Here is a 132,601-nt window from a genome sequence, read left to right as displayed (position 1 = left end):
TGGTGCAAATTTTGGTCATGTGCTAACGTAACTGTCTACAAACCACAATGAAGTTATTGATTCGCCATCCAGCATAGAAGTCCAATCCTGTCGAACTCCTTTGGAATTGGGCTACGATTTCTGGATAGTTTGGTCCGACTTAGATGGGCCTCTAAATACTTTTTTACTTCCACGTTTATGTATTATGTGGTACTGTAATTCAGTCACTTGTTACCGCACAATTTCTTGAACTTCAATGGCAGAAATACGACATTTGCAATATCAATACTAGAGAACCATCACGGAGTGATTTTGTGGTTAGAGATGAATTTCATGCCCGTATTTCACACGACACGTCATGAGTTCCATTCCTAGCGCTGGTGTATCACACGATGATAGCATGGGAGATTGAAATGTTTTTGTGAGTCTTTTCGCTCCCGCAAGAGTGAACTGCCAAGCTACTAGTCCTCGTTATAAGGGAAAAAAATTATCAAGAGCTTGAAATTTCATGGAGCTAAACTAGAAACAATTAAGAACCTCTAAACCGGTGTCCTCCCTATATATAGTTCATATTAATCTCCTTTTACTTTTCACTTAAACCTCTCCACTCACAAACTAATCTCTTTTTGTTTGTCAATTGGCGACAATCTTACACAAATTAACCACATGGATTTATTGATTTTTTTTTCTTTTCCTTTTCTTCTCTTCCTCTCTTCCCTATTCATCCATGCATCTCTAGGTACACATATGTCATTACGTTTAATCATTAAACATGGTTAGTTTGAAATGAGAATTGTTATTGGCACTCCAAAATTCTCATTTTACACTTCAAACATTCTATAATTAGAAAGAAAAATACACTTATTGTTGGTATATGGTCCAGCCCATGATCAATGTTCTAGATTATTCTAGTAAGCAAGTGAGGTGGCTGGAGCATGCTAGACAATTCTAGTATGTTATTAAGTTGATGGAAGAAGCTAGAGAGTACTAGCTTCCTTGGTTGCAAATTGAAAGATCTAGAAGCTACAATGTTGTGGCTAGTCTAGAATTATCTATGCTAAAGGTTTGAAGAATACACTAGAAACTAGTAGAATGCCAAACCTTCACCTATAAATATGGGTGTAGTAACCAATTAAGAACCAAGTGTGAGTAGCAAAGGATCAAGTCCAAAACTAGAGTTCCACTCCAAGAGTGAGAGTGAGAGTGAGAGTGTTTCACTACACATTGTGAGTGAAGTTTAGAGTGATAAAAAGTGTGTGTCATACTTTCTTGTATTCATCAAGCCTTGTCTTTGGCTTGGTAAGACTACTCTTGTTGTACTCATCTTTTTCATATAGTGAAGATTGATCCTTGTTTTATGGATGTAGGCATAAATTGCCGAACCACATAAAATTCTTGGTGTCCATTTTCTACTTTACCTTGTGCATTCTCTATCTTGTAGTACTGACATTCCTAACAAATGGTATCAGAGCCGGTTGGCTCGTACTACAAGATGGAAGGAAGTGGCACTATGATCAAACTCACCAACTTTAATTGGGTAACATGGAAGCCAAGGATGAACGACATTCTCTATTGCAAGGATCTGCATGAGCCAATTGAAGGAGATGCCGCTAAGCCCGAGAGCATGTCCGATGCTGAGTGGAAGAAGATGAATCGCAAGGCTATTGGCACAATTAGACAATGGGTGGACGATAGTGTTTTTCACCATGTATCTAATGAAACCAATGCCCGTGAGTTTTGGATGAAGCTTGAGTCCTTGTTCGAGAAGAAGACCCCAGCCAAGAAAGCCTTCTTGATCAAAGAGCTCATCAATGTGAAGTATAAGGATGGTTTAAGTGTAGCAGAACACTTGAACAATTTCCAAAATATCATCAACCAGTTGGCTACTATGAAAATGACGATTGAGGACGAGCTGCAAGCGTTATTGCTACTTGGATCATTGCCAGACAGTTGGGAGACCTTTGTGGTGAGTATAAGTAATTCTGCTTCTAATGGTGTTCTTACTCTTAATAATGTTAAAAATAACTTGCTCAATGAAGAAACAAGGAGAAAGACTTCAGGCACAGATAGCAGCCAAGTATTTGTCACAAAGAACCACGGAAAAAGCAAGAGTAGAGGGCCTAGAGGTCATGGCAGGAGTCCTAGCCGATCCAAGTCAAGGTTCAGGGGTGCATGCCACCATTGTGGCAAAGAAAGCCATATGAAGAAAAAATTGTCGAGTTTGGAAGAGAGAGCAAAGGGAAGGAAACAATCAGAAGAAAGATGATATTGGCAATACCACCGCTGTAATATGTGGTGATGTACCAAAAATATTGTCTGTTGGTGAATGTCTGCATATGGGCAACTCTGACAGAGACATTGAATGGATCTTTGACAATGGAGCTTCCTTCCATGCTACGTCCAAACGGGAGTTCTTTAGTACATACAAAGAAGGTGACTTTGGCATAGTGAAGATGAGAAATGAAAGTTATTCCAAAATTCTTGGAATTGGTGATATCTGCCTAAGAACTAATCTCGGCTGCCAGTTGATGTTGAAAGATGTGAGACATATTCCTGATATACGTCTCAATCTAATATCCATCGGTACCCTTGATCGACAAGGATATTATCCCCATATTAGCGAAGGAAATTGAAGCTTACCAAAGGCTTAATGGTGGTAGCAAGAGCACGACTTTGTTGTACGTTGTATCGGTCAAATGCCAAGGTTTTGAAATGTGAGTTGAATGATGTGGAGGACTCATCTCTAGACTTGTAGCATAAGAAGCTAGGCCACATGAGCGAGAAAGGCCTACAAGTTTTGGCAAAGAAGTCTCACATTCCCTTTGCCAAAAGTACGTCGTTAAACTCTTATGAGCATTGTTTATTCGGAAAACAAAGAAGAATTAGTTTTTCTGTTCCATCTACAAAGAAAGGAAATTTGTTAGATCTTGTTTATTCAGATGTGTGTGGTCCCATGGAAGTCGAGTCACTTGGAAGAAATAAATATTTTGTTACTTATATTGATGATGCTTCACGAAAGGTTTGGGTGTATTTGTTGAGATCCAAAGACCAGGTGTTTCAGACATTCCAAGAGTTCCATGCCATGGTGGAGAGGGAAATTGGGAAACCTCTTAAGTGCCTTCGTAGCGACAACGGCGGTGAGTACACATCTTACCAGTTTAGAGAGTATTGTGTGAAACATGGCATACGTCATGAGAAGACAGTTCCTGGAACTCCACAACATAACGGTGTTGCTGAAAGAATGAACCGAACCATCATGGAGAAAGTCAGGTGTATGCTGAGGACTGCAAAGTTATCTAAGCAGTTCTGGGGTGAAGCTGTAAGGACAGCCTGCTATTTGATCAACCGATCTCCATCAGTACCATTACGTCTTGATGTTCCAGAAAGGGTATGGACTGGTAATGATGTGTCTTACTCTCATCTGAAGGTGTTTGGTTGCAAAGCTTTTGTGCATGTGCCTAAAGAGCAGAGATCGAAGTTAGACTACAAAGCTACACCGTGCATCTTTCTTGGTTATGGCTGTGAAGATTTTGGTTACAGATTATGGGACCCATACCAGAAGAAATTTATCCGAAGTAGAGATGTGGTTTTTTATGAAGATCAAACAATTGGAGATTCGGATAAAGAGGCACAACCAGATGGCGTAGTCAGATGAGTTGATCCATTAGCTTCAGATGGAGAAAGTCACGATGACATCCTTGAAGCAGCTGCCAATGAAGTGCCTGCAAAACTAGATAATGCTGATCAGGGGGTGTCTGATCAAGATGTGCCAAACTATGAGATTGCTGATCAAGGGGAGCCTAGTCAAGAAGAGCAGATTCAAGGAGAACCCAATTAGGGGGAGCTTCTAGCTTGGCAAGAGAATGAAGATCAGGTCAGAAGATCTAGCAGAAGTCGAAGACCATCTACCAAGTATTCTTCATCAGAGTATATCATGTTGACTAATTATGCAGAGCCCGAAACTTATGAGGAGGCCAGAGCTCATAACGACAATGATAAATGGATGAAGGCAATGGAGTTAGAGATGGATTCCTTATTAAAGAATGATACCTATGAGCTGGTGGAGCTTCCAAAGGGCAGAAAAGCATTGAAAAACAAGTGGGTGTTCAAATTGAAAAGAGACGACAAAATGACAAGGTACAAGGCTCATTTGGTTGTCAAAGGTTTTGGTCAAAAGAAATGAGTTGACTTTGATGAGATTTTCTCACCGGTGGTGAAGATGACTTCCATTCGAGTTATCCTTGGTATGGCAGCAAGCATGGATTTTAAGCTCGAGCAGTTAGACGTTAAAACTGCATTTCTCCACGGCAACTTAGAAGAGGAGATATATATGGAGCAACCTAAAGGCTTTGAAGTCAAAGGTAAAGAAACTTTGGTGTGCAAGCTCAAGAAAAGCTTATATGGTCTTAAGCAGGCTCCGAGACAGTGGAATAAGAAGTTCAACTCATTCATGGTGAGTAATGGGTACAAGAGAACTCATGTTGACTCTTGTGTCTATATCAAACAATTTCCTGGAGGTAAATTCATCATTTTATTGCTTTATGTTGATGACATGTTGATTGTCGGTCAAGATGCTTCTATGATTAAAAAGCTCAAAGAAGAGTTATCTAAGGGGTGGTTTGGGAGTGAGGTGCTTAAAAAAAAAGCACCCATGAAAAAAAGCTGTGAGGGTTTTAGGTGTTTGGTAAACTGAAAAAAATGGCTTATTTTGGAAGCTGCTGTGAAAATAAGCTGAAGCTGCTATTTGTAGCTTTGGAAAACTGGCTTTTTTTTCAAAGCACACAAAGCTACAGTGCTCCTTTAATGAAAAGACCCACTATCAGACTGTTTTTTTTTTCCAAAAGCACTTTTACAAAAAAGTTTACCAAACACTCTGCTGATTTATTTCACAGCCGCTTATTCTCACATCAGCTCTTTTTTCAAAGCACAGCAATACCAAACCAGCCCTAAGTCCTTTGACATGAATGACCTAGGGCCAGCTAAGCAGATTTTGGGCATGGAGATAATTCGTGACAGAAAATCCAAGAAGTTGTGGCTGTCACAAGAAAAGTATGTTGAACGGGTGCTTGAAAGGTTCAACATGAAAGCAGCCAAACCGGTAAGCTCACCTTTAGCCAATCATATTAAGTTGAGCAAAGAGTCGTGTCCAAAAACATATGAAGAAAATGAGAAAATGGCAGTTGTTCCCTACTCTTCAGCGGTAGGAAGTATTATGTATGCAATGGTGTGCACAAGGCCAGATATTGCTCATGCAGTAGGTGTGGTGGGCATGTTTCTCTCTAATCCAGGGAAAGACCATTGGGAAGCTGTTAAGTGAATTCTCAGATATTTGAAGGGGACTTCTAAGATGTGCTTGTGCTTTGGTGGTTCCAAACCAATCTTGGAAGGATTTACAGATGCTAACATGGGAGGTGACCTGGATGGTAGAAAATCTATGTCTGGGTACTTGTTTACTTTTGCAGGGGGAGCCGTGTCTTGGCAATCCAAGTTGCAAAAGTGTGTTGCTTTGTCCACAACCGAGGCTGAATACATAGCCGCTACAAAAGCATGTAAGGAATTATTATGGCTAAAGGGGTTTCTCCAAGAGTTGGGTTTGAAGCAAAGTGATTATGGCGTTTATTGTGATAGTCAGAGTGCTATGGATTTGAGCAAGAACACTACATATCATTCACGCACTAAGCACATTGATATTCGTTATCACTGGATTAGAGATGCTATTGAGAACAAGTTGCTACAGCTGAAGCAAATTCATACCGATAATAATTCTTCAGACATGTTGACAAAGGTAGTCACAAAATCAAAGTTGGAATTCTGCATTAAGGCTGCTGGGATGGACTCCAGGTAACTTGGAGTCATGATCGGAATTCCTCCCTCATGGACTGGAGGGGGAGATTGTTGGTATATGGTCCAGCCCATGATCAATGTTCTAGATTATTCTAGTAAGCAAGTGAGGTGGTTGGAGCATGCTAGACAATTCTAGCATGTTATTAAGTTGATGGAAGAAGCTAGAGAGTACTAGCTTCCTTGGTTGCAAATGGAAAGATCTAGAAGCTACAATGTTGTGGCTAGTCTAGAATTATCTATGCTAGAGGTTTGAAGAATACACTAGAAACTAATAGAATATCAAACCTTCACCTATAAATATGGGTGTAGTAACCAATTAAGAACCAAGTGTGAGTAGCAAAGGATCAAGTCCAAAGCTAGAGTTCCACTCTAAGAGTGAGAGTGAGAGTGTTCCACTACACATTGTGAGTGAAGTTTAGAGTGATAGAAAGTGTGTGTCATACTTTCTTGTATCCATCAAGCCTTGTCTTTGGCTTGGTAAGACTATGCTTGTTGTACTCATCTTTTTCATATAGTGAAGATTGATCTTTGTTTTGTGGACGTAGGCATAAATTGCCGAACCACGTAAAATTCTTGGTATCCATTTTCTACTTTACTCTGTGCATTCTCTATCTTGTAGTACCGACATTTCTAACACTTATGAGGAGTGTAGAATGAGATTTTTAAAGTGTTTAATAACAGTTCCCTTCGAAATTAATTAAACTTAAGAACATTGTGCGTTGTGTTTAGAATCTTGGTTATAATTTCCAGGTGAGATTATTTGTGAGTATATGCCAAATGAGATTTGCGCATTTTCGGTGTCATCTTCGGTAAACAGTGCTTGTTGGAGACGATCGCGAAGAAGGGCAGAAAGGTTGGACACGAATGCAAGACGTCGGGAGGGGTGGTAGAGAAGATGGCGGAGTACATAGAGACGGATGAGTGCATCAAGGCATGCGGTATTGATAGGAAGGCAATTGGAATTTCCTCTGATTCCCTCTTCGACCCTCGAGTTCTCAATATGCTTTGTTATCATAGGTGCCCTAACATTATTGAGCTTTACTTCAACATGGCTGTTGGAGAAGGTACGTAATCAAGATCTCGCAAAATCTACGCGCAGAAGATTGACGATTTTTCTTAATCTTAGAGCTTTAGTGATTATCTAACGTGGTATTAGAGTGTTCTAACTTGATGTACTAACATTTTTTTGGGGTAAAAAATGTACTTACATTCTTTGTCAACTGTTTTAATTAAAATGCAGGAGTATTCTTGCCTTATCGATGCGAAAAACAACGTTCCAATCCTCACCGTGCCATGGAAGAAATTTCGAGTTATGGCGATGCTTCTGCAAATGCCCCTCGTCCTGTTTCGCAAGAATATTTATGAAGAAAGCTTCATCTTGCATTTTCCCCTGGTCCCTTATAGCCATGCATGTTGCATGGTGTTCCTCTGGAATGTTAGCAGCAAGGAATTTTGGAGGAGATTTGTAACATTAATGAAGCGTAATCCCTAATACTAGACCACCAAATTTCTGTTTCAAATAGTATACATTAGAAAAAGTGCCCCCGCGCGTTGCTGCAGGTGTTAAAAATATTTTGGAAATATATCTTTACAGAAAACAGGGGTTTGTTATCCTTTGAGTTTCAAGTTCTGAATCAAGATCACTAATTCTAAACTACAATACGAAAAACTATTTCCAGACTGTTGGACATCACGAAGAACACTAATTCTGAAATACAAATTCAATTTCTCTCCATGTTAAAAAGCATGTAAGCAGAGTCAAAGGACATAGTTTCTATTACCAACAAAAAATTGAAACCATATACATTGAGAAACATGCAAAACTCACTTGGAAACGCCGGATTAGATCGGTCTCAACCAAGCTCAAAGTGAATCCAAAATGGGCACAAAGTTTCTGAAATAAAAAACCAAAGCACATGAGATACTAACAAAAGCCATTAAAAAAAAAGGATAATCAAAACCTTGTGCGGCAACAAACATGCAGAACTTACTTCAAAAACCCAGATCAAACCAACCAAAAACCCAAAAATATTATTGGAATCAAACCAAAAAAGCAGAGAAATTAACAACCCTGACTACTAATCGAAGAACAACATATGCGAGCCATAATCAACCATTACACATATTTGAACAACAATTTAGGAAATCAGTATATCACAAAGAGAAAACAATCTCACGCTTGCAATGACACTTCTTATTAGTATAGCTAAACTACAAAAGCACTCAGCAAGTTATGCCGTGAACAACCGAGGATCGAATACATCTATTCAAATCATGTCTAGAACTCAAGGACTCTAGTGGTGGAAGATCTTCGATCTAACATTTCATCTTTGTGATACGCAAAAGAAAACATACAATATAGCATGAAGACCAAAGACCATAAATCCAACTCACCAAGTGTTTCTTTTTGGCAGGGTCGTAAGAAGAAACAACACCTTCATAAAACTTGCAGACAGAAATTTCATGCAAGAAAATAATCATTTGGGGCTTAAAACTTCAGCGTCACAGACTTAGGGGGCCATATAAAAAAGCATTGAAAAATCGCAAAAAGAATAAAGCATTAACCCAAGAGGGATTTGACTCTTCTGGCAGTTTGGGAAGCCAAAAATTTCACCCATGGGGTATCTACTGAAGATCATAAGCGGAAACAAAATAACACATGAAAACATCCTGCAAGTCATGGTCAAGTTACTGACTTCTTGCATTGGGTCAAGAACAGAGATATGGTTTCCGCAGCAAACAATGCAAAAAAAGGAGGTGTCATGGTTAAGTTACTGACTTCTTACATTGGGTCAAGAACAGAGATATGGTTGCCGCAACAAACATTACAAAAAAAGAAGGTGGGTTCGGTCCACATAATTCAAATTTTCCAAGTAAAATTTAATCCTAACGATTTAATCAAGCAATTGGATAACAATCAGAGAAATAGAGACCTTGATTCGAAGAGAAATGGTGAAGCCCTAAATCGAGGTACTTGGTGCAGAGAAGAGAGGCGAGGAGGGAGACGGGGAGAGCAGAAGTCGAGAAGGTGGGTTTAGAGTCTGAAACGGTGGGGAAGCATCTATAGAAAAGCTGGGTCGACATATAAGAAGGAAGGGCAAAGTTGAAATAACAAAAAAGAAGCAGGGGTGAAAATGGAAGAAGACTGTTAATGAACAGTGTTTTTTGCGTTGGGTTTTAGTATATGTATAATGTCCCCACCAAATTTCTGTTTCAAATAGTATACATGTCCCAGAACCTTATCGTTTAAGAGTAGATGATGCTAGAAAACGCACACATTTTATTAAATTAGGACACATTTTTTTTTCCCTTTTTAAACAAGGATATTCCAGTGTAATTCTAAGATGAGATAATTCTTAAGAGGAGGTCGTGTCTATACGAAATAATCAATGAATCAGTTATAATTAGGTATCATAATTAACATAAATATTAAATTTTATTATCGTCAATGTAAATCGAATATTAGACTTTTCATGTACTAATGAATAAGAATATGACTAGATAATTTTACTTGTTCTGAAAAAAATAAAAAATAAAAAGAAGAGGCCAGAGCTAACGGGATTAAGTAAACAAAAGGTTGTCAAGTCATTCCGCGAGTAAATTAGGACACTACTTGAAATATTATGATTAAATAATTTATTGTGATTTTACTCAAACAATGATGACCAAGTTTTACAGTACATCCGTGACTAATTTTATTACAAAGTTATTCATTTGTAACCAAAAGAATGAAAGTGACCACGATACTTTTAAAGTACAAAAAAATGAAACAATATTTTGAGATGCCTGTCAAACAACTTCTAACATTTGGGAAGATCAAGTGGTGGCGGAGGCAAAGTAGATTCTGGCGTCGGTCCATTTTCAACCTCAAAAGCCATGCCTAGCCCCCAGGGCACATGAACGTCCAAATGACAGTGCATGTACCAAATACCTGAGATAATAGTTTACAACAAATAATCAGAATTAATTATTAATAATATAATTAAAATACAAGACATTTAACTGCTGTGGTGCTTAGTAAAACTAACCTGGATTATTTGCTTGAAACCTGATCACAGCCCATCCTCCGACCGGCACACCAATTGTGTTACGTATTTGTGGATTAATGAAGTTAAATTTTTTGGGGTCATTAATTGGGTCGTAATTACCAAACCCTTGTGCCAGCACATGGAAATTGAAGCCATGGAGATGCATCGGATGATTCTCAATTGCCAAGAACGCTGTGTTTTGAAGCACGACCTCCACCGTCGAATTGAATTTCAACGTCTTGACCTTGGTTGATTTTGGGGCATATATCAACGACAGGTCAAAGCTAACGTTCGTGTCCGTGTAGTCAAACTTGATCGGAGGCTCGTCAGGAAAATCTCTGGTGTAAACCCCGCTCATGTTGTTAAACTGTGCTTCCATCATGGATGTATTGCTCGGAAGCACGAATGACTCGTTGTTCATGCTAGCGGACAATCGGTTAAAGAGCGGGCCCTGACATGTGGCATTTTCCGGACACACCTCCAAGTTGACGCTAATTGTCACAAACATGCGCTCGTCCACCTTGAGTGGGACCGGGACCCACTGGGGCCCGCCGGCGAGGCTGGTGAGATTGGTTAAGAACTGGTGGGCCAATGGTGTGTTGCGAGGGTTGGGCATTGAGGGCATAATGGGGGTTAATGACCTAGAGCCCTTGTAGACGATGATGCCTCTGGTGGTTGTGTTATCAAAGTTAATGTTTGCGCTAGCATAAGGAGTGGCGGCCATGAAATAGGATCCAATAGGTTGATTGAATTTGACGAGAACGTCCATGGTCTGGCCGGGTCCAGTAACCACCACGTCGGTGACATAAGGAGTGGTATAGGTGGCGTCAATAGCGACAACTGTCATGTTGTGATTGGCTATCTTGAAGAAGAGTTGGTTATTGAGTGCAACATTGATTAGGCGTAGGAGGTAGGTCTTTCCTCTCACCACACTGAGTTGATATGTCTCTGATAAATTGATGTTAAATTATTAATATTCATCATGCAAAAGTAGTATATAAAAATAAAAAAATTTACGTGCATGCATGCATGGTTACATACGATTTTGAGAGCAGTCGTATAGATCGCCGAGAAGTCCATTTATGGTGTAAGCATTTGAACCGTTAGGAGCAATTCCGGTAGCTAGGCCTTCTTCCTCAATGTCAACAACATTACCATTGTACCACTCTCCTGCAATTCCATCAAACAATTTATAATTAGTCATAAAAATCACTGTTTAAGTGCGTTTCATGATTAATATAAACTAAGTTGAATTGTTTAGTTTGATTGTTAATTACCTAATAAGATGGGAACTTCTTTGGCGGGCTTGAGGAAGGGGAAGGATCGACCGACTTTCGGGTGGATTATGAGTGCTCCGTGGACGGTTGCGCGGAGCCACGAAACGTGGGCATGCCACCAAAGGGTGCCTTCTTGTCCGGTGATATTAAATTTGTATGTAAAGCTTTGTCCAGGGCGTATAGGACATTGAGTTACATATGCAGGTCCATCCGCCCATGCACTCAGAAGCTGAAAGATTCCATGCCTGCGTTAAGAAAGAAACTATACAACATGAACAAAACATAACCCAACGTTCGCCTGGGGGATTGTTACTCAAGAAAAAAAATTGACTAAGAAAATATGGGTATGCATTTTGTTCCAAGTAAAGTGATTTAGATACATAAAACTCACACTGTTACACATGTGGGTCCCAAATAATTTGGTTGGGTCATCTTTATTGAAGGGTGCGTTAGTAAGTGTGTTCAAATAGAATTTTTGTTTTGTTCTAGTAAATGTTAAGGGGTAAATGATTTTGGATATGTAAACTAATATTTACCAGTGAATAGTAATGTTGTAGGGTGATTGGTTTAAAACGTGGACAATAAGTGTGTCTCCATCTCGTGCATATATTGTCGGTCCTGGATAGCTCCCATTTACTACAGTAATCGATTGATTCCGGCACAGTCGGTTAACTGTCATGTTGTTTACCTGAAACAATAGAAATAAAAAGAAAATTATGACTACTATTATTCAAAGGAAACATTCAAATAATTAGTGAGGAAATATGCATGACAAAATAAGGATCCCAAAGGGCTCGTTTGAATATTGTTTCTAAAAGCCGCTTCTATGACCCAAAAATATTTTGAATTTTTCTGTCAAATTGAATCAGAAGTGTCAGAATGCTCTTTAGCCATTATGGGAACAGACTTACATTAAAAGAATGCTCAACAATTGCACCAGAGGCTACTGAAGAAGCCAATAGAGCTACAGCACATACTAGCACAAATGCTAAGCGTGCCATGGGGAAGAAATTAAAGAACTAGCTGAAGGGGAAATGAGAAGTTTGAGAATCGTATATTGTTATGAAGATATTGTATTACTCTTGTGATGTCTTAGAGATCGATATATGTTGTTTATATATAGGCATTTGGAAAGAAGCTGCGAACCCATTATTTCCACAATTAGGTAACACATTAGGTAATAAATTTTTATCATTTTGCTAACTAAGGACTTTGAAAAGTTGAACAAAATGACTGGTATTGTATATCCAGCTAACAGTTTGATTAAGTTGGCGATTCATCAGAGAATGCTAGCATAAAGATATATGAACAGAAGTCAGAAACTCGGTTCTTGAAGCAAACAAACCATGTTGAATAAGATCCTTTTGACCATAGCCAATCTAAGTACTTTACAGGCTGACAAACTAGAAGAACACGTTTGGATTTGGATTTGAATTCTCAATGTAAACATAGTAAGACTTCTTCTCGATTGGTAAACAACTGATCGGCTCGGAATAACGTTGACATTGGAAATACCAAATTTCGTTTTTTTATAAAAGTGGAAAAGTTCGTGTGTGTTTGTAATTTTTTTTTCTTTTAATTTAATTTAGGAGGAATTCTCAGTACTTAATAAATTAAGAATAATGCTTGCATTTCTCAATGTGAGGATGTATATATATTATGTATTTACAAATAACTTATTTTGACTGAATAAAATCAACAATTGAAAACGTCTAATTTATTAATCTTCATTTGAAGATGACTCGTACAAACAATCATTTAAATTGAAGATCGTTTAAGCATCCAAATATATCAAAACAATAGACGGTTCATCATGAAACAATGAATAGGGACTCAATTGGTATTTTCAGCTCATTTTCTCATTTGGTGAAACCCTAGGCTAAACTACTACACGTACATTCCATCTTTGACCTATTAAAATCCCAGAAATACAAAACTTCTGCAAGCCACCTTTCACAGTTGTATTATGTGGTGGCCGACATAAATGGTCACATCACAGATATCGTCAACCCTATTTTAATCCTCATGTCATATTCAAAAGAAACGTTTTGATTCTTGAAGTTGAAGCTGTCGTGGTCAATACGCATGGGGTGCAGCTGTTGACAAAAATAATTTCTGACTCAAATCGACTTTGCCTTGGCATTCAAGAAAACATCATTCGTGTCGATATCGTGGATGAATAAACATACTACCCAAGAATTTTTATCATCCGTTTTGAGTGTCATATTATCGAGAAATGCTTAACAATCACATGCCGATTCAATTTACCAATTTGCCATATCATGTTCAGTAACGGAACTAAGGTGATCCCAAGATTATTCAAAATTTTAGAATATAAATATGAAGGGTTTTTTAGGACCCTCCAAATGTTTAATACGGATTCTTTTTATACATACAAAATGTTTGATGTAATACTTGCTAGACATATCTCAACAGATTATGCGACAACACTCGAAAAGTTCTCTCGATATCATTCATGAAATTACTTTAGCATATGTCAATATTTGTTGATATATATGTAACATGATTTGGTTAAAGACAACAAGTTTACCAAGTGTTCGACGAAATGTCTCATTGAATAATCCAAAATATTTTTTGCACGCTTTACGATTCATTTCTATCTAATATTGAGACTCCCCAAAATTCAAATCTTGAATCTACCACAAATATCCGTACAATTGCAAAAGTGAGTTATATAAAACGATATTTATTATATACTTTAATTATACATCAAAGTCACTAATGTAAAAATAATAATTTAAAAAATGAAAACATTAAAGCAGAACAAAGCCGCATGACTGAAACGGACGACATCCATATATTTCACATCACAGAAACCTTGAAGTAACCCGTAACGCCAAACCCCTCACAGCCACCACCTTTGATGATGCAAGGACATTCAACATTTATTTTAACTTGGTCGACTCACCTAATTAATTAGGTTTATATGTTCTTCTATAGAATCAACGATTTCGTTTGTCTTCGTTGGAGGAAACTACAGGTATTAAAAGCAAAAGTAATTGCTCTATCTATTTCCCTTTTGTCGCCTTCTCATTTATATATATCAACTTTACGTGGTTGATGATTTGGTGATAAATTGAAATCATATCAGGAAAAAAATAATAATAATAATACAGGAAAGAACCCTAAAAATTCACACACGTAAAAGACCTTTGATCGAGTCTATATATGGTGGGCTAATTAGGTGCTTTTATTTTGTTTTGTTGTTTCTTTCAACAATTGTATTATTTTACGTAAATTAAATGAAGACTTCTCTACAACTAAGAGAAGCAAGACTAAGAAGTTGGTCCGGTGGAAAGTGGCAACCACGATCTGGTTTTTGGACGTATGTTTTGCGCTTGCGCGTAAGCTCTGTTCATTTTACTATCAAATATAATATATAGGTGATCAAAATAGTCAAAATTGCTTATAGTTTTTTTTGTTGATTAATTGCTGCATCTGGAATCCATCGGAGATACAATTTAGCCAATATATATGGTGATAATACAAAACAATGTCTTCTTTGAAACATTACTACTTCTCATTTAATGTTAATGATGTTTCTATAACATGAAATTTTATCATGATAATTAAACAGTCAAATGATTTTAGATTAAATTGAATTTTTGCAAGAATAATCGATAAATCAAAACTTTCAAAATAAGCGATTCAGATCGTTAAAGTTCAATGCAGAGTAAGTTTCACAACTAATTTTTATTTAAAATAAAATAAAATAAAAGGGCATGTAGGGATGATAGTGGGTCGAATTGGTGATGTCATGTCATTACACTCCGACATTAATCAAGGTCCTTAGATTTTAATAAATGTCATTAATTATTTCAATAATAAAATAATTTTTTATTTCTAGTCCTAAATACAGTTCAATCAAATAGGCTTACAATACGTTATCAGCACACTCTTGTCAGAAGCTAAGGAACTAAAGGATCGTAGGAGCAGGTTTTCTTCTACAAAATTCAAAGGCTTTTATTTGGTTTCTGTTAATCATGTACGCTTAAAATAAAGTAAGATATTTGAAACATCCACGAAGCATGAAAACATTCCTCATGATACATGAACCCTCTATATTTATATTTTCCTTCCGATATATATATCGTATATTATTCATATATTTGTTAATATATATATATATATATATATATATATATATATATGTTTCATGCATTACGCAATTATTTTGCTATGTGAAATTTGTGAGTCAAAGTGTATAAATAAATTAGAAACAATTTAGGGGTTCTTAAAACCCTAGAAAAGTCAGAAAAAAAAATCTGGGAATTTAATGCGGCATGGCTACGACGGCACCACCATTGAGCATCGTGCTGGGCTACAGCCTAGCCGCGTGGAGCACGTCACCAGGATGATGTCGTTGCGACGTCTGGACCATGGCAGCAGCCTTTTGGGCTTTGATGTGCCTACACGGACACGCCAGGCCTTCAACCTGGAAAGGTTACACGGGTCTGCAGCCCATCCCAACTTCTAAGAAGGCATGCAGCTTTTCTTGGACCTGTCTATGTGTCCCCGGCCCAACCTGCCAGCAACCTTATGCTGCTGGGCTTTGTCTCGTGCCATATACCCCCTGTAGCAAGCTCGTGTTGCTTGTTGGGCTTCACCAACCCTAGGCCTCGCCACCCTTAGGCCTACTTGCCTGCATCTTATGTTGTAGGGCTTGACTTGCCTCAATCCAGACCACACGACCCATAGGCCTGCAACCCTCCTCGAGGCCCAATAGCTATAAGGCCTGTCCCCGCGTCATTACCAGCCCACTTTTGGCTGAGCTATGTTATTTTTTGATCCAATGCCAATTTTTGGTATAAATCATGCCCAAATTTTTTTTTGGGTACTTTGGTTTACGCTAATTAAATCTAATTTAATTATCACTTGGTTTATCACCAACCAAAGTTAATATGACTCGTCTGTTGTTATTTTGCTTCCACGATCGATAATTAATCCAAAATTAAAAGTGACCTGCAATCTATTAATATGATAATTAATCAAAAATTATTGATCTGAATATCACTTTTGAACATTAACGATTCAATAATTTATTTTTCTACTTTGAACAGTTGACATCATTTCCCAGTCTTGAAGCTCTCACACTTGAGTTCCAGAAGCAACTCAAATCCACTACACTTAAATTAGCATATTGCATTATGTGTTCTTGTAGGAACCTTTCCTTTATGAACTAATCGTTCATAAAACTAAATTGAACATGTAGTTTCATTTTTAGTGCTTTTGAAACCCGAAGTTTTCATTCAAAACTTACCACATGAAACCTGTAGCTTTCATGTTTAAATTAAACCAATACATGTCCATAGAACCAGAATGTTCTACGATGTATGTCTATGGATTACCATATGACTAACAACATTTTGTTGTACCTTTCGTTTTAGGGACATGTCGAACTTGAACAAGCTCGATTTCACCGCTCTGGACGTATATGGATGAAACTACTTGAAGTGGGTTCAAGATGTGAAACTCTATCTTACTGTAAAGGGTATTAGAGCCACCATCAAGGCACCTACCGACTCCACCTTCGTAGATGAAGCTTAGAAAGCTACTGCAATGATCTTTATTTGAAGACACATCAATGATGCACTGTAGACCGAGTATCACACTGAGGAGGACCCATGCATCCTCTAGCTTGCTCTGGCCGATTGTTTTGATCACCAGAAAGACATTTACTTGCCTGAAGCAAGACATGACTAGCAGCATCTACACTTCCAAGACTTTAAGTTTGTGAAGGAATACAACTCTGAAGTTTGTATAATCCAATCATTGTTTAAGTTTTGTAAAGTGGGCTTAACAGATGCAGATCTCCTGGAGAATACCTATTCGACCTTCCATGCCACTAATATTGTCCTACAACAATAATATAGGGCACAAAAGTTCAGCAAATTTTTAGATTTGATCTCTGTTTTACTTCTCACTGAAAAGTAGAACCAACTTTTAATGAAAAATCATCAAGCTCGACCCCCTGACTCAAATGATGCGCCTGAAGCACATGCGACCAATTCTAGCAGCCATAAACGATGAAAACATCGTTGTGGCCGTGTCAATGGACAACAAGCCCACCCAAGGGCCCAAGGTCAACAGAGCCAAGGCTCACCCAAATGAGGAAATTTGATGCAGAAGCGTCAACCCCTTGCACCTAAGGCCCCAAACTTCAAGAATAAGGGCAAAACTACCGTTCAATTGACTTCCACTGAAATTGACATGTGCTACCACTATGGATCAAAGGATCATTGGTCATGAGTATGCAAAGCTACCCCTGAGGCTATTGCCAACTATCATTCCCGTCATGAGTCTAACTTTGGCAATGTGGAACATCCCGAAGATGCTACTACATTCATGGAGATATCCGATTTTCAAGAGGCATCAACTCTTATGGACGAATAAGTTTTATTCTTCTAGATATGTTTTTAAGGTGTTTTTACCCCTAGTGGCCGAACCCACTAGGAGTGGCCGAACTTACTAGGAGTGGTCGAAACCCCCCCAATTTTTTAGGTTTATGGTTTAATTTTTGGACAATTTTTCTAAGTATTTGGAATAAATTGTTTGGTTTTGGTTTGTTTTGAATTATGGATAATTATTTTGTGGATATTATTTCTCGATTGATTAATTGAATGAATGAAATTATATTTATGCATGTGACCAATTCAATTAATTTATTTCCAGGTATAACTAGTGAGGAAGTTAGTTGTCTGGCTAATAGTGCTACTACACATACCATATTGTGTGAGCGACACTATTTTACTAACTTCGTACCTAAGAAAGCACCTCTGACAACCCTCTCATGCTCATCCAACCTGATTAAAGGATACGGAAAGGCCCGTATAATGTCGTCTAATGGTATTGTCTTAACCATTAAAGAGGCTCTCTATTCTCCACGTTCTGGAAGAATGTTATTAAGTTTTAAAGACATTCGAGATAATTAATATAATGTTGAAACCACTAGGAAAATGGTTCTAAATTTTTTTGTATCATTTCTTATGAGTATGGCCAGAAGCGTATTCACGAGAAGCTGGAACATCTCCCGAGTGGGTTGTACATCAAAACCATTCGCGACGTACAGACCCACCATGTGGCCCGTTGTGAGCTCGGGTTCCAAAGCACTTTGCTGCTTTGGCATGATCATATGGGACATTCCAGACATGATATGATGCGTTGTATCCTCAAATCATCACATAGGCATCATTTGCCTCCCTATGTTGGATTCCCGCCATGCAAAGCTTGTTCTTTGGGGAAGTCGAATACTCAACCCTCAATTACAAAGATTATTCACAACCCTCTTAATTTTCTTCAAAGGATTCAAGGGGATATTTGTGGACTTATCCAACCAACATGCAGACCATTTAGATACTTTATGGTGTTGGTTGATGCATCGACACGTTGGTCACATGTCTGCTTATTGTCTACACGCAACACTGCATTTGCGAAACTCCTAACACAAATTATTAAGTTTAGGGCTTACCACCCTGATTATCTGATCAAGTCGATTTTACTGGATATTGTTTGAAGGTTTACATCACATACTTTTTATGACTATTGCATGTCGTTGGGATTGAAGTCGAACATCTTGTACCCCATGTTCACATCCAAAATGGCTTGGCATAAGCTTTCATAAAGCGCATTCAATTGATAACTCAAACTTTGGTTATGTGAACCAAATTACCAGTATCTGCTTAGGGCTATACAATATTACATGCAATTATATTGGTCCGCCTGAGGCCCACCGCTACCCAGCTTTATTCACCGTTATAGTTGGTTACTGGATACGAGCCGGACGTCTCATATTTATGTGTGTTTGGGTACGTAGTCTATGTGCCAATAGCGCTGCCGAGACGTACCAAAATGGGTCATCATAAAAGAATGAGAATCTATGTCGGTTATGATTCCCCATCAATTATTCGCTACTTAGAGGCCTTGATAGAAAATCTCGTTACCGCACGTTTTGTGGATTGTCACTTTGATGAGACAGTCTTCTCGTCGTTAGGGGGAGATAAGAATGCTAACGTTCCTGTAGACCTCTGCGAATTGTAGTGGTATGCTTTGTCTCATTTTGATCCCCACACTGCCCAGTCTGAAACTGAAGTGCGATGTATTCTAGATCTTGAGAGCATTGCTCAAAGTATGTCGGATGTTTTTACCGATCTAGCAAAGGTGACGAGAACACATATACCTGTTGTAAATGCACCTGCAAGGATAGACGTACCTAGAGTACGATGTAATACCACATGGGAAGGTCGAATTATCCTCGAGGGTGGGGCGGTCGCACCTTTTACGCAGCCTGGTATTTTGGTGGTTAGCCAATCATCTGCTCTTACCCTGAAGAATGGCAGACCCCCTGGTTCAAATGATTCACAACCCCGGAAGAGAAAAAGAACACAAACTAGTTACCCTAGTCTGAATTCGACCATCACTCACTCATTTGTTCCAACGCATGAGGTTATTCTAGATTACGGTGATGTCTTAAATGAGACAACTCGACCTCTCGAGAATCGCGAGATTTCGGTCCACTACGCAATATTGGATGAGGTTTGAAATTGGAATGAGATGATCGTCGACGATGCATTTGCGTACACAGTAGCTACTGACATCATGTTTAGCGATGACATTGAACCATGTTCCATCGATGAATGCCGACGTAGAACGGATTGGTCATATTGGAAATAAGCAATCTAGGTTGAACTCGATTCGTTTGCGAAACGTAAGGTGTTTGGGCCTGTAGCTTCTATTCCACCACATGTGAAGCCCATGGCCTACAAGTGGGTTTTCGTGATGAAGCGTGATGAGAAAAATGAAATAATGCGATACAAAACACACCTCGTAGTGCAAGGCTTCTCTTAACACCCTGGGATTGATTACTAAGAAACGTATTCCTAGTAATAGACGTCATAATGTTCCGTTACCTTATCAATTTGGTAGTTTTCGAAAAACTAAATATGCAGCTTATGGACGTGGTAACCGTGTATCTTTATGGGGATCTAGATACAGAAATCTACATGAAAGTTCCATAAGGACTTCCATTGACTGGTTCAAATAGTTCTAGACCATGGAACACTCTCTCTATTAGATTGAGGAGATCACTCTACGGATTGAAACAATCCGGGCAGATGTGATATAATCGTCTGTGTGAATATTTGACAAGTTAAGGTTATATGAACAACGAACTATGCCCATGCGTGTTCATAAAGAAGTTACATTCCAGATTTGCGATCGTTGTAGTTTATGTTGACGACATGAGCATCATCGGAACTCTCTCAGAGCTTGAGGAAATTATTGTTCACTTGAAATCAGAATTTGAGATAAAAGATCTTGGGAAAACTCGATATTGTCTCAGCCTAAAGATCGAGCATTGTTCGAATGAAATCCTAGTACATCGATCGAACTACATCCAAAAGGTGTTGCGACGTTTTAATAAAGATAAATCGAAGCCTTCGAGTACTCCTATGGTCATTCAGACTCTAGATGCTAAACGAGATCCCTTCCGTCCCAAGAAGGATAAGGAAGAGATTTTGGAGCCTGAAGTTCCATACCTAAGTGCAATTGGTGCTTTATTGTACTTTGCTCAATGCACTAGACCTAACATCTCATTCGTTGTTAATCTTTTGGCTAGATACAACAGTGCACCTACACGCTTTTCGCTACCTCAAGGGTACGACGAATTTGTGTTTGTTTTACACCCACGAATGCTTAAGATTAGCTGCCACCCCCTCGGTCTTCGAGTTGATTCTCACCTTGTTGGTTATGCAGATACTAGATATATGTCTGACCCATATATGGCACGTTCTCAAATGGGCTATGTCTTTATCGTTGGAGTCACCGCTATATCTTGGAGGTTTATCAAGCAAACGCTAGTTGCGACTTCTTCGAACCATGTTGAGATTTTAGCCATGCATGAAGCATCGTGTGAGTACTTTTGGTTGAGAGCAGTCATGGCACATATTCGAAGCACTAGTGGTTTTACTACCGTTGTTGACCTTCCTACGACGATCTTTGAAGACAATGCAGCGTGTATCGAGGAATTAAATAAGGGATACATCATGGGAGACAACACCAAACACATAGTGCCTAAGTTCTTTTATTCCCACCAGGAATAACAACATCAGAATATTGAAGTCAAGCAAATCTGTTCCCAGGATAACCTGGCTGATCTCTTTACCAAGTCATCGCCCAAGTCTACTTTTTATAAGCTCATAATTATCTGAGTTGAATTGCTTGTAGTTCTCTTATTTGGAAGTTATGTCTAACTCAGTGAAGTATCCTGAAGCATACTCACTTGATCTTTATGTACTCTTTTTCCTACGATTAAGAACAATTTTCCCACTGGATTTTTGCTACCTAAAAAGGTTTTAATGAGGCACCCATCATGGGATGATCATACTCCGTTAAGTTCACTACTTTTGTCTTGTTTAACATTTGTTTTAGACATTATGCATACTTCTCATTTTTCTCCTTAGTTTATGGGTTTTCACCTGTCTTAGGTTTTACCATAGCGAGGTTTTGTAAGTTTTACTACCAATGCATACTTTCTTTAAATTTGAGACTCGCATTCGCCCGTTATGCCGCCGACTTCATCAACTGTCTACCTCAACTGCTGAAGATCTGATGCGATGTTTTGTTTGAGTATTTACATACTCAAGGGGGAGTGTTGCAGTCATAGTTAGAATAGGAATGTGATTGTGTAAATCCTAGTGTATCTAGGGATATCTTGGAATATTCCCTTTAGTACTTAATATCCTATTAGAGTTGTAATCCTATAAGGATTTAACATATCTTTCTACGATAAATAAAGACACAATGGGGTGATACAATATACATCTCACAATTAAATCTCTCTCTTTTCTCTCTCTTATCACCGACCTCTCTCCATCTCTAGTCCTAAATACAGTTCAGTCAAATAGGCCTACAACAACATTTGGTATATTTATAATTATGGCTAAATTTTTTATTATATATTTTTATTTTTAGTTTGTACCCATTTTTAATTTGCAACCCTTCTTTTAATTTGTACCAATTTTCTTTTTAGTTTTAATTTGTACCCATATATATATATATATATATATATATATATTTTTTTTTTTTTTTTTTTTTTTTTTTTTTTTTTTTGTGCCCATATTTTTGAAACTTTTATTTGTATTTGTACCCATATTTTTTCATTTATTTGTACCCATTTTTAATTTTGCTAAATGTACCCATCCTAATTATATGTATTTATTTTATGTTTTAAAATATATCAATAGTTATTTTTCAAAATATGTTAATAATTATGTGGGTACATTATTTTTTGCTATAATTTTTGTGAAGAACAATATTACTCTAAAATTGATTTTTAAGTATTGATTATATTTTAAAAATATTATTTAAATTTGTTTAAATTTCATAATTTGTGGGACATTAAATGCATAAATGCATGAGTTAAATCTCTTAAATGATGCGAATGACCTTGATCAAATTATTTAAACAAACAAGGTTTTAGTCTAACAATTAGGTTGATTGGGGATTGGAACCAAAATGACCCATTTTTTATACTAGTATTTATTTCTCTTGGTTAGCTAAAATAGACAAACCAATGAGTCAGATATAACTAGGTAGTATACTTAATCCAAATATTAAACTTCATTGTCATTCCCGTGAGTCGAATATGAGACTTTTCACGTACAAATAAACAAGAATACTATTATATATGATAATTTTACTTATAGAAAAAAAATGACGTCAGAGGTAACGCGATTAAGTAAACAAAAGGATGTCAAGTCATTCGTTGAATAAATTAGGACACTTCAAATATTAGTAATCAAACAATCTATTGTGATTTTAGTCGAACAATGATGACCAACTTATAACATTTGTGACTAATTTTATTACAAAGTTATTGATTTCTAACCAAAAGAATGAAATTGACCACGATATTACAAATCAAAGAGTACAAAAAACGAAACAATATTTTGAGGTCTCTTCCAAACAACTTCTAACATTTGGGCAGATCAAGTGGTGGCGGAGGCAAAGTAGATTCTGGAGTAGGTCCATTTTCAACCTCAAAAGCCAAGCCTAGCCCCCACGACAGATGAATGTCCAAATGACAGTGCATGTACCAGATTCCTAAGACAATTGTTTAGAACAAATAACCAAACATTAATTTTTAATAATATAACAAAACATAAGACATTTAATTGATGAGGTGATTAAAAAACTAACCTGGATTATTTGCTTGAAACCTAATCACAGCCCATCCTCCGACCGGCACACCAATTGTGTTACGGATTTGCGGATTAACGAAGTTGAATTTTTTGGGGTCATTAATCGGGTTGTAGTTACCAAATCCTTGTGCTAACACATGAAAATTGAAGCCGTGAAGATGGATAGGATGGTTCTCGATCGCCAAAAATGCTGTGTTTTAAAGCACGATCTCTACCGTCGAATTGAACTTTAGTGTCTTGACCTTGGTAGATTTTGGCGCGTATATTAGCGACAGGTCGAAGCTGACATTCGTGTCTGTGTAATCAAACTTTACCGGAGGCTCGTCAGGAAAATCTCTTGTGTAAACCCCACTCACGTTGTTAAAATGTGCTTCCATCATTGACGTATTGCTTGGAAGCACGAATGACTCGTTGTTCATGCTAGCGGACAATCGGCTAAAGAGTGGGCCTTGACATGTGGCATTTTTGGGACACATTTCTAAGTTCACGCCGATTGTCACGAACATGTGCTTGTCCACTTGAAGTGGGACCGGGACCCAGTGGGGCCCGTCGATAAGGCAAGTGAGATTAGTATAGAACTTGTGGGCCAACGACGTGTCGTGAAGGTTGGGCAAGGCCGGCATAATGGGGGTTGATGACTTAGAATTCTTGTAGATGATGATGCCTCTGGTGGTCGTGTTATCAAAGTCGATGTTCGCACTAGCATACGGAGTGGCGGCCATGTAATAAGATCTGATAGGTTGATTGAAGTTGACAAGAACGTCAGTGGTTTGACCAGGTCCAGTAACCACCACGTCGGTGACATATGGAGTGGTGTAAGTGGCGTTGATGGCGACAACTGTCATGTTGTGATTGGCTATCTTGAAGAAGAGTTGGTTATTTAGTGCAACATTGATTAGGCGTAGGAGGTAGGTATCTCCTCTCACCACATTGAGTTGATATGTCTCTGATAAATTGATGTTAAACTGTTAATATTCATCATTCATAAGTAATATATAAAAATAAACAAATGTACGTGCATGCATGCATGGTTACATACGATTTTGAGAGCAATCGTATAGATCACCAGGAAGTCCATTTATAGTGTAAGCATTTGAACTATTAGGAGCAATTCCGGTAGCCAAGCCTTCTTCCTCAATGTCAACAACATTACCATTGTACCACTCTCCTGCAATTCCATCAGACATATTTTATAATGTCACAAAAATTATTGTTTAAGTGCGTATCATGATGAATGTTAACTATGTTGAATGGTATTGATCGTTAATTACCTAATAAGATGGGAACTTCTTCGGTGGGCTTGAGGAAGTGGAAGGATGGACCAGCTTTCGGGTGGATTATGAGTGCGCCGTGGACGGTTGCGCGGAGCCACGAAACGTGGGCATGCCACCAAAGGGTGCCTTCTTGTCGGGTGATATTAAATTTGTAAGTAAAGTTTTGTCTAGGGCTTATAGGGCATTGAGTTACATATGCAGCTCCATCCGCCCATGCACTTAGAAGCTGAAATATTCCATGCCTGCATAAGAAAGAAACTATAAAACATGAACAAAACATAACCCAACATTCCCCGGGGGGATTGTTAATCAAGAAAAAAAAAATTGACGAAGAAAATATGGATTTGCATTTTGTTCTAAATAATGTTATTTAAACACACAAAACTCAACACTCTCTAATATTTGTGGGTCCTAAATAATTTGATGGGTCATCTTTATTGAAGGGTGCGTCATTAAGTGTGTCCAAATAGAATTCTTGTTTTGTTCTAGAATATGTTGAGTGGTAAATGATTTTGGATATGTAAACTATTATTTACCAGTGAATAGTAATGTTGTAGGGCGACTGGTTTAAAACGTGGACGATAAGTGTGTCTCCATTTCGTGCATGTATTGTTGGTCCGGGATAACACCCATTTACTACAATAATCGATTGATTTCGGCACAATCGGCTAACAGTCAAGTTGTTCACCTGAAGCAATTGAAATAAAAAATAAAAATAAAAACTATTATGACTACTATTATTCAAAAGAAACATTTAAATAATTAGTGAGAAATATGCATAATAAAACAAGGATCCCGAAGGGCTTGTTTGAATATTGTTTCGAAAACCCGTTTCTATGAAAATTTAAATTTTTCCGTCAAATTAATCAGAAGTAATTTTGGAAGTCAAAATGCGGTTTTAGCCATTCTAGAAACATTCATGAGCATACCCAAAATTGAGGCTAGACTTACACTAAAAGAATGCTCAACAATTGCCCCAGAGGCTACTGAAGAAGCCAATAGACTTAGAGAACAAGCTAGCACAAAGGGTAAGTGTGCCATATGGGGAACAAAGGAGCTAGCTGATAGGGAAATGATAAGTTTGAGAATCGTATATTGTTGTGAAGATATATGTTATGTTTATATAGGCATTTGGAGAGAAGTAGCTAACAAATTAAGCAATAAATTTTACTTGCTTTGATAATTAAGGACTTTGAAACGTGGAACGCGCAGGCATATATATATAAAAGGAATGGTGTTGTATATTCAGCTAACAGTTTGATTAAGTTGGCGACTCATCAGAGAATGCTAGCATAAGGACCAGGATCCTCTCCTGAGCAGTTCTCTAGGGATCCTAGGAATTCCATAATCATGTCCGTTCATTGTATATCGTGCGGTCAGAAATTATTTAAAATTTAAATTTTAAAATTCAAATATGAATAGTATTTAACGAAAACTGACCGCACGATATAAAAGGAACAGACAAGGTTACGGGATCCCTAGGGAACTGCCCAAGAGAGGATCCTGGGTCCTAGCATAAAGTTATGAACACAATTCTGAAATATTATAAGACAAAATTATTTAGGATATTTGATTTCCCTTGATCGTAGGAATAGATTGGCTCTATGTAAATCATGTATTGATATCTTAGAGTTGACTTTCTAGAATATAGCTTAATTTACAATGTATAAATCTTGTACACGAAAGCTAATGAAAATGATTTTAAAATTTTAAATTTTAACAAAAAAATCATGTAATAATTTTATTTAATGGTTAAGATAAAACTCAACCTTAATAATTAGTCCAATCAACATGGCCCAACCAAAATAACCTAACAACTTTTCAGTTTTACCCCTAACAATGTTTTTTTATTTTTTATTTTGAATAAACGATATTATCCATACTAAGGAGGAGGAGGAGGCTGACTAAGACCTAGTTTGGGAGTGAGGTGCTTAAAAAAAAAGCACCCATGAAAAAAAGCTGTGAGGGTTTTAGGTGTTTGGTAAACTGAAAAAAAAATGGCTTATTTTGGAAGCTGCTGTGAGAATAAGCTGAAATCAAAGGAAAAAGCTGAAGCTGCTATTTGTAGCTTTGGAAAACTGGCTTTTTTTCAAAGCACACGGAGCTACAGTGCTTCTTTAATGAAAAGATCCACTATTAGACTGCTTTTTTCCCAAAAGCACTTTTACAAAAAAGTTTACCAAACACTCTGCTGATTTATTTCACAGCCGCTTATTCTCACAGCACAGCCGCTTATTCTCACAGCAGCTTTTTTTCAAAGCACAGCAATACCAAACCAGCCCTAAGTCTCACAATGAGCTAGCACTAATATAGTTCAAATTCGTTTTTGGCGAGAATCGAACCTAAGACCGCCTCTCACCAGTGGCGAAGCCACGTGAGGGCGAGGAGTGGCGGCCGCCACTCCCCTCGCCGGAAAACACAACTGGAACGCTAGTTTAGCCCCTCCCCTCGTTGGAAAACCCTACTAGTTCAGGCTTCAGCCCCTCCCTGTTCTTCGATGATCTGGTTCTGCGCAGCAGCAGCAGCTGATTGCCCTTTTTTTTTATAACATCCGGTCTTATACGAATCTCGGCTTTAATAAGACAGCCATGTTTGCAGTTGCAAAACTTGGTGCAGTAGCAGATTGCAGAGTCTGCATACCCACCATCGGAAAGAAGAAGATGAAAAAGTTAAAACCCTATTTTATTATAACTTAATTACATGACACCGTTTGAGTGCTTTGAGTTTTGTTTACATTTTACACGTGGCAGTAGTTACAACCATTCATTTTGTAGAATCCTGATAGCACTCTAATTGAAACAAAATGATATACTAATCGACAAAATAGAAAGAAGGAAAGATTATATTATTGAATTTTGTAATTATATTTCTTTTTTATTTTTTATGGTACACACTATCATATAAATATAATCACTATATCATTTTGTTTTATATAAGTTTCAAGTCACACATATACAATATAAAATAAATTCATACAAGATTCAAAAAATATTTCTTAAAGCACTACAAACTCGTAATCACTTGAATTTTTATCTCATACTATTAGATTTACCAAAGCACTACGAACTCGTAATCGCCTGACTAAAGCCTAACGTCTTTTAGGACCTTTCTCATTATACATTTACGTAATGGGACGATACTTATATCCTCCTTCAAATAATACGGTTAGTGCACAAATCCTCATTTGAATGTTTCGAGTACTCCAAATCCTCCTTCGAATGTTTTGAATAGTCCAAAGCTTCTCAATAAAATGAGCTTACTCAGTTGAATGAATTATTGACCAACCTTCTTGCAAACCCTGGACTGAGACCTTGAATGATTGTCTAAATTCTTTTGGAGCATTTTATCCCTTTTTAAATTTCGCCCCTCCTGCGAATAATTTCTGGCTTCGCCACTGCCTCTCACTATCACTAGACTGTAGTATTAAGTGGCTACTTCTAACAATTTTAATTGTTCTGTTTGTTAGTTTTCTGTTTGTCAATCTTCCATTTTTGCTGCTAAAATAGAATCTTCACCGCCTTTGTCCACAAAATAAGGCCAAAAGCCAACAACACTCGAATCAAAACCTTATTTTATTAATATTTTTGTTTTAATATAAACCAACTTATGTAAACAAGAACATACTGCAACTGGGTATAATATACGTATACCATTACTACATTTACAGGTTATGTATTCTTCTCTTCAAATTATTATTAATTAATATTAATCTCTAATCTCTAATCTCTAATATTAGAAAGCTAGAAGCACACTTTGGTGTCTCAAGACTTCACCAAAATAATTGGACTGAAAAGCCCCTTAAACAAAAAAAAATAGAACTGACCGAATTTTATACATGAAAACATGCAAGGGCAATTTTGTAAAAAAATATAAATCTAAAATTCATTTTATTAGAAGAAAAATAAAATTAAAAAAAAAAAAAAGGGGGGAAGACGTGTATTAAATCTCACTAGAAAAAGGGGCCAATAACCCCACTCCTCCTCCATTTTAGGAGAGATATTATTATCCCATATAAATGCATAAAAATTTGTGAAAGTTTATTTTATTGGGAAAAAAATGAAAAGAAAAAAACAACAAATAAAAAAGGACGGATACTACAAATAAAAAATAAAACGGGGAAACTAAAAAATTGCACCCAACATTCAACAAAAAGCAGAGTTTCTATCAAACTAAACTACCAATATATTATTTTACTGAAAAATAATTGATTAAAATTCGGCAAAAAAAATACAAAAGAGACATGATAAATCCCTCAAATAAAAAATAGAACGTGGAAACTGAAAACTGCACCCACATTGAGCAAAAAACAGTTTGATAAATCCTTCCACAAATCTCATTTAAATTCAAGAATCAGAAAAGAGAAACGTGCACCGAGTCTCCATCTTACGAAATTCCCACTTTCTTCTCAACTAGGTTCGCTACATATTATCTGATTGCAGAAATAAAGAAGAAGAGAACGAGGGCGCGGCAGAGGATGAAACAGAGAGATAAATCGATAAAGAGTCTTCCTCGATACAACTTCTCAACTCTCAATCTAGATCTTTTATTCTCAATTCTCAATCATTTCCTCCTGTCAATCTTAATCTTAGTATTTTTAGTTTGGATCTCTTTAGATTAATTCAAACGGTTGTTTATGTTCCTCCTACGAATTAGCTTATTTTAATTAATTAGTAGAAATTTTCATTTTTATGTTCATTTTGCCAAAGAGTTTATTTTAATTAATTTAATAAAATTTTCATTTTTGGTTTCTGGGTAAGTGCAAGTTTGAAAAATTTTAATTGGTATAATCAGTTTTGAAGTTGGTTTGACAGGAAAAATACAGAAGAAGTATGTTTTGCACCATCCGACTATGAAAAGTTTCAGCCCCCCCTTCCATTTGTTTTATTGCAAGAAGTATGAAAATTTCTGTTAACTTCATTATTATATACTAATTTATTAGTTAAATAATGGTTAATCATTTTTGCAGAATTTAAAGGGTGGGGGGCTTTTAGTTTCACTGTCCATTTTAATATGATGGTTTCCAATTCTTATGTATGCAAGGTGGATGTACTCATTAATCTTGAGTGACGAAGATATTGCTATCAAGTTTTTAAGGTACACTAATGTGTATTTTTATCTTATTTTTTTTCGTGATTTCACAAACCCCTAATTGTGTTGCACTATTATGTTAACAATTTATGGTCTAATTCCATTAATTCCATTCAATGTATATATATTAATTAAAAGTCCTAACTTTATTTTGAATGTAACTGATGCTTGCAGGGATTAATAGTCCTTAGTCCCACCTTGCTTCAACTGTAGCGAGGTTGCCCTTTGTTTCAAATTGCCACCACTCAGAACTTGGAATTATCACAAAGTTTGGTTTACGAATGCTTGGAATAGAGATGGTTTCAGGGAAGAAAATATATGATGGAGTAATACTTTGCACAGGCAAGGAAGAGGAGAAGCAAGTCTTGGTTTGCATGTATGTGGATATTGGTTTCTCCTTTTTAGCTAACATTTTTATTATGTTATGCTTAATTTACTGTCGATACGATTTTTCTTTAGTTTTGAGGAATGCGAGAAATAATTTAAAATATATAATTAATTTTATTATTTGATATGTTTGTATATGTTGGGTGACAAATTCGGACTTCAAGTTTGTAATTTTACTGTGATTTTTTTTTTTTACATAGAGGGTTAGTTTTCTTTTTGTATATTAAGGTTGTCTTTTTGTGCAGTTTATTTACTCAGTTTGACGATAATTTAAATGTTGTATTTATATGTACATAATATATAAATATATATGATTTCATGTACTTATATTCTGATTCTGGGAAAAAGTATACATGTTTTACAGCGAGAGGTTAGATATGTTGATAAAGAAAATGATTTTGTAAAACATTTGTTTTTGCCCACTCACGTTTTCTGTTTTGCGCCCCTCCAGGTTCTAAGTAAGCTTGTTGTTGGTGACTAGAGGACGTCGGCGGTTCTGACTTATCTAAATAATAATAGGACATTCCTGGTACTGTATAATTAGTACTTGTCCTACTGGACTGCACCTAGACTTATTATGCTCTGGTTATGAGTGTTTACTATTATAACTAACTCCTATCACTTCCTGTTAGTAGTGCACTCTAGTAATTTGGTTTTTAATTATTCGTATAACTCTTATCTTTATTGCTTCCGTACTATGCACATGGCTACGTCACTCTCATGTGACGGCCAACATGCCTTGATCTCAATCGGGTGTGTCATACACACTTTGTGTGTATGAACACATTTTTTTTAGAAAATGAGAGGGAGAGAGGGAGAACGTGGGGGAGTGGGAGGTTATATATATATATATATATTGGAAGAATTTTAACATCACCTGTAGGAAAGGCTTAAATAAAAAACAGTAAAATTTGGACCTGTGAAATTACATTATTGCCCATCATTTTTTTTTTTTGTGATAGAAGACTAATTTCTCTTTTCATCCTCTTTTGGTTGACAAAGATGATTTTATTAATTAGTAGTGATATGTACTACAAAAATAAATTATATACAAAATAATTAATATATTTTCTCAAAATAGGGTGGGTTTGGTTCAAGGTTAACTGCCATCCCGCCCCTCCCCGAACACCATAACAAAAAATTTCTCCAAGTTCATCTTCATCCCCGCTTTTTATCTTTCATACCAGACCCATTCAATGCGAAACCCCACGGGAACACAAACCCTTGTGGAAAATTGTCAGGCCTACATCTATATCTTATTTTACATTTCCAAAGATGTAAGCGCGGATTCTTCTTTGATGATAGATATGTAAGTCTGGATCATATTTACTTTTCTTTCTTTGATTGGTGAAGCCATCTCCAAAATGAGTGTGTAAATACTCAAGTAAATGACGTGTCAGGTCCTCATATGATGATGTAGAAATAATTGGTGAAGTCGTCTCGTCTAGTCTACAAAATGAGCGAATGCAAGTCTCAAAATGTACGGAATAGTGCATTGATAGTAAAACTCATAAAACATCGCTATGATAAAACCCAAGGTGAGACAAAAACTCATAGTGTAAGGAGAAAAGTGAGAAGTTGTATTAAATCAAAACTAAAAGCCTTCAGGAAGCAAATAGAACGCACACAAGGGTATGACCAGTCGAAAATGGGTGCCTCGTTAAGATCTCGTCATGTACTAAAAACTTAGTAGGAAAAATGCTCTTAATCCTAGTAAAAAAGAGTACATTAAGCTCAAAAGAGTATACCTCTAGATACTCCTCTTGAGTTTGACAGAACTTCCAAATGAGAACTACAAGTATTGCAAATGAGATAGTTATACTTACCAATTCCTCGGGCAAACTTCTGGAAGGTTGACTTCAGTAGTGACTTCAAGAAAAGGTCAGCAAGGTTGTCTTAGGATCGAATTTTCTTGACTTCAATTTTTTGATGCTTTGTTGATGCGATAACAGCACAATATGCTTGGTGTTAACTTTGTTGATGTATCATGTCTTAATCTGATCGATACATGCAACATTGTCTCAACGATGGATAAAAAACCGCATGTATTTTGAATATACTCAACAAGAGCTCTCAACCATATCTCTCAAGTTTGGCATGCTGAGGTGCGGTGAGTCTTGGAACAATTCAAAGATTTCTCAACTAAGGTCTATTTCATAGACCTCCAAAATATTGCAGTATTTCCAAACAATAAAGACACAACCATTTGGAAACATGCCTTGTGCGGATAACCATCAGCAACATAACAAACAAGGCAAGCATTATTTCAAGAATCAGGAGGTTGAATCTGCTAGGGATGTGTAAGGATAAGCTCAAATTCGTAGTACCTTTAAAGTAGCGAAAAAAGTCTTTAAAATTCCCAACTTAATAAAATCTTATAAAATCCATAATTTTTTTTAAATACACCTAAATTTGGATGTACTCTTAAAAATTCTAAATGTCTATTAAAATCCCTAAACCACTATTCTTCATAACCTTTGTTTAAATAGGAAAACTAATGAAAAAGGCTTGAAAACTTTGAGTTTTAATGATAAGGACAAAATAAAGGGTAAAGTGAATAGTACCAGAAATGACTTTTTAGTGTAAAAATATGGTTTTTCGTTAAAGTGAACAGTACTGGATGCTTTTCGTTAAAGTTCCCTTATTAAATTTCCGCGGAGGGCGCAGAGGTAAATTTATGCAAAACACCTCAGATATTCGAAAGAAAAACAGAAAATCCAGAAAACAATTGTCGTATAAAGTCTTTGGTCGTGTCAACAGCAAACAGTAGTTGTACTAGTAGTCTACTCTTGTAGTTAAGTCAGGTAGGTAGTCGAGTACGAGTACTGTGATCCACTTCCAATTCCAAACACCAACAAATCAAAACAGGATAGAGATGGAAACGGAAGTCGCCGACGACCCCGCCGCCGTCGATATCGAAGCTGGATACGGCGGAGTAGATAGCGGCGAAGAGGCTGTGGTGGGAGGCGGAAGCCGTAGAAAATCGGGTCGTGACAACGTGAAGGGTCCTTGGTCTCCGGAAGAAGACGCGGTGCTGACCCGGTTGGTGAGTAATTTCGGGGCGAGGAATTGGAGCTTGATCGCCCGAGGAATCGACGGACGATCCGGCAAGTCTTGCCGCCTGCGGTGGTGTAATCAGCTCGACCCCGCCGTCAAGCGCAAGCCCTTTACTCGTATGTACACTTTGTTCTGAACTGAACCCTCAAATTCTTTAATCAAATGTATGTTCTTCTAACTTCGAATTTCGAATTGAGGGTTTTGCTGCTTTTGCAGCCTTTTAATTAAGATTTTGTTTCAAGTGCTCTGGTGAACGAGATTCAATTTGATTTCAAGTTGGGTTTTTGCACTGTCTGTTTGAGCACATTGTTAGCAAGCTTTCGCATTTGACCATGATTCAGACGGTGTTCTGCATACGTTTGGAGAATTTCGTGTGATGTTTTGTTTGGTTGTGAGTTTGATTCAATCGTTACCTACCGCGAATCGGACTGTGTTGTTATTCACATGTTTTGCTAGGCTTTCTCTTATTACCTAAATAAAAAATTCTAGAATACATCAATGTGTAGCATACATTGCTGAATTAAACGGCTGTTCTGCGCTTAAGAATCTAAGGGAATTTAACGGATTGATGTGAGCTACTGAAAAGACAATGTATATAATACGTTGATGTGTAGTAGGAGGGATCTACCTAAAGAACAGGCACACTTGAGTTGTTACATGTAATATGCATATTCGGTTAGTGGAATTGTGCATTATGTTGAAATCTGATATCATATAATTTCAATCTTATCACTTTCTTCCGTCGGCTATCCAGCCCATTTGTCATGAATTCATGTCTACGTGAGTCTTCCTGGAGAAGAAAGCTGATGGTTTTGAATTGTTTCAGATGAGGAGGATAGGATGATAGTTGCAGCCCATGCAATCCATGGAAACAAATGGGCTGCAATTGCCCGGCTTCTACCAGGGAGGACAGATAATGCCATAAAAAACCATTGGAATTCCACACTAAAGCGCCGGTGCATGGACACTGACAAAATAAAGTTAGAATCTGGTAATATGGTTGAAGATGTTAGCTTTGACAAAACAAAAGGATCATCTGAAGAGACCTCGTATGGGGACGTCAATTCATCTAAATCTATGGAAGGAAGAGAAGTCAGTTCTTTAGAGCATATGGATGATCAAGATGAATACAACGGGTCATCGGAAGTTCAGTTTAGTCATGAAGCCACCGAACAGCCTACTCTCTTTAGACCAATGGCAAGGATCAGTGCATTTAGTGTATATAACCAATCAAATAGCCAGGAGCCTGCATCATCATTCCCAAGGCCGATTCCAGTGCAAGGACCTCTTGTTCAAGCATCAAAACTAGATGTTGGCATAAATAAGTTTCTCGAAGGAGTTTATGGTGAGCGATCAGTGCCTGGTCGGTGTGGCCACGGTTGCTGTCGTGCAGAGAGTGGTATGAACTTTCAAAACTCGTTGTTGGGGCCAGAATTCGTGGAATTCTCCGAGCCTCCCTTGTTTCCAAGTTTCGAATTGGCTGCAATTGCCACAGATATAAGTAACCTTGCTTGGCTTAAAAGTGGGTTGGAGAATAACAGTGTAAGAGCAGTGGGTGAAACGGCTGGTAGAATAACAACTCATGGGTCTCAAGACCAAACGGGGCGTTTTGAGGAGAGTAGAACGAATCATCTTTTTCCCACTGAAGAGAGAAAGGATAGGCTAATGGGCATGAAGACAAATGTGATATCAACCTAAGAGCCACGGATAAGAGAAAGGTTCAAAATTTTCTTTAAGAAACTTTCAATAACCTTTTGGCCTGGGTTCCTGAATGTTGTACGACATAATAGCTGATGCATTGTGTTGGAGGCGTACTTACGATGTGAAAGCATGATGAAGAAATTTGTTTCTCTAGTTGACGCAGTGGCATGAGTTCACAGTTCCATCCATATGTTCAAGTGAAGAATGTAACTTGTTAATTCAGTAGAAAGGTGCGAACATCGCGTCTCCGTTCATTCTATATGCTTGTAGTTATTTAGCTCAACAGAACTTGAAGCAACTCTTTTCAACTCAAGAAACTCTCTCCCTTGTAGCTGCTGTAAGCTTAGAAAATATGTTTCATTGTTTCTGTTGTTCAATCTATATTCGGAATATTCCTTAACATCCATCTTCTCTTTTGTCTCTCTTTGGAGAATCATGCATTTCCAGCCCTTTGACATGCGAAAAGATAGCTTGCACATATTAACACTTCCAGGTTTATTGGGCATCCTCAAAACTAAGTTCTTTTTAACGTTTCATTACTTGCCATGTGATGTTTCGTTTAAGATCTCTCCTTTCCTAATACCAACCCAAATTCTTAGGTCCGATTGCAGGGATCAAGTCACCCGTATGACCCATAGACAAAATATGAGCCTCTGTATTGTGGTCCAACCGACCTCACACTCGTCTTTTGTGTGATGGGTACGCAACTTGCCCCACCCAAGGGATATCTCTCAGGAGAAAAAACTTGCGTAGGGTACCCAATCAATCATCTGTTGGAAACCTCTAACAAAAAACATGATACCCCTGCATTTTTATCACACTCAACTTCAGGTTGATCCCACCATGTGTGGCAAATCTCATAGTTAGTCAGCCTCAGCCCTACCGAAGCTTTCGGGTCCTACCCAAATGGATAACTAGGAAGAATGACTAATTCGAATCCAACTTATTGAGAGGACTCAGAGGAGCAACAAAACCAACTCCAAAGTGTGGCAGGGGAAAGAAAGAAACAAGTAACTAAAACACAAGTAGGACCCCAGAAGATGGATAGTGTCCTCCAAGCCTCCTCTCCTTTTTCAGTGTAATGTAGCTGTCGAGTCGACAAACTGTCCCATAAAGGTGAAGTTATTAGATAGGGATGTGATAACCACATACATTTTTTTTACTTCTCTCACACCTTTTCAGTTTTCGATCATCGGATCGGATGAATTAAAGAATATCAACAAACATAAATTAACAAATGATGTGTGAGAAGTAAAAATGAATATGTGGATAGTACATCCCATTAGATATAGGGCAGCCCCACCACGATGTACTATATGACCTTCCTCAATAATTACTTGCCCCTCTCTCAATTTCGAGATGGAGGAAGTGCGTTGGTTCCACCCACACTACACATGTGAGAAGGATATACAAAGCAATTCGGAAACGGTGCGTTTGGTTTGCTAAATGGTGTTGTTGGCTTGCTAATTATTTTGTCATGTGAGAGTGGATAATTGGAAGACAAAGCTTTTTTGTCATGAGATGGAGGAATCAAAGGATGACCCACAACACAAGGAAGGAGGGAAGAACATTAAAGCTAAAAGGAAAAGTAGAAGAAAGGATGAGATTCCAACTCCTTACCTAACTACATATTTTTAAGGGAGTTTTAAAGAAAAATTTGTAGTACTGTTCACTTTAATGAAAAAACACATTTTTATACTTAAAAATTAATCTAGGTACTATATATTTTACCCTTTATTTTGTCCTTATCGGTAAAATTCAAAGTTTTCAAGTCTTTTTCATTAATTTTTCTTATTTTTAATTCCATTACAATATTTGCAATCACCCTTCTAAAATAACTCATTAAACCACTAAAAAAAAATTAGTTAACAATTTGTTCGAGTTTGAGAGACAAATTCTAAACTTTTTCATATCTGGCATTTTATATAAACGTTTGGATACATAACATTTTCTCCAAAAGTAATGGAGAATAACTAAGAATGAGTCGTTGTAGGATACAAAGCATTTTCCTTACCATTATGATGCATTGTAGCACTAGAAAATACAAATGTTTTCAAAAAGAAGAAAAGAGAAAGGAGATTTTAAAGGCCATTCCAATTCCGAGTTGGTTCGTTGGAACTTTAGGAGATGAGTCTCTCTGGCAAACAGCCAGAATTGGAATGTAGCTCTTTTCACATTTTCCACTCCATTTTCCTTTTTACATAAGACTTAATTTTTTATTGTAAATTATTTTACTTTTTTGTTCTTCACGCAAAGGCAAGATTACATAGGCGACACGGACCATGAGGTGGTCCCACCTCCAGTCAACTTCATCATGACTGGGAAATTCCAACCTCCAAAATTTAGAAAAAAAAATAGGAGATTTTAAAAATTAAAAAAAAAAAAAACTGATGCATTGCTCTGCTTATATTCACAATCTAGGGTCTTGATTTCGTCCATTTCATCGTTCGGTTAATAGCACCCGAAAATAGACGGCCATGATCCCTGCATGAAAACATTACGTGGTAAAGGAGACAGATGCAGTGAGGAGAATCCTGCATGCAGTTGCAACTTTCAACTTGCAGGTACTAAAATTATTTTGTAGTCTAGGAGGAGAAGCAGCAAGCAGCAGCTACTGATTAATGTATGTACTGGGTAACTGAAAGTACTAAATAATTGAGATGTAGTTTCTGACACCATTGTTTCTCATCTTCCCCACAGGATACTTTCCGGATTTTTTTGTGAAGATTTCGAAAATTTATGAATTTTGTCTGTTCTTCGTATATTATGTAATTAATTTTTTGTTAAATATTTTTTATATTAATTTTAAATAAAAATATTTAAAATAATTTATGAATACATAATGTAGAATGAAAAGACACAATTCATAAATTTCTGAAATCCTCGTAAAAAAAGATCTAGAGAGGATTCGGATTCCTCATCTTCTGTCAATCATCGTATTGTTTGCTTTCATTCATTTGTTGTTCAATTGTCGCAATCGTTTTATTTTTTTACTTTCTCCCTTTATTTTTCGATTTTTGTTTCATCTCGTAATAATATTTGTTTATTAGAATGTCTAATTTTAGATAATCTTTTTAAAAAAAAAATAAATAACCAAATTACATTGTTTAATCGTTCGGTTAACATTAATAAAATTTCAATGTTCAAGTATGAAACATTGTTCGTCTATTTATTATCTAATAGTTACATGACTAAATAATTTTGAATTTAGCTAATCTTCTGCAAATATGATCTTTAAATGGTGACGAGAAAGTAAAAGATTGATATCATTGAACTACATTTTGAAGATGTAAAATAAGAATGAAGAAGGTAGGATGCGAAAGTCTCACTAAGAAGATTTGGTAGCATTGCCGATGTAATAATGTATGTATTTTTTGAGTTTATAAATAGGAAATGCTATTATATCAAACAATTAATCTGATTTAGACATCCATATCATTAATAATTTGAAGAAGACCTCACGGTTTTCAAGATTTATGAGTTGATATTGACTTTGATATTTTTTTTAAAAAGAGCCAATCTTTTTCTAATTGGAAAAAAAAAACACTTCTTCAAATTTTGAAGTAATGTTATTTATTTTTTTGTTAATGGAATAAGAATTCGTGTTGGTAATCAGCTAGTGCTCCATTTTGTTCTTATATTTTTGTAACAAAATTTAGCGTAGCCAATTAAGTTTGGTCAATATGCCTCACTTTACACTCAATGCTAGTAAAATAAAACCAAATACCATCCTAAATTACAAGAAAAATCATTAACTTCTATTCGATTGTTCGACAAGGAAGAACATAAGGAGCCAAGGATTTCCCGTTTAGAAATTTATGAAATTATAAGGTGTTCGTATCCCTTCAATCTACACCACAAATTGTGTTCCATGGACATGTTTGTCACACAACCTCAATACTCTAGGAAAAACAAACATTGTGCATTGAAGGTAGGGGACTTCAAGTTCTGTTGTTGGAAAGCCATTCGCTCTAGATTGTAGCCGCATTGAAGGATTCTTATAAGGTGTCGATTGCTTGTAGCTACTTCTACTCATGTTTGTCATCAGGCCAAAAACGTTACTCATCTGGTTTCAATTTTCTTTGGTTTGAATATCCATGGAACCTCATTTCAGACTTGTTATTTGTAGAGTGTTATGTTCTGTTTTGTAGGTTGTTCATTAGCCTTCTTGTTTCTCTCCGTTCACTTTTATTAATGAAATTATATTGCAGTTTTTTTTTTTTGGGTCAAACAAGAATACTTCCATTAAAAACTAGTGTAAGGCCCGAAAAGAGCCAGCTAAACAACAACAGGTAAAGTAAGAGGTCCAAGCAAAAAGAGAGCTGCAACCTGAGAAGTAGACACCAGATCCAAGTTCCCTTCACAAACCCTGCAAATATATACACACAAAGTACCTTATGGATAGAAAGTGAGGCTAACAGGTATGTAAAATACATTTCATGTGGTGGAGGCTGCATAACACTTGACCTTGATGGGATTCAACATGCCAGTTGGGGGAGGGGAAGTGGGGAGGAAAGTGGATATGATATCCAATTTCTGATTGGAGCTCGCATATCCGAGCACAGGAAATGGTGGGGATAGAATCACTTATAAGGAGGAGGGAGGAAGGAAAAGTAAAGTAGTAAAAAGAGGCGAAAAAAACTCTGGATAAGGGGCATGAAGCCTATTATGAACTCAGGAAGTAATTGAGACCAAGCTCAAAGAAAACTGAGATAAAACTCAGACAAGAACCAAAATAAAAGAAAAAGGAAGAAGACTGGAAAACGAGAAGGAAAATGAGGTGAGATGTTGTGAAAGGGAAGGGGCAGATGAGATGAGAGGGGAGGAAATGATGGAAAAGGCAAAGGAGAAGGAAGCAGGAGGAAAGAGGGATGGAGTAGCGGGCTACCGCCGACCCCGAGCAAGAGCAAGGGGCTGAACTTTGATCTAGGGTTGAGTTTTGGCAACAGCACAAAGAGTTTAGAGAAAGATCTTCTTCTACCCTTGTGTCGCCTATCGCAATTTCTTAAAATAAAATGAAAAAAATAAAAATACATAAACTTTTTAGTCAAAATGGATATTTGTTTAACTTCTCACTTTGGTCCCTGAGATTTGAAATAATAGAAGTGGTCCCTAAGATTGTCCATCATTAATCATTTTGGTCATTCGATGAAAAATTATATTAAATAAGAATCAAAATTACCCTCAATATAATAAACAATAGGCCAAATGATTTAACAACAATTGAGGGTATTTTGGTCATTTTATCCTCATTTTATGGAGATTTTGCTCTGAATGACCAAAATATTTGATTGTAGACAAACTTAGGGACCAATTCTATCAATTTCCAATCTCATGAACCAAAGTGATGAGTTACACAAACCTCAAAAATCATTTTAGCTAAAAAAAACCAAAAAAAATTTAAACAAAACATGGAGCGTTCTAGTATAAAATTAGCAGAGCACCAAATATTCCACCAACTTTTTTTTTTCCTTTTTTTTTCCACATATCATTGCTTTTTTCAAATTTGCAGTCTTCTTTATCAACGAAAATCTCTCTTCTGAAATAATCAGTGCACCCACTGCACGTTTTCTATATATCTCTCCCTCCTCCATGAGGGGACCTCAGTCCAAGTCTCCAAAGCATGACTCTGGTCTCTGACACCTCTCTCTCTCTCTCTCTCTCTCTCTCTCATCTCTCTTTCTCTCTACACACCCTTCAATCTTGCAAGCCTAACCTTTGTCCTTAAACTGATTAAACTTTCTTCGGTGCATTTAATTTTGTTGGTAACAAATTTCCAGCATAAACAATCTTAATGGAGTCGATGTGCACCTAATCCAACAAAAACCACTTCCTTAAATCCTCAAATTCCATCAAATATTTCTTCAATTTAGTATTAGAAACACCCCAAGGCTCCAAACTTTAATCTCTGAATGCTCTGTTCTTTGCCTTCCGGCAGAGATTCAGCTTCTGGGTTTTTGAAATTTTAACCTCCGAACATGTCCCAAGTCGATTTAGAGCAAGGGCCCCACCGCCGCTCCTTCTCCGGAAGCGCCGACGGCGGAAGCAGCGTCTGCTTCTCCGACGCAGACGACGGGTCGTGTTACTCTCAGTTCTTCTCGACCAATGGCGGCTCCTACGACGAGTACAATTTTGCGTTCGTCTCTGATCCTCAGATCGGCGTGGTGTCAGATTCTCGGAGAGCCTCGTCTGTTTCGGACAGTTCGGTCGAGGTTGTCGAAATTCAGATTGGAGTTCCGGAAATTAAGGTGCATTTGGATAGAGTAGAGAGAGATTGTCGGATTTGTCATCTGGGTTTGGAGAGTAACAGCCACGAATCCGGGGCTCCGATTGAATTGGGTTGTTCTTGCAAGGATGATTTGGCTGCTGCCCATAAGAACTGTGCTGATACGTGGTTCAAGATTAAGGGCAACAAGTGAGTTAATTTCTCTCTTTTTTTTTTTTGTATATATTAAATTTCAAGTTCTTTCGGTAATGGTTATTTAACCAGCTTAGACAGAAGAGGAGAGAGAATCGAACACAGAACCTCGATATTTAATTTGTAGCATTATGCCAAGCTTATATTTTTTTTTTATTATTTGATATAGTTTATGATTGTGATTACATTTGAGATAGGCCAATTGGTCTTATCAGTGTTCTCGCTCCTTGCGTTAAAAAATCTCATTCCGTAAATTAGATTAATTTAGAATATCTTTGTGTCGAAAAATGAGAGGATTATTATAAGATGGCAGACAAAGCAAAGGGAAAGGTGAAAAGCATTGAAATGTGTCCAAGTACTGCTTTGTCTTTTCTCCAAGTTTAGGAATCTCTGCTCCTCTGTGATTCTCTTTCGTTTTTAGACCATTTTCAACTTTTAAAGATAAAGTTTAAAAATTTAAGGCATAAAATTTTAAGTCATAAGTTATAAATTGTTTTTCTCTTCTAACTTTTGTAGCTTAAAATTTTAGCATATGATAATTAAATAATGATTTTAGCTTAATTTTTTGTTTTCGATTACTTTTTTTTAAAATAAAATTTATGTATTATCTTAATTTATTTTTATGAACATTTTAGTCCAAACATATTTAAATTCCAATTAGTAATTAAAAATGATACAAATACATAGGTATTTATAAAGTTTTAAGTTAAATTTGATTTAAATTATTTTAGACGTTAGATTTAATTTTGAACCGTCGAATTTTTTTTTACTATTAGATTTGGCCTCATTTGATCATATCTGTTAGATTATAAGTAAAAAACAAAAAATGGTTTGAAATATGACAGTTTGGTGGGTTCAGAATAATTTAAGTTAGGTTTAAATCCTGAGGGAAATCTAGCCCAGAGATATATTTTCTCCCTGGGCTTTTTTTAGCCCATGGTTGAAGACGGTTTGGGGGGGTTTAAAGCTTATATTTGAAGCTTTATCCCATGTGTTGGAGATGGTTTTATGAAAGTAGGAATATGACATCTTATTGATATTTCCATTAGATTTATTAATCTTTAGGGTTGTCTGCCTAAGCACTAAATAATTGATGATTTCCTATGTGTATATCCACATTTCCTATTCATCCACCATGCTTAGTGACGAATCACTTTTCGTATGCATATTTTGAGTATGATAGATGGAGAATTATTGGTCTAATGTTTCGAACTCGAAGTAATCGATCTTTTGATGGATTGCCATGTGTCGTTCATCATGAGAGTTTATACGAAGAGATTCTCGCATGTCACTATTTCCCCATATGACAATCGTTCATTGGATGAGTCGTGCACTTTTTGAACAAACAACGCAATCATGTATTGGACGGTGAAGCCACTGGGACTAAAACTTGGTTTCTTGAGAGAATCTCTCGATTATATGTGTAGCAATGCCAGAATAGATGCTGACAGTAAGATGTGTGGTGGCATTGCCACTTTTAATCCCATCTGGCAGCCATTGTGTTAAATCTCGTTATTGCAATGTGCACATGTCCTGGTGATGCTCAGAGATTCCTTAGAGCTAGACATTGATATCCAAATCCTTAACAAATACATGGTGCAGATACTTCATATGAAACCTGATAATTTCGATGTTTGAATCTGATGAGATTTTATGAAATTTTATTGTTTATTTGTAAAAGCTGTGCAATATGATCTCACATATGTTGTGCGTCTTGTCAGTTGTTACACTCCTACCTTTTAGTCTTAAAACTTTTATCTCTCACAGAAATTTCACGACTGTTGAGTGGGGGTGTTAACTTCGCGGCCTGCCGACGTTGGTAGCAAAAAATGGGTCGTTCTTTTGGCCAATTTGTCTCGCTAAAAAGTAGAACTAGATTCTGCCCTTTGATTCTTGATTGTAGGTTTCAGAGTTTAATTTGTTTTCCACTTTCCAGGACCTGTGAGATATGCCAGGCAGTTGCACGCAACGTCGTTGGGCCAAATGACATCGAGTTCGCAGAGCAGTCGAACGAATCCAGTGCCGCCTCAGCAACAGCTTCAGTTGCCGCCCCAGGGCCGTCCACAGAGACTCAAAGTTTCTGGCACGGTCACCGCTTCCTCAACTTCCTCCTTGCCTGCATGGTATTTGCTTTTGTCATATCATGGCTCTTTCACTTCAACGTTCCGTCGTGAAATCCCGAGCAAAGTGTTGAGAAAAATTGGATAATCAAAAGGAAGAAAACAAGTGTAAAAGAAAGCTGCAGCGTTCATATAGATTAGTAGTAATACATCATATGTTACCTCATGCCCACTTCCCTAGAGTGCTTCTTGTTCATAAGTCGCAGCGTTTATCGGGTCTTCTCTTCAAGGCTTTTTACATGTCAAAAAATGGGTATCCCTCGATCCTAACCTGAAATATAATTATATAAAATATATATTTCTTTTTTTTTTTTTTTGGTTTTGGCCGGAGGATGTGGTATTCTCTGAAGAGTAGGAAAATTGCTGAATTGAATTGTAAAATTGCTTCATTGTTCTTGGATCATACTACGTCCAACCACATCAGGTTCAACTACTATATATTACTCGGCATGTATACTTACATGGTACGAACAAGTCATGAATTAAGAGTATGAGATCAATTTATCGTTTCGTGGAGATTTGCTGCTTAGGCCAACTCTAATGGTGGGCTAAAAGTCATATTTCCCCATTTATTCCCCCACCCTCCCAAACACCACCCAACCCATGCTAAAACATTGGGCTAAAAGCCAGATGCCAAAGCTGGGCCAAATATCCCCCCAAATTCCTCCCCCCCCCCCGGCCCCATGCGAGTGGACTCGCTAGCACTTGGGCCAGTCTCGGCCCGCCCACACTCCAACGCGCCCCACGCGGTTGGCTAGCAAGGCTTTCCCGACAGGGATGGGCCCCGCTGTCAGCTGTGTGTCGGCCAACATCATCATCCCAACGACTATAATTCTAATCCAAGGGCTAGGCTTTAAGGACCATTGGTTGATCCAACGGTCCAAATTCAAATTTAATTTTTTTAGAATATGTTATTTTAAAACACATTGAATCCAACTGTTGAGATTGAATATAATCAAATCTAACAGCCCAAATTTAAATTCAACGGCTAAAATAATTAAAAAAATTATTTAACTCAAAATTCACCCAAAAACTCTCTAAATACTTATGTATTTGTTCAAACATCCATACAAAACTCAATTTTCTCCTACAATTCTTCCAATTTATCTTTCTACCATTTCTTTCCATTTCCAAATTGTTCAACATGGCAAAAGAGCATATTAGAGGTTGTAATTGGACCTGTGATGAAGATGTTGCAATAGCTATGCATTCTTCTATCACCCATTGATGAGATATTGAGGATTTTTAGGAAACTAAAACTCTTTAAAAGTTGAAAGATTGGTGAGTATAGAGGATGATTGAAGCTTGATGTCACGCCCCAAAAACGGGCACGTAACAGTGCCACGCCCTATTAGCAACGCAATACTATAGTGTTAAATTCCAACACTGTAGCACTACATTCCCAATAGGACGTAAGGCTATTTAAGGGGAAGTAAAATAATTTATTTTTAAACAGAACAAAAGCGGAAATCATTTTGGTAAAACGAAGAATGAAAGGGCAACGGAATTTGGATAAATTTTTACATCAAAGACGAAGTTTACAACTTACAACAAAACCAAAAAGTTTAGAGTAAGTAAACATACTAAACAAACTCTTAGGTACGATTTGGGAAGTACAAAGTGCTAAGTTTAGTTACAAAAGATTCCTTCAAGACGGAGGGGAATCAAGCATATGTACAAACAAAAACCTGTTGAAAGTCAATGAGTGATTAAGAAGTTGACAAGTAACAAACAACGCTTGTCCCGACTTTAGTCCGGATCGTCTATTTGTAGGTGCACCGGTCCTGTAATAAAGTAGGGATGAGCATCACAAACGTTCATCGCTCCCCCTCAGGGAATCCACCCCAGCTAGGTTTGAAAATAGTATACAACACTATATATACTATAGAAAAATGTTTGATGCACAACAAAAGCTTTAGTTTCAAAAATAGATTGTATGCTCACACAATTTCCTTTTAAAAAGAAAACAGGGATCCCTATAAATCGCTACATGCCTGATGACTGGTCCAATGACCAACTACCCCCTTACCTGGATCAACTCCGAACGAATATTCTTAGGGTAAGGTGTAACGAGAGTGTCCCTTAATACTCTACCCTTAGATATCCAAGTACCTCTCCTAGAAAGGTAGTGGTACTAATCCCTTCGTAGTAACCCCTCCGGAGGTTTAGGGGATCGAAACCCAAGGCCCCTTTCACTCTCAAGTCATCAATTAATTTGTAGCATAAAACAACATGCATATCATGATATAAAACAAACCATTTTTCCTCATGGTTCTATCACAGCAAAATATATGTAACTTTCACAGGCATTCGTATATTTACATATACATACATTCACAAAATTTCATAACTAGGGTAAGTGAAGATCCCCCTACCTGGTCTCCAAGCCAAGCAAGCAATATTCCTCACCAATATCTCGATTCCAAAGCTAAAACGAAGATCCACGTTACTACCGTAATAGCTAGGCTCCAACTACTTGAGCAAGCTCCTTGATCACTTCTAATTCAATGTATTTCTTCCACCCTTATTTTTTTTCTAATTTATCTCTCTATGTTTATACTTATGTAAATATATACATTCTCTTTTTTTTTCCTCTCTATCTATCCTTCCCTTCGTTGCCTGCACTGCATGCTTTGCATGCCATTTAAACTCGGTAGTAAATATCAACCAGTCTCTCCGTTTTAAAATGGAGGGAATCCTATTTATACTATACGGAGTCAGTTACTAAACTAGTAACCAAGAAAAAGAAAATAATAGAAAATACATAGTCGGCTATAGGTGTACTTAAAAGGTTCGGTTCTTATCTCATTGGAAAGTAAAAGGTGTCAACCCAAATAAAGGATTAATGATGTGCAGCCACCTAAGGCTATTTGAAGTCACGTCCAGGTTATAGCTTCCCTTAGTTAACAACTAGGGTGCTTATTAGGCACTTCTAGCATAGTCTAGGGAAAAGGTTGAAAAGATAACCAATTTATAGGTTAGCACCTTACGTGCTCTAATTCCCCACTTTGTTGCTTTCTTTGTGGAGAGAGTCTAGCCCGTGGCACTTAAAACATGAGGCAAGGCAAGTGCATCTCAAGTGTTCTCAAGGTGGCTATCAATTGCATGGCTAATATAGAGCACACATCCATTGATAGGTTAACATAGTCAGCACCTAAAGTGCTTAGGGTGAATGCCACGTCCCAAATGTAGCTTTACACCTTCTCTTAACATCACCTATGTCATTAACTCTAGTCAACAATACTCACCAACTTGAGTGCTTACGAGCTCATAATAATCTTTGAATTCAAGTAAAATTATCACCCATTTAAAATGAACTATAACTCGTAAAATTCGAAAACACTCCAAAATTTATAACACTTTCTAATTACCTTAAAATTTCGGGGTCTCACACTTGAAAAGTTGTGTGATCAACTAATATTGGACATATGTTTATACAGAGGATGATTGATGAAAGTTGAACGGTTGGTGAAAGTTGAAAGTTTGGTGTTGAACGGTTGGTGAATTGAAAATTTGGTGTTGAATGGTTGGTGAATTGAAAGTTAGCTCAGGGTTGAAAGATTGGTGAAAGTTGAAGGCTTGCTTTATGGAAAATTTAGTGATTTTTCAATATTTATCAGAATTTAAATATTTTTAGATTAAAATGTTCATAAAATTAATTTACGATAGTCTACATATTTATTTTTTTTTAAATTAAATAAAAAAATAGCCTAAGTTCATTCTTTAATAATCACAGGCTAAAATTTTAGACCAAAAGAATTGGAGCAGAAAAGTTGTTTTTGGGCTAAAAGATAAATTTTTCGGGCTAAAAATTTTGGCTTTTAGCCCAACCATTAGAGTTGGTCTTAGCGCGAGAGCTGCTCAATTTGTGTCAAAAGAGACTCAGACCCTTGTTACTTGAAGTTCACGAATCCGCTCTTGTAATGGATAAACCTCAGCATGCTCGTAGTTACGTCAATGCTTAACAAATTGGTCGTTTCGATGTTGTCCTCGTAACGGAGAATACACTGCACGCTCCTGGTTGCGCCGGCAATCGACCGGTGGTGTTCTCAAATTGAGAAAAGGAATCGGCTTTTGATTCCATAATGCTGAAGTAGGAAAGGCGAATAGTGCCGGCCCCTCGATCACATTTTAACACAGAACCAACTTCTTCTTTAATCCATGTGTTAGTAAGCACATGAGAACTCAGGAATTGAAATGATTTTGTAAATGCAGGAAAGTCGAGAATCAAAATAATTCCAATAATCGTTAAAATACCCGAATTATCAAAACCAAGAGAATAATCTTCCGAAAATCCTGAATTGAATGAAGCAAGCAAAGCTTAAAGCCTTAAAATACCCAAATCATAACAATGAAGAATTAGATACAAGACTAAACAAAATACTACGAATAAAAGCGTCTCCGGGATGTTAACGGAGGAAAAGAAGGAAAGAAAAAAAGAAAAATTATTAGGCTATACACTTCAAGTTTTGTTCTTTTTGGCTTCCAAATTTGTGCCATCTTTGAGTGTTTCTTGTGCATCATTGTCCATGCCAAGGCTGAACAGGCAAGCTGCTTGAAGATATAAAGCCGCCGGCCACTCGGGAGAAACCACCTGGGCTTGCATAGCGTCCCCAAGAGCTTCTTGTGCCATATCACTCATCAGGTAAGAGAGGCAGCGCCGAGCATACACCGTGGGTGATACCATGGTCCCGCCGTCAATGAACTTCAAATGACACCAGAAGAGGGTGGAAACATAAATCAGCCAAGCCAATGCTAGTCTCCTGATCTTTCTCAATAGCAATGCAAATAAGAGAAAACTGTTTGACAATTTATATCATATGATCGACAGTTTACGTACAGAAACAGTGCAGAAATGAACAAAATCTGACACTGCTATCAGATTCTGAGGCTTACTAAACTGTTTGTGAGCATTCTTGAAAAATAAAATATAAAATCCAGGTACGGGTAAATTTTTGAACGTGGCGATGTCTTTAAGTTAGGCAAACAGTTTAAAATTATTCCCGAACAGAAACTCACTTCCGTATAGGAATCAATCGCAGTTGTCAAGTCTTTAGCTCGAAAAGCAGAATCTCCACTCTTCTTAGAATTCAAAGTCTCCTGCATTTGATTAGTCCACAGCTGGAAAGAAAGCTGCAGGGCCAAATATCTCGAGCAAAATTAGCAGTACGGAGAATAATTATATTTTTTTTAAAAAGCACTTGTTGCTGATCAAACTTCACACACAATCTTTCTGTCAAATATCACAGTTAAAAAAATCCAAGTACTAGAACAAACCTCATTAGCAATCCCCTCATCATCCTTGTATCCATTCTTTTCCAATATTTCATGTATGGCAGTGAGATCCATTCTCAAACAAGCTTCTCCAAAAGGTGTTAATGCCAATGGCTGCGTTGAGGATGCGGTTTCATGTGCAATACCCATCAAAACATGTGACGCAACCTGTTTGAAAACCATGACAAATTATACTCTTCTCAAGCAAACTTATAGCTGTTAAATGGCAGGCTAGTATTAAGCAATGCCATGTCCACAACTGATGAGGGGAAAAGTAAATTTCACTTTAAGCATAAAATTTCCTTCCCCGCAACTGTTTTTTTTTTTTTTTTTTTTTTTTTGAAGTTGAAAAAGAAAAGCAGTTAGTATCAAGAAAAGGCCACGGGTATGATTACACTCAAAAAGGTAAAAAATTAAAGAATAACATAAGAGAAAGAGAGAGCACGTCAAAGTGGGTAAAAACGTAAAAGGCTTAGGGATTGCGATCTATTAAAATGATACCAGAGACGATACAAGTTTAGAAAAATATAAACCCAATTCATGTCTAGGACTCTAGGTTAATTAAGCATGTGAAATATCTCAGCTATACACGTCAGATATTACAATGCATCTTTCCCAAAGTCGGGGCAAATGACTCTAACCTATACCTGGCTTGTTTATACAAGTAAGTTCAAGGTAGTTTCTTGTGTATCACCCATGATTTTCAGACGTTGTCAATGTTTTTCTCACATTTCACATAATAACGTAGACACGTGTTAGGTCCAACTTCTTACTATATGAAATCAAATTGGGATACTATTAAACTGATTTAACCAATAGATATTCGGATTAAAGAGAGAAGGAATATAGACGGTGTGCAGAGATGGTTGGTTGCAATATAACAGATAACCACGGTGACAGTGATAGCCGGTACTAGCTAACTAATTAGTAAAAACCATCAATTGGTGGCTCTGATATCATGTTAGAATAGATACGCAAAAGAAAGAACAGAGGAAATAATGGATGTTGTGAGCAAGTAATAATGTACGTACTAGGGAAAGCCCAGTTATATGTTTGAGGGGTGTAGAGCATTATGAGGAAAAAGTAAGAATCTAGACCTAATATTTGTACCGGATTATGTGAAATATGTGAGATACACTGTAACAATAATGATAGAATCCTTACCTCTGTTTCTTTCTGAAGTGACATGAGAGCAGTGACTAGGGACTTTGCATTTGGCCGCTCACGAGCTTCATATTGCAGAGAACGGGAAGCTAAGCGTACTAACTCAGTTCCGTCATCGTTGGAGAAATTACCCTCCAAAGCAGAATCCATTAACATCAGGAAATTCTTTCCGCGAATTAGATCTAGCGCCTTCAAACAAGACATGCAAAAATGGTCACCCCTAATTCATTAGGAGTCATAAAACAGAAGGGTCCTATGGGTGTTAAGAACGGTCAGCTTTCATCAGTTTACAAGTACTACTTCTGCAATCACCAAGGGCCAACATTTGAAGCAAAAAAGTATTAACGGTAGGAGCATGAAACTGCTTACCAGTATTATTACCAAACACCAAGCTACAAAAGAATCTATAACTACTAGGGACCAAATGAAACAAAGAAAACGATATTTATCAATGTATTGGAATTGTTTAGTTGAGACCAAACGTTTAGATATCTTTACTCTCTCTTTTACCAAACACAGTGCATATTTATGCAAAGATTCTGCGACCCTATATTACTATTAGGCATCCAAAGAAACTCATGTATTAATTTTCATTCCAACAGAGAATTTTATTTTTTTTGTCCCATAATCCCCCACTACTATATATATCGTGAAACGTCATTTGTAAAGAAAAATCACCATAGAACTCACATGGCTGGGGGGAATATGTTTGCCACTTAGAAGATCAAGCAACAATGTTCCAAAGCTGTAAATTACACTTTCTTGCGTCACTCTACCTGCCAACCAAAACACATGTACACTTACGAAGTTCTAGTACCTTTTGATCATATTAAAAGCTTGAAACCCAATGGAATTCGTAATTTAATGGAAAGGGGAAAAAACAGATCAAATATACAACCTTGCATCATTCTAACGTCAAATTATACTGAAAGAGATTGATGAAACCCTTATTCTTATAAAGAATAAAGCTGGCACAAAAAGCATTAACTTTTCAATACAAAAATCCCCAATTCAGTAAATTGATTCCTCAAATTCGAATTCAGTTCTAAGCAAATGGGTCTTCACAGCGGTGTCTACGACTAAATTCAAAAGCACAATGTCTCTAATACTTTCTAAAACCGAAAGCTTTTTTATCAGTGATCATACCTGTCCTGAGGTACTCAGGAGGAGTGAAAGCCAAGTTTGTACTGTAACTCTTGCCATCCCTGCTATTCTTCATGAGGCCAAAGCATGACAGCCTGGGATTACCATCCTGTGTACCAAATCAAAAACCCAAATGGTAAATAATAAAAACAGATAAACCCGCGATTCGCAACCTCGCGGGAAGTCTTTGTGTTGCATTCCCTTCTACTCGATTATAACAAAAAAAAAAAACAAACAAACAAACAGATTAACCCCCAAAAAATTCAATCCAATTCGAAAAACAGAAGACTTTATAACCTACCTGATCAAACAAAACCCTGTAGGCATTGAGATCATGGTACAAGGCACGACCTTTGCTGCTGCAATAGTCGAGAGCCTGAGCCAGATACAGCGCCACCCTCAGCCTCATCGCCCACCTCATCGGCTGGCTCTCCCAGTGGAACAAGTGCTTCGCCAGCGTCTCGTGCGCCATGAACTCCGCCACCAGCAGCCGCTCATCCCCTTCGCAGCAGCATCCGATCAGATTCGCCAGCCTCTCGCTCCTCAGGTTCCCCACCGACCTCGCCTCCTCCTGCAAACAAAAAAGATTCAATCTTTCCTTATTTTTTGAGAAAACAAAAATCTGGGACTGAGATTTATCGAAATGCTGAAAAATGGAGGGAGGGTTGGTTTGACGGACGAGGAATTGGCGATTGTCGGGCCAGGCGAGCTTGTTGAATCGCTTGACGGCTATTAAGCGGCCGTTGTCGAGCTTTCCCCTGTAGACAACGTTCGGAGCTTTTTCTCCGTGCTCGGAGACGATGTTGTCGGCGGAGAAGCCGGACGTGGAGGCTTTCAGTTGGTCGAGGCTGTACTCCGTGAAGGCCGGCCATATGCTTTTGTCGCTTTTGCCCCCATTGTCTGCAGCAAAACAGTGACCGAATGGTCCGAATCACACCCAGAAGCTCAAAAAAACAAAAATGGAAAACAGAGAAGAAGGGTTGGTTACCCAGTTCGGAGGATTCGAGGTCGGAGGGTTTAAGGTGGGAGTGGAACCAGCAGAGGGAGAATCTGGAGCAGCGGGCTCCCATTTGAGATCCAGCAGTGGAGAGCGAGTGTGGGAGTGGGAAAGTCAGATGATCAGACGGTGGACATCAATCAGAGAGAAACAGAGGAAAACAGAGGAGGTTGCAGTTTTTAAATCTTCATAGTTCCGAGAGTAAAGTTCTGGATCCAAAGCTGATTCATTTCTCAGGAGCTTTCAGTCCAAGTAGCTGCTCCCAGCAAGTTCAGTGTTAACAAAGTAAATATAAAAAATCAAATTAAATTCTTAATTAGTGTTTAAGATTATTATTATTGTTAAATTGTTAATTAATTAGTGTTATTGTTTGGATTTGATGGGAGGCCATTGGGAGGTGGTAATCAGTGTGAATGTGTCTCTCACGTTTGGTGTGTGAGTGTCAGACTTTCAGAGAGTGTGAGTGAGTGACTCTGTTTTATGTTGCAAAATATGCAAATTTGAAAAGGAAAGGGCCTTTTTCTTCTGCAAAGTCATGATCTTTTTCCCTCTCTTTTCTTTTCTTTTCTTTTCTTTTCTTTTTTCCAAGGGTGTGGATTAGTGTTAGTGGTCAAATCAATGGCCGTTTTGCTTTGTTAATTTAATGGGTTCAACAAAGTCAAACAAACTAATGAATGAGTTGGTGTATAAAAATTTTTCTTTTGATTAATCACTCCTCCTCACTAATGGTACGTTTGCTAATCTATAATTAATTTAAGAGCAATTGAGTTAAGAATGAATTAGAATTGGATTCGAATATAAATTGTTTACTAAACTATTCGAAATCAAAGTAAGAATAATGCTAATTTCATATAAGCTATTTACCAAATACCTTTAAATCAAAATTAAAACCAATGTAATTACGTGGCCCATGTTCCGAATAAATTAATTTATGTGATAGATAATAACTTTTAACTTCCATAGCAACATATACTTATAAATTATAGAAACTTTCTACCTCTTTATAATATAATGCATAATTTTTTTTTAACTTCCATAGCAACATATACTTATAAATTACTATGAATACACCCTAGGCACACTTTAATTTATCTAACTGCTTTTGTTTAGGCCATCATCTCCAAACTACTATAAATACACCATGGGCAAACTTCGCATTTTATAAAATATGTGGGGTATAATTGGTAAAAATCATACATTCCCACCTCCTATCAAGGAATTCAATTCCTCCAAAAAAAAAAAAGGAAGTTTGAATTCCGTATTTTATGTGGGCCCCACACAGTCTAATTCCTCAATATCTTAGTAAACACAAGAATGATCCGTAATTAGAATTAGACTTCTTATTCTCATTCCGATTGCGGATGCGTAAAAACGCCCTAATATCTCTCTTAATCTTAAAATACATGACTAGATTAGCTCTCGCACCGAATATGACCTGTTTTAAATAAGATAGGACTAAACTTGAACAATATTTATGATTTTGTAAACGGCACGTATACAATAAGGTGGTCGTACACCGCTACTTAAGTTTTTCAGATATTCAAGATTGGATTTTATCTTTTGTTCAGTCCCCATCAGTTTATACACGTTATATGATCTCCCCACTTTCTTTCACAAATTGACAAGTAGGGTCCCATCTCAGGGAGGCCATTATTCTGTTACAAAATGTTGACAAACAAAGGAATTGATGGTAGTTGGTGGTGACAATCTTGGCATTAAACAAAACTTTATCCACAGTTATGATGCGTGACAACGTTGGCCTAATTGGTCTTTCTTTATGCTTAAAAGATGATGACTTTTAATTTTAATGGTAGAGATATTCCATCAATACAATGCCTTGTTGTATCATGATTACGGGTAATTAATTTGTTAATACAATTACTAATACTGCTATCAGAAGTCGTGTTTGCGATCTTAACGTCTCTGCGCCATATTTACTGATCTTTACATAACATAAAGTGGTCATGCGAGAAAATCTGTTATATAATCAATTGTATACGATAATGTGTGTATTAAAGACAAAGTAGATTGCAAAATAGTGGCTTCTTGTATTATGAATAAGGGTAATTAATTTGTTAATTCAATTAAGGCTCACTATATTTTCTACTCTGAACATGACAAAGGAGGGTCCTTCGAGAAAACCTCTCAAATTGTTGACATTATACCTAATACTGATATACGCAGGCCACGTGTTTGCAATCTCAACCTCTTGCTCGTTATATTTGATGATTTTTACATGATGGAGGCTGATCAAGCAAAGAAAATATGCCCAATCATTCATTGTATATAGTTTCTCTTATTGTGACACGTATATTTTAGAAAGAGATACGCTCGTTACAAGACAAGAAAGAAAAACAAAAGTTGTACCTTGACTAGGTTCCTTTGGCTTTTGGAAGGGTGGGATTTCCAAATTATAGAAGGAGAATCGTTTTTAACTTTTTACCCGTCTTCAGATTGTAGCAATAGAAAGTCCGATGTTGGGTAAAATTGGCTATGCACGTTGTGCCCAAACAAGCAACTTTTCATTGTTACTTAACAGTTTTTTAACTTACTTGTTTTAGAGAATTAGGACTCCCATATTAGACCGGGAAATTGATTGTGATACCAATAATATAGGAAGCAAACTTTTACAATAGGTCGGAAAATTTAAGTGATACGAGAGTGAATCTCATGAGTGTAATACTTATAAGTTATACAATATTGTAGATGGGGACCTGTATTTAATATATAAAACTCATCAGTATCAAACTCACACCACTAAAATAATAGTGTAATACAAATTAAATTCACGATGGCTAATTCTTACGTATGGTATCACACTCACCTAAATTACTGTAGAAGGCTTAGTCGATCAAATTTAACCTTTTCTTTTTGGGAAAAACCAGATCAACCTTTTACCTATTGCATGTTTCTCCAAACAAAGAAAAAAAATGAGCGTGATTGATCAGACAATAGTGTGCCAAGTGTTGCTATAAGTAGTAACAGTGTAACATGCACCCATATGGGTGTCTAGAGGACCCCTTCCTTTACACATTAAAAAGAAAGAAAAAGAGCAAATCGATGGAGAAAAGTTGTGGGTTTTTTAAAAGCCTAGACATGCCTCAATCATGATTTTTCACCTCTTTCACATGACAACGATTTTTACGACACAGGTGCATTGTCATTATATTGTCCCCACATTGTATTTTACGTTTTTCTACACACGACTTTATCTCATTGACACAAGATAACTCAGTTACAATCTACCTCTATCATGTAGATTGCTCTTCATATTACCAGACCACATAACAACTGTGTATTGGACAAATAATACACTTTATGGACCAACTTTTTGCAGCTGAAATTGCGCCTGCGTGCTTTCTGGCCATGGCAACCAAGTGTGGCATTATGCCTCTCATATAACTCATGAGTGAAGAGAGAGGGATGAGGCAGGCACATTGGGGCCTCCATGCTGTCGAGTATCAGCAGAAAAGCTCACATGGCCTAGCAAGCAATTTTTCTGTGATCTAGCCCATATCTTTCAAACTATAATATAACCAAGCAAAAAGAATACAATTATTAAAAGTACGAATTTAAAGACCTTGTTTGCAATGATTAATTACATGGATTAAGTTCAAATCACCATTCATCTATATGTTTGACATGAACACATGCGCTTATGCGTGCATAAGCTCGATCGAAGAACGTGGTTTGGGACGCGAAATTTTCAAGCGCACTGCGTCAAGGCACTGATACACATATGAAACTTGTATGAAAATGAGATTTATATGATTCTTGTGAGTGACTGACGCAATGCGTTGGGATGCATAAAGGATTGATTTCAACGGAAGGATTGTGTTGAAATGATGAAGCAGTGAGATATTAGGGTGCGTTTGTTCTACCGGATTATCTCGAACTGGACTAACTTGAGGGATTAAGCTGGACTGGCTTAGAATAGACTAAGGGGTGGTTTGGGAGTGAGGTGCTTAAAAAAAAAGCACCCATGAAAAAAAGCTGTGAGGGTTTTAGGTGTTTGGTAAACTAAAAAAAAAAGGGAACTTTAACGAAAAGCACCCGGTACTGTTCACTTTAACGAAAAATCACATTTTTACACTAAAAAGTCAATCATGGTACTATTCACTTTACCCTTTATTTTGTCCTTATCATTAAAACTCAAAGTTTTCAAGCCCTTTTCATTAGTTTTCCTAAAAAAAAGGCTTATTTTGGAAGCTGCTGTGAGAATAAGCTGAAATCAAAGGAAAAGCTGAAGCAGCTATTTGCTGCTTTGGAAAACTGATTTTTTTTTCAAAGCACACGAAGCTACAGTGCTCCTTTAATGAAAGGACCCACGCCGGACTTGTGGGCGAAGATTGAGTCGACGACAAGGGAGGAGATCTCGATAGCGAGGCAAGGTTCGGAGGTGGTCATGTCGACGAGGATGCCTCCAGGGCGGAGTCCAGAGAGTGCGCCGATGGTGGGGTCAAGGAGGACGGAGCGGACGTCGGATTTGGGTTGTGGGTATTCTAGGTTTGTGGGTTGTCTGTTGAAATGCTTCATGTCCTTGCGAGGGTGCGGTTGAAAACAGTAAGGGTGTCGGCCTTGAGGGTTTTCTGGGTTTGGGGTTTTCTGGGTTGTGGGTAGAAGAACTGGAAATTTTCTGATTCGAATGAAGCTCCCAGGCGTTGGGCATCCTTTAAATCTGACCTCGCAAACCCCAATTTGGGGATCTCCAAACCCTATAAATGGTTTCCTCCGACGGGGGAAAAACCGATCCGAGAGAGAGACTTTGTGGGTTTTCAGGTTTTAAAAAAAAAAACTCATTTTATATCTTTTTTGGTCATTTCATACAGTCACAGCTGTTTTACATAAAAGTTTACCAAACACTATCAGACTGCTTTTTTTTCCAAAAGCACTTTTACAAAAAAGTTTACCAAACACTCAGCTGATTCATTTCACAGCCACTTATTCTCACAGCACAGCTGCTTATTCTCACAGCAGTTTTTTTTCCAAAGCACATCAATACTAAACCAGCACTAAGTTGGACTAGCTTAGTGAAGTTTGGTGCATTGTCGGACTAAAAAACAGAATAAATAATATTATATTTTTTAATTAATAAATATTAATATTTTATTATTATCCTAGCCTTTTCTCCCTCTTTCTCTCTCTTTTTCTCCCTTCTCCGTCCCACCCTTCCTTCTCCCAGATTAAACATTTCAATTCTAGTCTCTATCTCTCTCTCTTTTTTCTGTCCAACTCCCTCTCGATTCCAGTCTCTCTCTCTCCTCTCTCCCTCGCTCTAGCTCTGTGTTATTCGACGGAACCTCACATCTCCATTTTTTCCAACGAGTTGCAGGTTTTCCATCATGTTTTCTGGCCAAAACTCGTCGAATTGGATGAGGTTAGCACCACCAACAAACTGCTCACCATCCCTAGACACAGATCAAAGCTTTGCATGCTCGAATCTGTCATGGATTCGAAGAAACTCAAACATGCTGAGACTTCTGGGCCAATTTTCGACCACCTTTTGGCCTCGATTCAGGTAGAAACGGAATCCCCTCACTCCTAACTTCAGTTTGGTATATTTTTATGTGAAAATTGGTTGTGAAACGTATTTGAAAGAGATAGTCGAATCGGAAAGTTAATGGCAGTGTGTGGTTGAAGGTCACGAGGAGTGATCGTGAGTAGTCGTCGAGCAGGACAAGGATGAGATAGAAGATGGTCTTAGCTAGTCCCATGGTTCTCGAGGGTACTCGCTAAGACCGGATAGTCTTGCCTTTAGTCGAGGTAAGTGAGAGCTAGTGTCACTAAAGCTAATCCTTGTTGGGAACAAACATGAGACTGGACTGACCCTTAATTTTGTCCAGTCCAGTGAACATTAACGAGGGCAAACAAACGCCCCCATAGGGTTTAATCATGGACCATTATAGTGTAAGCATGCCAACTTTTATACCAAATTTTTTTCACCCCATGTTAAAGAAAATGCAACCTAACCGCATTTAGAATTTGAGTTTTGTTAGGAGATTAAAAGATAGGAAGCACGTTATCCCTCCACGTGATAAGAGAAGAGGGCACATGTGATGGTGAGGTCTCAATTTTGTAGGGGAGGGGGGTCCTTCCAACTTCCAATTCAAAAGGAAAAACTGCAGAACAATGTAGGGGGTGGTGGCACATATACCATCACGTGCCCTCTTCCCCTCTTGTCCACTTCTAATACAATGTCCAACTCTCGGAATACTATTGTGGCGGTATCTGAAACCAATAACATACTTTGGAACAAATTAAAAACATGGTAATGTGCATTGGTTTGCCGTACTGCCACAGTAATATTCCAGGTGCAGGTAGGTAAGTCCTCTTTAACCAGACTATTCGGCCCATTATATCGGCAGGTTGAAGGGAAAATCATGTAATATCTATTGTGCATGCTGAAGATGCTGCTGTTATATGATGATCTGAACTAGAACAAAAGCAGGACTGGAAAACACGAAAACTAACCCCCCCAATCCCTTTTCCATTAGAATACAAATCACGTCGTGTTTCCAGCACAGAACCCGTACACACACGATACACAACCTTTCAAACCCAAGGCCCCTATTAAACAAATCACATCAAGTCACCTTGTTGCAACGACATAATCCTTCCGTTCTATGCACCGTTCGTTGTAGCATCGGCATGTACTGTGTTTACATCATCTAGAGTCTTGCCGTTAACTTGAGTTCTTTGTCTCTGGATATATATAACACCAAAAAGTTTGTAAGATGATTGCCCAGATCACAAAATGGTGCTGATATGATGATATCAATAGAATTTACTCAACATGAAGATTCACTATACCCGATCAGCAGGGTCTCCGACAATTCCATTCAATAGCTTGTGGTTCTCTTCTTTGGTCTTACCATCCTTGTCCTTTGTGCTTAGCGGTAACAAGAGAGATGCAGCTCCGTTGGTCCGGTCAGGTAATTCTGCAATTATAATTATGTTATTAACACAGCTCATTGGTTGGCAACCAAAAATATGGAGATAACAGAAAAAAAACAAAAAACGAATGGAGGCGTCCTAACCTGCCAATTTCTTGTCGATAAAGAATACGACCAAATTAACAGTATACCTGCAGAAGATCATATTGTTCAACCAAATAAAGAAGTTAGAAACAATACTTACATGCTTTTATAACATAGATAAAGATGAAAGTATGCAAAAATCTCCTACCATGCAACAACAACATCAACCGTGTAATGTTTGCGGGATGCCACAATCAAGAAACTCTGGATCACAACGAGTAACCAAGCTAACTGCTTTATAAACCTGCATCGATCAACAAATCAAAAGCAGCACATTTATCTTAGCAGTACGTCAAATAACAACCACTTAAAATTGATGTTAGCCATGAAGCAAAGCTATGCTTACCTTTGTGTACCGTATTTCTGATAAGTGCGCACAAAGACTAGACTAAATATCATATGCGATGAGAAAATCAAATCACCACAACCATAAAGTACACCATGCGGAACTGCATATTTAGCAAACACAAATCAGCACAAAGACGTATTATGCGAAGCAATATGCCAAATGCCCAGATTACAAGAAGATACTTACTGATCAAGAAGACTTCTAATACACTTTCCGGAGGAGGCAGCCTGGCAAGTTTAGAACCCTGCACAATTAAAATAAAGTTTCTTAGCTTATTACAACATACGGAGGGTTTTGTACCCCGCCAATTGAGAAATAAATTCAAACATAAATAAAATGTAATCTCTACTCTCTACTACATCCTAGGGTATACAACAAAACCGACAAGAAGGTAAACAACCAACCTACCTCTCGACAATGGTAATTTGGACCAGGAAGCTGGGTGGAATAGAATGTGATAATCCGCAGAAATTGACAAGCCTGCAATAAACAGTGGAAACTGTCAGACCAAAAAAGTAGGGAATATATTTGTTGAATCCCTGTGCCTAGACTACTACATGATTATGACTATAAAACATGGGTTCACGGCACAAGTTAAATGACAAACCCTTATTTTCTTTTTTGAAAAACAAATTTTTTTTACCCGATTTATCTCTCTAACAGCACTTAGAAAAGAAAGGAACTCATGAAATGAAGCAAAATTGGCAGAAAAAAATGGAAATCTTATGGTTCAAAACATCAAATGAACTATAAGAACAAATTAACTGTCATAATTTTCTTATGTGTTCGTCAGACAAGGTACAAGCTAATGTAAATGAAACAAAAAGTTCACATATCAAACCAAAATGAACCAATATTTCTCAGTTTTATCACAGAACTAACTTCTCAAAACCTGTTATCACCACTTACCGATAAGAATGCTAGAACCCTACACCAGAGGAGAACTGTGTAAATCTTTTTGCCCTTGAAAATGAAAGGATGGAAGGTCCACTGCAACAGAACATGCACCACATGAGGAAAAATATAAATAAAACTGAACTTTTCTGTAAAGCACACAAGCCTGACTGGTACTTGTTAGAGAATAAACCACAATAATAGTGCGCAATAAGATGAAGACATATTAATAAATCAAAGGAAAAGACACCCTATAAAGTTCATAGGGAATAAAATTAAAACCCTAAAATTTTTTTTTTTTTTTTTTTGATAAGAAAAATTAAAACCCTAAATGGACAGCAGATAACATGTTAAATTTAAGTGCTCTAATTTAAAAGATAGTATTGCATAAAACACGCCTAAACTTTTAAAACTTAAAAGGAAAAGAAGAATATTAAATAAAGAAACTATCAAAAGGGAGGAAAAACGTCCCATGGCGTTTTCTGTTAAAGAAATTGGGAAAACTTAATCAGGAAAACACTATTAATTCTGAAGCGCGTAGGTTTTAGTGCTGTAGAAGAACTGCTTCTGATTAAGTCACCACCAAATAATGTTTCATTTCACTTTTATATCCTGGCCTTCTGAACACAAATACGCATCATAGTTAACAGAAGAATCAATAGTCATTGAAACGAAAAACACTTTTTAATCAACATTCAAACAATAAATCATCACATCTCAATGTGTAAATTACAATATTGGACTTGATGCCTTCCATGCATCCTAATATCAGAAACAACATGTATTTTGTTTCACACACCGTTTTCTCCAATATATCCACAACCACATCTCCCAACGTTGAACAGAACACCGGCACGTGTAATTAAGTGATAGAGATGAAAGCAATATGACAAAGACAACATAGAAGAACCTTACCAATACAAAAGATAAGAAGATGAAGGTGAAAAGGGTCTCACTGATGTAGGCTCTGTCTTGCCCAAGTTCCTACAAAAACACCAAAACTCATTATTCCAAAATACCAAAAAATAAATATAGGAAAGCACTTTGTATGATCAAATTCACAGTATATAGTTTCAAAAAGAAAAAATGATAGGTACGAACTGGAAGAAGAAAGAAACCAGCATCCTGGAGCGTTGGCCCGGGCCGATGTATATAATGAACTCCTCGAGCAGCTAGACCATGTATGTACTGCAAATGAAATAGACTTGAAATATAAAGATCACATAGCAAATTATCAACATGAGAAAAAGATTAAAAATCGCAACGATCACACGGGAACTTTTCTCATCTATTCTGAAACTGATAGAAACCCATCAATCATTGGGGATGAAATTTGCTAGAACTTCAAGTTTAACACTAATCACACTAATAAACTTATAGGAACTTCCTACAATGCTCAAAAGTATACATCTTCTCTCAAAGTTCACAATGCAACCAACCATGATCGAAACTTTCTACCAAAACCAACTTCCCACTTTCTCTGTTCTCTCCATCAAAGCGAAAATCCCATCTTGCTAAATCCCTTGTCCAATCAGAAAAAACCCAGCTGACCCATTTTTCATCATCCTCAACAAAATTCACCTGAACCCTCCGAATTTCAAAAACCCAAAAAGGTAGACGAATAGAAGAACAAAGAAGCACCTGAAAAACTAGACCGGCGAGAAGATACTTCCAATTCGTGGCGAGGAGATTGATCTCGGTGACTACCTCAGCGCAGATTCTCTTCCAGAGCTTCGCAAATCAGACCCCCAAAAAAGAAAAACAGAAAGAATGACCACCATCAGTAAAGAACAAATAAAGCAAAAACTCAATTTTTTTTTTAAATTAAAAAAAGGAAAAACAAAAGGGCATTACTGCAAAGTGAATAAAAAGAGCAAACCTTTGACGACTCGCGGCCAATGTAAAGCGTCATCTTCTTCCACTCGTTGTTGTTATTGTTCTTGTTGTTCTTATTGACGCAACCACAACTTCCATATTATTTCACAAGTTCAACACCTCCATGATTGATTGCTGGGCACCTCCAGAATCGAATCGAATGCCAGGAGGAAGACGATGGGAAGCAACACGGGGTCGTTTTATAGGTGGGTTCTGAAGGGGATCACGGATTGCGACCTGGAGATCCGAGAGAGAGCATCAAACGCGTACAAATTTTGATGAATCGCGAAACGGAAGAGGAATAAGAAAAGGGAAAGGCTTTTGAAATTTTGATTCCTGCTTTGCTTTCTCTTTCTAGTTCTCTCTCTCCTTTGTGTTTGGCTTCCGTCTGTCGAGTAGTGCTGGGCCACCACGCGAGTTGAACACGCGGGCGACAGTTGACACAGAGAGAAAAGGAGAAATACTACCACCAAATTCAATTCAATTCAAATTCCAAATCCCAATTCCAAATCCAAATCCAAATCCAAATCTCCCTCTCTCTCCCTCTCCTCTTTCTCTCTCTACAAACGCAAACCTCAAAGATGGGAGAAAAGAGAGCGAAATGGAGAAGGGAAAGAAGAAAAATCCCTCCTTTTTATTTTAATTTACTGGAAATCGCCGACCCCTCTCTCTCTCTCGTCACTTTCTCTCTCTTGTTCTTAACAGTAATTTTATTTTTTATTTTGTTTTCTAAGAAGGGAAATAAATAAATTTTGAGAAAACGAGGTAAAAGCAGATATTCTCGTTCTCGAAACAGTAACTGTAACTGAATGTTGCGGTTTTAAAAAGTATAATAAATAAAAGAGGGGCGGCAATTTTTTATTCTTTTTGAAAAATGATAGTGAGTTTAGTTTCATGATAAATTAACAATGTTGTAGAATAAATTTATATTTGACGAAAATTAAATTTAAAATTTTTTATTTATAAATAAAATAGAATACCGTCAAAGTATAATATTAAGTAGCAAAGTGATAACAATTTTGTATCACAGTTTTTTCTTCTACTGTTGAGGAAGGCGGTAAATAAATCGTCCGGCTACGGCCTGCTCTAATTTTGTTTTATTTTCTTATATTTCTTTTTATAAATTCAGATTTATGAAATTACTAATTTTTTTGTTTAGTTTCTTAATCAAACGATTTATGGGATCAAGTTTGGAGGCTGTAGCCAACTTACGATTATGTCCTTGATTTTAGTGGGAAATGACTGACTCTGGTCCCCGCCGTTTGGGCTCAGTAAACGATGATAACGGACTCACTGGTCCGCTCATTAAATTTAAAATTTTCATTTCACTAAAAAAAAAAAGAATTTTAACAAAAAGCTCATGATACTATTCATTTTAACGAAAAACCACATTTTTACACTAAAAAATCAATCATGGTACTATTTACTTTACCCTTTATTTTGTCTTTATCGTTAAAACTCAAAGTTTTCAAGTACTTTTCGTTAGTTTTCCTTAAAAAAAATGGACATTAATCCTCTCTGAATCCATGTATCATAATCCACCAAATCCATGTATCTAGATCATTGAAATTTGATCAAACGGCTATAAATAGGGGCCCGCTTTAAAAGTTGTAATAACTTTAGTCGTTGAATCAAATTTCAATAGTCCAGATAAATGAATTTGATAGTTTAGGATACATGGATCCGGAAAGGATCCATGTCCAAAAAAAAATGTTGGAGTTTCATTATTGATTAATTCCATTTTATTATATTAATTCTTAGGTTAAATACTGAAATTGGTTCTATCCTTTTCCTGGGAATCCTAGGGATCTCGCAACCGTGTCTGTTCAGTACATCGTGCAATTAGAAATTATTTAAAATTTAAAATTTAAAATTCAAATATAAATAGTACCTAACGAAAACTGACCGTACAATGTACAATAAAATGACACGATTGCAGGATCCCTAGGATCCTTAGGAAAAGGATCCAGCGAGGATCCTTTTCCCCAATTAACTACCTAAAGTTTTAAAAAAATGACATTTGTTAGGTTTACTAGTGCTAAGTGATGACTTGGACAAATATTAAAACGTATTTTAATTCCGAAGTCATCTATGAAGCTTTTAATATCCAAATTGATGCATTTAGCTACCTAAATTTCCTGTTTAACTTGACTAAAAATGGTCAATTTTGGGGATTAGAGCTTCAAAAAAGACAATTAGTGAAAACCAACTTCAGTATTTATCCATCTCATCATGTAATGCTAGTAATGACTTCACCTGATATTGATAATGTTCTCACTTGTCCAATTTTTAAAACATTAGGTAGTTATTTGGAATATTTTAAAAGATTGAGATTAATTTAGAATCACTCTAAAATGCTGCGTAGTTATCTATACTTAACCCTTAATTCTATTCATGCCAATAACAATTTAGACTAATTTGGAATCACTTTTAAATGTTGCGTGGTTAACCCTTAATTCTATTCATGCCAATAACAATTTTAAGTAAATTTTAAAGATTTAGGGGGAAAAAAATGGAAGTGAAAAATGGGAAGCAAGCTAAACACGTAGAGGGAGTATTTTAAAATGATTGAAAGCGTTTTTAAAGAAAATGCTTTTGAATTCAAAAAACACTTGAAGTGTTTGATGCTTCTCAGAAGAAGCACCAGTTACATGATTATCACTTCAAGTGATTTACAAGATTCACTTGCATTTGATTAAGGATAGGTTTCAAAAATATTTTTACTAAAAGCGCTTCCAAATATTTTAAAAGCATTCTAAATGAGCCCTAGAATAGTTACACGTTTTAGAGAACATATTTTTGGGTTCCAAAAGCATTTGAAGTGCTTTTTGCAAGAAGCACTAGTTATGTGCTTATTCCATGAACCACTTTAAGTGCTTTTCCAATATTTATTTGCATATTTACTAAAGATTGGTTCCAAAAACATTTTCACCAAAAAACGCTTTCAGTCATTTTAAAAGTATATCCAAATGAGATATATATATATATAACAACGGAATAAACATTTTTAGCCCAAAATAAAAGATAACCCAATGCATTCTATCCCAAACTCAAATATGAAGATTTAAAACCAGAAATATTATCTTTAAAAGATGCGTGTCGTTTCAAGCTAGGTAAAAGGCCCCGACAAAGTAAGGGGTTGATTGACCACTTAGTAATACGGTCTAGTAAAATTCTTCTTTATTTGTAAGTGAGAGGTCTTAGGTTTGATTCTCGCCAAAGACGAATTTGAACCACATTATTGCTAGCCCATTGTGGAGAGCCCACTCATCTCCCTTAGGGTAGATAACATCGTTTGTTAAAATTAAAAAAAAAAGAAGTAAAGGGTTGATTGGTGGTGGGAGTTTAATTTTCAAGTCCACCTAACATGAATGTAATTTACCATCTTTTGAAACAAAACCTTTACACTTGAGACTACTAATATGTGACAATGCAGGCACTGTGGAGATTACCTCCTACCCATGTCCTATGATGAAACAGTGCTATCTGCAACATATGTAGGATAAACTTTGCTTTTAATGATTCCTATACTTGGAAATAACAAGTGGGATATTGCAAGATACTCTTAATAGGAAGTCACCTATATGGAGTGAGGAATGGGGCCGTTCCTGTGAGAATTTTTTGAAGGGCTTAGTTCTCCAAAAGCACTCATGAGAAACCAAGAATTGTTCAGGGCCAAAATGAACACAACCGAGCAACCATGGGGTGTCTGGAAAGGTATTGTGTGATTACTATTGTCTTGGTTTACACAAACAGCTTAGCAGTTCAAGACATCGTGTTCACTGATTAGCCAATTAAATCCAATAGTAATTCACTACGGAATGTTCAAAGCCAAAAGCCACGTATCTCTATGTGGTACTTTTCGTATTAAATTCTCTCTTTAGTGTCTGCATTGTCATTTGCATGGTATTGAGTCAATTTTCATTCATGTGGGGAATTGTTGGAAAATTTAATAATATTATTATTATATTAAATTTATTAATTGAATGGAAATTAGAAGTGGAGCATTTTGGTAGAAATATATGTCTACTTAAATGAAGTGTTGCAACTTTTGACTCTTCATGAATAGTCACATACTTTCCAAAGATGTATTTCACATTCTATAAATAGGGAAGCCCATATAATCACTTAAAATAACTTGCATTCTTTATATAATCATACATAGAGCGCACTAAATATTAAAGAGTCTCATTGAGTCCATATTCGGATTTGGAGTTTCTTTTTCCTTTCTTATTGCTACTCAGTTATATATGGAATTGTTGTTATTTGTATTTTGTATTGATTTTCTATTTTCTTGTGCCATATTTTTCTTTGTTCGAAAAGATTAATTTCATTAAAAAGATGAAGAAATACAGTTATTGTGATAGATAAGCAGTTTCACTCTTTAGGGCAATGATAGCTAAGTTAAATGGATAATAGATCATTATTGTCTTAATGAATAGTAATTGTCTAAGTACATTTTCATCCTGTAAATAAATTGTTCAGGCAGTTGCATAAATAAAAAGATAATATTATGTTTAAATTGGGATAAAATTTTTAATCAATCTCGTAACGCCGCATGTCATGATTTAGTAAGAATTTTGTCTAATTTATAGTGTAAATTTTTTAAAACATTTTTTTAACCAAATCACAATTCTTTTTTTTTTACAGTCTGACAACCTAGGTTGTGCTACATGAGCACAACGGCTAGTAGGATTTTTTTCTTCTTCTTTTTTTTCTTTCGATTTTTTTAATATTTTATCCCTAAAAAGGATAGATTAATAAGAACAATTGGTTTCATTTCTAAGACATACTCCAACCCTTGTCGTAAACTCAAATTTTAGGTTCTAAACCTATCCCAACTTGCTCAAATCCTTGGGCTAAATATGAGTTTTAACAGAAAACCCATTTTTGGGGTAAATTTAGCCCATAATTACTTCCTGTTTTAGTGGTCTGACCCACAATATATGTGCATTTTTTTGGTTGCTAAGATTTAATATGATCAAATCTAACGGTAAAGAAAGTTGGTACTGTCGAAATTTAAATCTAACGGCTAAAATAATTAAAAAAAATTTATTTCATGTGTTTTATAAATTCATTGAATCCAATGACAAATATCTAATTTAGAAAATTGAAGTAATAAAGAGTTTAAGTGGACAAAAAATGAATGGAAGTTCTAACGAAGTTATGACAAGTTCAGAAACTAATATTTACGAAATTTTTATTCAATAACCAAAGCTCCAATTAAGTTTACATTTAGGAACTATTGCTCTGATTATCTCAATAATATAATCAAAAGAAAAGAGACAGTAAATAGGAAAGGGTAGTTTGGTCATATGACCATAGCAACGTGAGGAGTGGCAGCACAAAATGGACTGAAATTAGGAGGGGAACCTAATCAATATGAGTGAATGATTGGTCAAAGACTCGAACGTCGTTGGGGTTTAAGGTTGAAGACAATAAACGGCCACGGCGGCTTCTTCCACGTGATTGCAACGTGTCACGTGCCAAGGAGGCCCAAGATTCCCATATATATCTATGTGCCCTTCCTCTTTTTTTTTTTTTTTTTTGGACAAACTGAGAACTTTCATTAATAAAAACTAATACAAGAAATGGAAGGCTTGGAGGCAAGCCAAATACAAGTAAAAGCTACAAGTAAAAACAACCGACAAGCTCATAAAGAGCAAGCTTACATCAACAAAAACCCTAGATCTGAAAGAAAACAAACTCCACCACGCCAGTTGCGCCGCCATCACCGATCCGTCACCACCACCAAGAGAAAAAAACCCACGAACAAACTGGGTGAACAGAAAATGGGGGTGAGCGAGCCACCTGCGCAAAAAGTGCTCCCATAATCCTACCAAATAGTGCTAAACGCACTTTAAAAACCACCCAACACCAAGGTGCACCGCCAAAAGGAGACACACCATGGGCCGAGTAGCGGAGGTCGGCGGGGAAGGATTGACGATGAGGAGAAACATCGGGGGGTAAAATAGGGCATAAAACCTAAAACTGAGACAAGCTTAGAGAGGTTGAGACAAGGCTCAAAGAGGCTAGAGAAACGCAGGAAAGAAAAGCAGAGAAATAAAGGAACAACAACAGTGAAAAGGAAAAGAAACAAAGGGAAAGAAGAGGAGTCCCTCAACCTAGGAGAGAAAGAGGAAGAGGAAGAAACTAGGAAGCGAATCCCAGGGAAGAAGGGGAGGGAAGGAAAGGATGAGGGGGGTGCGGGGAGAGAAAGAAGATCAGAGGGAAGGAAAGGAAAAGTGGGGAGCAGGGTGAGAAAGAAGATCAGAGGGTAGAGAGGAGGAAGAAAAGGGGTAGCAGCAAGGGGATGCCTGCTGACTCCAACCAGAGGAAGGAGTTGGCGACGAAGGCTGGGGTTTGGGGGTTTATGCGAGAGAGAGATCTATGTGCCCTTCCTTAATTTGCTTATTATTAGTGCTATTATATTAGATTTAATTGCCAATTAATTATTGTATGGCAAAGACGGGTTCAAAACATATATAGCTATTAGATAATTAGATATACCCAGCTACCAAAACCCTAATTTTGTCACAACATAGAGATTAAAATATCACGTACATATATTGGTAGTTCGAGTTTACAAAAATATTGGTACCAGTATAAGTATAGTAAACAATGCGATTTTGATAGTTTTTGGTTATGTTATTCATAGTCATGGTTACAGTTTTTTTTACTACGTAGTTTGTACTTTGGTAACTAGCGTTGAACGATAATTTACATACTACTTTAAAAATTCTAGAGTTTTGGGAGGCTTGTTATTGGCTCATTGATGTAGTTGAATGGACAATGATGTAGTCTTCCATTTGTTAGGCTTCATCAGCTTCTTGGTGTCAAAGCTAGGCAAGGCAAGGGGACAACTTAACAAACCACTTGGTGGTGCACAACGAATAGTCAATTTACTACCTTAACAAATATGTACTTTGCAATTCTACAATTTTGGGTGAAATTATTTCAAGCTTTTTTCCTTAAGAGTACCCTCTTTTGCCCACAACCTTGCAAAAGATGAAAGATCCCATTGTCTGCCAAATAATGTACTTGGTAGACACCTACATACCCCTACCCCCACCTCTCTATATTCTTAAGACTTATCACATGACTTGGAAGACTCGTCACATGAAGAAGTCAAGAGCAAAATTGGAAATTTATAAAGAAATAATAGCATATTTTTTTAACTTCTCACATACTCTTGTTAAACCAAGTCTGTTGATTTGTTTGATTTATCAAATTCGACGACCAAAAGTTAAAACAAGTGTATGAGAAGATAAAAAATGTGTGTGTTTGCCATTTCTCGTTTTGTATAAGGCTAGACTGATATCTATAGAGCATGAAGTGTAGATTACATTTAAGATGAGCTAAAACCCGCGAGAGCCTATAGCAAGCTCCGTCCTTGTAAGTCATTTTTATAAAGAAACGAAAATATATCAACATCAACAACCTAGTGTTTGCCGTTTATTGGCGGAGATTATAGCATACAATCAGAAACATATATCTTACAATAGCAAAAAAAAACTCCCGCTTACTAGATGCCATTCGTTCCATGAAAGCTTCAAGAGCTTTCCAATTTTGACCACATCTCTATCTAGACTTTTGAATGTACGGATGGCGTTCTTCACAAAACTATATTCAATTATCTTGGACCAAAATGTCTCAATTGACATTTGACAAAGTACAATTTAAGCAACTCCATACAATATAAGTTTGATTGTATAGAAATCTTGGGGGTTGAAAAGTCACATCAAACATGCCATGTGAGAATGTGCGATTAGTCCACCCCTCCAAGTTTAAATAACAAGAAAATTGGTTGTCGATGAAGAAAGTTTGAGCAATTGAAATTTCCTAGAAAAATATAATAAAACATCAAAGCAAATGGATATATTTAATATTTAAGTAGTGTTTTGGTATAAGCGTCTCGTTTTTCAATTTCGTTAATTAAACATCTATTCTTTTTAAAAATTTGATTCAATATTTTTTTTCTACAATTTTGTTAGAGGTGTGTCTGATTACCTCCAATAGAATCTAAACATACCAAAGTTGGTACGTTTATTTTTAAATATATTATAAGTTTAAATACATTTTTTAATATAACGACGCGTAAAATTTTATCAAGTCAATGAAGTTTTCTTAAGAATTAATTAAATTAATATTTTAAAGCCACCAATTTAAAATTCTTAGAATGTTCTGGAGCCATTACGCGATTAAGCTAACTTGTAATTTGTCTTCGGAAGTATCTTTCAAAATCCCTCCTTGTTTCCAGAAAGAAAACGACCTCTTTTCTAGAAGGTCCAGAGTTGGTCTAAAGTTTAGGCCCAGGCCCAAACAAACCTGTCTTGGCCCATTTTATCTTCTTATTGGGCCAATTTTTCTATTCCCTCAAATGCCCTCCGCACCACTCTAAATTTTCCATTTCCTGCAGAGGACTCTCTCTGTGCGAAAAGCCTAAAAGCAGGAGCCTCCGACAGCTCAAAACCCTAGCTCTAAGCCCTAACCCTATATCCTTATCCCTACCCTTTTCATATTTCTAATCATATAATTCTGGGTTGTGCTTGGATTGCAGAAATTCATCTGTTTTCATGGCGCTCCATGGATCTAGCTTCTGCGTAAATGTGAGTTATGCTTGCATATCAATGTCGTTTAGTTTGTATTTTGCTCTGTATGTTCCCCGTTTTGAAAAAAAGATTGGTTCGTAACGTTTGATTAAGTTACTAATTAGCTTCAAAGTGGTTGATGCATGATGATTAAACCAAGAACGCTTATTTCGTATGCATATAAAATTCTTTTTTTTTCAAAGGTACAATTTTATTGTAAACCGCTATTGTATGGGGGAGAAGATTCGAACTCTGGTGCAATGTGGCAGGCGCATTGCTCTAACGAACTGACCTAATCCACATCTGATACGAGATCACTTTGATTCCGAGTTTCCATGTCATGATTGAGTGTTGGGAATCTCATATTTGGATCGAGTTTTTTGAAGATTAAGAGAAACGAGTGGAGAATGTTGAATTTGTCAATCAAATCTTTTGTTATTGTTTGCATTATTATTTCGATGCCGATTTTAAAGGTTGTGTGATTTATACTTACTTGGATCTTTATGTTGTTAGGGCAATGTTTCTCTTAGGGAGCTTAATCATCATCCTTCTTCACCCTCTTCAAGGAAAAACAATTTAGTTGTGGCAAAGACTTTGGGAAAGGGGCATAAAGTTCCGTTGTTTCCTGGTTATCTTCGGCTCAAATTGCGAACTGAAGAGTCCAGTAAGAATATTATCCCTGCAGCTATAAACTATATGCATTTCTTGAGCACCTTTGTTTAGGACGTGACCCATAAACGGAGTACATTGACGTTTAATGCAATGTAACGTCGGTTTGAATGCTTTTAATTCTTACTTTTTCAGTGCAGTATCCTCTGTTCAGGCCTCTCGATTGCGGTCACTAAGACCATGTAATGTGAAAGGCGATGACTCAAAGGAAGGCTCAAGCAGCGGCGAAAGCGTCATATTGGATGCACAAACTTTAGAGCGTGATCTAGACATTGCCATTGCAGAAGAGAACTATGCCAAAGCAGCACAAATTCGTGACAGCCTCAAACTTCTGATGCAGGATAGTCTAACATCTGTTAGAGCAGCAAATGAACAATTCTATGAGGCATTCAAGATTGGGGATTTAGCTGCCATGCAAGCCCTCTGGGCCCAAAGGAAAGAAGTCTGTTGCGTGCACCCGGGTGCAAGTGGAATCTACGGTTACGAAGATGTTATGACTAGCTGGGACTACGTGTGGGCAAACTACGAATTTCCACTAGAGATTGAGCTGAAAGACGTTAATGTTTACGTTAGAGGGGATGTCGGGTATGTTTCTTGTGTGGAATTGGTTAAGACAAAGGGCAGCAGTTGGGGGGGACAGTTTGCAACAAATGTGTTTGAGAAAATTGATGGTAAATGGTTTATCTGTATTCACCATGCTTCAGTTCTTGACTTGTGAATTTTACAAACTATAATACATTTATATTTTTCTGGTTTTGAGAACCTTTACTCTCCAAATTTCTGAGCCGGAAATGATTTCCGGACACCCATTCTCTCCTTCTACACGCTCCTGTTTATTTCCGCCCTCCTTTGATTTATTCAATCTAAAAAACTAATAATAAACAAGGATGAGTAAGGATGAGACGAGGAACGGCTTGAAGCCCGATGATGTCATCTAAACAGAACTGGTAAGCATGGAGAATTAGTACTGTCATATCTGAAATGCCCTAGCATAGGTATATTTACACCATCATTTCGAAGAACGGTTTTTGAGTTTTTCCCTTTACACATGGTAATGCAGTAAAACCAGCACAAAAAGAGCAACGGCTGTACTCATACATGTTTTCTGTAACAACATGCAAGTCTCCCCAAAAATTTGAGCATCCATGGATTCACACGACAAATGGTTTGTTGGCTACGAGATGTTTCCTGATGTGTTTGAAACCATCGATTGTTGGACTCGAACAGCAAAAAGGATTTCCTCGAACAAAGCTAGACCCTCCCAACAGGGGACATGGGTGGATTTGGAGCATACTTTGCCGGCCCTGTCACCTGGATTCCATTACTTTGATTCAAATTTGGTTCCTGGAAATCTTTCGCTTCTGTCATGTTACTAACTTCTGAAAGATCTGATGGTTTGCAACTGCTGATTATGACAACACAGATGAAGAACGCTTGTAACAAAGAAAGTGACGTGTTGAATTCAACCGAGTAGCTTCCATCCTTCCCTGGTGCCAAACTGAAAATTGGCCTGTTCTCCTGAGCTCCCTCCTGAAATGAAATACAAAATCAACATGTAAATTGGCTAAAACACCACCATCAAATGTGTGATATTGACAGTGCTTTGCAGAAACCAAAATCATACCTCAGCAAATAGTTCAAAAGTATCCGGAAAAGGGTAACATGCGGAAGATGTTTTTGGACTCTGACAGCATTTGTTCTGGTTGGAGAGAACATGCAGCTTACAACCAACATCCCAGCCTCCACAATCACATAACCCACCAGATTTCCAACGGTCAAGTAATGGTGAAGGTGCTCCTTTGTTCGGTGAGCTATGGACTCCACCTGGAAGTATGACTATAGTACTGTCTTCCCAGCTGTAAGAGCACATATCCTCGGATGAATCTTTGGCGCAGCCCTTCTTCTCCATAACTTCCTCGTCACGCTGCTGTTCAGAATGGCTCAAGTCTTTCCTAGGTAACTTGACAACAGCAGCAGCAAGCTCCACATGTGGTACGACGCTTGGTGATCCTAGATCTGCTTGTGTTAGATCAACACCTAACATAACAGCCTCTCTTACCACACACTTGCTTAAGTCCTGCCTGTTAACATCAGATAAGTCGGAGCTAGAAACTTTCATTTGAGCAACAACATTGTAGGCATAGCGACAACTTTTGCCTTTACTTCCTTGACTCATCCAGCCACCAATTTTTTTCTTGGCTTCATTAATACAGTAAAATGTAAAATACTGGCAGAAGTCATCCTTCCCAGATGATAAATTCTTCATGGTTGCCGCAAAACAGTTGATGTTGTCAACCCAAAACTTAAACAAAGGAAGTCCATTCTTGATTGTTATTTGCAAAGATGCTTTAACCCATGATGCCTCAGCCTTCAGATTCTGTAATGACTCGCTGATATTAATTGGCTTGGGGACGAAGGAATTAAAAAGTGATTTCGGGGGTCTAACAGCTTCAGCAGAATGGTGTAGATTTGCCTCCTTGTGCTTTAATATTGGGTCTAGTAACCTTCTTAACGGGCTTGACCTAGCTCGGTTATGAGTACTAGCTTTCTCTCTGTTTGGATTATCTGGACAGTCAGAAGTTCCGGATCTCACAGGACCTGATTTGACTGTCATATATGTGGAACTTAACTGCGGAATATCTGAACTTTCCTTAAAACTTAAACTTCTACCAAGCCGTTCTAAGCTGAAGTTAAACCGGCGATGGGGGGTTGGGCTTCTGCCTTTTCTAGTTGCTAGCTCAACATCTTCTTGATCCAATGTTTTTGAAGTATCAAAACTTGAACGAGTAAGCATTTTCTGTGAACTGTTCTTTTGTACAAATTTATCTTCATATAGGAGGTCTTGTGTTTCATTTGAGCATTGGCGCATGTGAGCTGGGACAAAGTTAAGCCCTGCACTCTTACCGTTGATTGAGCTATTCGGTACCATGTTTGATCCTGTATTAGTGTCAACTACAGAAGGCAAGGGGCATGAGTGTGGAACTTCAGAAGGAACTTCTGAACAGAGTTCTGCAAAGTCCATCTCCTTGGTAGAAAAGTCTCCCGAGAAGCTGATCTTATCAGGTTCTGTCATACACTCATCCCCTGATGCTCTTGGTTGTGAAAGCTGGAGGACCTCTGGAAAGTCATTTTGGGGCAGTTCCTTTGATGGAGAAAGAACAACGGTATTCTCCGCAGCAGGGCAGTGTTGATGAGCTGTGCTGATGTTTGATTTGTGCAATTCTTCCACCCTATTCTCAGTTTTATCATTACAAGCAATTGTCTTTCCCTTTGAACTCAGCGAGGCATCATAACTTCTGAATTTAGGCGATGGAGCTCCCTTTTCCGTAGTGATTCTTTGATCATTATTTTTCTTCTTGATATCTGATTCTGTTTCCATAGCTCGACCATCCGCCGTGCCAACCTTGTCCTTTGCACCAAATGACACTCCATACTTTTTCAAGTTTGCCGCTGCATTCCCCATTTCTGAAGGGAACTTCTTATCTGAATATTTTCCCTTTCCCTTATCAAGCATCATATCTGAGTGATTTCTTCCAAGAGACCTGGGAAAGGATATCTTTTTCTGCCCATGAATGGCATTCTTTGAAGCAGTTTTGGAGTCCTGGAAGCGCATACCTTTACGGACAGATGGTTTGACACCCTGTGAAAGGCCATTCTTTTGAGACGACTTGACACTAGAACGCGAAGAGGGTTGCTCAGCATTTGTCCCATTGCGAACGACAACAAATGATGTAGATGATCCAATAGCCCTTTCCAAGGATGACCTGCCGCTAACTTTTTCAGGAAAAGGCTTCTGCTTGTGCTTCCATTTCTCTAGTCGACCCCAATCCAAAACCCCAACATTCAAAACCTTCTCTTGGTTTTTTTCTCCTCTCGCAGGGCGTTGAAGATAACCGGGCAAGTTTGACATGTGCTTGACCAGCTCATCAACTTTAGCTGCATCATTCCCCTTCCCATTTCGACTTCCCGAAGACTTTTCTTGGTCCACAGCACCATCACCTGCATCTTTTCTTGCTTTACAATGCACATCATTCTGCTGCAAACCAACACCAGTTCTCACTTTCGCCTTCTCTACATGTCTTGTTCTTCGACTAGTTTGGCGCTGCACAACATTGTCTTGCACTTTCGAGGTACTTCCCATATCTTCGGCAGATTCTACAAAGCCAGTATTTAGACATCAATCAGATTGCATTACAACTCTCGAGCTTCACTTTCACACATTACCGGCAAAATCATTGCGAAAATTTGCCAGGATCTAAAATTCGGCTGAAAGACTACGGTATTAAGAACAATTTTGTTTGAAGAATCGCAATCGGATGGCAGTTATACAGCGAAGAACGATATCACATTCCAATTTTGTCACAAATTATACAGATTAAGAACAAAATAAGAGAACTACGTAAAAGGAAATATAGTTATTTCATGAAACTCTTATTTCATCTTAAAAATATGGAATTTCCAAGATTAAATGCAAGATCAAAGCACATGAATGCCACATTGAAAGCAAGAAACTCATAGATCTAACAAAGCTCATACAGAAAGGAAAAAACTTCAATCCCTTGTTTTCTGTTTGGTTGCAAAGAAAATGTAGGAAAATGCAAAACGCGCAAGAACCAAGCTAAAGCCTTTTCCTTTCGCAAGTTTCCAATGACGAGCGACGACATTTGTACCAAAAACGATTCCTCGTCCTTTATTTTCCTTCCACTTTCTCGGCAACCAAACAGAGCACAAAATACACAAATAATTCCAAATGCGCTGACATGTTTCTCACAACGAACTTTCTAGAAACGAAAGAAAGCACAAGTTCCTTTCACAACGAAACGCATTCTCCGAAACGCGTCGTTTCCGACACAGATCCGAAACGTAACAACAAAGAGTAAAAAAACCGCGAAGCAACGTAGATTATAAGCAAAGAAATTTTTTTACCGCCAGAAGAAAAAAGCCGCGAGCGCCGCCGCTGTAGCGGTTTCGGTTCAAACGGCCGTTGTTGGGATCCGCTTGCGTGGGAAAGGCTGCGTTTTCGTTCCGCCGGAGGCGGAGGAGGCGAGCATTCAGAGGTGAGAGAGGACAGAGACAAATCTGCAACGTTCACACTGTCACTGTGCTTTTGCTGACTCTGTCAGTCTGAGCTAGAGAGAGAAAGAGGGGGAGAGAGAAAGAGAGGGAGAGGGTTTTTCGATCGGACGGCTGAGATGGAGCGAAGAGTGTATAGGTATGAGGCTATGATGTTGAAGGAGGGGTCACATCATCGTAGGGGGAGGTGGCTATCGGGGGTCCCACAAGGAGACTTCTTCCCTTATCACGGATCCCTATGAAATATGTGGGGCCCGAAAATTTCCCTTGGCTATGTCAGCGGCCGCTCTGATTGGGGGTGGGCTTATGGCTTTAGGCACCTGGCCTATGACTAGGATTACGACAATGTTTGGGATTTTTCTTCATTTGTTTTGGTTTTATTCGGATTTAAGGTTCCTTAACTTGGACTTAACCTTTGTTTTTTTTCTTTGTATGATCCACCCAAAGTACACCTATCCATTTGTATATATGCTGTCCTATAAATCATCAAACAAAGATAAAGTTACCTTGGTCTCATTTTGGTTGATTTATATCACATAAAATATGAATACGGCTCATTCTGATTTAATGTAAGTCTCAAATTATGCATCCAAATGTAATGTAAGAGTTAGAGGTACTGGTAAATTCGGCCAAAATATGACACCCAAGAGGCCCAACGCGCACAATTCAAGATTTGATTGGACGATTGGGTGAAGCCTAGCTTCTTTCTTTCTTGCCCCTTTTTGAATACTCTTTTACTCGGAGTGAATTTTTTTGCACAGGAATCTAACCAAGCGGAGAAAATGTTATTAGAGAATAGATTATGCTCCTGTGAAAGTAACTACTCGTTATGAAGAGGATACTACGGTAAACAAAAGGAATAACCTATCCAATCAATAAAAAGATCAATTTTGTTAATCTCAAAGGTATAGGTGATTGTTGAATAGATGGCTGAAAAACCTAAGTCTAGTCGTTGAGGGGTTTTAGGATAGAAGTTCAGTTTAGGCCCTAATTTACGCATCAGGTTTAGTGTAGGTCTCAAATTACAAGTCGAGTTCAATTTAGACTTCAAATTACACAGTGTAACATTTAAATTTAGATGAGTTCGGATTAACCTTCAAACTAGCATAGTCAAGCCAAATTGATTCTTCTAGTAGTCAATTTGGTTTGATTTGGTTCTACCATTTCTCTTCATAAGCGATTAAGGAAATATTACATGTATCAAATATGGATTAACCCTGAGAGACATAGAAAAAGAGAGATCACGTCAAATTCGCATAACATAAGAGTAAAAAAATAATAACAATTAAGAATAAAAATTAAGGAAGAAATTTGATTTGGTTTTGGCTGTCTCAAATAGGTTTTGAACTGAACTCGATCTAAAATTTCACCTTTTATAATGTAAAAACCAAACTAAATTGCTCGGATTAGTTCGTTCATTTACGCTCCTTTGACCATGCATCCCAATAATTTTTTGCCCATTACCTTATAATCAAAGAGAGTTATGAGAACTGGTTTTTGTACTCTCATTTTCTTCTTTAATGTTGCTCCTCATTTCCTAAAATTAATTAAATAAAACAAGAATCATTAACAAAAACAAGAGAATGAATGATACAGCCACCTGTGAGAGTGGACATATGAGAGTGGACAACGTCTGTGGAGTGTGTGGTGCTGTGGATGAGTCGGAAAATCATCTCTTTTTCCGATGTAACCTCAGCCACCTGTTTTGGTTCTGCTCTCCACTCCAATTGAACTCCTTTGACCTGGTAGGCGCTGACTTCCTAACTAGCTGGGAGATGTTCTGGTCTAGGGTCAAAGGGAGGGATAATGCGGAAAAGATTATGTAGGAGTTTGCCTTTGGTTTATGGAGACTGTGGAAAAATAGGAACGAGGTGGTTTTTAATGGTGTGCACCAGTAGCCCTTGGAGGTTTTGGAGACTTGGAGAAGGAACATCTCTGAATTCAGAGACGCTACGCTTAGTGCGACTGAGGGTAATCGTCCCAGGTGTCAACCGATGACCTCGTCCTTGGATCGTGGGGGTTGTCGATGGGAGAAGCCGGCTTTCAGGGTCCTCAAAGTCAACACTGACGCATCGTGGTGCAAGACTACGCTCTGCACGGGGGTGGGATAGGTCTGCCGTGATTTTGCGGGGCTACTTCATGGAGCGGGTGGCTCGGGATCTGAGATGTGTCACTCTGCGGCTGCTGGGGAAGCTTGTGCAATTAGGACCGCTCTCCTGGCTTGTATTGATAACGGGTTTGATAATGTTGTTATTGAATCTGATGCCAAAGTGATTATTCAAATGCTTAGGAATGAACTGCCTCATGATTTCAGTCTTGAATGTATTCTTGGTGATATTGAGGTTTTAGTGCGTAGGATGATGTTTGTTTCCTTCTCTTTCGTGCCTAGGGAGAGCAATTTTGCTGCTCACTCGGTTGCTAAGTTTGTTTTCAAGGAGGGTCGTGAATTTGGATGGGACTGTATTGGACTTGAATTTTTGTTTAACACCCTAGTCCAGGATGTAAATCTCTCTATTCGCATCTAATATATTTCTATCTTCCGAAAAAAAAAATGATACAGTGTGGATTAGACAAAATCTTTGATTAATGAATCCCAATATATTCGCAGTATGACCGTGATCATGAAAGAAGCAGGTTCCCTGTGAATGGCTTGACTTTCCATAAATCCATGCCTCAAATTTCAACACTATCACAGGCATGGACCACGCACTACTAATACAATACTCGACAAGAGAAAAACCCTACCTCTAATAAAATGTGCGGAAAAAACAAACTTGGACCCCTTTATTTCATTTTCCGGGATTATTTCCATTTCTTTGCGATTTCTCCTTGTCATATTCCAATTTGGGCTTATTCTCGTAGACATGTTCACTACTTCACACACTTTTAGTTTCTTTCTTTTGCACTCATTTTCTCGTATCTTCTATTATTAGTTTGGATGATATTATCTACATACATCGTTTTACTTTCTATATTTTTTTTCTTCAATTTTTTACTGTCAGATTAAATGAATTGAAAAAGATTAAATGATAGAAGTTACCAAACGTGTATGTGAAGTAAAAAGAAGTATATGAATATCACTACCTATTAGTTTTAGCTCGAAAAGCAAAAATAAGTGCGGACGGGGAAAAATAAAGGTGCAAAAATCAAGTATTTCTTCCAATGATCTTTTACTATGTGGGCGATCTTTACATTTCTGATTTGGTATTTGCCCTTTTGTGCATAGTGAAACAAGATCTCCCTCTCACTCTCTCTCTCTCTCTCTATGATTAAAGGGAAAAGACTAAAGCTGAAATAAAAACACAAGGACCACAAAAGCTTCTTCTAACTCCAAGCCACTCTTGCCTTTTTAGGCTCTTGGTTTGTAGATTTGGCAATATTATGCAGGGAGGAAATGAACCAAAACATATGCTCGGTTCGTCAATTTTCTTTCATGGTATGTATTACTGAATGGTTTAGAAAATTAACGATTAAATTTTGCACGAGAGATTTATTGAATTTTGGCAATAGTTAAATCTCACATTAAACTCATACCGGCATAAAACTCATACCACGAGGTATTATGTACCATTGTAGCCCCATATTCATATAACCAGCCTCCTATTAAGTATTTGCTTACCTCCCATTTAATATTCAAATTGCCACTTAATACTATGGTCTAGTAGCATTCTTTTTCACCAAGAGGTCTTATGTCACACCCCGATCTCGACGTACGTCTAAAATCGACACGTGACATCACCAAATACCCGTATCTCAACATACCCCACCTCCGGGATATGGCAAATCACAACTCGAGCGAATCGCATAGTAATTTTTCATATACTTTATGGTTGCATCTAACCTTCTCGTTAGACTGCCTACATACCCTTAATAGGGATCAAGCCATTCGTAGTTCGTCATATCACTACACTCGAATATTCGTCACATAAATCGCTATGTCTCAACAATATACCACAATGCATATCATGAAATATTTCAAAGAACAAACGATAAAGCACAATTATATTCTCTAGCCATATTGATCAACAAGTCTAATTGTAATGCCAACAATCACAACCAACATCATCCAATAATCTCACCAAACAATAACATGTACAATACATCAAAATGCAGGGATAGAGCGACACAATTCGGCCAAAGCCTGCACCTCAGAAGTTGTCTCAAATAAATCAAATCCAAGGAATCAATGAGTCAAATGATGCGATTTCGGACCACGCAACAAAATCCATCAACATCGGGTTCCGGACCACTCAAAGGAATCAAGACACCAAAGGGGATTTCAGACCATTCAACAAAATCCAAACCAGGATATGATTATGAACCACCCAATGGAATTGCAAAGTAGAAAGGATTCTGGATCTCTCAACGGAATCCGAATGGATACGATTTCGGACCACTCAACGGAATCGTGGAGTACAATGCATATCAAACCACTCAATGAAATCTAAGCTGGATATGATTCCGGACCACTCAACAGAATCGCAGATCATGAGGGATTCCGGACCACTCAATGGAATCCAGAAGGGAGCAGGGAATTGGACAACTCAACAGAACCTTAGCGGATACCCAGTTCCAGATCACTCAACGAAATTGAGCGGAATTCCAAGGAATATAACAACGCTCGAAGAACAAGACATGAAACAAGTACTCAAAATACAAAAACTCAACGAAACAAGAAATGAAATAAGGAAACGAGATGTGAAATACATGGCGAATCAACAAATCAGAGCACATTTCAGAGCACATCATCACCTCATGTCAATCATACAATCAGAGCACATTTCAAGTATACACATCAAATCACATATCATAAATGTTTTCAATCCATAATCAAATCACAAATCATAAACGTAGATCGATGGAAACAAATAAAATAACAATTCAATATAAATCACCTATAATAACCAAGTATAACACAATATGGCGCCACTAGTGCGTAAATCGAGACACGTCATCACGCTGAGCCCGATAAGCTCCATGGAATCTCAACATCACTCTAAGATAACCGACATGCTAGAAGAACTCAATCTAGTTGACTAAAAGGCCAACCGTCGATCAAAGTCGAGAGTAGGGTCCACAACCTAGAAATCTAAACCGGAAGATCTGGCTATCGGATCTGTAACTTCCTAAAGTCCACATTATGCTTCTAGAACAACATACTAAAATTTCATTACAATCCAACGGTTGGATCTCCGGCAATCATGAATTCATGTGGCGGTCGACTTTTTATTTTTACGAACTTATAAATCCAAGTCGGAAAGATCCGTAAGTCGGATTCCCGATTTGTAAGTTTCTAATGTCCTCAAATATTACGTACTATGACATATTAAAGTTTAAAGATGATCCAATGGTTGGATCGCCTATTACACCGGTCAAAACCGGATCGGGTGTGTGGTTGTACGGGTTCGGCTTGGATGCTTTGCACCTCGCTCCTTTCCCTTCCTTTTCTTCTCTTCTGATTGGCCCCTCTCTCCTTTTCTCTCCCGTACTCTCCTTTCCTTCCTTTCCCTCGCTGCCATCTGGTAGCTTCTCAATTTTTAATTTTTTTTAACCAAAACGTCTATAGTTTTGTCGTTATAGCTCTGTTTCACGAACAGTTTGCGCCTACACATTTGTGAGATCGAGCTCTATTTGAAAATATAAATTGTGACCTCGAAAGGTCTACAGATTTTAATTAATTAATTTCTAAACTTCAAACATCATAACTAGCTTAATTAAAATCTAAATTCAACTAAATTAATATAAATTCCCGAAAAATAATATAAAATCTCCTTAATACAAATACGTAGTTTGCAGTAATGAAATCTAGGAACAAGATTTCACATCCTAAGTTCAATTTTCGTAAAGGTAAATTTGAACCACATTATTACTAGCTCATTGTGAGGCTCAGTTCATTTCCCCACCCTTTAGTATAAATTTTATCGTTTGTTTAAAAATAAATAAATAAATCACAAATTGTTGAGTTGGGCTGGATCTTATACAAATGGGTCAGGCTTGGTTGTCAGATTGGAAGATCAGGCTTGCTTTAAAGGGAAAGTTTGATAGGTCCACGTTGGAGAAGATGATAAGGGAATGGATGGATGGCCCAAATAAGAAGGTTTTAGGGGTCAGTAGAAAGGTTTTGCAAAATTTGAGAGGATGTAATGCTTGAGATAATTAAGAAATCTTTCATGAGTATATAAGAAGTTGGCAAACGTTTTTTTGTTACTAATTGATTTTGAGTAAAACGTATAACTTTCATAATGGTATTTGAAAGCACTTAACACATGTTCCATGTCATTCAAGTTAGTAATCCATGTCTTAGGCTTGATATTTTGCTAAACGTAAGGTTTGTGAGGACGTAATAATAAACGGGAGCAGCATCTCTCCTAATTTATTTCCTAACCTACCAAAACCAACAAAAGTAAATAGAGGAATTTCTTTACCAAAAAAAAAAAAAAAAAAAAAAACAAACAAGAGTTTCTGGATTCTGGCAGTCTTCTTCCCTTTATATATCCATATATTTGTTGTATGTGTTTTTGGTGATAACTATGTATTTCCGTGATGAATGTAAATACAGTATATTCATTGAATACAAGCTGCGTGGGAGTAGATTTGGTATTTTATGGATTTGGATTTTATTTTGTTATAATTATATTGTGCAATAGGCACGGATTTGAGATGTTTGTGGGACTGACTGCCTGTATACGTGCCAAAGTATGTCAATAGATGACCCCTTTAATTAGTGGACACTATCATCCGTCCCTAATATGAGAAGGGCCGCCTACACTCCTTGAGGCTACGATTGCCACTCATTATTTATCCTTTCTTGACTTATAGTTGAGAAGTGATGAACACTGGATTAGGGTTTTAAGTTGAGCTTCATTCCAACCTCACATATATTAATAGACACAGTCGCACAGTGGATGTCGGCGGAGATGGAGGAATCTGAATCTGCTGCACACGTACTATTGTTGCCGTTCCCAGCACAAGGCCACATCACTCCGATGCTGAGCTTTGCGCAGCTGCTATGCCACGCTGGCATCCACGTTACCTTCCTCAGTACGGAGCACAACCATCGTCTCCTCACCCAACGCCGTGCCCTCTCCGCCCGCTTCCCAACCCTCCACTTCGAGTCCATACCCGATGGCCTCCCACCGGACCACCCCCGCACCATTCCCCCCCTAGACGACATCGTCTCGTCGCTCAGGTCCGTAACCAAGCCACTCCTGCGTGACCTTCTTATAACCTTAACCAAAAAGGACAACGAGTCGTATGGCGCCACCACCACTCCCCGTCCTCCCTTGAGTTGTGTCATAATAGATGGGATCATGTGTTTCGCGATTGACATGGCGGAGGAGGTGGGAATTCCCGTATTTGCCCTCCGCACGGTGAGCGCTTGCAGCTTCTGGTGTTATTCATGCATTCCCGACCTCATTCAACAAGGCCAGCTTCCCTTCCAAGGTGATCACTGTCACTCTTCTTTTCTTTTCTTATAAAACTTTAATTTTCCAGAATTTTGATTTTATCCTGGTGAAAGCTTTTTTTTTTTAAAAAAAAAAAAAAAAATCTCTGAAAAATTTACAAATGCTCTTGTTAGTGAAAAAAAAAAGCGAGTTCATAATGATAATTTAAAATGTTAAAAACAATTCCTATGTGAAATGTGAAACTGGTTTTTTACTAGTTCAGGTGTATTTTGTATCCTTGCTAGTATACTGCTTCAGTGTTTTTTGAGCTGAACACTATATATATATATATATGCTTCTCGTGTTGAAACAGATCAGGACATGGATCACCCGATTAGGGACATTCCAGGGATGGAAGCTCTTCTGCGACGACGGGATCTACCAAGTTTTTGCAGAATGCCAATTGACCATCCAAGTTTTAAATTTTTCATGGAGCAAATTGAGGCAATTACTCGAGTCTCTGCGATCATATTCAACACCTTCGACGACCTAGATCCCTTAATACTCCCCCAGATCGCCACTCGCTTTCACAAAATTTACACCTTAGGCCCTCTCCATGCCCTTCTCAAATCTCGTGTGGGAGACGATCTATCATCCTCCGTTTCCTCCTTGCGCCACGAAGACCGACGTTGCATGGCGTGGCTCGACTCCCAACAGTCGGGGTCCGTTATTTTCGTCAGCTTTGGGAGTTTGGCAAAGCTGAGCCGCGTCCAGTTACTGGAGTTTTGGCACGGTTTGATCAACAGTGGCAAGCCTTTTTTGTGGGTAGTTCGGTCGGATATGCTTTGGAGTGGGCAAGAGGAGCATGCAACTCCGGTAGAGTTGGAGGATGGTACTAAAGAAAGGGGGTATATAGCGGAGTGGGTTCCACAAGAAGAGGTACTGGCCCACAAAGCTGTCGGAGGGTTTTGGACTCACAGCGGCTGGAACTCGACCATTGAGGGCATTTGGGCGGGAGTTCCGATGCTTTGTTGGCCACAATTAGCAGACCAACAGGTGAATAGTAGATGGGTTGGTGAAGGCTGGAAGATCGGGCTCGATATGAAAGACACGTGTGATAGGTCTACGGTGGAGAAGATGGTAAGAGCATTGATGGAAGAAGGCGATCAAAGAGAGCAGATTTTCAAGTCAGTGGATAATTTTGCAAAGTTGGCTCGCCATGCTGTTAGCGAAGATGGCTCTTCGTATAAGAACCTGGAAAAACTTATTGAAGACTTAAATAAAAAAATTGTGATGTGACGTCATGTTGCTCGAGTTTTTATATCTAGGAAAGCTCATGGCTTGATCTATGTATTGCAACGTGTGTTCAATGCTTGATTGCTTCATGGATTAAAAGAAGCCCATACCAAAGTGGTTCAAATTTCTGGCCATTGGGTGGTGGGCGTGGGCTGTGATCACTCATATATTTCATGCAATTATACCATCTATTTCTAAAGTCTTTGTGATGTTTTTGTGTTAAACTTGTGGTATTTTACCTTACCTTGTGTTAATGTGCAGTCAATTTTGCTTGAGATTAATCCTAAACAAAATTAACTGCACATTAACACAAGGTAAGGTAAAATACCACAAGTTTAACACAAAAACATCACAAAGACTTTAGAAATAGATGGTATAATTGCATGAAATATATGAGTGATCAAATACCCCCAAACTTACATTTTTGCTAGTCCTCTAGCAAAACAAAACTACTCAACTAAAACTAGATTCAACAACTTAGTAGCCAACTTCTCAAATTCGATTTCAGAGATAAGTGCTAATCATGATACAAACAACCAAGAACTAATCAAGAGCTCAAAACATCATCCAATAATTAACCAAATTTCCTTCAAACAAAACATTGAAAAGCCATGTGTGAGCTAGCCATGTCAATGCAATTCCAAACTCCTTTAAATCATCATATGCAAACATGTGAGCTTCTCACAAGACATACACTCATTCACTCATAAGTTTTGGTTAATGTGTTTCACTCAAGTGATCTCATTGTACATGCCGCCATATGCTTGCTTGTCCACCTAACTCGCTTATCAATATTTAAGTAATACCTTGGATCAATAGGACTTTATTACGGTTGTAATGGGGCTAAAGGTGATAGGCTAATGAAAGAAAGGATATGGAAATAAAATTTTTTTGAGAAAGTACACTCTGGTAGTTTTCCAACACCTAAATATCACACCACCTCAAATTGAAAGCAAAATAATAAAACCTCGAGCAACAGTTACTCCCCAAATTTAACTTTAAAAGGAAATTTATACCGACACATTTTCAACTAATCAACACTCTCCAATTTTCTTATATTTCGTTTTGTTTTTTTTTTTTTTTATTAAATTTTTTTTTTTTTTTTTTTTTTTTTTTTTTTTTTTTTTTTTTGATAATGAGAGAAACAAATCTGCAAAAGCTACATCACCCATCAAATTCACATTTCATTGTAATACACATGCTCCATCCATCTTTCTACATAAATGAAACCCCCAAAAGCACAACCCATGTAATACTTTCTCAAAACAATAAGGAATTGATTTTTGTGTATGGGCTCAACTCCAATATTGGAGCAAGGTAAAGAGATGTGGTTAACAAAGAAATGGCTTAGTTAAAGGCTCAATGGGCTACTACAGATAAACATAGCATATAAGGTAGGCATGAAAGGCTCAAACGATCCAAAGATGGCCTATATCACTTCCAAGTTATTACATGAATTGATTAATGAATCGAGTAGTATAAAGCAAGTTCTAGAGATACATGTACAGTGAGATCATACGCACAAGAAAGAATGAGATTGATGCATAATGGTTCAATCTTGTATAGGCTCAAAAACTCACAAGGTTTACATAATCTCACATGATTCACATATGAAACGCTAAATCATGCTCAAGTTTCACATTGACAAGACTAGGCACATTTATTTTCAAGTTGATTTCTGGAAATCACAGTTAACACAAAGACAACGAAAGAACTTAGACTTTCTTGAAAGTAAGAAGGAAATTAAAATCAAATCTCATCATTGAATTGAGAAGTAGCTACAAACAATAATAAAAATGCAAATTTTTTTTTTTTTTTTTTTTTTCTAAAGTCTTTGTGATGTTTTTGTGTTAAACTTGTGGTATTTTACCTTACCTTGTGTTAATGTGCAGTTAATTTTGTTTAGGATTAATCTCAAGCAAAATTGAGAGAATGGAATTGAAAATGGCTGCTTTTTGTTAGAGGGAGAGACACGGCAGACAAAGAGGGAGTGGAAGACTGATGGGATAAAAAGAAGAATAATAAAATGGCTGCTTTTTGTTAGAGGGAGAGACACTGAAGAGAAAACAATGGAGAAAAAACAGGGAGTGGAAAGAAAGGCAAACGGAAATAATAGAAATGAGGGCAGTGCGCAAGAGTGGAGGACAGAAGGACAGCAGCAAGAAGAAAAATAATAAAAGAAAGATGAGGCAGACAGGTGGATAGGAAGAGGGGAAGGAGGACAGACTGGCGAGAAGCAGAAAAACGGAAGAAGTGAGGGGAGTGGCCAGGAAGCGGAGAAGCAGAGGCGTGGAGGCAGAGGTGCAGAAAAACAGGAGCAGGGGAAGGAGGACTCGGACTGGCGAGCAGCAGAACAGAAGGCAAGGCAGCAGGCAGAGGAAAGGAAGTCAGGAGCAACGGAGAGCTCTTCTGGAAAAAACGGGTGTTTTCGTTTTGATGTTTTGGATGGGATTGTGCATGCAAACTTTGCCTCACGATCATCTAATGATGAGCTGTTAACTTGCCTCACCAACCATGATGCTACTTTATCTATGGAAGAAAATGTGGTGGACATCATCGCTGCATTGAATAGTGCACCAATTCATAATCCAAGGTGGCGACATGTTTATGAAAGCCTTGGAATACCTAAGCAGCCCATTCTTCCTTCAAGTGAGCAAGCTCCGAAGTTAGAGCTCAAGCTACTGCCGAGCCACCTCAAGTATGCTCATCTCGGGGTGAATGAGACCTTGCCAGTTATTATTGCTGCTGATCTTAATGACACGGAGGAAGACAAATTACTAAGAGTTCTTCGCAAGTATCAAGATGCTCTGGGGTGGACACTTGCTGACATAAAAGGCATTAGTCCAGCTTTGTGCATGCATAGGATTTTTATGGAGGCTGGGACTAAACCAACTGTTGAAGCTCAAAGACGTCTAAATCCGATCATGAAGGAAGTTGTAAGAGTTGAGGTGATGAAGTTACTCGATGCAGGTATCATTTATCCAATCTCGGATAGCAAATGGGTGAGCCCGACTCAAGTGGTTCCAAAGAAAACTGGTATTACTGTGGTGAAGAATGATAATAATGAGCTTGTGCCCACAAGGATGACCACCGGATGGCGAATGTGTGTTGATTATAGAAAGCCTAATAACAGCACTAGAAAGGATCATTTTCCGCTGCCATTCATTGATCAGATGCTCGAGAGACTAGCTGGTCATTCTTTCTATTGTTTCTTAGATGGTTATTCAGGGTACAACCAAATTCCAATTGCCCCTGAGGATCAAGAGAAGACAACGTTTACATGCCCTTTTGGTACATTTGCATACAGACGGATGCCATTTGGATTGTGCAATGCCCCTGCCACTTTCCAACGATGCATGATGAGTATTTTTTCTGGAATGGTTGAAAATATTGTCGAGGTTTTTATGGATGACTTTTCTGTTTTTGGTAATTCTTTTGATATATGTTTGGATAACTTGTCTTTGGTTTTGGAAAGATGCAGGGAGACTAATCTTGTGTTAAATTGGGAGAAATGCCATTTTATGGTTAAGCATGGCATTGTGCTAGGACATCTGATTTCAAGCAAAGGAATAGAGGTTGACAAGGCAAAGATTGAGGTGATCGTCAAATTACCACCACCAACTTCTGTGAAGAATGTGAGATCTTTCTTGGGACATGCTGGTTTTTTTTTAATAGAGAAATAAACTAACGAAATATATTTCCACCCCCAAACTTAATTATAGCATTGTCCCCAATGATAATGAAAGGAATTTTTGAACAATAAGACATAAAAATGGAAGGAAAGAAATATAAAATGAAATAAAGACACAAAAAGAAAAGGAAAGAACACACCAATTTGTGTAGGCTAGGAGAGCAAATGTGTGAGTCATTCTTCTCTGCTTGTTTCTTCTACACTTCACGTGCATTCTACTTTACCAGAAATCGTCGACAGATTGCCCGTAATTTCCGTAAAGCAGACTCTGCATGCGACAAATGTTGACACGTCTGGAAAAGCAGATTCCTCTCCGATTTCTGAGCTTACCTCTTCGAAATCTGAGCTCCGTCGAGTGCAGAGGTTGCATGTGACGAGTACGGACAAATCTGGAACAAAGGATGGCCCGTGGTTTCTGAGCAAGCTTAGCTTTTGAGAAAGCGAACGCCGCTTTGATTTTTTTTTTTTTAGTTGGGCTCTTCGATATCCGGACTTGCCTCTTCGATCTCCGAAATCCCAGCGCGTGCTGATTTTTATAGAGGTATGCAGGACGTTCAAAGCACACTTGAATTTCTGCCTTCAAAAACTCCCTCTTTGCATTTCTACAATCTTGACTTGTCCGACCTCTGATTTCCTTAACACCTCTGAAAAATGGCTGGCCCTTCCGACCGTCGTTTTGACTTGAATCTTGGTGAAGAGGCAGCTCCGCCTTCACCAGACAACATATGGCGCCCATCCTTCATATCCCCTACTGGCCCCCTTACCGTTGGGGATTCGGTGATGAAGAATGATATGGCAGCTGCGGTGGTGGCCCGGAACCTTGTCACTCCTAAAGATAACAGACTGCTTGCAAAACGGTCTGATGAATTGGCTGTTAAGGAGTCTCTGGCTCTCAGTGTGCAGTGTGCAGGTTCCGTGTCCAACATGGCCCAACGACTCTTTGCCCGAACCCGTCAAGTTGAATCGTTGGCGGCTGAAGTGATGAGTCTCAAGCAGGAGATTAGAGGGCTCAAGCATGAGAATAAACAGCTGCACAAGCTCGCACACAACTATGCCACAAACATGAAGAGGAAAATCGACCAAATGCAGGAATCTGATGGTCAGATTTTACTTGATCATCAGCGGTTTGTGGGTTTGTTCCAACAGCATTTGCCTTCGACTTCTGGGGCTTTACCGCGTAGTGAAGCTCCAAATGATCAACCTCTGATGCCTCCTTCTTCTGTGGCCCCGCCGACTGTTGAGGCTCCGCCGACTACTGAAGCTCCTCCTAAGCAGCCTATGTGAAGGCTCCCTCTTTTATTTATCTGCTCAATGTTCCTTTCCCTTTTTTTTTATGAATGAAAAAAAATATGTTGCAAGAAGTTGTGGTAGAGATTGCAAAATCATTACCTGCATAAAGGAACAAAAGTAGGAGTTAAACACACAAATCAGAAAACAAGAGAAAAACAGAACAAGAACATTTAAAATTATTCAAAATAAAAATGAAAGATAGAAAGCTTGGGTTGCCTCCCAAGAAGCGCTTTAGTTACTGTCTAGAGCTAGACATTCTGTTGGCAGCTTGATTCAAATAACAGGTTCCTTCAAAGTGATGGAATCCTTAGCAAGATCATATGAAGACTCCTTGTATAACTTCAAGCGATGTCCATTAACTTTGAAGACAAAACCAGTTTGCATGTTTTGGATATCCACAGCCCCATGAAGATGAACCTGTACAACAAGATATGGACCATTCCAACGTGATTTGAGCTTTCCTGGGAATAGTTTCAATCTTGAATTAAAAAGTAAAACCTTCTGGCCCGGTTGAAACTCTTTACGAAGGATGTGAGCATCATGAAATTTCTTGGTCTTATCCTTGTAAATCCTTGAATTCTCATAAGCATCATTCCTTATTTCTTCAAGTTCATTCAACTGCAACTTCCGTTTCTCTCCCGCTGCTTGGTAGTCAAAATTGAGGTGCTTAATAGCCCAATATGCCTTGTGCTCCAGTTCCATAGGCAGATGGCAAGCTTTCCCATACACCAAACGAAAAGGAGACATCCCAATCGGTGTCTTATAAGCTGTCCTATATGCCCACAAAGCATCAGTAAGCTTTAAACTCCAATCCTTTCGAGATGAACTGACCGTTTTCTCAAGAATCCTCTTGAGCTCCCGATTAGATACTTCAACTTGTCCAGATGTCTGTGGATGGTATGGAGTGGCTATGCGATGGTGAATATGATACTTGGCACAAAGGGAAGCCATGGTGCGGTTTAAGAAGTGTGTACCTTCGTCACTGATGATAGCACGAGGTACTCCAAATCGGGGAAAAATAGTATTCTGCAAGAAACCGAACACCACAGAACTTTTGCATGTTGGAGAAGCTATTGCCTCCACCCACTTAGAGACATAATCAACTGCCACCAAGATGTAGAGATTGCCATGTGAAGACGGGAAAGGTCCCATGAAGTCTATACCCCAAACATCAAATAATTCAATCACCAAAATACTTTGTTGGGGCATCTCATTTCTCTGAGAAAGATTTCCAACTCGTTGACACTTATCACAAGCCTGGCAGCATATGTATGCATCTTTGAATAAAGATGGCCAAAAGAAACCACTCTGTAAGATCTTGGCCGCTGTCCTTCTTGGTCCAAAATGACCACCACAGGCATAGTGGTGAGCAAACTTCAAAATGCTTTCTTGTTCTTCTAAGGGGACACACCGACGAATGATTTGATCTTGGCAATGCTTGAAAAGGTATGGCTCATCCCAAAAGTAGTGTTTTACAGTGGAGAGGAACTTCTTCCTTTGTTGGTAACTGAACTCTGATGGTATTTCTCCAGATGCCAAATAATTTGCGATGTCAGCATACCATGGTACTTGATGAGTAACCGCTAGAAGTTGCTCATCTGGAAAGCTCTCTTGCAGGGGCAATGAATCTGCCTCATCAGTGCTTGCATTTACTAATCTTGAGAGATGATCCGCCACAACATTCTCACGTCCCTTTTTATCTAGGATCTCCAAATCAAACTCTTGCAAGAGAAGGACCCATCGAAGCAATCGTGGTTTGGCCTCTTTTTTAGACAATAAGTACTTGAGAGCAGAATGATCAGTATACACAATGACTTTAGCACCAACTAAGTAAGATCGAAACTTTTCAAGAGCAAATACCACTGCAAGTAATTCTTTTTCTGTAGTGGCATAATTCAGCTGAGCATCATTCAAAGTGCGGCTGGCATAATATATAACATGGGGGAGCTTGTCACGTCGCTGACCAAGAACAGCACCCACAGCGTAATCGGAAGCATCACACATGAGCTCAAAAGGAAGGGTCTAATCTGGAGCTGTTATAATTGGGGCTGATGTGAGAAGATCCTTCAATTTGTTGAAAGCATCATGACAATCTGCATTAAAATCAAAACAAGCATCTTTAGCAAGTAAATTACAAAGAGGACGACTAATTTTGGAAAAATCCTTGATGAATCTTCGATAAAAACCAGCATGTCCCAAGAAAGATCTCACATTCTTCACAGAAGTTGGTGGTGGTAATTTGACGATCACCTCAATCTTTGCCTTGTCAACCTCTATTCCTTTGCTTGAAATCAGATGTCCTAGCACAATGCCATGCTTAACCATAAAATGGCATTTCTCCCAATTTAACACAAGATTAGTCTCCCTGCATCTTTCCAAAACCAAAGACAAGTTATCCAAACATATATCAAAAGAATTACCAAAAACAGAAAAGTCATCCATAAAAACCTCGACAATATTTTCAACCATTCCAGAAAAAAATACTCATCATGCATCGTTGGAAAGTGGCAGGGGCATTGCACAATCCAAATGGCATCCGTCTGTATGCAAATGTACCAAAAGGGCATGTAAACGTTGTCTTCTCTTGATCCTCAGGGGCAATTGGAATTTGGTTGTACCCTGAATAACCATCTAAGAAACAATAGAAAGAATGACCAGCTAGTCTCTCGAGCATCTGATCAATGAATGGCAGCGGAAAATGATCCTTTCTAGTGCTGTTATTAGGCTTTCTATAATCAACACACATTCGCCATCCGGTGGTCATCCTTGTGGGCACAAGCTCATTATTATCATTCTTCACCACAGTAATACCAGTTTTCTTTGGAACCACCTGAGTCGGGCTCACCCATTTGCTATCCGAGATTGGATAAATGATACCTGCATCGAGTAACTTCATCACCTCAACTCTTACAACTTCCTTCATGATCGGATTTAGACGTCTTTGAGCTTCAACAGTTGGTTTAGTCCTAGCCTCCATAAAAATCCTATGCATGCACAAAGCTGGACTAATGCCTTTTATGTCAGCAAGTGTCCACCCCAGAGCATCTTGATACTTGCGAAGAACTCTTAGTAATTTGTCTTCCTCCGTGTCATTAAGATCAGCAGCAATAATAACTGGCAAGGTCTCATTCACCCCGAGATGAGCATACTTGAGGTGGCTCGGCAGTAGCTTGAGCTCTAACTTCGGAGCTTGCTCACTTGAAGGAAGAATGGGCTGCTTAGGTATTCCAAGGCTTTCATAAACATGTCGCCACCTTGGATTATGAATTGGTGCACTATTCAATGCAGCGATGATGTCCACCACATTTTCTTCCATAGATAAAGTAGCATCATGGTTGGTGAGGCAAGTTAACAGCTTATCATTAGATGATCGTGAGGCAAAGTTTGCATGCACAATCCCATCCAAAACATCAACACGAAAACACTCTTCAGGTTCGAAAGGACGCTTGACAGCTTCAAAGAGTTTGAATACAACTGACTCTCCTTGCACTCTTAAGGTTAAAGTACCTGCTTCCACATCAATAAGTGTCCGGGCGGTGGCCATGAACGGTCGGCCTAAAATGAGAGGCACTTCCTTGTCTTCCTCCATGTCAAGTACAATGAAATCAGCTGGGAGGTAGAATTTATCTACTTTAATAATCACATCTTCCAGAATACCCAAAGGATAGGTCACGGACCTATCTGCCAATTGAAGACTCACAGATGTGGGCTTGAGTTCTCCTTCACCTAATTTTTGAAAAACAGAATAAGGCATAAGGTTAACATTTGCTCCTAAATCAATCAATACTTTATGAAAATCAAGACTACCAATAGTACAAGAGATAGTGAAACTCCCCGGATCTTTCTTCTTGGGTGGTAGCTTATGTAAGAGGACAGCACTGCATTGCTCAGATAAAATCACCTTCTCGTATTCCAAGAACTTTTTCTTTTTAGAACATAGCTCCTTCAGAAATTTGGCATATGATGGGATCTGTTTAATAGCATCTAATAGAGGCAAATTAATTTGAACCTTAGCCAACGTCTTCATGAATTCAATGCATTGTTGATCCTTGGAACGTTGTTGCTGCCTTTGTGGAAATGGCAAAGGTGGCTTGTATGGTGGCTTGTCAGAAGGTGCAAATAAACTACCAAGGCCTTTTTCCTTGTTTGCATCAAAGTTGGGTCGAGATTGCACTTTGTCACTTTCACTAGGATCTGGAATACCTGCTTCAGAAATAGCCTCTGACCGAGACTTTGCAGCTAATGGTGCATTTTCAGTAAGTTCTTCTTCTTCCACTTCGGCTTCATGGTGCACCACTTCTCTGTTGTCATAGCTCTTGCCACTTTTCAATGTCCGTATTACCTTGCAATGCTCCATCCCTCTTGGATTTTGCTCAGATTGGCTCGGGAACTTTCCTTTCTCTCTTTCATTGAACATGGTAGCAAGTTGTCCAACTTGAGTCTCCAAATTCCCCACTGATGCCGTGAGATTCTGAATGCTAGTTTGTGTGGATTGGACAAAATTGTTGGTGGTATTAGAGAGAGCAGACATATGTTGAGCTAGCTGTGACATTTGGTCTTCAAGAGATGGTTTCTTAGTCTCACTAGTTGATTGGTAAGACTGTTGGTATTGACGTGGCTGTTGGTTGCCACCCCAACTGAGATTGGGATGGTTCTTCCACCCAGGATTATATGTATTGGAATAAGGGTCACTTCTGGGTCTAATGAAATTATTCACCATATTCACATGCTCTTGCACAAGCTCAGGGTAGCTATCCTTGTTGGGGCATTGAGTGATGTCATGAGTTGTTACACTACAAATGATGCACGCTTCTTGGGCATTGGGCATGGAAGAGACCTGCATTAAGGCAGCAAATTTGGCATTAAAATTCTTTTCCATTTTAGCAATTTGAGCAGAAACATTAGAAGAACTCTGAGAAATCTCAAAAACTCCCCTCTTTTGTGTTTGTTCTTCTGTCCATTGTTGGGATTCAGAAGCCATCATATCAAATAACTCAAATGCTTCCCTTGCTGATTTTGACATTAATGACCCTCCAGCAGATGCATTCACGTGACTCTTGGTGGTGGCATTGAGACCATCATAAAATATGTTCATTTGAAGGTTAGAATCAAACCCAGCATGAGGACATTTTGTGTACATCTCATTATACCGTTCCCAAGCTTCATGGAAAGACTCATTCGGCTTTTGAGCGAAAGCCAATATCTCTTTCTTGAGTGCAAGCGTCTTGGAAGAAGGAAAAAATTTATTGAGAAATCTTTCTTGCAATTCTGTCCATGTTGTAATGCTATTGGCAGGCAGAGAATGCAGCCACGCCTTGGCTTTGTCCTTCAAAGAGAACGGGAACAAACGTAACTTGATAGCTTCAGAAGAGAACCCTCTGATTATGGTGTTGTCACATGCCTCAATAAAATCAACTAAATGCATGTTGGGATCACTGTTTGGCAACCCATGAAAGGATGGCAATATGTTGAGGATGTGAGGTTTGATTTCAAAGGATGTCCCATCTTGCACATCTGGATATATAATGCACCTTGGCACTGCATTGATTCTTGCCGCCAATGAATTCCTTAAAGGTTGACCTGCTGCAGGTAAGGCTAGGGCCATGTGTGCGACTGGTGTTAAATGTTGGAAAATCGATGTGCTGCTCTCAGGATCACAGAACAAATCCTTAAGAAAAGTATCACCAAGATTGGAATTTTGTGCTAAATATTTTTCTCTAGCTAACTTCCTTGCACTTCTCTCTGGTTCAGGGTCGTAAGGAATAAGCACTTGATTTTTGGACCTTGTTCCAATCACCATATACTACACCTGAACAAACAACAGAAATATTAAGCCACAATAAAAATAAAAGTAAAATAAATAAAACTTAACAGAAATTAACTAAACAACAAAAAAGAAAAAGAAAATAAGTAAACCTAGATGAATTAAAAACACAATTTATGCAAATTGGCAACCACTAGTTAATTAAACGAAGACAAATAATCTCACACCACACATCCACTACACTTAATCAAAGATCAAAACTCAACTAAATTAATTGCTGTTTTTTTTTTTTAAATAATAATTTTTTTTTTTTTTTAATAATATGTGATTTAAAACAGAAATTTGTGAAAGGGATACATAAACAGATTTCTAACACAAATATACAACATTATTACGGTACCAAAGTTAAATTCACCATTAATGGGCTTAATAAAAAAGGATTCTTTAAATTTTTTTTTAATTTAATAATTAATAAAAATAAGACATAAACATAAGCATAAGAAAAATAAACACAAAAACTCGGGAACTGTTGGCACAGTCCCCGGCAACGGGGCCAATTTCTTGATAGCGATTTTACCACTTGTAAAACAAAGGGTTAAACCATAGAAAATTCTTGCAAGAGAACAAGTGTTTGTAGTATAGAATGGCTCAAGCAAGGTCGATCTCCTCAGGGACTGATATAAACAATTTACGAGTTTTTGTGTATTTAACTTATTTAACTCTAAGAATTACACTAGTTTGACGAAACTAAATATTACTGGATGTGACTTAAACAAATATCTAAAATGGGAATTGATTTATAAGAATAATGATTCAACTTAAACAAAACTAGTAAATAAGGAAATTCAAGATAAAATAAATGACTGAAGAAAAATAGATTGACAATATGCTAGAGTTCAACCTTTACCAACAACACTCCTACGTAGCTATTCCAATTGCTTAAATAATTGAAAACACACATGCTTTGAAGGTTGGATTTTCAATTATTTAAGCAATTGGAATAGCTACGTAGGAGTGTTGTTGGTAAAGGTTGAACTCTAGCATATTGTCAATCTATTTTTCTTCAGTCATTTATTTTATCTTGAATTTCCTTATTTACTAGTTTTGTTTAAGTTGAATCATTATTCTTATAAATCAATTCCCATTTTAGATATTTGTTTAAGTCACATCCAGTAATATTTAGTTTTGTCAAACTAGTGTAATTCTTAGAGTTAAATAAGTTAAATACACAAAAACTCGTAAATTGTTTATATCAGTCCCTGAGGAGATCGACCTTGCTTGAGCCATTCTATACTACAAACACTTGTTCTCTTGCAAGAATTTTCTATGGTTTAACCCTTTGTTTTACAAGTGGTAAAATCGCTATCAGGCTGCGGCCAGGTTATTGGGAATGATGGCAATTAATAGGAGTCAAGATAAAACTTTGACAGTCTCAGGATCTAACTTTTCCCGCCTCTTGTGTTACTAAAATAGACAAACAAAAAATACAATATCTTCCACTATGAAAATAATAGGAATATAAAAACATTCTCACAAAAATGTGGACACTCTATCTTGATTTCTGTCCAGGGAAACCTATCTGCTGTCATGAGTTTGTAGAGTAGAGAACGAGTAGGCATCTATGTTTAAAAGGAGTTGTATCACGTTGTACAGATCAATATGAAAAACATGAGTTCTACAAAATTCAAAGTTAATGAAATTATTAATAATCAAATCTTAATTGGCTATTGACATGCTACTTACCATGTGTCCTAATATCATTACTTCGTAACACATATATTAACTCTCTCCAATATTTTTGAGGTTTTTATCACAAATGGTCTCTGAAATTGATTCCCACCATTCAGATGGTTATGGGTCTGCTATCCCCTAGTTCATGTCTCATTTGTGTCTCCTTATGTAATTTTGTAACACGTGTCACTCAATTTAACCCTATAGAAACACTATTAACTTTTTTTTTCCTATAAAATTAATAAAAATTAAAAAATTAAAGAAAACAAATAAAGTAATAAACCCACAATAACTCACCACCCCAACAGCCACCCCTCGCCCCAATCACCGACCCTTTTTGCTCCCAATTGCCGGTCTCTTTATGCACCAACCCATCATCATCATCTTCTTCTTATGGATCAAATCAAAAACCCAGTTTAGTCTCCCACAACCCATCGGTTAAGGGTCGTCTTCTTCGTCGTCAAGAGAGGATTATGGGTTATGGGTTTTTTAGGTTGAATTAGCGGCAGAGACACAAATGATTTGGGGGGATGTCTTGGGATTGTGGATTCTCCTACGGGTTATGAGATTGAGGACTGTGATAAGTGATTGGATTGATGGGGTTGACTAGGACGATAAGGATGATGAGTTTCCACGGGGTTTAAGGCCTTTTTTTGAAGGATTGCAGGAGATTGGGGGATGGATTGTAGGGAGATTGGAGATGATGAGTTTCAATAGTGGTTTTTTTTTTTATAGTTTTTTTAATTTTAATTAAATTTTATGCATAGTAACATTGTTAAGTTTTAAAGTTAAGTGGAGGACAAGTGTCTCAAAACTAAAGAAGAGACACAAATGAGACACATAATTTGGGACAACAAACTCGCGACCCATTCAGATGGTCCATAAAATTGAAAATCAATTAATGTAGTCCTTGAAAATAGGTGTCGCAAATCAATATGGTCATTCCGTCACAATTATGTTAAAAAATCTGTTAAATGCTGATGTGGCACATAAATGGACCCCATAAGTCATTTTTTCTCACAAATGATCTCTGACATTGACCCACGACATCAAAACGGTTCTTGAAATTGACTCGCGACATCAAAATGGTCCCTAAAATTGAAAATTGATCAATGTAGTCCTGCAAGTAAGTGTCTCAAATCAATGTAGTTCTTCCGTCACAATTCTGTCAAAAGTTTTGTTATATGCTAATGTGACACATAAATGGGTCACACAAGTCTAATTAAATTTAAAAAAAAAAAATTACAAATAGGCTTAAATAATTTAATAGTAAATAAAAAAATTGTCAGCCCAAAAACCCAGTCCTGCAATCACTTCCGATCTTAGTCCACATTTCTATACCTTCTTTGCTTTCTATTCTCTATAAAAACATCTCAATACACCAATCGTTACACACTTCAATACCCTTCACCGAATCAAACCTAGATTGAGATCACCTTTGGTGATAACTTGACCCATTGGCAATGACTTTTGGGACATCATCATTAACATTTAGGCAATCAACATCCTCACAACCATAATCTTGGAGAGCTTGTTCGGCATTTCCCTGGTGGTCTGGTGATGCGAAGAACGACGAGGTTTGCCTTGAGATAATAAGGTTATAACCGATGTGTGTCCATTGTTGGTTGAAAACTATTTCCACACACCCTCTTAGGCCTTGGTTAAGCCTTGTGCCTTTGAGAATTTATGGAAGTGATCTCTCTTCGGAGTAGACCCTACTATAAGGAAAAAAAAAATCCATTATGCAAAAAGGTATTTAGACAATTTTTTTAATTAATTATTAAACCCACATTAGCATATAACAAAGTTTTTTTTTTACAGAATTGTGGTGGAATGATCATATTGATTTGCGACAACTATTTTCAATGACTATATTGATTGATTTTCAATTTTAGTGACCATATTGATGGTGTGGGTCAATTTCAGGGACCATCTTGATGTTATGGGTCAATTTCAAGGATCATTTGTGGTAAAAATCCGTAAATCTTATGGGGCCTATTTATGTGCTACATTAGCTCTTAATGGATTTTTTAACAGAATTGTGACGGAATGACCACATTGATTTGCGACGCCTATTTTCAGGAACTACATTGATTGATTTTTAATTTCAAGGATCATCTTGATGGTGAAGGTCAATTTTAGGGACCACTTGTGATAAAAACCCATATTTTTGTAGGGTGTATTTTTGTTCACCACCTTTAAGTGGTGGTGATGCTCAGACTTTATTCATCATCATTGGATGAGTTTAAATTTTGAGATTTATGTTTATCCACTGCACAAATCTCGAATTTAAACTCATATATCAATGTTAAATGAGCATCACCATCACTTGAAGGTGCTAAGAAAAAATATTCTCATTTTTGTAGGAGGATTAGGAACTCTTCTGATCAATTCTTTTGATTTTGTAAAAATTGTCCAACTCATATTGATGATAAAATTTTGAGAGAGAGAACCCTCTTTATGAAAATAAGGGCATTTTTCTTTGCACCGTGTCACATTTTGCTCATATATGTCTCTTTCAATCCTAATGGTCTCCTATGAGAGTTTGTCACTTGTGGGAGGATTCCTCCTGCACTAGAAATATCTCTACTTTATCTTTACTGTTGTGTATTTATGCTCTGGCATCACTTGTGTGATAAGGGTGTAAGAATAAACCCTAATTATTTATTGTTAGCACAATCCCAAGATCACAACTAGAGTACATGAACGAAGACTTACCTCGAGCAGCCACTGCAATAGTTTTCTTTCTTTTTTAAAAAGGGGACAACTGGTGGCAAGCCACAGTTACCCTCCTCTTCCATGGGCCATGAAGACTCACCTAGGCATTTTAGACTCACAGAGACATTTCTACCCACTCAAGATGTTATGTTCTTATAGTGATAGACCCTGGTACTCCAAATATTTCTTTGTGAGCAGGGAATTCCTTTAAATAGAAGCAACAACAACCAACTCTCATCTATCGCGGTGGGTTGCTTTGATAACTATTGCCTCTAGTTCCTCACGTTCATGGAGTAGTGTTGGCTTTAAAGCACGATCAATGTATTTTCCTTAATTTCAGGATGTTGTTTCACACGTTTTACAACCATAAATTAGTTTGTATTTTTAATACAATATTTCTCCTTTATCCTAATTAGTGTAGACCCATTTATTCTCTTTTTACACCCAACTTATCATTTTTTTATCTTGAAATTTCGAATGTGCCAAATAATTCTCTTTTTACACTCAACAAGAATAGAATAAATAAATAAATAATCCAACATTAGGCAACTCCAGCCACCACATCTGTCCAAACCCCAACCACCCCCCTTGCGCCGGCAGACCTTCCCTACCACACACAACAATTTGAAAATTTGGAGAACCTTAACCCCTAACGACCCACCATTAAAAAGAACAAAAGAAATTCATGACAATATTTAAAAAAACAAAATTCATGATAACATTAAAATTATGATTCTACACATATAGCACACTTGATGGTCCAACACAGTTAGATTTAACTGATTGATAGTTTCATGGAATTCGGTGTGTTAAAAGGACTGCGTGGAAGATGAAGTTGGTATGTGGTTGGGGAAAGATCGGGAGAGGGGTAGTGATGGCTGAAATCTTAAGAATTTTCATTGTAGGTGGTAGGGGAAGTGGTGGGGAAGGGTAGAAATTGGGAGCAGTTGGGGTTTGGAGAGATGGGGTGACCCATAGTTTTTTGTACTGGAATTTTATTTTTTACTTTTTGTTCTTTTTCATTTTGGGTGTAGCGAGAGAATTGTTGGACACAATCAAAATTTGAAGACAAAAAAAAAAAAAAAGTTGGGTGTAGAAAGAAGATAAATGAGTTTGAATAAAATTTTCCTTCCAACAAAGGTTTCTAATTCGCACACTGTTCACTCTGCTATTAGTTGGTTTATGTTTTAATTTACTTGCACTTTCCACATCACCATCACTTTATGGTTTCGTCACCTTCTAGGTGTCGGCCAAGAATCACGATTCGAGTGTCTTGTTGGACATTCTAGGTCGGGTATGTCATTTCACAAACTTCACAATATTTTAGAATAATGTAGCCCCATCAATCATTACAATAACACAACTGATATAAATCAAAGCAATGAGCAAACATACCTTTGAATTGATTATTTACGAATTTGAACATGACGGTGAGAGTGGAGTGAGTGAAAGGGCAATAGAGAGAGAGAGCAAGAGAAGACAGAGAAAGCACAAAAAGGGCAAAGAGATAGATACCACAAGGGCAGAGTGAGACAACACAGAAAGAGGAGCAGAAACGACGTTGCGAGGAAGAAAAATAAGTTTTTGAGCCTATTATAATATATCAGACCTTTGCCAGACGAACCAATTTGTCAAGCAAGGGTCTAAACCTTCATCGGGCAAACTTAGGTGGCTTGTCAGGCAAAGGTTGCATAGAAATACAGCGCAGTTAAATTTTGGCAAAAAATTGTGGGAACAATGGATTCAACAAACACTTAAAAGTTTGATAGTTGGAACAATGAGATCTCGTACTATATTCAAACAAGTTTGATAGTTGGATCGTTGAAATTACTTTCATAGACTGTGTATCTTATGAAAACAATGGATTCAACAAACACTTAAAAGTTTATTCTATACTTTTATTAAGTAGAACGTAAAATTTTGTAATAACCACTAGTGTAAATATTTCAAATTGATATCGGGGCAATTCATTGCATTCTTCTAGGGTCAAGGAGTGTGGTTGTAAAAATCATCAAAATCAGAACTAAAAAAAATCCTTAAGTCGTGATGATACATTTTCAACTGTTGAAAGATTTTGTCACGTTACCCAATCCTGGAAACTTGCATTTGGTGATTTTTGGCGTACACGATATCGAAGTATATACAAATAAGTTTGACCGTTAGATAGCTGTAATTAGTTTCGTACATTACATATCCCATGAAAACAATAGATTCAACAAACACTTAGAGTTTTTTTTTTTTTTTTTTGAACAAACGATATCATCTATAGTTAACGGGTGGGGGAGCAGGTTGAGCCTCACAACGAGCTAGCAATAATGTGGTTCAAATTCGCCTTTGACGAGAATCGAACATAAGACTTCTCACTTACAAGTGAAGAGGAATACTACTAAACCGTAGTACTAAGCGGCAACAAACACTTAGAGTTTAGTATATACTTTTATTAAGTAGAATGTAAGATTTTGTGATAACCACCAGTGAAAATATTTTAAATTGATGATCAGGTCCATTCATTTTATTCTTCTCGGGTTGAGGATTGTATTTGTAAAAAATCATCAAAATTGGAGCTAAAAAAAAACCTTAAATCGGGATGATACATTTTCAACCATCGAAGGATTTCGTGCCGTTATCTAATCCTGAAAACCTGAATTTGGTAACTTTGGCGTATGCGATATCGGAGTATATTCAAACAAGTTTGACGGTTGAATCATTGAAAATAATTTCGTAGATTGTGAAAATCATTAAAGGAATTGAATATGCAAAAATGTCCATCACCTTTGCCTGACGAAATATTTCATTTTGATTGATGAAATATAAACCCTAAACCCTAAGTCACCAAGAAAAAGGATAAGTGACCAACAATTTTTTTAATAAATAGGGGTTTGCTTGACGAAATGGTTCGTTGGGCCAAGTTAAGCTCATTGACAAATAGGTTTTCCGTCGGGCAAAAGATGGCATAACACGTGCCAATATTTTTTCTTTGGCACGAAAACTTTGCCTGACGAAGGTTACTTTGTCTGTCAAACGTGTTTGCCATAAATTTCTAGAAAAAAAAAAAACCAAATTGTAGACCAATTTTGCCCAACCAAAATTTTTATTCCATTGGATAATGTTTCTTTATCGACGTAAGGTGGTTAGTCAGGCAAAACTTCGTTAAGCAAATGGTAATTTCTGGTTGTGGGAGCTTCGAACAAAAAATATCGAATGTAAGGCAAACACTTTTAAACAACTGAGCTACAATCCATTTGCAAGTGGAAAATATTAATTGCATAAATGGGTTTGACGCCAAAGAGTGAGACTAGATGTCAAAATTAAGAAGGGGTGTGTTATCCACACACCCATTTTTACTTCACACACATTCTCTTAATTTTTGGCTGTCGAATCGAATGAATTGTGTGATGTAATTGTTTTCTCGCATCCAGTGTTTAAAATATCAGTATCGGTGGAAATATTGATATGCAAATTTATTGAAATACCGATGGAGATATCAATACCAATATCGATATCGATTGCCTTCGATGGAAATGATGAAAATTTGCTCAAAAACATAAATATTTAAAGTTATTGTTTAGGGAATGTCATATGAAGCCACAACATATCTATGAATCATAAATTAATGATTAGATTGTGTAAAATAAAGTATGTGATATGCGCAAATGAAACTTCTTTCTAATGCTAAGTAATAAAATAATAAAATAAACCATTGCACTAAAACGAATCAATTATACTAATTTAATTGAAATTTTCATCTTGAAACCCTAGATTGTATAGATGAAAACTAAAAAATAATTCATGTTAAAAGAGGGAATAAAGGATATACGTCATTCATTTTGTGTCTCTCGAGAAAACGATTTGCAAATTTTCTGCCGAAATTTTTTTTCAGGATATAGAAAATATTGAAGAAATTGACTGATTTATAGAAATATCGTGGATATGAGGTGAAGTTTAGACTTCACCCCCTATTTCCACATCGTTGCTTAAATTTTTCGACACCGATTTGAGATACAATGATAACTATGTATTTCCGTGATGAATGTAAATATAGTATATTCATTGCATACAACCTGCGTGGGAGTAGATTTGGTATTCTATGGATTTGGATTTATTTTGTTATAATTATATTGTGCAATAGGCACGGATTTGAGATGTTTGTACCATACGTATGCGTTTGTTGTACTAGATTGTCTTGGACTAGACTAGCTTCAGGGACTAAGCTGGACTGGCTTAGACTAGACTAAGCTGGACTGGCTTAGTGAAGTATTTGGTGTAGTTTCGGACTAATAAGCAGGATAATAAAAATAATAAAATTAGTTCTTTTTTTTTCTTTTTCTATTTTTTTTCCGGTTCTAGAGCACTCCTGAAACCTCTCTTCCCTCTCCTTTTTTCCTTCCAAACTCCATAGATTCCAATCATAACTTTTCCTTACCTTTTGACCAAAAAAATAAAAATTCACAGCTTTTCCTTCATTACAATTGATAAAGCTCTTAGTCCAAATTCCACTACTTGCAACTACATCTTTCTCCTCCATTTGAATCGATAAAGCTCCCAAAACACAAACAATCAAAATTTCAATTTCAATCGAAATCGAAATCCCAGCTGCGTTCCTTGTATACCCAACAACGACACTATGATTCCGGTCTTGACTTGAGTCTGGGTCGCGAACCAAGACCGACTAGTAAAAAACCTCACCTCCTCGAGGTTGGGTCGTGTAGATCAGCATCGGCATCAAGCAGGGTGATGAGAGAGAGGGAGAGGACATGATCTGGGTTTGGGGCGATGAGAGACGGAAAGGACTCAAACGAGAGCAGTTAAGAGAGCATGCGAGAGCGAAGACAAGACGCAAGAGCAGAGAGAAGCGTCTTAGCTAGTCCCATAGTTTTTTTGGGGGGGGGGGGGAGGGGGACATGCTAAGACCGGCGAGCGAACAAACATGGATTGCATTAATCTTTAATCCTATCCAATCTAGTGAGAGCTAAAGAAGGCAAACAAGCGGCCCCTATATGTTTGTGTTTGTGGGACTGACTGCGTTTATCCGTGCCAAAGTATCTCAATAGATGACTCCTTTAATTAGTGGACACTGTCATCCGTCCCTAATATGAGAAAGGCCGCCGACACTCGTTGAGGCTATGATTGCCACTCATTATTTATCCTTTCTTTATTTAGGGTCGGTCCAGAGATTTTTGAGGCCCGGGCGAAGTAAAAAAAAGTGCCCTAACTTCATGTAAGAAAATTATTTATTTTCACACGTAAGACATTGATAAAATTTACTTAGAAAAACACTTCAAACTCAATAATTTAGAAACACATAAAGACTAATTTATTTTGTATTGAGAGAGGGAAACAAAAAAACTTCGGGCTTACAAGTAGATAGATGATGAGTTTTGTTTTCCATCTGAACTTTGAATGTGTTTTTGAATAAATTGTGAGGTGTTTTTTTTTCTTATTTACTAACATTGTCAATATGGGACTAAAAAATAATGATATTTTCGAGTCTTTAATTGATATGTATTATTAATGAATGGGCACTAAATTAAACATTTTGATGACATGTCATATAATTTGCAAATTTGGTCTACATATTATTCTTTGTTGAAGATTAGATTTGAATTAAAACAAATATTTAAATATAACAACCCACATATCTACTAGATAGTAACTAAAAATAAATTAACAACCAAACAAAAATTTGTAAAAATTGAAAAGAATAAACATGCACATAGCATTTCGAACTTAGAACCTCTTATTAATTTTAGACAACAAAAATCATTGTTTCTAATTAGACTTCTTGATCATTTTACCAAATTTTATAAATTTATACTCTTATGAAAAGAAATTTGTAAAAAATGAAAAATAAATAAGCACACATGGTGTTTTGAACCCAAGACCTCCTCATTATTTTCAAATGACAGACCACCACATATAGTTAAATTTCTATGTCTTTGAACCAAATTTTATAAATTTATACTCTTCTAATAACATATATAAATATACCGCCCTAATAATTTTGATGCACCTAATTTTTCTGGCCCTTGGACGGTCCCCTGCCTGCACTGGGCCTGGGCCGGCCCTGTCTTTACTTACAGTTGAGAAGTGATGTACACTGGATTAGGGTTTTAAGTTGAGCTTCATTCCAACCTCACATATATTAATAGACACAGCCGCACAGTGGATGTCGGCGGAGATGGAGGAATCTGAATCTGCTGCACACGTACTATTGTTGCCGTTCCCAGCACAAGGCCACATCACTCCGATGCTGAGCTTTGCGCAGCTGCTATGCCACGCTGGCATCCACGTTACCTTCCTCAGTACGGAGCACAACCATCGTCTCCTCACCCAACGCCGTGCCCTCTCCGCCCGCTTCCCAACCCTCCACTTCGAGTCCATACCCGATGGCCTCCCACCGGACCACCCCCGCACCATTCCCCCCCTAGACGACATCGTCTCGTCGCTCAGGTCCGTAACCAAGCCACTCCTGCGTGACCTTCTTATAACCTTAACCAAAAAGGACAACGAGTCGTATGGCGCCACCACCACTCCCCGTCCTCCCTTGAGTTGTGTCATAATAGATGGGATCATGTGTTTCGCGATTGACATGGCGGAGGAGGTGGGAATTCCCGTATTTGCCCTCCGCACGGTGAGCGCTTGCAGCTTCTGGTGTTATTCATGCATTCCCGACCTCATTCAACAAGGCCAGCTTCCCTTCCAAGGTGATCACTGTCACTCTTCTTTTCTTTTCTTATAAAACTTTAATTTCCCAGAATTCTGATTTTATCTGTATTTTGATAAAATCCTTATGGTGATATCCGTCACTCTTCTTTTTAATTCTTGTACATTTTTTGTTTTTTTTGTTTGTTTTATATAAGAGATATTTGCTTTTAATTAATACAAATTGTGGGTGAGAAAGATTTCAAAACTTAGCTAGGTAACATCTCTTACACGTTTTCAATCTAAAAAATGAAAAAATAAAATAAAATAGTTATCAAATGGACCTTAGTTTGACAATAATATCATACACTAGCTTTTCTTTCTTATACTAAATGCTAAGATCATTTTCCCGACAAAATTATCCCAGTGAAAGCATTTAAAAAAAATACACAAATCTCTGAAAAAGTTACAAATGCTCTTGTTAGTGAAAAAAAAAAGCGAGTTGATAACGATAATTTAGTTCAGGTGTATTTTGTATCCTTGCTAGTATACTGCTTCAGTGTTTTTTGAGCTGAACACTATATATATATATATATATGCTTCTCGTGTTGAAACAGATCAGGACATGGATCACCCGATTAGGGACATTCCAGGGATGGAAGCTCTTCTGCGACTACGGGATCTACCGAGTTTTTGCAGAATGCCAATTGACCATCCAAGTTTTAAATTTTTCATGGAGCAAATTGAGGCCATTACTCGAGTCTCTGCGATCATACTCAACACCTTCGACGACCTAGAACCCGTAATACTCTCCCAGATCGCCACTCGCTTTCCCAAAATTTACACCTTAGGCCCTTTCCATGCCCTTCTCAAATCTCGTGTGGGAGACGATCTATCATCCTCCGTTTCCTCCTTGCGCCACGAAGACCGACGTTGCATGGCGTGGCTCGACTCCCAACAGTCGGGGTCCGTTATTTTCGTCAGCTTTGGGAGTTTGGCAAAGCTGAGCCGCGTCCAGTTACTGGAGTTTTGGCACGGTTTGATCAACAGTGGCAAGCCTTTTTTGTGGGTAGTTCGGTCGGATATGCTTTGGAGTGGGCAAGAGGAGCATGCAACTCCGGTAGAGTTGGAGGATGGTACTAAAGAAAGGGGGTATATAGCGGAGTGGGTTCCACAAGAAGAGGTACTGGCCCACAAAGCTGTCGGAGGGTTTTGGACTCACAGCGGCTGGAACTCGACCATTGAGGGCATTTGGGCGGGAGTTCCGATGCTTTGTTGGCCACAATTAGCAGACCAACAGGTGAATAGTAGATGGGTTGGTGAAGGCTGGAAGATCGGGCTCGATATGAAAGACACGTGTGATAGGTCTACGGTGGAGAAGATGGTAAGAGCATTGATGGAAGAAGGCGATCAAAGAGAGCAGATTTTCAAGTCAGTGGATAATTTTGCAAAGTTGGCTCGCCATGCTGTTAGCGAAGATGGCTCTTCGTATAAGAACCTGGAAAAACTTATTGAAGACTTAAATGAAAAAATTGTGATGTGACGTCATGTTGCTCGAGTTTTTATATCTAGGAAAGCTCATGGCTTGATCTATGTATTGAAACGTGTGTTCGATCGATGTATGATTGCTTCATGGATTAAAAGAAGCCCATACCAAAGTGGTTCAAATTTCTGGCCACTGGGTGGTAGGGGTGGGCTGCTATTGGGAATGATGGCAATTTATAGGAGTCAAAGATCAAACTTTGACAGTCTCAGGATCTAGCTTTCCCGCCTCTTGTGTTACCAAAATAGACAAACAAAAAAGGGAATTAGATCCAAAAAATATAAGCTTAAGGATCAAATGATCCGGATCGTTGAAATTGGATTCAATTACTACAAACAGGGAGTCCCTCTAAAGGTTATAATAATTGTAGTCGTTAGAACAAATTTCAACGGTCCGGATCATTTGATCCTCAGACTCAGATTTTTTGAGTCCAGAGGAGATCCGGTTCCGTTTAAAAGGAGTTGTATCACGTTGTACATATCAATATGAAAAACATGAGGTCAACAAAACTTAGAGTTAATGAAATTATTAATAATCAAATCTTAATTGGCTATTGACATGCTACTTACCACATGTCCTAATATCATTACTTTGTAACACCTATAATAACTCTCCCCAATATTTTTGCCGGGTTTATTTTTGTTCATCACCTTTAGATGGTGGTAATGCTCATACTTTAATCATCATCATTAGATGATTTTAAATTTTAAGATTTATGTTTATCCAATGTACAAATCTCAAATTTAAACTCATATATCAATGTTAAATAGGCATCACTACCACTTGAAGGTGCTACGCAAAAATATTCTCATTTTTTTAGGAGGATTAGCACCTATTCTGATCAATTCTTTTGATTTTGTAAAATTGTCCAACGCTTATTGAAAAGGAGCATTTTGAGAGAGAAAACCCACTTTATGAAAAGGAGCATTTTTCTTTGCGCCATGTCACATTTTGCTCGTCTATGTCTCTTTCAATCCTAATGGTCTCCTATGATAGTTTGTCACTTGTGTGAGGATTCCTCCTTTCGCTAGAAATTTCTCTACTTTATTTTTATTGCTGTGTAATTATGTTTTGACATCACTTGTGTGATAAGGGTGTAAGAATAAACCTTAATTAATTATTGTTAGCACAATCCCAAGATCACAACTAGAGTATATGAACTTACCTCAAGCAGCCACTGCAATAGTTTTCTTTCTTCTTAAAAAGGGGGACAATTGGTGGTAAACCACGGTTATCCTTCCCTTTCGGTGGCCGGAAAGACACATAGAGGCATTTTTACTCACTAAAGACCGTTATGTTCTTATAGTGATAGACCCTGGTACTTCAAATTATTTCTTTGTGAGCAGGGAATTCCTTTAAATAGAAGCAACAACAACCAACTCTCATCTATCATGGTGGGTTGCTTTAATAACTGTTGCTTCCAGTTCCTCACGTTTGTGGAGTAGTGTTGGCTTTAAAGCACGATCGATGTATTTTCCTTAATTTCAAGATGTTGTTTCACACGTTTTACAACCCGAATAGTTTGCATTTTTAACACAATATTTCTCCTTTATCCTAATTAGTTTAGTCCAATTAGAATTCTAACAAGGAAAATTATATTTAGACCCATTTATTCTTTTTCTACACCCAGCTTATCATTTTTTATCTTGAAATTCCGAATATGCCAAATAATTCTCTTTCTACACTCAACAAGAACAAAATAAATAAATAATCCAACAATAGGCAACTCCGGACCTTCCCTACCACCCACAACAATTTAAAAATTTGGAGAACCTTATCCCCTAACAACCCACCATTAAAAAGAACCAAAAGAAATTCATGACAATAATTTTTTTTTTTTGAAAAAATTCATGATAACATTACCCATATAGCACACTCAATGGTCCAACATAGTTAGATTCAATTGTTCGATAGTTTCGTGGAATTTAGTGTGTTAAAATGACTAGGTGGAAGATGAAGCTGTTAACGAGGTGAGCAAACCCAAATAGGATTCTTCACCTTTTTTTACGTGGCTGTTCACTGTGAAATAAAATTCTTTTCCATTGAAGAGGTTGTGCATCTTCAGCAACTCCCTCAATGATAAAGTTCCATCTGCACAGACACACGCCACTGCAGTGCTGAATTTTGATGGAACCCAAGCAATTTTCACAATTCCAACAACCTCGTACGTGCACCTTAGATTTTGAGGTGCAGGAGAAGGACGAAGAACAAGAGTCGCGTGAGTCAAAGATGGCAAGGTTTCGTCAGCGGAACCACTGGCTAATCTTTGGCCGGAGTAGTTCCACGATGAGCAGATGGTGCCTTTATCAAGCGCCACCAAAGCTTTCTCCATAACCGCACTGTCACTGGAGCTCCGACCCACACCCACAACCTTGTCTTCAATTAATCCTTAACTCATAGAATCATTTTTGTCTTCATTAATCCTTGTTCAACTCAACACCCACGAAAAGAAAGTGAAGAATTCTGTTTCAAATATGGCGTTTCATATCCTGAATTGTTTACCGCAGTGGCGTTTCATATCACACAGTCTCAGTTTACTGCTGCGGTGAACAATTCAAGATCTTCTACATCTACTGCGTCACCAAGTAAACCCGATAAGTGTTCACTAGGGTAGGTTCAAGTCCAAAAGACACCTCTCCTGATGCATCTCTTGTCCACCTGTACTCTCAAATTCTTCCTGATTTTTCATTCATGTGGGGGATTGTTGGAAATTATATATTATAGTATAAAATATTGTAATATATAATTTTAATAATTGAATGAAAAATAATGTTAACCATATTTCTTAGAAAGGTTATGTTATTTAGGTGCATTCCCTTGTCAAATGATATATACATAAATAGATGAAAAGTTACATATCTTTAACAAGAAGTACTTGGGTTCTATATAAACCCATGAAACCATTATCATTAAGGATAGAAAATTAGAGTTAATTTTTACTCTTGAGAAATAGGGTTTCCCCACTTTGTTCTTTCATGCTTCATGTGTCAAATTCTGAGTCGTGTCTTGAGAGTACGGAATATATAAAGTTGGCCAGAGTCCGAAGATTGAAGTGCTTTAACTTTAGATTATAGATTGTTGAATCCTGGGAGATGAACGCCTATCGAATTACAAGCACAAGAGTAGGGGCGAAATTCTATTTTTAGAACATTGCATTTATGCAAGCCTTAATCTCCAAGTTTGTTAGTTTTTTCTAATTTTATCTCTAGTTGTTTATATTAATTTCATATATATTATTGATGTTGTGAATTTCTTTATAATTATTATTATTAGAATTCTTTTATATTTTTTATATTTTCTAATATTGCTCCAACATGGGAGGGCAAGTACGGGAATTCCCACCTTCTCTGCGACGTCAATCGCGAAACACATCATCCCATCTATTATGACACAACTCGAACGAGGACGGCGACTGGTGGTGGCACCATACGACTCATTGTCCTTTTCGGTTAAGGTTATAAGAAGGTCACGCATGGCTTGGTTACGGACCTGAGCGACGAGACGATGTCGTCTAAGGGGGGAATGGTGCGCCGGGGGGGGGGGGGTAAGTGGGAGGCCATCGGGTATGGACTCGAAGTGGAGGGTTGGGAAGTGGGCGGAGAGGGCACGGCGTTGGGTGAGGAGACAGTGGTTGTGCTCCGTACTGAGTAAGGTGACGTGGATGCAAGCGTGGCATAGCAGCTGCGCAAAGCTTAGCATCGAAGCGATGTGGCCTTGTGCTGGGAACGGCAACAATAGTACGTGTGCAGCATGTTGGAACCTTATTGGACTCTAAACTTATCTCATTCGGGTTTTGTGTTTAGTGAAAACTGAGAACAGTTAGAGTTAATAGGTAAATAAACTTCTTTCCTTTAAAGTAGGACATTAAGGGTTAAACGTGTTGGTGAGTGGATATCCCACGTTGGAATGTAAATGAGCGTGCAGTTTTGCCAAGCAGTTTCTGTGATAGGTGGAAACGGTTGTGGTTACACGTTTATAAAAGGATAAGTCCCTGCTCAAGAGGAACACGTTCATATATCAGAAAATCTAGCCCTATTCTAGAAAGAACATCAGGTCCTCCTTGAGTAGAAGATTTCCTTTTCTTCCCTGCGATCAATGGCTTCACAAGGTCAGAACTACAATCACAGTATTTGATGCATGTTCGTAATCTATGTTTGCGGCTATATTAAAACTCCAACATTTGGTATCAGAGCGTATAATAGCTCTTCATAGATTCTTTTATGCGTATAAGGAAGTTTGCTTAATTGATTTATTAGTCTTTTCGCGTTTTCCTGATGATTTGGTTTCTTGAGTATCACAAGTACAGGAATGGATCTTGCGCTAAGATGATTTAAGTTCCAACCTTAACATCATTGAAGGATACATGCTGATAAAACCATTTAAAACAAATGTTTGTAAAGCTTTACCAAAGTGAAGTTTTTTTTTTAAGAAATTTTGTTTATAAGGACGGTGGCATGGTTGTGTTTTTATAAGTCATGACATGATAACGTACTACTCCAAAGAGAAGAGGGTTAACTGGTTGGATTTGTGAATCAGTACATAGGTTTTTAATGAATGTTTGAGCCAACTATTTTCTTATCCAAAGATTTGAAATATGTGTTGTAACTTAAGTATTTGTTAAAAGGGCTATGTAATCAGGATGCATATGGTTTTATGTGTATAAAAAAAAAAAAAAAAACTGCAGCAATGTATCTTGCCCAAAGGTGTTGCATATACTGTGATAGTTGTAACATTGTCTACAATGTTGTTTAACTTTTATTTGGTTTGACAGTGAATGCGAATGCACTGAGCTTTTCCTCCATTGAACCACTTAACGGAGGGAATTTCAAAAAGTGGAGACAGGATGTAGAGATCGTGCTTGGCTTGATGGACTATGACCTTGCACTGAGGGAGGATGAACCACCTGCTGTGACAGCGAACAGCACTACAGAGCAAAGATTGAAGTCTGAGAAATGGGAGAAGTCAAACCGAATGGCTCTCATGGTCATGAAAAGGTCCATCAGTGAGGCTGTGAGAGGTGGCATACCATCCTGTGACAAAGCTAAAGCTTTTCTTGAAGCTGTTGGAGCAAAATTCAAGATGTCCGAGAAAGGAGAGATGGCGAACCTGATGACCACACTGACTTCTCAGAAGTTCGATGGCAAAACGAGTGTCCGGGAGCATATACTGAAAATGGTGGAGGCTGCCGCCAAGCTCAAGGATCTGGAGGTACCAATTGATGATTCCTTTGTTGTTCACATGGCTCTCTCATCCCTTCCTGAGTCATTTGAACAGCTTAAGGTGTCATACAATACTCAAAAGGAGAAATGGAGTCTGGATGAGATGATTTCTATCTGTGCACAAGAGGAGAGCAGGCTGAATCGTGCAAAAGGTGCAGTGGTGAACCTTGTTGACTATAATGCAAGTAAGAATCCTATGGTAAATGCTGGTAAGCAGACTAAGCCTTTTAATTCCTCCACTACTACTGCCAATGTTGCTTCTTCCTCTAGAGGACCTCAAAACTTTAGGCCAAATTTGGAGAATGTGAAATGCTATTTTTGCAAACAATATGGACACTTGAAAAGGGACTGCGAGAAACGTAAAAAATGGGCAGTGAAGAAAGGAAAAGGTACAAATATTTTCAATGTTTTTGTTTGTTTTCAAACTTTACTTGTTGAAGCCCCTCCAAATACTTGGTGGTTTGACACTGGTTGTTCGGTGCATATTACCAATTCCTTGCAGGGATTTTCAAGAAAAATGTCAACAAGTAATGAAGTCTTTGAAGTGCATGTGGGCAATGGGAATAAAGTGGCTGTGGAAGCAATAGGCAACCTCAAGCTCAAGTTGTCGTCAAGCTTTATTTTAGAACTTTCAAATGTACTTTATGTTCCTACTTTAACTAGGTCTTTAATTTCTGCTTCAAGACTTGTAAAAGACGGTTTTGCTTTCGTTGGTGATGATGAAAGCATAAGGATCTTTATGAAAAATAATTTGAGTCAATTGCTGGGCGTTTGCTTTTTAGACAATGATTTATGGAAATTAGATTGTGTTGTCATGAATGATTTGAGTTGTTACACTCTAGACTCTTCTGTTCGAATGAAAAGGCCCTTATCAAATGATCTTTCTTCCATGCTTTGGCATAGAAGGTTAGGTCATATTTCAAAGAAAAGACTGCAGCGTTTGGTGCATGAAAATATTTTGCCAGCCTTGGATTTTAATGACTTGCATGAGTGTGTGGATTGTTACAAAGGCAAGTTAACTAAAACCAAGAAAAAGGACGCAACAAGAAGTCAAAAACTGTTAGAAATAATTCATTCGGATGTTTGTGGTCCTTTTCCAGTTAAAACAATCTGTGGAAATATTTATTTTGTGACTTTCATTGATGATTTTTCAAGGTATGGAAGTGTCTTTCTAATTTCAGAAAAATCACAAGTCCCAAATTGTTTTAAAATTTTTAAAACAGAAGTAGAGAACCAATTAAACACTACAATTAAGGTTTTGAGATCGGATAGAGGAGGAGAATACTTTGACAGGTTCACCGAGGCTGGGCAACAAAAGGGACCGCTGGCTATGTATCTAGAAGAGTGTGGCATCCAAGCTCAGTACACCACACCTGGGACGCCTGATCAAAACGGTGTGGCGGAGAGGAGGAATAGGACATTGATAGAGATGACAAGAAGCATGATGAGCAGGTCAGTTCTACCTCAGTTTCTTTGGGGAGAAGCATTAAAGATGGCAAACTATATAGTGAATCGTGTCCCTAGCAAATCAGTGAGTAAGACACCCTTTGAACTTTGGACTTCGAGGAAACCTAGCATCAATCATCTACATGTTTGGGGTTGTAGGGCAGAAGCAAGAATGTATAATCCACATGAAAAGAAACTTGATTCAAGAACAGTGAGTTGTCACTTTATTGGCTTTCCTGAGAGGTCTAAAGGATACAAGTTTTATGCTTCACACTTGCAGACTAGGGTTTTTGAGACTAACAATGCAAAGTTCATCGAGGAAGAAGTAAATGGTGATGAAAATGCAAGCAGTTTTGTTTTTCAGGATCTTGGGAATCCCACTGATGTGTCGAGCAATAATGATGAAGGGAGTCAAAGCCTTGGAGAAACTATAGTTTTTGAAACTAGTTTCTCGCAGCCATCACGTGAAAATAATGCTGCAGAGGGTTATCAAATAGATGAACCACAACAAGATGGACCAATAGTTGAACCTAATGCTAATGAGTTACTAATTGCCTTGGAAGCACCAAGAAGAGCCTCACAAAGAATTCGCAGATCGGCTATTCCAGAAGATTATATCACTTACTTTTGTGAAGTTGAGCATGATGAAGGTATAATGACTGATCCAGCAACTTTCATGCATGCAATTAAAAGTGAAAACTCTTTATCATGGCAGCGAGCAATGGAAGAGGAGATAAGGTCTATGCATTCTAATCAGGTGTGGACCCTCGTAGAGAAGACAGAATCTATGATACCCATTGGATGCAAATGGGTGTACAAAACTAAGAGAGATTCGAAAGGGAAGGTTGAAAGGTTCAAAGCGAGATTGGTGGCTAAAGGCTTCACTCAAAGGGAAGGGGTAGACTATAATGAAACATTTTCTCCCGTGTCGTCCAAGGATTCCTTGCGGATAATCTTAGCACTCGTGGCACACTTTGACTTGGAACTACACCAAATGGACGTCAAAACGGCATTTCTAAATGGTGACTTGGAAGAGGAAATTTATATGAACCAACCTCCTGGTTTCATTGAAGAGGGCAAAGAACATCTAGTTTGCAGATTGAGCAAGTCTATATATGGTCTAAAACAAGCATCAAGACAGTGGTTTATGAAATTTGATGAAAAGGTAACTCATATTGGCTTCACTGAGAATAAGGTTGATGATTGCATTTATTTCAAAAGCATTGGTTCCAAGTTCATTTTCCTTATACTTTATGTTGATGATATACTTCTTGCAAGCAATGATTTGAACCTGTTGCTTGAAACCAAGTTGTTGTTGTCCAATACCTTCGATATGAAAGACTTGGGAGAGGCCTCTTTTGTTCTCGGCATAGAGATTAAAAGAGACAGGTCAAGAAACTTGCTAGGGATTTCGCAAAGGTCATACATTGAGAAAATATTAAAACGTTTCAACATGGAAGGATGTTCAGGAGGAGAAGTCCCAATGAGCAAAGGTGACAAACTGAACAAGGAGCAATGTCCCAAAAATGACTTGGAGAGGAAAACCATGTTGAACAAACCCTATGCTTCATTGGTAGGAAGCTTGATGTATGCTCAGGTTTGTACAAGACCTGACTTAGCTTACTCAATTAGTGTACTTGGGAGGTATCAATCAAATCCTGGAGAACAACATTGGGTGGCAGCTAAGAAGGTAATGAGATATTTGCAAAGAACAAAATCACACATGCTTGTGTATGGAAAGAGTGAAAACCTAGAGGTGGTAGGGTACTCTGATTCGGATTTTGCAGGCTGCACAGATGACAGAAGGTCCACAAGTGGTTATCTGTTCTTCATAGCTGGAGGAGCAATCTCGTGGAGAAGTGCAAAACAGAAGACGCTTGCGACATCGACCATGCAAGCTGAATATATTGCTGTTTTTGAAGCCAAACAGAAAGCACTGTGGATCAAGGATTTGGTCAGTCTAATGGGAATCGTGGACAGTATTTCAAGACCAATTGTTATACACTGCGATAACAAAGCTGCTGTATTCATCTCTAAGAACAACAAGCAGTCTTCTGCAAATAGACTGATGGACATCAAATATCGATCTGTCAGAGAGGATGTCAAAAGTGGTTTGGTGGTAATTGAGCATATTGACACTGGTTTGATGATAGCAGATCCCCTCACCAAACCATTACCAGTTGCAGTGTTCAAGCAGCATGTTGCAAAAATGGGGGTACTGGAGTCTTTTGATTCCGTGACTAAGTGGGAGTAAAACTTAGTCTTGTCTTATTTGCTTTGAAGTTGTTTATTGCAATAGATGAATTCTAAATTTATTTCATGTACTGCTTTTGATTTGAGCTGGTAATCATTAATGAGACTTGGCTGAAAAGCTATGATCATATAAGTGATATTTCTGCATTAAAGCTTGATTGTTTTAAAAGCTTTTCAGGTGGCTATTTGATCCTACTTTTCAGCATGCAGAAAAGTTGAAGTTGGATTATTGCTAACTAAGGCAACGTTAAGGTAATGGGAAAAATAGTGGGAGCATACAGTAAAGCTCTCTTATAGCTAACATGTTTAAGCATCATACGTGAATAATTGAATGTTATAGTGATTTCAGAGTGGCTGCACCATTTTGTGCAAACTTTTCTGAAGTTCTATGACTTGAGTCATTCATGGTGGATGTGTGAGGATGTGTTTATTTATTTATTAACTCATGTGATCACTAAGGAACTGTTGTCAGTAGAAACATTGCTCAAAACAAAGACGATGAGTTTAGGTCCAAGTGGGAGAATGTTGGAACCTTATTGGACTCTAAACTTATCTCATTCGGGTTTTGTGTTTAGTGAAAACTGAGAACAGTTAGAGTTAATAGGTAAATAAACTTCTTTCCTTTAAAGTAGGACATTAAGGGTTAAACGTGTTGGTGAGTGGATATCCCACGTTGGAATGTAAATGAGCGTGCAGTTTTGCCAAGCAGTTTCTGTGATAGGTGGAAACGGTTGTGGTTACACGTTTATAAAAGGATAAGTCCCTGCTCAAGAGGAACACGTTCATATATCAGAAAATCTAGCCCTATTCTAGAAAGAACATCAGGTCCTCCTTGAGTAGAAGATTTCCTTTTCTTCCCTGCGATCAATGGCTTCACAAGGTCAGAACTACAATCACAGTATTTGATGCATGTTCGTAATCTATGTTTGCGGCTATATTAAAACTCCAACACAGCAGATTCAGATTGCTGCACCTCCATCGACCCTAATCCAGGGGTCGTCGTCATGGCATTATTGGAGTGTCGACCCTTTTTCATTAGCTCCCATATTTCTTTGGACAAGCTCCACTGCCACTTTTTCTTTTTCTGCTACCAATATACATATACAAGCTCCGTTGTCGTACCTTGGAAATTATTACCCACAGAAATCTGGAGTTCAGATCAAATTTATGAATTTTACAACTCCAAAAATACAATTAAAAATCCAATTTTCTCAACTGTGAGTACAGATCTAAGATTAAAACCAAGTAATAACAATAACACAACCTAAACATATTATCATAAATTTTACCCACAAAAAAAACCAACCCAGATTATCATAAAATGCTTGAGTGAAGAACCTCACCTTTGTTTCGCCGTTGGAAACTAACGTACCCGCTCCGTGGAAGTTCCAATCTCATCTAAGTCGTGGACACAACAGAGGAGAGCGGGATTGACATCTAAGTGGGTAGAGACTAGAGAGTCGATTTCGAGAGAGGGAGAGTCGTCGATTGAGGGCATCTAAGAGGGTGAGGGATGTAGGTGGAGCTTGGTTCTTTGTTCAAAGAAAAAGGTCGGAAATGAGAGAGAGAGAGAGAGAGAGAGAGAGAGAGAGAGAGAGAGAGAGAGAGAGAGAGAGAGAGAGAGAGAGAGAGAGAGAGAGAGAGAGAGAGAGAGAGAGAGAGAGAGAGAGAGAGAGAGAGAGAGAGCTGATTGTTGGTGGTAGACCTGGCATTCGTGTTGTGTTTTCCGTATTCATGTCGTTTTTGTTGGTGGTAGACCTGGATCGTTGATATTATATTCAGAGTTTTACGGGTAGTGAAAATATTGCTTGATGTTTATAAAGTTTTTACAAACTATATGACATCGACTCATATTTCAGTTAACCGTAAATATCGAAATATGATATCAAAGATCTAAACCGTTTATCTTCTTACATCCGCTAGGCGGTTAAATATAAATTTAAGGTTTATGAATTATAGTGTTTGATTTCAAAGCTGACCCCTTCATTAAAGTTGTAAAGTTTGTCACTATTAATAACTGATATAACAGAAATATAGTTAGAATGGTATTATTGTAATTGGGAAATATGGCTATATAAGGGATTGTATAGCAATCATTTCCTTAAGTTCATTTGTATACATTTTCTCTAATCAATCAATACAATCTCTTTTGTTGCTCTCTATCAATTCTTTCTCTTCCTTTGTACCAATCTTTATCTTTTGTAGTTAATATGGTATCAAAGCCATCAGGCTCACGCCATGGATTCTGGTGGTTTATCTTCGTGGTAGTTTACATTTTTTTTTTCTTCCTAGTTTAGTTTCTCTTCAAATTTCCATTAGATTCAGCGATTGTTCTTGTGTTGACTTTCTGTGCTCCGTTCTGTTCGCCGTTTGCAACGACGCTGTTAGGCTGTGAGAGAACCTTGGCAGTCATGGTTCGAGATTTTTGGTTCTTGAATTGGGAATTTTTCATATTTTCATCAAAGTCTTCAATGGCTCGGGTCCACTCTGGTTCAGGTTTCTGCGACTGAGAGCAGAGTTTGATTTCTTTGCACCGTTGATTCACTGCTTCTTCTTCATGTTCTCTTGCTGATGAGAGATGAGTATGCGTGTTGCTCATCTGGGTAAATACTGCAAAGTTGTTGGGTGAAAATAATCACATGGATTAGTTGACATCAGAGGGTATATTAGTTGTCAATAAAATCCATACCCCCAATCATAAGCAAAGGATCAGAGTGGAGTTTCCTCCAAACATCGTTGGCAGATTGAGGCTTTTCCTCGAAGAGAGCTCCCAGCGCGGTTGGCTGTTGCTGCTTAGCAGGGAGGGACCTCTTTCTTGCTTGGCTCTGATGGCAGACCGGCCTTCACGAATGGGCACAGTGGCGTCCCTATCTTCTTCTTCTTTCTATCGACTGTTCGAATTTTGTTGCTTCCCTTGCGATTTTGCTAAACTTTATCCAGCTCCAGGATAAGCCGACGTTTGGGTTATGTTCGGAATTTCTCTTATGTGTTGCTGATTGGACAGTGGGATATTGGACTTTGTCAGGTTGTTTCTTGTATCTGTCATATTCTTTATGCATATATGGTGTTTGTGAAAATGTCTGAATGAAACTAAATGCCGCAAGAAGATCAGTGATCTGGAAATTTGGTTCTTTCTTATGCTCTTCTGCTCTGCGACCTGCCAATCTGCTTAGGGTTTTTGTCGCCCATCTGCATTTCCATTGCGGGGTCTGTTCATCTGGGTCGAGATCGAACTGTTTGGTGACTGTTGGTGAGACTGTTGACATTTTAAGCTATTCTGCGTTGAGATTTTTTGATGGGTTTTCTACTTTTCCTGCATTATGTTGCTGAATTGTGACGTTGATTAGATTATTGAACTCGATCTCTCCGAACCCATTGGGGGGTTCGAGTTCTCTCACTGTATGATGCTTTGTGTTTCTTGCCATTGTTGATTTGGATTATATGTTTTGGATTTGGTTTCTTGTGTCATTCTCCTTGGTTGATTTGGTTTATTGGAGTGTCATTCTCCTTAGTTAGTTTGGGTTTCTTGGAATGTCATTCTCCTTGGTTGATTTGGTTTCTTGGAGTGTCATTCTCCTTGGTAGATTTGGTTTCTTGGAGTGTTATTCTCCTTGGTTGATTTGGTGCCAGTCTCTGTAAAGTTATAAAGATTTAGGTTGGGTAATTTGCATATACAGTGAGTGTGTTAGTATGGCTTCTTAGTTCATTGTCGAAAATTTGTTGGGTATGTTAAAGATAAAGCTGGATTGTACTTATGGCTTTCATCATGGCTTCACCAACGGCAAAAGTTGTAGTCTTGTGTAATGATAATGGGGTGAGCAGCGGTTTGGTCAGTAGTTACAACAGTGTCAGTGGGTGCTTTCTTGTTTGCAGTAGCTTAATTCTTGAAGCATGGCAGATATCTTGCTCTCGCAGTTCCAGATCAGTCTTAAATACCTGGCTAGTTCAAACTTCACTTGGATACTCCAAGTTTAGTTTGAGGGGGGAGTAATAACTGATATAACAGAAATATAGTTAGAAGGGTATTATTGTAATTGGAAAATATGGCTATATAAGGGATTGTATAGCAATCATTTCCTTAAGTTCATTTGTATACATTTTCTCTAATCAATCAATACAATCTCTTTTGTTGCTCTCTACCAATTCTTTCTCTTCCTCTGTACCAATCTTCATCTTTTGCAATGTAGTTAATAACTATGAGTGATTATATATATTTTTTTACATTTTTTACACTTCTACAATAATAATTATTAATTTTATTAATTTTTCCCTCAAATAAAAAAACATTATTCACGAAGGTTTGGAGGATTTTAAAAATCTAAACGATAATGCAAGTGTAACCATTACCTACTCGTGGAGGAATAATGATGAATCACTAGTGTTTATATATTCTTTCACATTTTTCATATGTGTATGTATGTGTTTGGGCCCAAAATATTGGTTTGGGCCGAGCACTAAATTGTTCTCGTCCCAGAGGCCGTACTTATGAATCATTAGGGGTCATTCGGTTTATGGGCCACATAGCCAAGGCCGACTGTGTCATATTAGGAATCCATGGTTTGTTGAATCTTGATACGAGAAGGAGTTTCGATAAGATAAGGATATTGGAGTTTGGGATTGAATCCGGCTTAATAACGGGTTGAGTTTAAAGTCCTAGTAGAAGTAGGACTGGCCAAAATAAGGGAGGATCGAGGAAATGAGTCCTGATCCGAGAATGGTTATGATTCGATCGGAAGCAGTTTAGCTATTATAAATAAGGGGAGGATGATACCATTCAACCCCCTCCAATTCAACACACAAACTGCCTTGCGTAAACCCTCGTTTTTGCCAAACCTCTCAACTATCTTGAGATTTTTATTTTCTTCTTTCGCCAACACATCTTCAGTTTGGATAAACAGCACTATGAAGGCAACCGGTGAATATCTTCAGTGTGGATAAATAACATTGTTGCCGTAGAATCAACCGACCGCGGCGCACCTTCAGTTTGGATAAACAGCATTGCGTCGAGGCCGACTAGTTATCTATCCAAGTCTTGGTCGAGAAGGATTTTCGAGTCCTTATTGGCAGAGGTCATCCCATTAGCCTTCTCGGTGAAGTGAGGTGTTACGAATTACTAGGCTCGGCACATTGAACGTCGAGTTATTGATGGTTGGTTATTCACAAGTAGGTTTTAGAGTTCGGCATTCTGACGGCCGAACCACTTTCACAATCAAGACGTACATTTGTTTTGAGTATCTGTGTCCTTATACTCTGGTGTCGATTCGGCGTGCTTATACTCTTACGAATATAATCACTGTGACCGAATTTGACGCCGACGATTTGTGAACTTCGCAGAGCTAGTAGCCTTGTCTTTAGGCTCTAAAACTCGAAGGCTGAGACACGTTCATTCCTCGGCCGCTGTCGCAAGATCAAGAAGTCAGCAGTGCACCCAACGCGACATCAACAAATTTTACTCCTCGACCGAGCTCGGCCGACAAGTTGGCACGCCCCGCACACAACCAAATGACGTAGTTAGCCCAATACTAAAACTACGAAGTACATGACCATCGAGACATGATCAGTAAAAAAGAAAACAACCATGGGAAAATCAACGACCAATCTGCCGGTTCAGAGTCTTGGACAAGAAGTGTCACATGCGCAAAATCCTATCGTTGTTGTGACCCTTGAGGCTGCAAGTGTGACACATCGAGAAAATGAAGTTTGCCTCGGTACCTAACCTTGAAACAGAGCATTACCCAATCGAACCGCCGACGTTTTCATTGAAAGAATAGTGGAGGACTGTGACGAAGACGGTGGTGAAGGTTTTGACCCTCCAACTAGGTCGTTTCTCCGAATGCGACTTGATAAGCAATCTCGACAAGTTGAACAGACAGTTGTTAAAAAAATGAACAATTTTCTCGAGGTAATACGAAGTAATGGTGAGACCCACACCAAATTGGTTGAGTTATTAGTTAGTAGGGTATTTGAATGAGGCTCTGCTGATCAGGCTCGACAGCTTCCACTAAGAAGTAATTCGCTATAGGCCGAAGTAGTGTCTACTCAGCCCAAAATGATTGACTTAGAAAAAAAGGGAGGATCAAGTAGTAGGTCAGATGGATCCGACCAGATGATGGAAGCAATATCCGTTGATATGATCGAGGTCAAACAGATGATCGATTAGGCCATATAAAAAGGGATGAAGTTCCCGAAATTCATCCATCCATATCCAGCTTATGTGGAAAAGTTCGAATATCCTAAAGGTTTCAAGATTCCAGATTTCAGCTTTTTTGCAGGAGAATCATCTTTATCCTCGTTAGAACATGTGGCCTATTTCACTGCGTAATGCGGAGATGTCAATAATGATTTCCATAAACTATGGTTGTTCAAATTTTCGTTGATAGGCTCAGTATTCGCATGGTATATCAACCTCCCACCTAATTCTATCCAAAATTGGGAGGAGTTGCTCGATAAGTTTCACGAACAGTTCTATCGGTCGGGGATGGAAATGTCAGTTTCTTCATTGGCTAGGATGGCTGAAGCATCTGATAAGTCACCAATGGACTATCTTACGAGGTTTAAATCGGCCAAGAATTGGTGTCAAGTACCTCTTCCTGAAGTCGAGTTTGTTAGGCTTGCTCTGAATGGGCTCGACGTGGCGTACAAAAAGAAATTCCTGGGGGCAAACTTCCGGGATATGTATGAATTAGTCGAACATGTTGAGCAATATGATTATTTTCTCTGAGAAGAGAATGTCTCAAAATCCCTATCCTGAGGAACGATTTACAAAAATCCCACGGTCAGCTACGCATCGACCAAAGGCAAAGATTCCCAATACGTCAGTGTGGATGTGGCCGAGATAGTAATAGATAAACCCTATGTTTGCAAGGCATTGACTCAAATTAATTCCAAGGATGCCAAAACCCGCTAGGCCACTGAAGAGACGACGAAAACATCGAAAGTTTACACTTTTGATATCACAAAGGCCGAGGCAAATTTTGACCAATTGTTGTTAGCAAAGATTATCAAACTTCGGCCAGGACATAACATTCCTAAGGCCGAAGAGCTTAAAGGGAAGACGTATTGCAAATACCATAACTCGACTAAGCATACCACGAACAATTATGTCGTATTCCGTGATGATATTCAAAGCTGGATTGACAAGGGCAAGCTAAAGTTTCCTGAAAAACGAATGATGGTTAATGTTGATCCATTCCCTTCGGCAACAGTTGGCATGGTAGACGCCCATTTTCCCAAGAGCAAAGGGAAAGAGAATGCTGAGTTTGTCGCAGTACAACACGTCCCAAAGAAAAACTCCCAACCACGACTCAAGATTGACCTATTTTCCAATGAACCACCCACTGATTTTTCGGGACCAGCTGTAGTCGAATCTATGTCAGATTCCAGTGCAGAAGAAATTGATAAGCCAATGGTTTGTGTAGCAATTGTAGGGCACGCGTCGTATTAACCGAACCTAAGGAGAGATCAACACCACGACAACCATCTAAGTCTGCGATGACACCCCTGAAAGAACTTGGCGGAGGCCAACGCCAAAAAGTGTTCGCTAGGCTCGGTTATCAAGAATGGACAGATGGTCATACCTCGGCCAGACGGCACTTTGACTTCGACGTGCCATTTTATAACGAGGATTATTACTCGCATAATTCCAGCAGCTCAAGTTCGTCGGTGAATAAAAAAACCTTCAAACCGCCTGAGCCACGTGATCAATGTTGGTACAGTTACAATTCCCCTGCTGGTATCTATACTGCACTATCCAAATCTCAAAAACGTTGACGCCAATAGATATATTGCATGGCTCGACGACAGGCAGCACAGGCTATTTCGACTACTAAATGGCAGCCAAAAGAGGCAACAGGAAGCGACGATGACCGACGTACCCCGACTATCATGGCCGAATTACTTTAAGAGAAAAAGGCAGTTGATTGTGACTTTGAAACCACCATTGAAGAGTTTAAGAAACGCATCAAACTCATTATTCGGCCCGGGGTGATGAAAACTCATTTCGAGCATTTCAGAAAAGAAGCCGAAAATAAGCTTCCCTAATTGCCCCCACAAGTTTCATTAATAAAGGTCCGGCGAAACCTACACCTTCCATTCCTCGGCGAATCCTTGGAGTACATGCGCGAATTTCATAAGAAACATTCTGCCAATGACTTGTACTGTCTGCCTAAGGCATGTAAAAAAGCCCTCGACTTGGCACTAACTTACCCTGATGCTGAATAGATTATCCAGAAAACCACTGATCCAGCAATGAAAGCCAAGTTCCAGAACATACGAAAAGCCAGGGTTCTTGGCTTTGAAGTCGATCCATACACCGACATTGATATAGCTGAGCTTCTTTTTTCTCTTGACGACCTTCAATATTTGTGACACCACTTCGAAGTTTTTTCGGTCGTATTTTCCTTCTATCTTACGGCTGATGAAAAAGATCGGGTGGCGCGACTGGACGCCTACTTAGACACAAATGACGCTCGGATTACCTATGAGGAATGAGCCCGTAAGGCATTGCATGGGCAAAATCAGACACCAAAAATGAATGGGCTCGAAGACAACAGTCAGAAGGAAGTAAGGTCGGGTTACATAGCACAAGAGCAAGTACCTGTTGAGGCGCACATTAATCAAGTTGAGGATGTTCTAACGCACAATGTTACAATCCTCGATAACCCGGAAGATGACGACCAAGATCCAATGGGCCTTTCAGTCTTCAAGAATATGGAAATCAGCATGGTTCATATCCTACTTGCTAAATTCCAGCTAACTACACACTAACCAAACTTCTTGGATGGTGAAGTGGTGGTCGAGGAAGCAACACAATTTGATTTCGTCAACACCGCTAAAGAAGAGCAAGCAAACAACGACGACAAACTTAAAACAGCCCTGGCCATATTGTTTCCTTGCTCATCCTCGGCTAATCTTCAACATTTAAAGTCGTTGTGTGTCACAGCCCACATTGAAGGTTACCCAATCTCTAAAATATTCATCGATTGCGGGGCGTGTTGGAAATGTGCCCTAAAGCCAATCATGTGATGATACTTTACGGACATTTCACATGTTAAACTAATCTAGTTTTACATATAAAGGGCATACATTATTGTTTGAGCCGTCTCATATAAATGTTATATGCTTAAACGATAAAGTCCAAGGAATATGTGATTGGGAGAATGTAATCTAATGAAGTTAGATTCATGAGACCATTCTTTCGTAGACACATCCTAAACGTTCCTGATCATAGGATTGTCAATTGGGCGTTGACAGTCCGTTAAGATCAGTACGTACTATGTCTTCTCTTAGGGAGAGTGATTAGTCTCGAGTCATTGGTGTGTGTGACATCAAGACAAGTACGTAGGTGCTCAATAGAGAATGAGTTCACTGAACGTGATCAACGAAGAGTTCTTATATTCCATGTCACATGAGAACTCATGGTTGGGATAATGCAAAGTAGTCCTTTGACCTGAGGCATCACAGTTGTCTTGTGGTTAAGTCCTTGATCTTTGATTATGTCAAAGTCACCCCATCGGGGTGTCCACGGCATCGTTGGGGTTAAGCCACTTAGCTATGGAGACAAGTGAATGCGCAATAAGGGATCTCTAACCTTCAAACAGTTGAGGGAGAATACTCTATGATATGATTTGGAATCTCTGGCCAGAGTATGAATGAGATTAGGGAATGCGTTCCAAATCACATTCAAGGAAATCATATAAGCACACGAATCACATTGGATAGTAGACATGAATAAATAAACTATCATACCAAACAATGTGGTCAAGAGTATTAGATTAGAGAAGGACCGTATTGCATTTGTAATCCGAAACTGAATAGGTTCTCTATCCTCTTCTGATTAGCTTGGGTAACCATGATATGCTGCTAGGTGTCACTCATGGTTTGTGGAAGCCCTAAACGTGTGTAATCACTAAAGGGAGAATTGAAAATAGTTTCAATTCACAATCGATGTAAAATGGTTTTAATCGCCCACTACCTCGCTAAAAGGAACCTAATGGATCGCACACCATAAAAGGTGGAGATTGAAGATTAAACGGAAATGAGTAAGAATGATTAAATGGTTTAATCATTTATTTATGGCAAGGATTAATTAATATGTTAATTAATCAAACGAATAAGTTCGTTAAAGACTTCGGGATAGTTTTGGACCTTAAGGCCCAATGGGCTTCGAAGGTCAAGCCCATTAACTTAAGTTGTATGACAATTTAATGAATGAAGATTCATTAAAGCCCAAAAGCCCAAAATCCCCTAAATGGCAAGCCATAGTGTGATGAATTAGGGTTTTGGTTATTTAGGTCACTTAAAGAAGTGACTATATAAATGACTTTATAACTAAATATTCATTAAGTGATTAAGGGTTTATTTTGGGGGAAAATTGGTGAGAATTGTCTCTCCATTTTCTCTCTAAAGAAGCTAACACCTTGGAGGGTACATCTAGCAATCCTACTACTCCAAGGTCACTCATTTTCTTCTACAATCAAACCTTGGTGAAGAGACTTAGAGGTTCCCTATTTTGGGAACTTGGAGAAACCTATTCTTCCATCCAAATCCATGGATCTAAGAAGCAAGGAATGAAGGCCCCTATCTCTTTGGGTGATTAGCCTTTGCTTATGCAAAGAGGAATCTACAAAGGTATTAATTTCAACTCACTTTGTTTTGAGTTGATTATTGGTTCACCAATCTACTAGGCTTTGAATTTCATGGTAATGTTTTGTTTTTGAGTACATGCAAGCATGATTCCGCCTTTAATTGTTAATTGCATGCCATATGATGTTGCTCAAATGAACATGTTTTTCAAAATAAATCCTTCAATTGGTATCAGAGCCTAGGTCTAGTAGTTGGTGAATCCTTTTGGGTTTTGTAGTTCATAAGTTTATGATTTAAAAGTTGTAATTGTTACAAGCTTTATTCTTGCTTCTTTGAATGTAAATTTTGTTTGAAAATTTGCCATCTCAAATGTTGTAGATGTAGTTCATATGAGGATGAATATTGGAGCTAAAATTTGGTGCCATGCTTTTGGGAAAATTCGGCCAAAACCAAAGGGTGGATTTTTGGGTTCTTGTTTGACTTGTTAAAAGTGTTTTAATGTGTTCTTTGGAACCCCTAAGTACCCTAGTTTGGTTAGATGTTATTTCCCTTAAGTAAGAATGGTTTTGGAATGTTTTTGGGTGAAAAAAAAGTTCATGGAAAAATTTGGGTTTTTCATGGATGTTCTTCATTGTTCTTGATGTTCTTGCCAAGAACAAAAAGGTTTGTGTTTTGATTCAAAGTTTTGATTTATTTCATAAAGTTTATGATATATGTTTTTCAAATGATTTATCATGTATTTAAAGTGTTAAATATTTGTATAAATGATGATGGAAACATCAATCATCAAAACATATATTATTTTTATGAAAGTATTTAAAGTGTTAAATATTTGTATAAATGATGAAAGAAATATCAATCATCAAAACATATATTATTTTTATGAAAGGTGAAAGCACTACTTGATTGTTTTTGACAAAACTAATAAATCAAAACACCCACCACTCCTTTTTATCCCTAAAAACCGGCCACCCTAATAAAATAGGGTATTTTTGGGGCTTTTATGCAATTACATAAAGTTTTGATACTTTTGTGTATTTGTACTTTGACCCGAAAGTTTACGTTTTGACGTTAAGGCCTAAAAACGCTAAAGGACAAATTGTTTTACTCCTTTAATGAAGTTTTGAATTTATTTAAATTTTGGGTTCTAGTTGTATTTACATGAAGTAGTGACTTTTGTGTTTTTACAAAGTGACCCCAAAAGTTTATGTTTTCGCAATATGGCCCAAAAAGTTGTGGTTATTGCATGATGGCCCAAATAGGATGAGAACAAAATTGTTTTGTCTCTTTAAATGAGAATTGGATTTTCATTTTGTTTAGCTCCACTTAAATCAATTTTATGGATACAAAAACCAAATGAAAATGTTGCATTCAATTAATTAGTTAAAGCGTTAATTAATTAAAGGATGATTATGAACCTAAGCCTAATATAATTGAGCTATGTGAAAGGCGTTTCAAATTTGTTTGAACCATGGGAATGTGTAGATTAGATTTTGGTTGTAATTTGATTTGATCAAATGTTGTAAAAGGGCATAAGTCCTTCTTTACTTTAAGGTAATTTGTTTTATGAAAATGTTGTAATGAGCATAAGCTCATCCTTTACTTTGAAGTATTTCTTTCTTGCTTTATATGATATGCATGAAAATGAAGTAATTGGGTCCAACGCCCCTAAGACAACACGCCTTAATGTGATTAAACGCGTAACTAAAATCAATCTCCATCCCTAGACCGAGATTCAACACAAGGCTCGTGTTGAATCTAAACAAAGGTTCATAGTCATCCTAAGGCCCTAAGGCAACTATATAGTCCATCAAATGAATGCAAACCTTATGTTAGTAGTAACATATACTCTTGCTTTAAAAACCGTTTTAAAAGCATAGTGGGAGTATTATGTACAACTAAAACAATCATATGGACCAATAGTTGTAATAGGACCAAAATTGTTTTAATAGAGATTAAAATGTATATTGATATGTGATGAGACCTAAAACCCTCAACCAAACCAATATTAAGTTGAAAGCGTGAGAGTGCTTAGAACATTCTTTCGTGGCCTTCCACCATGGTAGTTCCAATCGTTTATGACTTGTACACCGGCTTCACCCTATCATGGGGAAGTACAAAGTGCATGCTTATACTCAGGAGGAGTCTATATACATATGATGAGGTGAGTGTAGGCAACGAGGATGGCCAATATCATATCATTGTGAGGCTATTCTTGAACCCCTTCATGAACTAAGCATGGTGGGAAGAACTTAACTAAGTGCAATGGAACCAATATCATATCATTGTGAGGTTACATTCTCTAGAGGCCAAATAAGATGGGTACTTGCATGAGTTGCAAATGAGTAAGCGTACTCTCTCATTATTATTGTTGCTAGCCATATATCGTATCATCGTGAGGTGGGCTTGGTAATAGTGAGCCTCCCATAACCTACTAGGAGTTTCATCCAAAACTCTCGAATTCCTATGAGGGATATGGAATTTGCCAAAAATAGTGGGTGGTGCTATTTGATTTAAAGACCCAAATCAAATGGCTTAAAATCAATCAATTTATATTCGTTATGTATTTGATTACCAATATATTTGCAAACGCTATCCAACACTTGACAAATAAAAGCCGAACGTTTAGTTTACGGACTTGGTACTACAAAACCATAGATTGTCTTTAATGGCTTGTAAAAGTACCAAAGTAGTCTCATCCTCACAATCTTCCTATTGATAATGTATCATTAGAAGAATATGTTAGAAAAGGTCTATCATAAAGAGGACAACACTTTTAATGTCATAATTCTTCAATTACAAATTGTTGTATGAAGAAATAAGAGTTGCTTTGAACAACCCTTAGTCAATACAAACACTTAGTGCTTATTTCTTTGTTAATTGAACAAAGAACTTGAGAAGTAAGCACAAGGGCATGGACACTTTATGTGCCATGATTCTTCACTTACAAATTGTTGTATGAAGAAATGAGAGTTGCCTTGTACAACTCTTGAAAGTTTGTAATTATGTTTAGAACATAATGGTTGGTTGACAAAAATAGTCCATTAACATGGACTTATGATGATTTTGAATCATTGAGTGTTGAAATGTTAAACCACTTAACGAGACGGAAACTAGGCAAGGACTTCACCTTTGTTTCCCTATCCTAATGGTTCACTAAGTTTATGGTAAACTATGTAGTGAACAATAACCACATACTCTCCAAATTGTTTGATGTGTATAACACAATTGAAAAAGGTTTCAAGAGAGATAGTGGGAGTTTAGGGACCATGACTAATGTAGTCAAAGGTGAAAGTCAAATAAAGAAGATAAATAACTCCAAGGGAACAAACTTTCTTTATGAAAGGATGGACATTGGAAGGGGTATTTGCAAGAAATGTCTTGCAAGTGTCAAGAACACACCTTTCGAAGGTGTTGTAAAATGTTCTTGAATAGTTCAAAACAGTTGGTTCTTCTACTTGAATGTATGATTCCGTATTAGTAACTATGTTTTACAAATCGTTGTAAAAGTGTGACTAATAAGAAGTAGAAGATATATGAGAGAAGAAAAGGTGCTTCACATACGGAACGTGAATAAGATATAGATCTCTGCGAAAGCAGATAGTACTTACTTCCTCATATGAACTACCAAAGAAATTGGATTATAGTAATCTAATTGATTGTCTCTATAGTAGAGATGATATGGTAGTGTTAACTGTTTAGAATATAATGATGCTTAAAACCCAAAAGGTTGCAAGGTAGTGACTAATCCCAACTAAATTGTGATACCTCTAAAACATAAGTTACGAGTTGGTGAAACAAGGATGCTTTGGATCGTTAGATCCGGATCCAATACCTTCTTGTTAAAATTGTATAGAGGCGAAATGTTCGAATCTTTATTCTTTTGGAAAGAAGAAAGAATCACAAAGTTGTTGAGGTTAATTCACTTAGATGTTAGTGGCACTTGTCCACAACATAATACTACTCATGTTATATGACATTCACCGAAGATCACTCTCGGTTGGACTATAGTTTATTTTGAATAAACACAAGTCCGAATACTTTGCAAAAGGTTTCAAAGAATTCAAGAAATGTAAATAGATGAGTAAGATATCTAAAGTATTTACCTCCTTAGATTTGATCCAAGGAAAGGTAACACTTTAGATGAGTTTCCTTGAAAGATATCAAGGAAAATAGCATCATAAGATAATGTATTTCTCCATTAGGAGAAGAACGAACTCGAATAAGATTTAGTTCGTTAGATGTTATCTATTACCCATATATAGGATATATACTTCTAAAACAATATGATTGTCAATTAGAAGATCTTCCAATATTTTCATGACTCCATAAGATGTAGTTGGAAAAGAAAGACAAATCTTAAGCATGTTAAAGATTTGGGGTTGTGTGCTAATAAGCAATATTTGTTTGATAACAATCTTGTAGGATATCCTTAAAATAACTTTTGGATATCGCTTCTATAAACCAACTAACAAATGTTGTTTTGTTGGGTAGTTCATTGTAATTCTACAATGTGATTTGCCTAAAAGCAAATGAACGAGAGATAGAACTCAAAGAATGGGTTCTTTGAGAGACAAGATAG

At 37.8% G+C, this 132,601-nt stretch overlaps 11 protein-coding genes, 1 long non-coding RNA gene and 1 pseudogene across 14 annotated transcripts; 7 read left to right on the top strand and 6 right to left on the bottom strand.

The window, feature by feature from the left end:
- Positions 1-9,442: 9,442 nt before the first annotated feature.
- On the bottom strand, positions 9,443-12,212 carry LOC126592903 (laccase-7-like). Its single transcript, XM_050258707.1, has 6 exons — positions 12,040-12,212; positions 11,665-11,816; positions 11,129-11,373; positions 10,893-11,021; positions 9,852-10,799; positions 9,443-9,754 (listed from the first exon to the last, which is right to left on the bottom strand). Exons 1-6 carry the CDS (start codon positions 12,127-12,129, stop codon positions 9,624-9,626), a joined length of 1,695 nt encoding a protein of 564 aa, XP_050114664.1. The 5' UTR covers positions 12,130-12,212; the 3' UTR covers positions 9,443-9,623.
- Positions 12,213-22,936: 10,724 nt separating this feature from the next.
- LOC126592906 (laccase-7-like) lies at positions 22,937-25,698 on the bottom strand. The gene is made up of 6 exons (XM_050258711.1): positions 25,572-25,698; positions 25,157-25,308; positions 24,618-24,862; positions 24,386-24,514; positions 23,345-24,292; positions 22,937-23,248 (listed from the first exon to the last, which is right to left on the bottom strand). The coding sequence occupies exons 1-5, from the start codon at positions 25,659-25,661 to the stop codon at positions 23,544-23,546; spliced, it is 1,365 nt and encodes a 454-aa protein (XP_050114668.1). The 5' UTR covers positions 25,662-25,698; the 3' UTR covers positions 22,937-23,248; positions 23,345-23,543.
- A 2,997-nt stretch (positions 25,699-28,695) lies between these two features.
- LOC126593886 (uncharacterized) lies at positions 28,696-30,772 on the top strand. Of its 2 annotated transcripts, XR_007613051.1 has the most exons (3): positions 28,720-29,714; positions 29,958-30,084; positions 30,547-30,772. It is a non-coding gene; the product is annotated as an uncharacterized LOC126593886 (long non-coding RNA). The 2 variants fall into 2 exon arrangements; XR_007613050.1 differs by lacking the exon at positions 30,547-30,772 and having other exon boundaries at positions 28,696-29,714; positions 29,958-30,222.
- A 2,115-nt stretch (positions 30,773-32,887) lies between these two features.
- On the top strand, positions 32,888-35,253 carry LOC126594258 (transcription factor MYB1-like). The gene is made up of 2 exons (XM_050260499.1): positions 32,888-33,268; positions 33,979-35,253. Exons 1-2 carry the CDS (start codon positions 32,971-32,973, stop codon positions 34,848-34,850), a joined length of 1,170 nt encoding a protein of 389 aa, XP_050116456.1. The 5' UTR covers positions 32,888-32,970; the 3' UTR covers positions 34,851-35,253.
- A 5,082-nt stretch (positions 35,254-40,335) lies between these two features.
- Positions 40,336-43,794, top strand: LOC126594385 (uncharacterized). Its single transcript, XM_050260687.1, has 2 exons — positions 40,336-41,268; positions 43,208-43,794. Exons 1-2 carry the CDS (start codon positions 40,832-40,834, stop codon positions 43,443-43,445), a joined length of 675 nt encoding a protein of 224 aa, XP_050116644.1. The 5' UTR covers positions 40,336-40,831; the 3' UTR covers positions 43,446-43,794.
- A 3,877-nt stretch (positions 43,795-47,671) lies between these two features.
- LOC126593913 (serine/threonine-protein kinase BSK6-like) lies at positions 47,672-52,403 on the bottom strand. Its single transcript, XM_050260084.1, has 9 exons — positions 51,961-52,403; positions 51,652-51,872; positions 51,274-51,543; positions 50,976-51,081; positions 50,520-50,605; positions 49,830-50,018; positions 48,669-48,833; positions 48,411-48,524; positions 47,672-48,096 (listed from the first exon to the last, which is right to left on the bottom strand). Exons 1-9 carry the CDS (start codon positions 52,040-52,042, stop codon positions 47,854-47,856), a joined length of 1,476 nt encoding a protein of 491 aa, XP_050116041.1. The 5' UTR covers positions 52,043-52,403; the 3' UTR covers positions 47,672-47,853.
- A 5,932-nt stretch (positions 52,404-58,335) lies between these two features.
- Positions 58,336-62,797, bottom strand: LOC126593858 (phosphatidylinositol:ceramide inositolphosphotransferase 2-like). Its single transcript, XM_050260019.1, has 12 exons — positions 62,129-62,797; positions 61,891-61,980; positions 61,351-61,437; positions 61,165-61,233; positions 60,265-60,345; positions 59,764-59,835; positions 59,542-59,599; positions 59,353-59,455; positions 59,155-59,250; positions 59,007-59,053; positions 58,780-58,907; positions 58,336-58,671 (listed from the first exon to the last, which is right to left on the bottom strand). Exons 1-12 carry the CDS (start codon positions 62,159-62,161, stop codon positions 58,591-58,593), a joined length of 945 nt encoding a protein of 314 aa, XP_050115976.1. The 5' UTR covers positions 62,162-62,797; the 3' UTR covers positions 58,336-58,590.
- Positions 62,798-70,519: 7,722 nt separating this feature from the next.
- LOC126593953 (uncharacterized) lies at positions 70,520-72,146 on the top strand. The gene is made up of 3 exons (XM_050260131.1): positions 70,520-70,733; positions 71,229-71,379; positions 71,525-72,146. Exons 1-3 carry the CDS (start codon positions 70,701-70,703, stop codon positions 72,100-72,102), a joined length of 762 nt encoding a protein of 253 aa, XP_050116088.1. The 5' UTR covers positions 70,520-70,700; the 3' UTR covers positions 72,103-72,146.
- Positions 72,147-72,332: 186 nt separating this feature from the next.
- On the bottom strand, positions 72,333-76,565 carry LOC126593951 (uncharacterized). 2 transcript variants are annotated; one of them, XM_050260128.1, is made up of 3 exons: positions 76,311-76,565; positions 73,009-75,539; positions 72,333-72,914 (listed from the first exon to the last, which is right to left on the bottom strand). In XM_050260128.1, the coding sequence occupies exons 2-3, from the start codon at positions 75,523-75,525 to the stop codon at positions 72,636-72,638; spliced, it is 2,796 nt and encodes a 931-aa protein (XP_050116085.1). In that variant the 5' UTR covers positions 75,526-75,539; positions 76,311-76,565; the 3' UTR covers positions 72,333-72,635. The 2 variants fall into 2 exon arrangements, with proteins under 2 accessions (XP_050116085.1, XP_050116086.1); XM_050260129.1 differs by lacking the exon at positions 76,311-76,565 and adding an exon at positions 75,921-76,252.
- Positions 76,566-83,224: 6,659 nt separating this feature from the next.
- Positions 83,225-85,191, top strand: LOC126592831 (7-deoxyloganetic acid glucosyltransferase-like). Its single transcript, XM_050258615.1, has 2 exons — positions 83,225-83,900; positions 84,216-85,191. Exons 1-2 carry the CDS (start codon positions 83,363-83,365, stop codon positions 85,139-85,141), a joined length of 1,464 nt encoding a protein of 487 aa, XP_050114572.1. The 5' UTR covers positions 83,225-83,362; the 3' UTR covers positions 85,142-85,191.
- An 8,624-nt stretch (positions 85,192-93,815) lies between these two features.
- LOC126592262 (uncharacterized) lies at positions 93,816-95,919 on the bottom strand. Its single transcript, XM_050257979.1, has 2 exons — positions 94,021-95,919; positions 93,816-93,845 (listed from the first exon to the last, which is right to left on the bottom strand). Exons 1-2 carry the CDS (start codon positions 95,917-95,919, stop codon positions 93,816-93,818), a joined length of 1,929 nt encoding a protein of 642 aa, XP_050113936.1.
- On the top strand, positions 95,231-95,337 carry LOC126594659 (small nucleolar RNA R71; annotated as a pseudogene).
- A 10,536-nt stretch (positions 95,920-106,455) lies between the features above and the next one.
- On the top strand, positions 106,456-108,620 carry LOC126592832 (7-deoxyloganetic acid glucosyltransferase-like). The gene is made up of 2 exons (XM_050258616.1): positions 106,456-107,036; positions 107,592-108,620. Exons 1-2 carry the CDS (start codon positions 106,499-106,501, stop codon positions 108,515-108,517), a joined length of 1,464 nt encoding a protein of 487 aa, XP_050114573.1. The 5' UTR covers positions 106,456-106,498; the 3' UTR covers positions 108,518-108,620.
- Positions 108,621-132,601: the final 23,981 nt, after the last annotated feature.

Source organism: Malus sylvestris, chromosome 12, assembly GCF_916048215.2.
Source record: "Malus sylvestris chromosome 12, drMalSylv7.2, whole genome shotgun sequence".
NCBI lineage: Eukaryota > Viridiplantae > Streptophyta > Magnoliopsida > Rosales > Rosaceae > Malus > Malus sylvestris.
Note: the sequence above shows the minus strand (reverse complement) of the source record. Positions and strands in the feature narration are given on the sequence as shown.

Excerpts from the sequence above, each read along its gene's own strand:
- LOC126592903 (XM_050258707.1), bottom strand. The coding sequence starts at position 12,129 with ATGGCACGCTTAGCATTTGTGCTAGTATGTGCTGTAGCTCTATTGGCT. Across the intron at positions 11,022-11,128 it reads AGAAGTTCCCATCTTATTAG|GAGAGTGGTACAATGGTAAT; the intron begins GTAATTAACAAT and ends ATGGAATTGCAG. Across the intron at positions 9,755-9,851 it reads GTTTCAAGCAAATAATCCAG|GTATTTGGTACATGCACTGT; the intron begins GTTAGTTTTACT and ends CTATTATCTCAG.
- LOC126592906 (XM_050258711.1), bottom strand. The coding sequence starts at position 25,661 with ATGGCACACTTACCCTTTGTGCTAGCTTGTTCTCTAAGTCTATTGGCT. Across the intron at positions 24,515-24,617 it reads AGAAGTTCCCATCTTATTAG|GAGAGTGGTACAATGGTAAT; the intron begins GTAATTAACGAT and ends ATGGAATTGCAG. Across the intron at positions 24,293-24,385 it reads ATACGATTGCTCTCAAAATC|AGACATATCAACTCAATGTG; the intron begins GTATGTAACCAT and ends TCAATTTATCAG.
- LOC126594258 (XM_050260499.1), top strand. The coding sequence starts at position 32,971 with ATGGAAACGGAAGTCGCCGACGACCCCGCCGCCGTCGATATCGAAGCT. Across the intron at positions 33,269-33,978 it reads CAAGCGCAAGCCCTTTACTC|ATGAGGAGGATAGGATGATA; the intron begins GTATGTACACTT and ends GAATTGTTTCAG.
- LOC126594385 (XM_050260687.1), top strand. The coding sequence starts at position 40,832 with ATGTCCCAAGTCGATTTAGAGCAAGGGCCCCACCGCCGCTCCTTCTCC. Across the intron at positions 41,269-43,207 it reads TTCAAGATTAAGGGCAACAA|GACCTGTGAGATATGCCAGG; the intron begins GTGAGTTAATTT and ends TCCACTTTCCAG.
- LOC126593913 (XM_050260084.1), bottom strand. The coding sequence starts at position 52,042 with ATGGGAGCCCGCTGCTCCAGATTCTCCCTCTGCTGGTTCCACTCCCAC. Across the intron at positions 48,525-48,668 it reads ATGAGGGGATTGCTAATGAG|CTTTCTTTCCAGCTGTGGAC; the intron begins GTTTGTTCTAGT and ends TTGGCCCTGCAG. Across the intron at positions 48,097-48,410 it reads CGATTGATTCCTATACGGAA|TTCATTGACGGCGGGACCAT; the intron begins GTGAGTTTCTGT and ends TGTCATTTGAAG.
- LOC126593858 (XM_050260019.1), bottom strand. The coding sequence starts at position 62,161 with ATGACGCTTTACATTGGCCGCGAGTCGTCAAAG. Across the intron at positions 61,438-61,890 it reads TCGCCGGTCTAGTTTTTCAG|TACATACATGGTCTAGCTGC; the intron begins GTGCTTCTTTGT and ends TTTCATTTGCAG. Across the intron at positions 58,908-59,006 it reads TATCGACAAGAAATTGGCAG|AATTACCTGACCGGACCAAC; the intron begins GTTAGGACGCCT and ends TTATAATTGCAG.
- LOC126593953 (XM_050260131.1), top strand. The coding sequence starts at position 70,701 with ATGGCGCTCCATGGATCTAGCTTCTGCGTAAAT. Across the intron at positions 70,734-71,228 it reads GATCTAGCTTCTGCGTAAAT|GGCAATGTTTCTCTTAGGGA; the intron begins GTGAGTTATGCT and ends TTATGTTGTTAG. Across the intron at positions 71,380-71,524 it reads ATTGCGAACTGAAGAGTCCA|TATCCTCTGTTCAGGCCTCT; the intron begins GTAAGAATATTA and ends TTTTCAGTGCAG.
- LOC126593951 (XM_050260128.1), bottom strand. The coding sequence starts at position 75,525 with ATGGGAAGTACCTCGAAAGTGCAAGACAATGTTGTGCAGCGCCAAACT. Across the intron at positions 72,915-73,008 it reads CTTTTGAACTATTTGCTGAG|GAGGGAGCTCAGGAGAACAG; the intron begins GTATGATTTTGG and ends ATTTCATTTCAG.
- LOC126592831 (XM_050258615.1), top strand. The coding sequence starts at position 83,363 with ATGTCGGCGGAGATGGAGGAATCTGAATCTGCTGCACACGTACTATTG. Across the intron at positions 83,901-84,215 it reads AGGCCAGCTTCCCTTCCAAG|ATCAGGACATGGATCACCCG; the intron begins GTGATCACTGTC and ends GTGTTGAAACAG.
- LOC126592262 (XM_050257979.1), bottom strand. The coding sequence starts at position 95,919 with ATGGTGATTGGAACAAGGTCCAAAAATCAAGTGCTTATTCCTTACGAC. Across the intron at positions 93,846-94,020 it reads AGTTCTTGGAATACGAGAAG|GTGAAGGAGAACTCAAGCCC; the intron begins GTGATTTTATCT and ends TTCAAAAATTAG.
- LOC126592832 (XM_050258616.1), top strand. The coding sequence starts at position 106,499 with ATGTCGGCGGAGATGGAGGAATCTGAATCTGCTGCACACGTACTATTG. Across the intron at positions 107,037-107,591 it reads AGGCCAGCTTCCCTTCCAAG|ATCAGGACATGGATCACCCG; the intron begins GTGATCACTGTC and ends GTGTTGAAACAG.